The following is a 121,896-nucleotide window of genomic DNA, read 5'->3' as shown; positions in this document are numbered from 1 at the left end:
AGACTGCACGAGAGGTGTATATATTTAAGTATGTATATTATTTTTAAAAAGTCATCATGGAGTGTAGTGATAGGACAAAGGGTGATGGGTTTAAACTGAAACAAAGGAAGTTCAGGTTAGATATGAGGAAGAAGTTCTTCCCTGTGAGAGTGGTGAGGCACTGGCACAGAGTGCCCAGAGAAGCTGTGGCTGCCCCATCCCTGGCAGTGTTCAAGGCCAGGCTGGACAGGTCTTGGAGCAACCCACCCTAGTGGAAGGTCTCCCTGCCCGTGGAAAGGGGTTGGAACTGGGTGAGCTTAAGGTCCTTTCCAACCCAAACCGTTCTCTGATTCTATGACTTTATTGGTTTTGATGCTATTTCCATAACTTTCAGATTGGTTATCATATGCAGTAGTCAGGTTCTTTTGTGTGGTTAAGGAATGTTTGTTTTTTGGGGTTTTCTTGAGATTTATTGTACTTTGGTCCATAGATGTGTAAACCAGCAGTCAAGGGGAGGGCAGTATTAACGCAGTAATGCTGAAGATGGATTTTAAACTGGAAAAAAAAAAAAACTATGTTAGTATTATGTGAGGGGAAAAGGAAGATTAAAGACCACACAGCCTTAAATTTGTTCAGTATTCAAGATTCAACAGTTTAAAATATTTATTTCAGGAACTGAGGTAATTTAAGTTTATAGCTAGAGTTCAGAGCCCTTTTACAAATTTTCCTATAATGAAAATTAACCATCAGTGAATGTTCAAAGAATTTATCTCTAGATGTTACAACCGTCAGTATGGAAAATGGAATTTTTATTTTCTCTTTGTTGTATTTTATACTGCTGAACAACCTTAAGTAATTTTAGGTTTCTGGGTTAGTCCTGCAGGTTCATGACATAAATGGTAACAAAGTATAATTATGGGAAGAAATACTGTGCATCGATTTTTGTGATGTCAGTTGCTGTAGATCCTAGTGTGTTCTGGAAAAACATTAGAAAATATATTTCAATCATTTATTTGTGAAATGTGTCAGCTAAAATACAAACAGAATGAAAAACTACCCTCCCTAAATGAGACCCACCTATGATGTATTACTGAGAGATAAGCAACTTTTTAGAGTACCAAGTACTTGGACTGTGAACTGGCTGAAGGAGAGAAGACAGAGAGTTGTAGTCTATGGGGCGGAGTCTAGTTGGAGGCCTGTATCTAGTGGAGTGCCTCAAGGGTCGGTACTGGGACCAGTATTATTTAATATATTCATCAACGATTTAGATGAGGGAATTGAGTATACTATCAGCAAGTTTGCTGATGACACTAAGCTGGGAGGGGTGGCCGACACGCCAGAAGGCTGTGCTGCCATCCAGAGAGACCTGGACAGGCTGGAGAGTTGGGCGGGGAATAACTTGATGAAATATAACAAGGGAAAGTGTAGAGTCCTGCATCTGGGCAGGAACAACCCCAGGTTCCAGTATAGGCTGGGGAACGACCTGTTAGAGAGCAGTGTAGGGGAGAGGGACCTGGGGGTCCTGGTGGACGACAGGGTGACCATGAGCCGACACTGTGCCCTTGTGGCCAAGAAGGCCAATGGCATCCTGGGGTGTATTAGAAGGGGGGTGGTTAGTAGGTCGAGAGAGGTCCTCCTTCCCCTCTACTCTGCCCTGGTGAGACCTCATCTGGAATATTGTGTCCAGTTCTGGGCCCCTCAGTTCAAGAAGGACAGGGACCTGCTGGAGAGAGTCCAGCGCAGGGCAACTAAGATGATTAAGGGAGTGGAGCATCTCCCTTATGAGGAAAGACTGAGGGAGCTGGGTCTCTATAGTTTGGAGAAGAGGAGATTGAGGGGTGACCTTATTAGTGTATATAAATATATAAAGGGGGAGTGTCACGAGGATGGAGCCAGGCTCTTCTCAGTGGCAAACAATGAAAGGACAAGGGGTAATGGGTACAAATTGGAGCACAAGAGGTTCCACTTAAACCTGAGAAGAAACTTCTTCTCAGTGAGGGTGACGGAACACTGGAACAGGCTGCCCAGGGAGGTTATGGAATCTCCTTCTTTGGAGACATTCAAAACCCGCCTGGACACGTTCCTGTGTAACCTTATCTAGGTGTTCCTGCTCCGGCAGGGGGATTGGACTAGATGATCTTTTGAGGTCCCTTCCAATCTCTAACGTACTGTGATACTGTGATACTTCTTTAGCAATTCTTTCAGTGTCTGAACTATTTTTCCAGTTCAGACTTTTCATCCAGTCATCGTATTATAAGGGAAACTATATTTAGTGGACTAACATTTTTATGTACATTATTTTTTTATATTTAGCACAGTCATCTTGTGAAAATATGCTTGGCTCTGGCAGTCTAACATAAACCATGGAAAGCAGTTGGTGTGTATCTCTTCTAGGATTCTTTTGGGGTATTCCCATTCTATCTCTTTCTATAATGTAAAATTTAGCACCATTGTTTGCAAAATTTATACCTTGAAGAGTTTAATATGTCATTTCCAAAGAAGGAAGCTGTCAAGCTGCCTGTTCTTATATATCGCCATGAGTTGGAATAAAAAAGGGGACAGTGAGTATCTACACTACCTAACTTCAGCTTTCTTCTTCAGCTTAGGGTCATTTGTCTACAAAGAGATAATTGACCTTCTGCTATTGAAGGTTCCCTTATAAATATTCCAAGTTAAGTATCAGAATATTAAAACAATACATGCCACTAAAAATCCCAATCTAAATATTTTGATGATACAGGGCTTTTTTGTCATTATATGCATTTTGTCAGTGCTCCTTGTCACTCAGCCTGACAGAGGGAGAACAGGGAAAACCCTTCACACTGTGACATGGTGGACTGTGTATCCCTTAACATACCAAAGAACTATGCTAATGACCTTCATGATTCCAAGTGTGGTTCATTACATCTTATGTAAACCCTCTTAGCACCAAGGAAAGCAGCACTTGATTCCGAACTGCCTTGTGGCTGGGGTTTGGTTTAGAAAGGCGATGGAAAGGGAAGGCAGGGAGAAGGTTACACTGAGGTCAGAAATGCTTTCTATACAACTGTATGAAAGATCCCTCTTAAAAAGAGCAGTAAAATAACCACTCTTGGTATTTAAAACTTAATCTAGCATTTGCTTGTGCAACTGGCCTTCACTGCCAAATGCTGAAAACTGGAGAGTGCTGGCTTTGCTCACAGGAGTATGACTGCTTCTAGCATGTGAAGTTGATGTCCATGATCATGCTTGAATCATTGTAGGGATGTAAGGAAGGCAGGTGGGTGGTTCTTTAACTGCAGCACAGTTATTTGGAGAGAAAATGGTGTTGCAGGTACAGATCATTTTGCAGTTTATCCTCATTCTGGGGACTTAGGCATCTCTGAGCACAATGCCCCTTCCACGTTTTCCAGAGACAGTGCAACAGTATAAATCAGTCATCTATATCAGCAATAGGCTTGCTCCTAAACAAGATTACCAAGCTAATGTAAGCTACTCACCTGTGGTTGTAATACACACAATTATAGTTAAAACTAAATTTTGCTTTCTGTGGATGCTGCTGAAGGAAGGGTCCTTAGTGGTAGTAAAACAACGGTAAAAAATCAAATATTCTGAGTACTAATAGAATAGAGCATGGTGAAAATGTAACTCCTTTAACATCCCTGTCGTTAAACATGGTTTTGCACTTTCAATCTGTACTCATTTTAGACATTGAAGCATCTGATCCATATCATGACATCAATGCGAGTTTAGCCACCTATGCATCTTCAGAGCTTTTTACGATCAGCATCTTGTAGGAAGCTGTAAGAATCTTACACTGTTTGCTGTACATTGTTAGTCATTCCTAAACAAGTTTCTTTGCCACAGTTTAGATTTTGCACTTCTAAGTAGCACTGAATAAATTTTTTTAGGTTTGTTAGGAGTAGCATAACCTCATTCATAAAAAGGTGCTCCTTGGTTTCTTCACTGGCCTTGAGTTTGATGTTATTATAATAATCAGGAACAGATTAGGACCCTGTTCTTAAACTGTCTCAGCTCTTGAAACAGACTACAAACAATTTTTCTACTGGTCTTTATATAAGGGATATAATTCATCTGGAGATCATTGGCCAAGTGACAGGTCACTTGAATTGGTAGTCATAGCTGTGTTGAACTAGAGAATTAAAACCAAATTAAACTGTCCTAAGGATTTTAATAGACTTGTACATTATAAATACAACAGTGAATTTTAAATGATTAGAAAAATCAAAGAAACCTTAAGAACACTCAGGACAGTTTGGACCAGATGAGTATAATCTGTAGACTAAGGCAATGTTAGTATATTTTGGAGGATGGATAATACTGTGTATCATGTGTGTAACCGCCAGTCTGAACTTCACACAGAATATGAAACATTGTTCCTGATAACAGTTTGAAGGAAATTGTCTAGGCTAATATTGCTATATATGATGGCTTGTCTTAGGTTTTATACTTCTTAACTGTAGTTTTCTTTGTGAACACTAGATGAAGCTCTGATGCTTCCACACAATAGGAAGAAGAGAGCTCAATGATCTGTTCCGGGTTGTGGATCCCGAAGTCCTGACTTCAGCTAAGCCAAAACAAGTAGAGGGATTTTCTTTTGTGGCCTCTTGTTCAGTTCCAGAGGCAAATCCCTCTAAGCTGACAGTGTTCCCTGTCAGGGTAGCTGAACAACCACATAAAGTAAAACAGGCCTTATGCTTCCTTTAACGTTCACACTGTTCTTTAAAAGGTATTTCCTTGATCTGTTTTTGCTTGTCTTTTTTACAAGTGGTGTAAATATTTTTCATAGTCTACCTTCAAAATGGTGTTTAAACTTCTGTTCTAAAAAAGCATCCATGTTGTTTGCTGACCCTTGTGTCTCCAAACTTTGTCTCATTTCAGTGTCTGAAAACAGCTGAGATGCTGAATGTTCTTTTCTGCCATTTTCTCTTCTCCTGTATGGCTAAGATCAAAGTGAAAAGAAGGCACAAAAAGAACAGAGTGACTAATGGGGAGCCAGAGGCAGAACCCACATTGTAGTCCCACAGGTGGCAAGGAAAAGGAATCAAAGTGATGGGGATGTAGGAAATGACTGTTGGGTTTGGTTTTGTTTTTTGTTTGGGGTTTTTTTCATTAATAAAAGCTTTACCACCTGTGCTGTGATGCTCTGAGGAGCTCTAATAGAATAAAGCTGGTTGGCCTTGCATTTGGGAAAAAATTCACAGCCTGCAGAGGACATATTTCCATTAAGAGAAGTTGTCCTCAGTCAACTGCACGCGTTGTGAGAACATACATGAATGAGTAACATATAATTTAAAATTCCTCTTGACTACAGTTTATGGCTAACATGTAGGTGTTTCTGCACAGTTCATTGGATTCACTCTAAATATGCAAGTTCTTTTCTGGCTGCAGATCCAAGATGAAGGGTAACAAACTCCTTGTCTGTCCTGAAGCTGTGTTACGGGACAGCAGAATAGCACTAAAATGGTAAAACATTGCCTCAAAGAGCTTTGAACTCAAAATGCTCAAGGCTGCCTCTGTGCAGCATGTGAATGTCTCTTTGAGAGTTGATAGAAGTCTGAGGAAGCCTAAAATGACTGAATCTCTTATGTAGGACCAACCTCTTGCTGTTTCCGTAACAAAGTATTTAGTTACTGGTTTCCTGAACCCACTGCCATGACACTAGTGCCTGTCACTAGAATTAATCACAGTGGCCTTAATTTTTTCATGAATCTTAACAACTTGTTCAGGTGTTTGGATCATAGATTCTGCGAAGTGCTTAATAGAGGTATTTTTTCTGCCTGAATTTGATTGAATACCACTAGTAAATTTAACCACCAGGTGACAGTATTGTTCCACTCCAATACAGAGCATGGTATATTATATCAGGCAGAAAAGGAGTATAAACTCTCAGAGGGGCAAGTTTAACAGAATTAAAAACTCAGGTTTCACACTTATGCTCTGTCTGGCATTTGTTGATTTTTTTTTTTTTTCCTCTAGTCCCATCTTGAGGCTCAAGTGACTTGTTGCAACAAAGCTTAGATATGTCAGTTTTAAAAATGTATTGCCTCATTTTAACCCCTCAAAGCAAACTGCCAACAGTTTTCCTCTTCTCTTAGAATTTCAGCAGCTTGCCTTCCCGTTTGCTATTAGGCATGATCTCTGTGGCTTGAAAAGGGTTTTCTAGTGACATGCAACTTTACACATGAATGTTCGTTAAATAATATTCTTCTTCCTGGGGGGAGAGAGGAAGGTGGGCGAGTAATTGATATGAGATCTGTGTCATTCCCTCAAGCAAAGCAATACAAACTATTCTATGCCACACTGCAAGAAAAAGATCATAAAATGTACAAATTGCACCACCTCCTTTCCCTATGTAGAATTTTGTCTATGGCAGATTCTCTAAAAAATCATAGAAACATCAAATATCTGAAGTTGAAAGGAACTCATAAGGATCATCAAGTCCAATTCCCTGCTCCTCACAGGATTACCTAAAACTAAACCAGTATGACTAAGAGCTTCTTGAACTCTGATAGTCTTGGTTCCATTACCCTTCTCTGGTAAGCCCATTCCAGGGACCGACCATCCTCTTGGTGAAAAACCTTTTCCTAATGTCCGGTTAGAACTTCTCCTGATGCAGCTTCATTCCATTTGTTCATGTCCCATCCATGGTCACTAGACAGAGATCATACACCTCCCTCTCTGCTAGCCCCTTGAGCCAAGTTATAGACTCCGTCAGAGTCACCCCTCAGCCTTCTCTAAACTGAACAAACCCAGTTAACTCACCTGCCTCTTGCCTTTGAGAACCTTCACCATCTTGGCCACCCTTCTGTGGACATGCTCTAATAGTTTGATATCTTTCTCATACTGAAGTGCCCAAAGCAGAACATGGTTGAGGTGGGGTTGCACCAGTGCAGTGTGGAGTGGGCCCTCAACCAGCTAGTTATGTTGTGCTTGATGCACCCGGATCATAGCAGTTAAAGTAATTACTGACCTTGTTAAGCAGCTGGATGGGCAGTAAAACTTCCTTAAATTGGAATCAATAGACCTTTACCTAAATATATTACAATGAACACATTTTTTGTGTAATGAGCATTTCTATGACTGATACTTACATTCATAGCTCCGATGCAATGGAAATATATATACCTTGCACATATTTTGTGGTGGTAATTGTTGAATTCTGAACATGCAGTAGTATATATTGTTTTGAAGCAGTGTACTGCAGACATCTTCATTTGGGAATACAATTACTGGATTATATATATATCTCAATCCCTGTGCATGCATAAAATGAGAATAATAGTGCTCTCTTTCACTGCAGAAGTTTAGAAGATTAATGCTGGAGAAGTACTCAGCTGTTACAACAAGGCACTGTATAAAATTTATAAGAGGAGTTCTGTTAGATTCAAATATTCTCTTCCAGTTCCAGTGTTCAGTAAATAATGTCTGGAGATGTCCACTAGATAAGAAAGAGGATAGAAAGAAATAGCTTCTCAACCAAGAAATACTGGCTAGCCTTGTACCCTGAATGAGTCAAGGATCCTTAATGGTAAATTGTATGTTATCATACAAGTAATGATTGTCTCTTCCTGCATGTGCACATCCAAGGGCAAATTACGCTGTGTAAGCCTTTGTTCTCAGAAATAACTGAACCAGTCTAGTTGAAAAGTTCATCCTGAGGCAGGGAAATTTCAGCCAAGGTGATAAATATTTGGCATAGCTATAAATAACTGAAAACCCCCAGTAATTAATGATGGAAATTTGGGAGCAATCATAATAGATGTTGCTACTTCTAACTACCTGAAAATATCAGGCTTTATTGCAATGTTAATTTGAGGAATTTTATTTAAACAATTCTCAGAAGTAAAGAATTTCATCATTAAATGGGAAATGTATATTTTTTGTTTTATACTTTTTATCTTTTTAACTGATTTTGATATATAGTTCTGAAATTTCTTATAGGAGAAAGAGAAGTATTTAGGAATTGGCCTGGAATACAGGAGACCTTTGTTCAGGTAAGCTACAGTTTTCCTTTGTTACTTTGATGAATTCATACTTTGATGAATGTTCAGTGCATTCTTATGTTATGCTGTGGTGTTGGCAATGAGGAAGTATGAAGCTGCTATGCATCATAGGTTTTGGGGAGAGGTTGGTTTAATTATTTACCAAGTTCTGTCAATTTGCTGTATGTAGCCAGACACAACTACATCATTTAACTCACACTGGGTTCATTGTAATCATATATTGTAGAATAAACAGTAAGGGTTAGCCTTAAGTACATGCCACCAGAGGAAAACTTTAATTAGGAAAGATTGAGGTTGACCGGTAATTACAGAGGTAACAGTTCACGCCTCTATAGTTAAAGGTTGAGTCAGTGTTTCCAATATAAACCATTATTTTCTGGGGTTCCTACTCGCTTATTCAGAAACTGTGGTCACATCCTAAGGACATTTTTTTTTTTAATAGGCTGTAAGTAAATTCCAGTTGCAGCAACAAAAAGAAATGTACATTCAACAAAACAATAATCTTTCAGAAACTGAAAAGATTCCTTAACTGATTGGTGTGAAATGTTTGGGCTCAAATGCAAAAACAGTGTTGCCTGAGAAAATCTGTGCAAAGATATCGAAGTATTCAAAATAAATGTGTTCTTATGGTATCCTAGAATGTGAGTTATGCTGATTAGTCCCAGCTCACCTGACTGTATTGCCTTACCTTTGATGTACTAATAGCATTCCAGTAACTCCTACTCTTAACTAGATTACAGTAATTAATATACTATGGGTGATGTAGTTTGAAAATATGTCCCTAACACAGCAGAATGTTTCAGGATGAAGTGGTTGCCTTGATTTTTGGCTAAATTATTCCATTCTAAAGTTGCTCCCATAAATTATATTTTCATTTATTATGGCTTTATGTATTAATTTTAAAGCAGTAGTAAGGAAGGCTGGAGTATTTGCAATCTTACTCAGGCTCAAAAAATGGTCTGAAAGTTGGTATTTATTTGATTTGTGTGCATAGTGTACTCTTCATAAGTGTATGGTTCTATGATCATTGAATCTGTGTTCTGCTTGGTGGAGTGCTGAAGTAGGAATCACGTATATTAAGTGTGTTTTCGTACCAACAGTTTCTTATCCTGATAGGTTTATTTTTGTTAATAAAAAAATGAAGCAGTCTCTTCTATGTGTATAAGACAAAACAAGTGGAAGAAACTGGCTCTGGGGAGCGTGGGGTGGTAGCAATGATATGAACAAACTAAACTCAAAAACTTTAATTTATACACAGTGGGATTTTTTTTATTTTAAAAGCTTCACAGGATTTAGAGGAAAGGATTATCACAGAAGTGAATTAGGAAAAGAATTACCTGGTTTGTATATTGTTCACTACTTTATAACATTTGTTGTGGTAATTAAATTTTTTATACTTCTCAGAACTGTTTTAGGCCTGTTATGGAACGGGGGGGAAATAAATTACCCATACCTTAAAGAGCTTCTAATTTTATATACGACACAATGAAAGGATAATAAACTGTGCAGAGATGGGGAAGTTGAAGAGAGCAAGGCTTGCAGCAATATGTTCAGGCAATGATTTGGTTTTGGCATTTAGAGACACGGTGACTCAGTTTCAGGTTGGTGAAGTGTTTATTGTTGAGGTATCTTGCATATTAGTTTAAGAAGGGAGTGCTAGGAGATACTTGAATGAAAAAAATAGATTTTGCAAGCCAGAAGTTGAAGTGAGCTGATGCTCCTAGATGCCGATACAGACATGGAGACGCTGTGGGAGAAATGGGAAATTAAAACACTGGTATAACTGCCACAATGAATTGCTGACAAGACCCTGAAATAGGAGTGTATTTATTTGTGTTTATCACTCTGCATTAAGGGTGTAAGCCTATAAAATGCAAAACATTTTCAGCCAATTTACCAGTCTATTTAAGTGTAGTTAAGCATGTGCTTTAGTATTAAGGGTATGCTATTGCAGATCAATTTATCCTATGTGCTTGATTTTTGTCTTGGCAAATGTTAGCTGTTGGGTTTTCCTGTAAGCTCTAAACATGTTATATTTCATTTACTCTGGCTTTGTCTCCCTTTCCTCTTCTTTGTGTTCAAGTGTTTGATGCCAGGTTGGAAGAGCTTTGAGCAACCTGGTCTAATGCAAGGTGTCCCTGCCTCTGTGGCAGGGGATTGGAGCTAGATAACCTTGAAGGTCATTTCCAACCCAAACCAGTCTATGGTTCTGTCATTTTCTTACTCTATTTACAGTTTTCATGACTGTAACTCTATGGTAAATTTGCTTATTAAAGAGCAACACATCAATTTTATCTGATATGGTGCTAGCTGTATATGCATGTTTGTTATCTCTTTGAACTGCTCTCCCTGCTGCATTACAAATGGTTATTGGAATAGGAACACTATTGTTTAATTGTCAGCTCTTCTCCTTTAACCAAGTGACCAACCCTCACTTCCAATTGAGAATGCCATAAGCATGCACATACTGGCTAGTGTGGGAAATGCACCCTTAGTAAAGCCTACAGAAACTTTGCAAGGGGTGTGGAAAGGATGCTAATAGTGAAAGCCCCTGCGGAGCAGTTTGGGATGAGTCAGATGGTATCCGCTAAGGCTGTGCCCTCCAGAACAGCAACCTCAATGCCCTTGGAGGAAAGGTGCAGCCTAGTTCCTCATCCAGGCTGTGGCACCTGCACAGTGAAACAGGCATGGAGGATATGGGCCAACACTCACCTCACCCACTTCAAAGCCCTGCAGAAAGGGTGTTTGATCCCCTAAAGGAATCTTACTAAAAAAAAAACAAACAAAAAACACCCCCCAAAAGTAAAGACCTTTCATATATATATATATATATATATATATATATAGTTGTAATAGTTATAGATATAATGAATTCTGTGTGTGTGTGGCTACAATCCATCCGTAAGGGAGCACAGTGTTCTGTGGATGTTACATTTCTTGTGGATCATAATCCTTAATACAAGGCAGGGATATAGGTAGCAGGGCTGTGGCTCTATTGAATAACTTACTAGAAAGAGGTGAATGTGCGTATGGGCTAAGAATTGGAGTTTAGATGTCTAAAAGGTATATGTAAGGGAAGGGGTTACAGACTAGGATCATCCTGTATCTCTCATTTATTGTTATGCTGCACAACTCTCAACATGTGACTAGAAAAGAAAACTCTCTGAACACTAGCTTATATATCAGAGCCCAGTTAAAGGCCAAAAAAATTACATTCTCACAGACAATAAACTGTAACTGATAAAATTTCAGAGGAGCCAATCACTTTAACAAAATCAAGTAGAAAACCCTCAGAAAACAAATCTCTGCTACTGCATTGAATCTAATGAGTGTGAGGGATGAACATGCAGTAAAGCTGGCCGGAACACTTAGTGGGCTCTAATCAACTAGAAATTTGGAAGTGATTCAGGCGCCAGGGAGGCATGTAAAGAGGAATTTCAACATCTAGCTTCACATAATAGCATGCAAGACCCAACTGTAACCAACATACCTTTCTTTATGATGAAAAAATCAAATTGCTGTATGAGATTTTTTTTACGTATAGATAATATGAAACCAAAAGATAATTCAAAAACCACTCTCATGCAACAAAAAACAATAGTCCTAACTTGGTCGGAGTTACTGGGTGGCTTCCGCCAACTGCATTGTCCCAGAAGTCGTTGAGACCCTATGTTTTCACATCAAGACAATTACAGTACAGAAGTCTGTTGGGTTTTATTCCGTAGCTTATGGCTTGAGTTGCATCTAACTGGGGTATGGAGAGTTTGCACAACAACTCCACCATCTTAGATTATGTCATTATTTTCAGGCTGATGGGTCAATACAGAAATTTGTCACTAACCAGTTTTACTGGTGTACAGAAGGATGAGGAAGATTATCGAGTTACATCTGAGCCTATAAGATTTGCCTCAAATATTTGATCGCTGTTTTCAGTAAAAGTAAAAATCATGTGAAAAGATCGTAGGAGCAGTGAAGCATATATTTGTGAGTCCCAAGTTTGTAAGGTGCACATAGTTTACTTAAAAATTGCTGAAGTTTAGGTTTTACTAGTGGTTTTAGAAACAAAACTTAAATAGATTTGTTAATCACCCTGGTGATTTTATAGATCCTAATGAATTGTCATAGAGAAATTGGAAACCCTACCTGAACTGAGATCTTCCCAATGAACTTTCAGAACAGATCAGGGTTTTTTGAGACTCTTTTCTTCCCATTGTTGTGTGAGTGCATCCCTTTTCTTTACACGTTAACTGCACGTGTATATAAAAAGCTACGGTGATTCTAGTTTAATGTAAGAACCTTTTCCTTCTAGGGAAGCAAGTACTGGTTTGACCTGGGCAATTAGGAACTGAGTGGTACATTGGAGAGATGTAGAATCTCAGTCTGGTCAAAATGGAAGGGCACAAACCAGTTCTGTGTCTAAGTGGCTGTTTGCTCCTGGAAAAAGCCTTAGTTGACTTTACCCCAGTGTAAACAGACTACAGGCCCTTAAGGCTGTGGACATAAGTCAGTGTTTGTATGATCAGAATTTGCTGTTTAGACACTCAGCAAAATTCACCTGATTCAGTTAACATCAGATTTGTATTAAGTATTTGATAAAATGCAAGGCCTTTTTCATCACAAAGGCTGCAATAATTGCTGTAAAATGATAACTGTAAGATAAAACTTGTAATAGAAATTTGTATTTTACTGACAGTTCCAGTTTATATCAACTAGCATTTGCATATTAATATATATTGTGATATATACATATATATAAAAATATCAATTATCATAGTGAGAATGGCAGTATCAAAATCTGCTTTTATAAGAGAGCACTCTCATTTCTATCCATGTCACAAACTGCCTTCCAGCCAGCAGCTACCTGGACTATGCCTTTTCCCCTGATTTGTGGCTTCCACGGTTCTCAAACTCTGCCTCTGCTGTACTTTGTTTCAGAATAATGTTGGTGTAAGCAGCTCTCATAGTCTCAGGTTTTAAAGAAGGACAAGTTTTCTAGGGAGACATAGTATTTGTGTTAGATCTTGTGATTGCACCTGGGGAAACAAGCAGAACTACTTTTTGAGCCTCCTTGGTTTTATTGGTTGGTTGTTTTTTTGTTTTTTTGGTTTTTTTTTTAGACTAAATTACTAGACAGCTCCTTCAGTTGTACAGGAAGGAATCTGTGCAAAAAAAAAAAAAGGGGGTATTTTCCCCATTTAATCCTTGCAGCACCTTCTGTGGTACCACAAGCAACGTTCACAGAATGCTGTTTGTGTTCCTTCTGAGTTTCCTCCTTGAGACCCATAACTTGCATTTCCCAGTAATGAGCTGATGATATTAAGCTGGTAGGGAAATGGGGAGGCTCCAGCTTATATTATCTATTTGTATGCTTGCATCAGATATAAATCTGGCACATGTGTTGTGTGTAACATAGACCCTGAATGTCTGTATCTGTGTTCTTTGTTTTGTTTCTCCCTTTTCTTTTCAGACTGTCACATTAGGATAAGATGCCTTGGCTAAAACATCAGCTGGGCTTTGCTGCTTCTTTTCTTTCTCCATTCTGTTTCGTTCCAAGATGCTTTTGTATATGAATTGCAGTATCCAATCTCTACAACACTGTAGTTTGTAAAGAATTTTCTGGCATAATCCAAATTGTAGGAAAGTCTGTTGTTTATATCAAGAAATAGTATTTAGTGGATGTCGAAAAGTGAGAAGTGCCACAAGTAAAATCTGTCTTCACACTAACATAGTTTACTACAAAATTAGTTATAATGAACTACAGTTTTGCAATACAATAAGAAAGAGAAATTCCAAATTTAGTTGCCAGTATGGATTCATAGACAGGCATAGGCGCATGCACTCAGCATCATGAAGTGCAAGCCAAGAAGGCATGTAAATGTTTGGTTCACTGCTGTGATACAGAGCAGAAGGCAGACTTCAAAGACATCATACACGATGTTGAAATTGGTTCCCTGCTGACTTTCCTAAAAGTGATTCATCCAGAAATGGAACAAAAAATATTTCATGTATAACAAAGAGCAAACAGCAGGAACTGGCTGTCCTCTCTTCACCATGTGACTGGCAAATAAAGTTTGGAAGAGTTTGAGTTATATCCATAACTCCTAGACATGGCCAATAGCCTTTCTATCTGGAAAAAACTGTATTGGTATAGAAAACATTTCAGTTCTTGCTGACATGGAAAAGCTCTCTACTTGCTTTGCTTGTCAAATTAGGTCAGGTGGAGTTGGGAAGGGACAGTGCTTTATGAATGCAATGCCAAAAAAGAATTAATTGCGCATTAACATTTAATTGCATACATGAAGTGATTTAGAGTATAGAGGGCATGTTATAGTGTTTTTTTTCTCAGTACTGATTTTTCTCAATACATACCATAGTTATTTCACAGGCTTTCAGATTTAAAGGACAGAAGAAGTGTTTAAAGAATTTGCTGCTTCTTCCTTTTTTGCATCTAAATGACATGGCTGAATTTTCACAGCTCTTGGTTAGGGAAGAATCCACAGAGCTTCAGGGTGCTGAACCCATCTAAAGACTTTGATTTGTATTCCTAAAGGGACTTGGACTCATGAAAATTTGCTTGTTAAGGGTATTTTTAAGTCAGTCCATCTTGTCACAGGAAAATGAGATCTTTGTGACAGAGTTCGTCAAATTTCAGTTTCTAATGGGAAACTGTGCAATGCAGCTTCAGCATTAACTTTCGGAAGAGTTAAGAGTCCTCATTTAACTCTTTTGAGAATGATTTCCAAAGATGCAAGGACATGAGGTGCGTAACTTGTATTGAGTTGGGAGGAAATAATAAACACAAGGCTCTAATAGGAGACTTGCTTAATTACCGCAGATTACACTGAGATTTTTCAGATGAAAGGTACTGTAGTGTATCTGTTAGCAAATTAACTGCTCTCTGTTCTCTGAGAGAAAGTTACATTTTGATTGTTTGTTTACAAGATTTGGGTAAATGTAACCAACAGGCAGACAATACCCTGTTGAAACTTGCTGCCTGTGATAAAGAGTTCTGTTATGTAATAAATATTGACACAGGTTGTATCCTGTTTATTGTTTGTTTTTATTTTATTTACTTTGAGTGAGTTTTGTGATGCAGCATTTTGATCCAGGAGCCCATCCCTATTCAAGTATATGCCATAGTGTGAAAGATTTGCTGATACCTTGGCAGGATGTTTCACACAGCTGTGAAGGTGCTCTACCCAGAGACAGCCAGTTTTCATCTTACTCTTTCCAGTTCTCTCTGCATGCCAGCACTGGTCTACAAAGGAAATTCTAAAGTCTTTATGAAAATCAAAGAACAGAAACATCTAAGAATGGCATATAATCGCAATGTGATTGAAAGCAAAGATGTAAACTCATGCCTGTTGCTTTCAGTTTCTTCTTTTCTAAGAGACTTGGTGCAAAGTACCTAAGAGGAATTCTGTTTTATTGCTCATAGTATCAGGCACTTTAGTTTTAAGTGTTAGACAGAATGACATTCTGAAAGCAATCGTAGAGTAACAAGGACAAAACAACCATGTCAGGTGCTTGGTAGAGGCACACTCAAGGCTGGAATTCACCAGTTTTAGGAAAGGCTCACTTGGCCTCTATCCCTTTCTGTGCAGACCCTCTGTTATTTAGAGATGTTGCTGTATACTGATCATCATTAGGAAATGAAGATCTCAACCCCTTAAGGAAATTTAGTTCTTCTCATCTTCATATCCTGGACTTTTCAAGACTCAGCTGTAATCATGACACTAAGACTTCATTCAGAGTGACAAGCTTTAATGTAGCACTGTGTTGGGTTTATTTTTTCCTCCTGGTTTACCATCACCAAACCTGTAAGTAAATATGTATGTTGTGATTTAAATGAGAAGTGAGATGTAATGAAACAGGCTAATTTTGCTTGCTCATATATGTAATCTTATTGCTTTCATTGTGATCAAAGACTTCACAGTGAGGCTTCTCATGAGGTTTATTACATAGGAACTGGAGACAATAGTTTAGAAATTATGTCTGCTTGTTTACAAGTGATGTAACCTTTCAGGTGAGGCAGGGAAAACAGGAATCAAAATGATGTCTTTCTGTATGAAGTTGTATATGTATTTCAGTAGTATTCAACGGTTCTCTCAACTGCACTTTGGAATATTTTAAAGCAGAAGACACGGTAGCTCTGCTGCTCTCAAATTCTTCAAATGTCTAAACATTCCAAAATCCCTTTCACCTCTTCTGTGGAGGTAGGTATGAATGGTGCACAAAAATCTTCTACGTGTTATTCCAAGCAGTGGAATAAGCCTCACTTATGTGATGATTATTATTATATTTTAGAAAAGTTAAAGTTTGGGTTATAACCAAATAATGTTATGCCATTTTTATGCTTTCCCTTGAGTCTGTGGCATGCTTCTAGATACTAACAAATGGCAGTTCTATCCATTTTTGCAGATTTACACATTTTAAATCCCCTGCTGACGCAGTTGTCTTCCTTATGTGAGCAAAACTACCAAAGCCAAAAATCCTTCCCAGCATTTTATTGGCATATTATAATTTATGATGATTCATTACACATTAAGTGCTGTGTTTTCCAGCCTTTTGGGCATATGGTGTGGCACAGTCAAGTATCAACAATATTATGATTCTTTTGTGATTAAAGATCTGGCAAGAAATTTGAGCCACTTGATAGTTTGCTTATTAGATAGATAGTGCCATAGGGGCACCTCACTCTTTACACTCATTAGTTGCTAAAGATGTGGTGGGAAGACAGGTTGTTAACTATGATTCTCATAGCAAAAAATTTGCATAAAGGATTCAGTAATGAGTTAGCAGAACATAACACCAAATCGTCAGGAATGGGAGCTGAGAATTTTTAAGATGCATTTTCTTGATGATATATAATTAGTCACATAATCCTGGGATTGCATTTGAAATCTGTGGAGCTGTGTGTGAGCAGGTTTTAACAAAGTAGTCCTCTGGAATAATGATGACCAAGTTAAAGGAAGTTTTCCAGCATTCAATTTCTTAGAGCTTCAGACCATAAGAAACATTCAAAAAATCTTAGTACAGTTCTACATGATTCACCTGTCTTACCAGAAAGCACATAAATAATTGGACTAGTGCTTGTTTGAGAAACACAGTAAACAATTTTCAAAGGGTAGATTATTCAGCTTAGTCAAGGGTAGAGAAGAGTTCATTTCAATCTACTGAAATGCATAACATTATTGTCTGCTTTGACAAAAGTCAGCTAATCTCTGATGTGTCTGGTTGTAGTTCAAAATACCACCCATTTACTGAAATAGATTCAAAAAATCACCTGATTGTCTTTGCACATAGAAATTATATCTTAAAATGTTGGTATGTGACTGGGCTTTGGGCAACACGGTCTAGTGTGAGGCGTCTCTGCCATGGCAGGGCATTGGAACTCCATGATCTTAAGATCCTTTCCAGCCCAAACCATTCTGTGATTCTATGAAATGTTTTTAGATTGTGAGTATTTTGGGATTCACACCCTTTTTTCAAAAAACAAAGTATGATTTATTAGTAGTAGTAACACTGTATTTATCCAAAATTGTGGTGTCCCAAGTTACTTGCCCTCCAGGAACTGGGTCATTGCAGAAAACAACAATACACAACTCGGTTCTGTTGAGTTTCACTATTGTGAAGCTGTCTCCAGAAAAGAATGACTCTTGTTCATCTGGAATCATAGGGTTGCCTCCCCACATCAGTCTTTGTACCATGTGGTAGAAATTCTCTCCTGTAAAAGTTAGGAGTAAATGTCTCATTTGCTATTGAAATGTGTGCTTAGTTCAATTTTAGAGATGGCAATAGAGAGGAAAGTGCTGGAAGGGTGAGAAAGCAATAGAGAGGAAAGTGCTGGAAGGGTGAGAAGGCAATAGAGAGGAAAGTGCCAGAAGGGTGAGAAATTTCCTAGATTGAAATTAAAATGAGTGCTTGAAGACTGTCCTGTTACAGCAAGGCCAGTCCTGATTAGCAAACTCAGATACAGATAAAAGTCTTCAGCTTCAGCAAAGAGGAAGATTTGCAAACATTTTTTCCTTCAGCATTGAAAATATACAATGGAAGACCTGAGATGAAGTCATGACTTTCCTCTGCAGTTTGGATTCCTGATGATACCTAAGGCACTGCAAGTTTAGAGTGACTTGGAGGATTTCACTGTGCTTACGTGTTGGTCTGTCACAACAGCAGCACTAATGGCAGAATGTATTAGTGATTCAGAGTTTCTCATTTACACCCAGGCTTGCGTCATGTACCATGTTGCATATTTCCTTTCTTTTCAAGTATGTTTTTTCGGACTGGTTTATTGTTGACTGGGAAGCGGAGCTGTTCCCAATGCATTTCTAAGGAAACATCCTGTACAGGAAGAGAGATTTATTTTATTTTACATACAGCTGCCAATATACTTTAAAGTGGATGGTCTCTCTCCTCAGGGCTTTTTTTTTTCCGTCTCTCCTAACCTAAATTGAAGTGTAAGGTCAGCCTGTAAGCCAGGCCTGCTTGAAGAAGGGCAGCTGAGGCTCACAGAAATTACTGCAAATATAAAAAGTTCTAAGACCTCTTAATAAAGAGGTTATGGCCTCTATTTGTTAACTTTTATGCAGGTAAAATGTATGAAGGACCCAAATGCATACTAACTATGCTCTTCCTAATTTGGTAATATAAACAGCTACTTTGCAGCATAAGAAGTAACTGTATTTTTAAAGGTGACTTCAAAGCTCTTAAAGGCAAGAATTGCTGTTCACGAACAAAGCATAGACTCGCAAATGTATCACAATACTGTTACCAGACTGCTGGTGTTACAAAGAGGGTACTTTAAAGTCTCTGTCTCTTCACATCTGTTAAAGGGCTTTCTTGCTAGTATGTGATTCTTCTCTTGCTATTTGTGAGAACAGTAAAAAGAGGCTTAATTCTCCATCTTAAAACATGGTGATGAAATATGTAAGTATGAGGTTACTGATGCCATACATGCTGTACCTAAAAACTTTAGTAGAAAGTCTTTTGCTGATACACAGTCACTGAAAACGTTAGCATTACATTGAAGAATTCTGATCCGACAGGGTTATACACAACTCATTTAAAATGTGAGTGTGACTTTGATAAAGAGGCAGAACAGGTATACCACATTGGCACCAGTGCAATATGCTCAGCATTGTCCCAGTACAGAAACTGCTTGTGAGAGTGGGGTTTGAATTCAAAGAATTTCCTGGACCTGTTACATCTTGTACACTTTCCTGAAACCCTTAACAAGAATGTTGGTTATGTTGGGGTTTTTTTCTGGCTTGAATATGTGTCCAGTGGGAACTGGACCGGAGACCACACAAATTAGTAACAATCAGCTACTAGTTCCTAGACTTGGATTTCTAATAGTTACCTGAATCATAGAATCAGAGAATGGTTAGGGTTGGAAACGACCTTAAGATCATCTAGCTGCAACACGCCTGCCATGGGCAGGGATGCCTCACACTAGTGTTCCTTCTCTTGTAATCAGTGCTTATATTGATCAGTGTTCCTTAGGAGTACTGTGGCTTCTGGTTAGCAGAAACTGTTGAAATGGAAAAGCCCTCTTTAAATTATGAATGTTGCATCTGGCTGAAGTAGGATTACTGACCTGAAAAAAAATAGAAATAACTTTTACACAGAACTGCTCCAATCTTTTGGCATTTTGCAGTTTTCTGTATCTTTTTGCAAATTCATGGTTGTTCTTGTAGTCTGCTACAAGAAAAGCCTCCACTGTCTTCTGAAAATAATCTTTAGATGTGTATAATAAACAATACTGCATTTCCATGAAGCTTGAAAAGAGCAGTTGGTAGGTATATATGTAAAAGGCAGGACACAGCTTCCCTTTTCTTAGGACATTTCCTGGGGAGAGTATATTTTCTTGCTATGAAAAATAGAGGAGGTAGTTGTTAAATTATATGCACTAGAAAAGAGAAGAAAAGGAGTTTGTAAGTATTATCTTTCCAGATGATTGTATGTGCATTTCAGTGAAGAGCTTTCAAGGCTCCATTTCTGATAGGTTTTGTTTGTTTGTTTTTAAGATGAGCTTTCCAAAGCTCCTCCAGCTCTACTTTTAATTAGAGCTGATTATTCCGCTCTCTTTCTCTCAACTTTTTTATCTGCCAAAACCCTGTCATATTAATGACCTCCATGATTTAGTTCAAAATGAAACAACCACTGTTATTATTACATAATGGCTTCTTTTCCCTCTGTGTTATTACAGAAGGCATTCTAGAAGAGAGGGAGACCACAGCTATTATCTCTGCATGCAAACTTTGAGGAAAATCCTTGAAGAAACATTTGTTCAGAAATCCAAAGGGAAAAGCTTTACTTAGCGTAATTGACAAATGTTCCAGCAAACTTATCTCAGCGTCTTCGAAGTAAACTGAGCTGGTCTTCAGACTCACTTAAGACTAAGCCATTTCAGCGCTATGTGTTTAAGGCCTGTATTTTTTTTTGTTTCCTGATGCAAAAATTATGAACTTGAATTTCCAATGGCTTTTGGTTAACTTCTGTTATGCTTCATGAAGGAAAACCAACTTCACTCCAGTGTGATTTTACCTTCACTTGTCATAGGTAGTAGAGCTTCCAGTATATTTACTCCTCAATAGAACAAGGAACAGGAGTAATTTAGAGCTATGGTGTCTTTCTCTGGTGGATTTCGTTTGAACTGAGACAGCAAACTCAATCCAGAAAGGGCAAGAAGGTGATAATTACTTCCTTTTTTTCTGGCATAAAGAAGTTAAATAGATGAGAGAAATGATGTGTTGTGACTCATTACAAATCTCTTAAGCAAAACACTCCCTGCAAAGTAGGCAGAGAATTAAAGGTCACAATGAAAGCTGAAGAGTTTTCTGTAACTTGACTGGCATATGCTGTGAGTGGGTTTTGGTTTCTTGGTTTGTGGATTTTTTTGGTTTAATTGCATGAGCTCAGTTGAGTTATCATAACACAATTGAAAAACTCCGTTAATATGCAGGCCAAAACTTGTGTGGCTGTGTCAACTGTCTTTGCTAAAGTCTGAATTCCCTTTAGGCTGTACACACCCTGTGAGCAGGACTTCAGTTGTCATGTGCAACTTTATTGTGGCTTTTCACAGTCAGCTAACATGAATGACCTGAAGTATTTTCATTGGAAAAAAGCTGGCTGTTCATGAGCAAAACTAAATAATTCCTGTGTACCCTGTCCTTAAAGTAGTATATTCTGAGAGTCTCTAAAAAATTCAGTATGCTTCTCCTGGGTGGCAGATTAGGTCACATCCCATGATGCACAGGACTGCAGGGAGTAGTTTAATATGTTGTCTGCACCTTCATGCTCAAGTGAAGTTTGGATGGAAAAGAACATGGCAGCTCAAAAATGGGAGCAAATGAATACAGTCGTTAATGGCTACATAGTTTTACACATTCCCTGTTCTGAGAGAATGTTTCAACCACAAATAGTGCTTGTGCTGCAGGCTTGCTCATCATCCCACTGAGTGGGGTTCATTTTCAGGTCTCCATCATGCCTAGAGCATGTTGAGGACAAAGGGAAAGCTGGTACTAAGTACACACTGTTCATATCTGCTCCAATGTGCTAGCTATTCTCATATGCTGTGGCAGCACACTCCCTCGCTGAAAGACACAGTCATATAAAGGAGCAAAGTGAGGATTTTTAACCTAAACGCTCTGTCACCTGTGATGGTCAACCAGCTTATAAAGCTTGAAAGATTTTGACAGTGTTCTTTCACGGGTGAACTAGTGGTTAACTTTGTAAACTGAATTAAGGAAATTTGATGTTTAGCAGGTTACAGTTGGCAATACTTTACTCTCTGGACCATAGTTACTTAGAAATCCACATATCATAAAAGCACAGAGGAACCTATCCAAACAAAAATCATCTGGGATAGCTGACTGTGGCTTACTGGGATATTACATATGGGACAAGCACAGAACTGAAGATATTTATTCAAGGTCAAAATGATATTCATTATCTGAAGGGGGCCTACAAGGATGCTGGAGAGAGGCTCTTCATCAGGGATTGTAGCAATAGGACAAGAGGCAGTGATTTCAAACTTAAATAGGGGAAGTTCAGGTCAGATATAAGGAATAAGTTCTTTACTGTGAGGGGTGGTGAGGGAGTGGCACAGGCTGCCCAGAGAAGTGGTAAATGCTCCATCCCTGGCAGTGTTCAAGGCCAGGTTGGACAGAGCCTCGGCTGACATGGTCTAGTGTGAGGTGTCCCTGCCCATGGCAGGGGGTTGGAACTGGATGATCTTAAGGTCCTTTCCAACCCAAACCATTTTGTCATTCTATGATATTTAGTGTTAGGAATAGAAAAATAAATCGAATAGTTTAGGAATCTCTAAAGATTTTCTCTAACCACTGTTTTGCATTTGCTACTTAGATAATTCAAACCTTTTCCTCACTGCAGTATGAAACAGCATCTCTGATCCAGGGATGGAAAGGGTTTTTCTTGCAGTGTGTAATTTATGGCTTGCATCAGGTAGAGCCTTATAAGTGTTGCTATTTTCCTTCAAATAAATGAAAAAATACAGTATGTTTCCATTCAAGTAAGTGTAACTTACAGTAACCTATTTGCAGATATAATCAGCCATGTCATCTTTCACCTTGATTTTTGAGATTTTACTTCCAATGGTTGTTGAGAAAGTATTATGAAGCGGATGACATAAAAAACTGGATTACTCGGGTTCAGAAATGACTGCCATTCACCATTTTTCTTGCAGTCATGTAGCCTGTAGCTACATTAATGCCACCTTGGTTTAAAAAGACAGAGTTAATCAGGTTTAATTACTTGTTTAATCTAAAATGGAGAATATTTTTATTATTAATTGATCTATTGTTGTTATTAATTGCTGCAGGAAGTAGAAATCAAAACTTTTTGGGCGTCTTGTGTATCTCAGTGCTGATTTATCATAATTCTTTCCATCTTCCATGCGTTTAAAATTCCTGTTGTGTAAATGAATTGAAGTTCCACTTTAAAGCTTATCAGTGAATTGTAATAAACTTTGGCACTGAAAACTGAAGAGCAATCCACCTGAAACTTCGGCTGTGCCATGCTTTTTCTCCAAACTTGAATCAAATATGGCTGAAATGCTTTAAAACACTTTAAACACAAGGTAGGTCCACCTGTGAGTAGTATCATCAGTTTTACTTTGCCACAAGATGGAAAGGGATGCTTTTTAATGTCTCAGGACACGTTCTCATTCCCACTGATTGCTCACAGCTTGGGGATGAGAATAAAGACCTTCAAGAAAAATTCTCAAAATATCCTAAAATGCCCAATTCTGCAAAAATATCCTGAGATATTTTTGGCTTAATGGGAAGTAGAAAATAATCTCATACCTTTGAGTCCCATAAATTGGCTTGACTCATTCATTTGTACAAGACATAAGTGAATAAATCCCGTGACTTTTTTCAAAATCTCAAAGGAAAAGTTCATTCTGTTCCAATAAACATCCACCTTTGAACACTGTTGTACTTAACCTTCTAATGTGAGTTTCAACTATAGAGTCACGGGAGTCTCCTCCTGTCCTTTTGGTTTTGTTTGTTAGTTTTTTCTTAACTCCATGTTAACTTTGGGGAGGAAAACCAAAACCCTTCCATGCACATTACTAGAAAACTGCTGGTGTTTGCAGTGAACTGGTTGCTGAACTTGAACTCGCAAAGTACTACCATCAGGTCACCATGCAGGCAGTCCGTACCTCAAGCCATGCATTGCTCCCTCCTTCCAGAGTAGTGCCCCAGTACACACTGGTGGGACACGGGACCATGCCCAGGCTACTTTAGAGTTGATGTTACCGGATTGAATTGCTTTCTTGGTAGTATGATGAGGGTACAGGATGTGTGTGTATTATTAGGTCTCTGACAATCCTGTGTGATGTATAAACAGCTGAAGCTATCACTGCCACAAACTGTCTGCCTTACCCACTTCTGGGCATTCCCATTCCTGCACCAGTTATGTCTGATCCCATCATGAACCTGTAATAAGCCAGGATGAAGTGTGCAGCAGCTGATTGACAGAAGGCTCAGATATCCATGCCTCAGGGGCAACCATCTCTCTCAAAGGGGCAGGGGGTGCTGAGAGCCATGAGTGTTTCAGACTTCCTTTTGTATCTTGTCACAGACTGTGTGACAAGCTGCTTAAAGTATCATAGTAGATGTTTGCTTCAGTAGAGGAAAATTGAAGTCTTTAATAAACTGAAATGTACTGAAGTTCCAACCAGTAACATGCTACCCATTGACACATAAGATAGTGTATGAATATGTTGTTCATATTGCATTTTTTACTCTTGTTTTTTATCACGGTAGAAGAAAGAAAGGGTTCTTGGCATAGCTGGGATTCTCCAACATCACAAGCATTCATAAGATTTCTTTCCTGAATATAATCTACAGCTCCCTGCAGTTTCCAATTAAAATACTTATCTTTGATGAATTAAGGTTTATTTTTCTTTACTGATTTTAGCCTAGAATGGAACAATGCAAGACTGTACTCTTCACCGCTGCTTTTTAAATCTTTCCTATGGTAGTGATACAACAAGGACTTTGTCAGGTTAGTGGATATAAAAAGCAGTCAACTTGGTTTACGATGCTTTGGTGTGATAAGTGTTCTTCCATTTCTTGATACAGGGAAAACTACAAACCATCAAATTTAATTCATTGCAGAAAAAAAAAAAAAAGAGCAATGCAGCCATTGAGGGACTAAAACTAGGATTGGGCGAAAACTTTTTCAGAAATGAAAACACTTGGCACTTGCTTGCCTTCAGATTTACTTTTAAATAAGGAATTACATCACAAGGGTTGGCTTGTTGCAGTTTCTTGACTTTTACCTAGGCTGGTTCACATATTTAAACTGTGAGGACTTGATTAATCAGGGACTATAGTGGTAGGACAAGGGGTGATGGATTCAAACTGAAACAGGGGAAGTTCAGGTTAGATATAAGGAAGAAGTTCTTTACTGTGAGGGTGGTGAGGCGCTGGCACAGGGTGCCCAGAGAAGCTGTGACTGCCCCATCCCTGGCAGTGTTCAAGGCCAGTCTGGACAGAGCCTTGGGCAACATGGTCTGGTGTGACGTGTCCCTGCTCATGGCAGGGTGTTGGAGCAGGATGATCTCAAGGTCCATTCCAAGTCTAACTATTCTGTGATTCCTTGCAAGTGAAGAGTATTTATATTAACAGACTAAATCCTGAGCCTTAGAAATTGGAAGTAAAAATCCTGAAATCTCAGAGGTGCTGTGACTTCCCCTAGTGGTTGTCTGTGTCCATGGATTAAAGCATGGATTTGTGTTGGCTGTTCTTGAACCGTGTCCCCTTTCTTGAAAAACAAAATGCAAGAACTTGTCTTTAAGAAAATTTTTAATTCTCTGTGTCTGTTTGAATTAAAATAGTTTAAAAGGTAATTTCAATAGTAACCCCAGCATAATTTGTTAAAATCTGAGTAATCTGCGTGTATGTCTTACTGATTATGTCACTATTCTCAATAGGTGTATTTGTTCCAGAAAGTTTTTTCAGAATTCCTGTATCTCTAGCAATATGTTTTTTGAAGAAAAATATAATGTCATATGTTAGCTGTTAATCTTCTAGCTTTCTGAGCTATCCCATTGGTACTCAAGGATTTGAATTCTGTACGTCTCATCCATTGCAGTTGGACTATGTGGATGTGTGCTTCCAGATTCTCTTCTGTGTAGGATGACAGTGATTTGTCACCACAGACATAATCTAGCATTGCTGACTTTTCTGGCTGGATATACAGTAAGGCTGCAGCCTACAGAACCTGTGTTCCCATTTCACAGGCATTGCCTGCTGTACATGGACTTTTCAGACAAACACTTCACAGTCAATCTCTACTTCTGTATCTGTTTTGGCAGTTGTGGATTTATAGCATGTGAGCCAACCAACTGCAGTGAGCATGTCGTAGGGACAAAAGAATTTATATTTTTTAGCAAAGAGAGCTTCAGTGATACCATAATTGCCTGTGCAGTGGTTGTGGCCATGTAACCCTCATTTCAGGAAGGAATAATCTTACAGTTGGTTAACATTAAAGATATTATGGGCATACAGATTCCAAGTCACAAAAAGCAAGGGTTGTAACACAGAATAAAAACCAAACCCACATCTTAATATTCATGCAAATATAACAGCCACAGAAAATACAACCCCCGCCCCCCCCCCAAGAAAGCACCCAAGCCCATCAACGTCTAGTTTCATCCTTTAGCATTCAGTTTGTTCAGTGTCTTCATGTCTGCAAGCCCCAGTCAGCAGTATCGATGGGCTTTTCTGGATTTGTTGTATGGATAGTACTTTCCTTGTGTGTTTTGGGTTTTTTTTCTTTTCCCTTCTGTTATACCTCAATCCAGTAATGCCCCTCATGAAACCTATGGCAATATTTAAAAGCTTTAGAAATGTATTGAGCTTCTAAATAATGTTTTGTTTGTCTTGCCAGTACCTAAAAGAACTAAGTACATACTTCACATTCACAGAATCGGAGAATGTCTAAATTTGGAAGGGACCCATAAGGATCACTGAATCAAATTGTTCTGACCCACAGTATCCTAATGAGCCTAAATGGCATTTAAATGTAAACATATTTCAACAGCTGAGAAAATCAAGGGTGGCTTTTCCAAGAATCTCTAAAACACTCATAGAATGTCTTTTTGCACCCCTCTCTCCCCCCAAACAAAACCATCAAATAGCAAAGTTGGTGATGAGTGTGACAGACCTACAAGAGATTAACATTATACTTGAAAGGAAAAGATTTTGTTGAAAACCTGTAAAACAGGAGTGTGAGAAAGGGAGATTTAAAAAAAAAGAAAAAAGGCTGTTACTGCAAGGTTTTGCACAGATTAGAAGTTCTCATGGGACAGTTTTGCCATTTTGACTTGATCTTCTTATTTGATGGGAACCTTTTGTATTTAAGCATTACATGGTCTAGGTTTTATTCTATTTACATTTCTATAGCTGTGAAGGAAAAGGTTTATCGTGCATACATGGGTATCATGAAGCTTAATCTCTGCTCATGAATCCCCAAAGATGTGCTAGAAGCATATTTATCTATTTCTTGATGGTGCTTGCTGCTTCTACAATTCTCATTTCATCCAAGTCATGAATACTGAAACTGATTTACTGACTTGATGTAGTGCTGTTGGGCAGAAGCTTCCTTCATTATTTTATGGGAGGAGCAGGTAGCAAGAAAAGAGGAATTTTGCCTTTGGCAAGTAGCCAGCGATTTTTATATTTTTTTTCCCTAATTTATATTTACAGGCCCTGGAGGGAAACTTTGGTTAATGTGTATGTATGAAACACCCACTCAGTAAATACTTTAACATTGCACAATGAGCTAATTTGTTGGGTTTTCTTATTTGCATCTTTTCATCACAGACAATTGGATTTTAAGTAAATACTTAAATGTGATCTTATCATGCAGTATAGAAAAACTGTCTATAAGTAATTCAGAATCAACTCACAAATTGCTGCACGCAAGTACTCCCACAAATACAGTATGTTATAGGTTCAGGTGCCTGATGCTTAAATTGCATCATAGTTTCTATGTTAATATTTGCATACTTGATATTGCCAACTTGTGGACAGGAAGCTGATTGTACTGTATATTTGAATAAGTTTTCTCAAGATCTGCTGCAAATTAGATTACCAAGCCTGTCTTTAAATTGTCTTTCCAAACAAGGAGTCTGTGCAGTTACTTGCTTCATTCAATATGGCTTTCTGCATGGATCAGCTCAATGTATTTGTTCAATTGGTTATTTGAGTGTTTGTAAATTACCTTTACAACATGAAAGTAAGGTTAATAGCCATTCACACACTGATAGCTTTAATTCTATCTCTCTTCATTTTATGGTATTTATATGTAGAGAATATGTATATTTAGAGCAGCCCTCCAGTATCTGAAAGGGGGCTACAAGAATGCTTGAGAGGGACTCTTCATTAGGGACTGTAGTGATAGGATAAGGGATAATGGGTTCAAATTGAAACAGGGGAAGCTCAGGTTAGGTATGAGGAAGAAGTTCTTCCTTGTGAGGGTGCTGAGGCGCTGGCACAGAGTGCCCAGAGAAGCTGTGGCTGCCCCATCCCTGACAGTGTTCAAGGCCAGTCTGGACAGAGCCTTGGGCGACATAGTCTAGTGTGAGATGTCCCTGCCCATGGCAGGGTGTTGGAACAGGATGATCTCCAGGTCCATTCCAAGCCTAACTAGTCTATGATTCTGTGTAAGGGAAGAGTATTTATATTAATGGACTAAATCCTGAGCCTTAGAAATTGGAAGTAAAAATCCTGAAATCTCAGAGGTGCTGTGACTTCCCCCAGTGGTTGTCTGTGTGGATTAAAATGTGTCTTTGTGTTGGGTGTGTTTAAACCTAGGTGGAGTAAAGCATGGCTTTATGTTGGCTGTTCTTGAACTGTGTCCCCTTTCTTGAAAAACAAAATGCATGAACTTCATTTTAAGAAAATTTTTAATTTTCTGCATGTTGTTTAAATTTATTTAGTTTAAAAGGTCATTTCAGTAGTTCATGCATAGTTTTTATAATGCAGACTTTGGATATATTCAGGAATAAAGAAATAAAGATTACATTTGTTTTCCTGGGTCGGAGCAATCCCAGGCACAGCTACAGGCTGGGCAAAGAGGAGATTCAGAGCAGCCCTGCGGAGAAGGACTTGGGGGTGCTGGTTGATCAGAAAATGAACATGAGCCGGCTTCAGTGTGCGCTTGCAGCCCAGAAAGCCAACCGTATCCTGGGTTGCATTAAAAGGAGTGTGACCAGCAGGTCAAAGGAGGTGATCCTGCCCCTTTATTCTGCTCTCGTGAGACCTCACTTGGAGTATTTTGTGCAGTTCTGGTGTCCTCAACATGAAAAGGACATGGATCTGTTGGAGCAAGTCCAGAGAAGGGGCAGGAGGATGATCAGGGGACTGGAGCACCTCCTGTATGAAGATAGGCTGAGAAAGTTGGGGCTTTTCAGCCTGGAGAAGAGAAGGCTGTGTGGAGACCTCATGGCAGCCTTCCAGTATCTGAAGGGGGCATATAGGGATGCTGGGGAGGGACTCTTCATTAGGGACTGTAGTGATAGGACAAGGGGTAATGGGTTGAAACTTAAACAGGGGAAGTTTAGATTGGATATAAGGAGGAAATGCTTTCCTGTTAGGGTAGTGAGGCACTGGAATAGGTTGTCCAGGGAGGTTGTGAATGCTCCATCCCTGGCAGTGTTCAAGGCCAGGTTGGACGAGGCCTTGGGTGATATGGTTTAATGTGAAGTGTCCCTGCCCATGGCAGGGGGGTTGGAACTGCATGATCTTAAGGTCCTTTCATACCCTAACTATTCTATGATCACCAGAATCTTACATTTTTTGCTGGAAAATGCTTTTTGTTTGAAAATCGTCATTTTGTGCAAATTTTAATGTATAATTCTATATATATAATCTATGTATAATCTATATATATTATATATGCTATATATACATAGTATATGCTATCTATTTATATTTGAAGATATTTGATTCCATTAGGGTAATTTAAACTTGTTTCATTTTACAAATGTTTTTGTAGAGAAACCATCTCCTACATATGTGGCGCTGCAGCTACTGTAATGAATTCTAGGGTTTTGGTATTATTTTAGTTCAAAAATTAATGTAGTGCTTTTGTGCCCTTTATAGCTCAGGTCTGTATGGAGTCAAGCAGAGGCCCAGCAAAAAAATTTTCTTCTGACCTGAGTCTCCAATGATGTAATGTTTTTTTTTCATCTCATTTCAAGGAGATTAGGTGACACCGTCTGCTACTCTTTATTTTCATCTTTTCATTCTCTCCTAACTCAAAACTATGAAATCTTCTCACACCCAAGATGCCTTATCAAAACAGACAATTGCTGAGAACACATAGCGTAAGGAAAGTAATCTCTGGGAAGTAATCCAAAGACTTGATTTTTCCTCTTCCTGAATATAAATCAGGATCAGCTTCACTGAAGTGGATACAGAGTTGGAAGGATGAAGCCCTAAGATTGAAAGTCAGTGGAAATAATGTAGGGATTTTATCAGACAGTGCCACAGTAAAGATCTTCATAAGAAGAAAGAACAAAAAAGAAGTGTTCTAGGTAAATTATGTCTTCTTTGAAAGAAATAGAGCTGCTTTCATTCCTCTCTTTTCATAAATCATTGTCTCCTATGGACATATAACTTATATGGGCAAAAGAATCACCCTTGAGATTGGAAGTAGAGTGTACTTGAATTCAGCAAGTGAGTAATTCAGAAAGCTGGTCTTTCTCTTATGCTATTATACTGCTGCAAGGTTCCTATTACAGTTAAGAAGGTGGGTTGTGCTAAACAACTCATGATGAAAATGCAGTCTGGAGTGCATAGTTGTTCTTTTTGCCTTTCTGGCTGATGAACTTTCATCCTATAGTAAATGTAATAGATATAAGAGTCTCAGATTAATTTAAAATGGGTGATCTGAAATTTACTGTTATTTCCTGAACTCAGGTCATAAACTGAGTCTTCCACACTCCTGCAGGTTTATTTAGACATTCTACTGTTTGAAAAAGCATTCTGGGAAAACAATTATTCAGTGAGGCACAGGCTAGGCTGTGTTGACGGAGCAATACTAGAACAGATAAAAATGGGATCATTTCACTCATACAGTGCTTGTCAGGCCACACCTGGAGTACTGTGACCTTTTCTGGTCTCCACAGTTACCAAAAAAAAAAAAAAGACACAGCCAGACCTGCATGAGTCCAAAGAAGGGCAGTGAAGATGATCAGAGGGCTGGAGAATTTGTCCTACAAGGAAACACTGAAGGAGTTAGGTCTTTTTTTACCCTTAAAAGGCTTAGGGGGAACCTCACCACGGTTTTCCAGTACATCAAGGGCATCTACAAAAAGGACAGAGGCTCTTTCTTCACAAGGAGCCACATAGAGAGGAAAAGGGGCAGGGGTTACAGGTTCCCTCAGGAGAAGTTTCATCTTGCTATGAAAAAGAAATACACTGAGAACAATCAATCACTGGAACAACCTCCCAGGGATGTGATGGAGATCCAATCACTGGAGGTTTTCAGAATACCAGTGGACAGGGTTCTAGATAATTTCATCCAGGCTGCCTGCTCCATGAAAGGTTGGACCAGGTCTTTGCTAGATCACTTTCAGCCTTGGCTGTTCTGTGATTCTATGATTTGTGATGTGCCAATCGCAACGGCTGCGTTTTGCTACACCAAAAATGACCAAATGTCTACTTCTTATGCTCTTTCATATTCTTTTAATGTATTCTAGAATTTACCTAGATTAACTCTATTGAATTTAGTGGCCTCAGTCATATCCAGGGCAGTATTTACAGTCCAGTAGTGTCTTTATATTTGCACTTAGTATTTGTCCTCTACATCTTCATACATGATTTATACATATATGTAGTGAATAAGTCTACATATGTACAAGTATACAAGATAATAGTAAAGGATCAGATTTAATATATTAGTTAACCCAAGGGGTAAATATATGGTCTGTTGTAAGATTTAAAATGCTATGAGTTGTAGCTTGGATTTAAATCACTGATTGCTGTTCTTGGATCTGTTCAGCTATGGAAGTCTGCACCTACCCCAAGACAAGATTCATGTAGTTTTAAATTGATTTCTTCATTTTTAAATAATGCACTTACTCTTGTAAGTATTTGTCTAAAATAATTGAGCTGTTTTGGTAACCAGTATCCAAAGCAGCATGTTTCAACATGGAAAAATGCTGTGTTTAGAAGGTCTTAATCAACAATTCAAGAGTCTAGAAGTTCCCTGAGTCACAATGAAGTATAAGCTGAGTAAGGCTTTGACTGTTCCTTTTGGAAAGCTTTCCTTATCATTGTTCTTTTTTTCATAGAACTATTTATAATGCAGGAATGAGACTAGGTGTGGCAAAATGTAGTAAGCTTCACCATTTTAAAAGGAAATAAAGATTGGTAAAAGACATGTATGACTCACCGCTATGAGCTGTCATTCCAATGAGAGTCTGTCTACCAAATCTCAGTATCTGAAAAAGTTAATATTTTAAATGAAGCGAATTTTAATATTGGGAATGGGTTTATGAGTAAAATAATGGTTTCTTATTGGATTCTTTTAAATTCCCACCAGTACATAACAAATACTTTTGCCTTAAAATATTTATTTACAAATTGTATTTACAACAGCAAATGAAAAGACTATTAAATATGCACAGTGTAGCATAGAATATACCACAGCATTATGATCTTCCATAATTTTCATACACAGTCCAGTTTCTTAAAACAACATGACTTAGCTGGTTCCAAGACAATATTAACTAATGCCTAAAACAGAAGGGAGACAACTACAAATAGAAACGCGAGCATAGCTGTCACTGAGAGTATTTTGTATATACTGGACTATTCGCTGGTTACTTGTTAGAGTATAGTGAGAAAGGAGTAAAAAAGAACACCTTGCTCATATTTCTTGATCACTGAAAATTCAGTTTCTTCTCTTCATTGCAAACATGACTATAATATATATACCCCAGCTACCTCTGCAATATTTAGATTTTTACACCTTAAAATAACCTTGTTTCTTTCCCCCAGAAACTGTTTCCAGAACATTTCTTTTTATACCATCATACAGACTGCAACTGAGCAAGAACTTTATAGTGGTTTATTTTTAGATGGGAAGATGCTTGGACTCGGACTGGGAGGCTTGGGTTCTTTGCCTGGAGCTATCACTGAGCAGTATGGCTGTGAGCAAGAGAAGCTTTTGCTTTTCAACACGTTTGTTTTACTTCTCTTCATCTTTCATTTCTGATCATCTCTTCTTCATGACCTTTAAGTTCTTCAAGATTCTTATTGCATATCTTAAGAAGACTATCTTCAATGGAAACACAGGTGTCAGGAGACTTTACTTCTTTGCAACTACTTATTAAAAATATGGGTATGTCTTTTGTCCAGATTTCTGTAAATCTGATGAGTAAGAAAAAAGGGAAAACAAATATATCAAATATTTTGGTGAAAGTATAATGAATTTTGCAAATTATTTAACCAAATGAAAGCTTTTTCTTTATGTAGTACCCATTCTAATAGCAGTGGGGCTCTTCCCTAACCTTTAAGCACACAGATATGTGTTCATAGCATTGAAGTTACAATTAGGCAGAACTGAAAGACTAAGCCACCTTGAATTTGTGTCCAGCTCTACAGTCCATGAGCTGAAACTACTAGATCTTGCTTTTTAGACAGCACTGGTGCTTTTATGTTTTCTTTTAGTGTAATGCTGAGACTGTAAAAAAGACAAACACAGCTTTTAAACATGTTCACTATCTTGCTTCTTTAACTTAAACTTACTGTACCCTCTTAGGGCTGTTCTGTTAATGGCCAGGATCTGAGTGATGGCTATGAGACAGACCTTTGAAAGACTTAGTTGTGACTCGCCTACTTGGAGATTATATTGCTGTAATAGCATTATACTGCCCTCTTTTGGGATTTGCTGCCAATCTGAAGTACAAGTGGAGAACTTCTGTCTAGTTTCACAGTGATGTTTAGTGAACTTCATCAACCTTAAGTAAGACTGGGGTTTTAACAAAGGCAGGCAAACTGAAGACCTCAGTTAGGCTGGCATTGATTTATATGCTACTGTGTTTGTTTGATCTTGTGTTAGAACCAGAATACGTGAACTGAAGTTACACAGTTCTTCTGAGTACTAACCATGGATAATGCTATGTTTGTGTCCTCTTAATCATAGATACTGAAAGAACGTTCATCTCTATTTCCATTTCTGAATAATCCCTACACAGTCACACTATTTCAAAGTCCATAATAATATAAATACATCTAAAATACTAAAAAATGAAGCAGGCTTTTTCAAAACAAAATGCATCAGTGAGCTGAGATTCACGTGGATAATATTTTCTGCCTCTTCCGAGTGACAGATGGATCAGATGTCAAAACCAGCTAATGAATATAGGTTAGGTTCAAATGAAGGTCTGACTCAGAGTAGTTGACAGCCTGGGTATTGACAAATAAGACCCATGCACTAGTGAATATATTATTCATATTGAGATATCTCTGTCCTGTTTAATGTCTTTATATGGTCAAATTCCAAGAAAATTAATAAGTACATTGAAAAAAAATTAAACAATAGATAAAAGTAAAACTATAACACCATGATAGTGTTCATCTACCATTAGGATCAAACATTTGCTATAAATAAGGCTTCTAAAGTGAAGAGTAATTCCATTTTCTGTTGACTATCAGATGTAAAGATAGGTTGAGTTTCCTTTCATCGAAAAGGAGTATCAAAATAAATATTATATTTACCAAAAAGGAAACCTAAACACTCTACTCAAGTTAAAGTAATACCTTTATATATATATATAAATTTATTTTTACTATAGTAAAAAGTTCTTCTTGGAATTTTTCATTTTAAGACAAGGAACCCAAATTCTTCTGAAGCTTATGCTAATGTACTGGGGTTCATTTCTGCAAAGCATATATGTTTCATAGAATGTGACTTGTGAACTGCAGGTATTCTGTCCTGAGGAAACACTGTAGAAATCAGACTCTGAAGACCTTGCATTTAAGGATGACAGAAATTGTAATGGGATTTAAATTTGTCATCGTTTACCTAAGAATCAAAAGAATTAATTACTTTTGGTCAGCCTGAAACAAAATAACTTGATGCTTATTTTCAATAAGCTGAAAAAAGAATTGTAAATACTAATTTTTGTCAAAAAGTGTAATCCAGCCCTGAGAAAAAGGTATTTCCAATGCAGGAGTGATTTCTTACATACTTTTTATTGATTACCACTTTCATAATGTGGGAAACCAAACCAAAGAATAACTTTTAAACTTCAAGTTATTTTGAATCAAGAAATCGGAATGTTTTCCTTAAAATTCACACTAAAATTTGAACTCTGTTGGATCTCTTTCCCCCAGTAAAACCAGTTCCTTTGAAATTCATTTAAAGGCCAGAGAAGGCCCATAGCATTATGTATTTTGATAACTTTTATTTGATCCATGAAAAAAGTATTGAAAGAGCAATTAGATGGACTTTTTTGTTATTACCTGTCAGCAAACAAAGAAGATACACAGCCAAAATGATGTGAAGTCTCCTTTTCTCCTTAAACAGAATGGTAAGCATGTGGGTGAAGGAAAAGTAGGAGATTCTGTGTCTTGTCTTTATTACAGGTTATTTTTTGCCTTTTTAAAAAAATGATGTTATTATAAGACAACTAAATAATAATTGTTTAACAATAATCTTTATATGTGAGCAGTTAGCAATAGTTTACTGTCCACTTGGGTCTGTCCTTTGTCCACATTCTTCAATAATTAGTAGCTGGCGAGTGAACTAGAGAGTAAGTTCATGGAAATTGTTTCTGATAGTTGTTTACGGAAGGAACTGCAGAGAGAGTCAAGGACAAGAAAGCCTTAAAATCAAACTCCCACATATTGGAGGAGATGAGAAAATACAATGCAATTCAACAGGGAAAACTGCAACACGCTTAGGGCAGATGATGTTCATTGCATTTCCAAGTCGAGCTTTGGCAGCACACCTCCAGGAAGATGTGCACCCAATAGAGAGAAATCAGAAAAGTGCTACCAGAAAAACCCCAGAAGACACAGTATGAAATACAACCTGCAAGGAAACATTGAATAAAGGAAGTGTTAAAAGGTTAAGTTGCAGAAACTTAAAAACATGCAGAGTAGCCAAGAGAAGAGATGTTTGACAGTTGAGGAGTAGTTTTGTGAAGATGAAGGATAAGAGTATACTGCTTGAAACGACTGTGGTGCCTCTGTCAGTAGAGATCTTTAACGATAGGATGAACAAGCTTCTGTTAAGGGTAACATACATGGAGGTGATCTGTGTCTTCATGAAGAAGTGACTAAGTAATCTCTTACAATATAATCCTAATTATTTGTACTTTATTGAGCCTGCAGAAACCTTCTATTTCACTGCATTTTTCTGCAAGCCTTCCTTTTGTCTGCAACTTTTTGTCTACCTCTAAAGATTGCCATCAGTGACTATCCACTCTTCTGCTAACTCATAACATAATGGCTGTCACGTTCTCCTGCTCCTGCAAACTTGGTGAAGCTAATTCCTTCTTTTAGCTTAGGTACTGCCATCCGTCTGATGCACAAACTGGAACATTTGTGACACGACCTTCCCTGTGAGCATTTCCTTGGGGAAAAGCTTTTCTGAGACTCTTCTCACAGCTGAAAGAAGCTTTAAAAAGGCCTGATCAGTGTCATGAAGTACTGTTTACTGCATTTGGGAATGCTGAAAGCAAACACATTTTTCAGTCTGTGTCTTCCCCTCCACCCCCCAGAGTCAACATTATAGTTAACAAGAATATAGAAGATCAGCTATCAAGTTCAGCCCCTGGTGTTTCGAATGTTTGTTGTAATGTTGCAGTACTTTATTATTTACTTAGAAGGGTAAATAAATGCTTTTAGTCGTGTAGGTCAGGTCTTGATAGGCAGGCAAATTTCTTAGTACATGCATGAGCTGGATGAAGGTGTCCTATGAACAGACCTTCAGCTTGGCAAGAGGGGAGAAGACAATTTACTGCAATAATCTTAGACTTTGCTTTCAGCATTGTAAATTGCCAAGAAATACCAAGAACTTAACATGGAAAATAATTTTGTCTGCTCTCTCAAAAAACAATACAAATATTTATGTTCTTATGTTTCAGATATTTTAAATCTGGGGTGGAGAAGCAGCTCATTTTCACTGACCAGAGTGCCAGTTATGAACATCCCTTCTTACTATTTGTTTCCACGTAACATTTATGTTTTGCTACTATCTATATTTGTACCAATATTATAGAAAATATAATTAGCCATAAATTCCTTCCAGCTATCCTACATGTCGGTCTACTCTTGTGACTAGTTTCAACCTTATCTTGAACTATATATGTTTCATATGAGACCTTTATAACTCGGGATGAGAGAAACAGTTCATCATTTTATGCAAAATCAAATGTTTCGTAGTCTTAATTTCACAATATTAATATTTCTGTTGTTGCCTGGTACATGAAAAAGTAAAGAAAAATGATCTAGCCTAACTGTAAAATTACTTCTCTTAGAATTATGGCTTCACCCAATGACAGTGGAGTACTGGGGATAGGATCTGATTTATGGACTTGAAAGAAGAAGATAATGTGTACATGTGAAGCTGGGTATGTGAAATGTTTGTGGAATTGGCACCTTCTTAAGGGCATCCCTTGACTTTTCTAGTAGAGATGATGAACTAGTCTTAAAAAAAACCCCATTTACTGATATATTTCCAAGTTAGTATTCTATTTTGGATACTGTTACAAGTTGCTTTTGCTGTTCATTGGTCTTAAGCATTTGGGTGGCCGAAATGATTCATGAAGCATTTACAAACACTGGAAAATCCTCAAATGTTGAAGATGAACAATTTCTGACATTGAGATGAAGAGTTCCAGCTTGTTTCCTCCGGGGGCTATACTGATTTTTGATCTACCCAGATCCTGTCTCTTTACTCAAGGAAAATTCCCTTTGTGTCAGTGGAAATTCTTATTTCTGAGTGCAGCTGGACTTGACTAATTGACAGGAAACAATTGTCCTCTTTTTTTTTTCTTTTTTGTGCTAGGGCTGGATGAGAGCCCTTGCTCATGCTTACTTAGGCGTTGTGGGGTTCCATCAACTTCAGAGAGGTCGTTTATTGAGTTGGGAGTTTGTGTTTGCCATAAACATGAGTAACCAGACATAGTCCTCATATAGGAGGTAACCACTGTGTCTAGTCATCAGATCTCCTTTGACATTTCAGTTAATACCAGTTACAAATTGAACACAGAATTAAGTTGTTTTCAAAGGTAAACTGAGTATGTCACTATCTCATATTTGTTCAGACGCCTTTTATATGACATCTTTATCTTGTTGGGTAGTTGCTAATTTGTTAGCATGGTTAATCCAACTACTTTCTCCAAGTTTCAATAATAGAGTCAACTGGGATCAGCTGTGGAGAGGCCTGCAGCACATTTGGACACCAGCCATTAAAAGCTGGCACTAAAATTGACACTTAAGAAATTGTACAGATAAAGGGTTGGACAAAAACTAATATTGCAATTACTACTACAGTGCATGTAGAAGAAAGGGTTAGCCCTGGAGCCCTTAGTCACACAAAACCACATTGATATTACCTCACAGTGAGGGCTTGTAGGAATTATGATCTGTGAGAATTACTCTTGAGAACCAATTATACAAGAGACTATTTCTATGGTAGCCTACACACTTTCATCTTCCAATGTAGAAACAGGCTGATTTATGAACCTTGTACAGACCTGTTGAAACCTATTTGTGTTCCCCTGGTTGAATGCTGAATCACTGCCCTAACATAATAGAAATCTTGGCTACTATGCAACATTTACCCGTTTTAGATGTGTATCTCCTATAACAGATATTTTTTAGACACACCTAACAACTATTTTTTGACTGTGCTGCAAACCAGGTTTTGCTGTTTGGCTTATACATTTTTCCTGCAAATCACAGAATGCTGTATTTATAAAATAACCTGTACTTCACACAATCACTGCTCTCAGTAATATGGTAAATTAACTATTTGACTTGAAATGCATTTTAAAGATTTCAGTGCATTTGAAAAATATTTATGCTCATACTGTGTATTTCTCGATACTTTCCATAGCTACCAGTTATCCATTGAAATGCTAGCAAATGGGGAAGGGACATACAATAAGTTTCGTAACATTAAACGTGTATAATTTTATGTGCAATTCCTTCCACTCTTCCCTCCCTCATCCCCCCCCCCCCAACTTTTAATTATGACTCTTATCAAGTTTGTAATGTGACTTGTCCTTAAAAATATTGTCTTCAACAAAGCTGTGCCAGTTTACAGGAGCTGATGATCCAGCCCATGGGTGATTCATTATAGAATCATAGAATGGTTTGGATTGGAAAGGACCTGAAAGATCATCTAGTTCCAACCCCCTGCCGTGGGCAAGGATGCCTCACTCTAGACCATGTTGCATAAGGCCCATCCAACCTCGCCTTGAACAGTGCCAGAGATGAAGCGTTTACCACTTGTCTGGGCAATCTGTGCCAGCACCTCAGCACCCTCACAGGGAAGAACTTCTTCCTTAGATCTAACCTGAACTTCCCCTGTTTCAGTTTGAACCCATCACCCTTTGTCTTATTGCTACAGCCCCTAGTGAAGAGTCTCTCTCCAGCATCCTTGCAGCCCCCTTCAGATAAGATCCATCCTATTTTGAGATTTGAGATTGAAGGCATTTTTGAGGTGTTCGAGTTCATTAAAATCCAATGGCTGAGATGGTATTGAGGCTTAACTTAGCTTTATTGTTCTTATAATTCATAAAACTACATTTTTTTTACCCATGGAACACTGCCCTGCCTTCACACTGACCAGCTTATTTCATGTCTAATCGGCACTATTTGCAGATCAATTTTAGAATTGTAGAATAGTTAGGGTTGGAAAGGACCTTAAGATCCTCTAGTTCCAACTCCTGTGCCATGGGCACAGACACCTCCCACTAAACCATGCCACCCAAGGCTCTGTCCAACCTGGCCTTGAACACTGCCAGGGATGGAGCATTCACAGCTTCCCTGGGCAACCCATTGCCTCACCACCCTTACAGTAAAGAACTTCCTCCTTATATCCAATCTAAACTTCCCCTGTTTAAGTTTTAACCCATTATCTTTTGTCCTATCACTGCAGTCCCTAATGAAGTCCTTCCCCAGCATCCTTATAAGCCCTCTGCAGGTACTGGAAGCTGCTCTGAGGTCTCCACGCAGCCTTCTCCAGGCTGAACAGCCCCACCTTTCTCAGCGTATCTTCATACACGAGGTGCTCCAGTCCCCTAATCGTCCTTGTGGCCCTCCTCTGGACTTGTTTTATGCTTTCTACACTTACAATATCACACTGAGTTACAGTGGTTATTGATTGGTTACACTGTGATTTTTGAAGCTGGATGTGCTCAACAGTCCATGGGTGTTTTCATGCAGGAGGAAACCAAGGAGCAATGTTTAGTGTATGTATTTGGAAATACATTATTAGAATAAGGTTTGAAATTATGCTGCTTTTTTTTTTTTTAATTCATAAGCTTGCTATTCATTCTCATTTACTAATGTGCATTCATTTTCAAGCAGCTTCTCTGGCAAATAAAGAAGATTGCCCCACACAAACCAATACATTATTAATATTGGTCTGGTTGGGCTTGGGTCAGTGGACCTCTACTACTGCAAATAGAGCTGTAGAGAGAATGAACTACAATAGATCTGTTAATGGATTTTTAAAGTATTTATGTAGTGGACAAGACATACCAAAGTACTGAATAGTGTGTCACACATTTCATATTAATGTGTTTCTTTTCTGGCTTTCACCATCTTTGGAACAATTGGAACCACCCACATGCTTGCTCTTTTATTTAGAATTATCCAACATGATACCCTAAAATACAATGGAAGTTGTTCAGTGAAATATATTTATACAAGTTGGATATATAAACTTGAATCAAATTGATTGGAGGACTTTTGACTCCTCCTGACTTGATACCGCATTAAATCAAAGGATTAAACCTTCTCTCCAGACATGGCTTCAGGCTATTGCATCTGTGAAAAGACAGCTTGTGAGTGTTGAAAGCCTAACAGATCTATCATAGCTATATACTTGACTCCACCCAGAAGTGGATTAAGCCAGGGAATTCAAGCTAGGTAGGTTTATGGATAATCTTATTTAGACAAAGTCTGAGACAGGCTTCTGTCAGTTCCTATTATGAACCAACTTTAAATCTCTTGTTTTCTGGAGGCGCATATGATTTCTGCTTTGCTAGTTACTGATCATTACAGCTCTGTGAAGCTTGAAAAGGTTATGGCATGAGGGGTTTCAGGACCTACACTTAGCATTTTCTATTCACATATTCTTGCAGTGCATGTTTTTTTGTGTTTAAATTTGAGGGTTTTGATTTTTCAGTCTTGGGTTAGGGTGAGAAGATTAAATGCAAGAAATATAAAGTATTCATGTTTCCCCAACTTTCCCAGTAGTCAGCAATCTGAACATGCTACACAATGCCAAGAATGCAGAGATTAGCAATCATATAAGACTGACATAAGCTTTTTTGAATTAAGAAAAGCTGTTCCAAATGATTATCCTTCTTCAGATATGTTGTTCAAGACATATTGCTTAGCCTAAATCTCTTTTTTAGATTCTGGGGATAAAATCAAAACTGATTTTCTTGATTTTGGGGCGGAGGGAAGGTTTTGTTACAATCTTGATATAAGATTGGATAATGCGTATTTAGGTTCCTTTACATCATACAGGGTACATAAACTGCACAATAGTGGGAAGAATTACAGCTCACAGTCGTGCAGCCACAGTTCCTTCCCTGTAGTTTTTCCTAATGTGCATTTGGAAGGTAGAGGTAAGGATACCATGTCATTTTCTGACTGTTCTATGCAGGCAGTAAGTCTGACCCACTGCTGACTGGTGGACTGCATAAAGATATGAGTAGTAAATGATAAGTAGTAGGGAAATCAATAAAAGCAACCTGCATAGTTCTGTTCATCATGAAAGATCTCAAAATTATTTCACATGTGTGTGAAAATGTACAAAGTACTTGTGCTAGTAATTGTTTGGAAGCAGCTTTCTAGAATAGCTTCATAAAATATTGCTGTAATAAGTAAATATGCATGCAAAAATTTTAGTAGTCTTGTTAACATTTATACTAGTTTACTACAGTACAGTATTTAGCGGGTGCATGCTCTGAATCTTTTCTCTTTCTGTGACGGCAATTTTCCTTAGGGGGGAAAAGCAAACTGACGTGTGCAGGAATTCTGACTCGTCCATCACACATGTAATGTGGCTAGAGAAACTAAATTAATAAGGTGAGTAGTGATATGAGATCACTGCCACAAGGTCTACTTGATTACTGCTGGGTTTATTTGGAGGAAGATGAATGGAAGGGAAGTACCTAAATGATGTGGAAAATGCCAAGATGGCTCTTAGCTCTCCCTTTTCTTATATACACCAGAAGGACTGATCTCTATCCAAGTAGGTGTTTGACCCTAAAGCCTGAATACAAATTCTCTCCGTTACTTGCAGAAGGTATGGCCTGCATTAATCATGAAGGTAGGCAGGATTACCCTAGGAAAAAAAAAAAAAGATGGTGCTGCTCATAGAAGCTTTTCCTAGATAAGGAAATAAGTGGAACTATTGTCTTGGAAGAGCTGTTCTCTTGGGAACAGCCTACCTTGAGCTAAAATTGAAAACCTTACAAAAAAGTTCCATTCAGATCCATCACAAATACCTATAATAACATTAGGAAAAGACTGGAATCTGGACAGTACTGAAAAAAAATAAATCTTGAAGTCAAACTACACTTAGTCCATCCTGCAGTCAGGATAGAACACATTCTTCAGTAGTGTGCATCGTGATCATCATCATCACTTAAACAGCTTGGGGCCTGTTTGTGAACAGCGGCTGCACATTGACACAGGCAAGGGCATATCACAATCTCCACAGATCTGAAACTTGAAACGTTTTCAGAGTTCTGCCTTTGCAAAGAACTGCAGGTGATGCAATGTGTTTAACACCAGTAAGGGTTGCTGTGGTTAGTAATGTATAGGTATGTGGAAGGGGAGAGAATCTGCTATGTTAAGATTATCCAGTCAAGGATTTTTAAATGCAGAGGGGATTATAAGTAAAGGGGTGTGTGATGCACAAGAACACACAGAAACACAGGTCTGATATACAATGCCAGAGACCAGAAATCTCCAGTCACTGACTGATGGGCCACTGAGAAACTCCAGGTGCAGCTTTGGAGGAGATTACCTGGACCTTCCAACTGATACAAAGGGTGAAACAAAAGAAACACGAAGATTTGGGGCATTAGAGGGGAAATCTGTGGGACTTTGCAAAACTTATGAAGCAGTGTTTAAAGGAAGGGGATTGGTAAGGGGGCAGTAAGGAAATGCTTTTTTACTGTGAGGTTGGTTGGGCACTGGAACAGGTTGCCCAAGGAAGTTGTGGTCTCTGAAGATACTCAGAAGCTGTCTGGACATGGTCCTGGGCAAACAGGCTTTGCATGCCCTGGCTGAATAAGGGGAAGCTGGACCACGTGACCTCCAGAGGTCCCTCCCAGCCTTAACCATTCTGTAACATACATGAAGGAGTATAAAAGAGGCTGGATGCATGTAAGAAGTGGGGGCAGCAGGCACCTCTAAGTTCCTTTACCATGTAATAGTCTTGTTATGGTGCACAAGATTAAAACATATTAATGGGGTTTTCACGTGACAAACAGCTGCACATCTGTGCATAGTAACCTGCATTCATTGGATGTTAAGTGAGGGTCTTCTGAGTTCATGTGATGGTAAGCAGACAAAATTATTCAGGAAACTGCAATATTCCTGAATTTTGGCAGGGTTTTTGTTGTTCTAGGTGTTTCTGACAGTCAAAGGTTAAAAAAAGGTTATAATGGAAAACAATTTGGTTAGTGATTATAAAAAACATGGTAACACAAGCAATTTTGCTACCCTAGTTAAGGAAGGAACAAGAGCAACCTCAGGAAGGCAGGAGGAATACAGCGAACAACTGAAAAAGATCATAGAAGGGTTAAGGGTATGATGAGTGGCGTCATACTACTCTGAGCACACTAATAAGCCTTAATGTCCCTGCTCAGCCTCACTTTGGGCTTCCATCCACACCCATCAGCCCAGGAGCTTTATTTAATTTCACCACAAGGCCTCAATCTCTGGGCTATATTTGGAGGCTGAGATCAGAACTGAGGCCAGGACTACGGGTCTCCAGCCCAAACATACCCCTGTTTAGATATGATGCCTCTTGATGCAGATCTCAACCAGTGGGTAGGGCTCCTGGCTTGACCGACCTGATCTTAAGCCTGATCTATGGATTAACTTCCTGCCTTGGCCTAGGACATGCCTCGTCACCATGATCTTGTCTCGCAACCTATCCTCTTGGTTGGACCTGGCCACTAGCTCCAGCTCCTGTTAGCCTCAATGATCCTACTGGCTGTGCTATTGTTCTGATGGAGCCCAGTGACAGCACCAGGTGCAGTGGATGCAAACTGTAATACAGGAGGTTCCCTCCGAGCATAAGGAAAGAGGGCTTTTATCTGTGAGGGTGACCAAACACTGGCACAGATAGCCCAGGGATGTTAAACATCCTTGAAGATTTTTAATCTGGATACAGTCCTGGGCAATTGGTTTCAAGCAGTCCAAGGAAAGGAAAGGACCAGAGTTTTGAACATGAGGCTGCAAAAGTCCATCTATGGAAGGCCTCATCCACTTGGTCTTCCTGAGCAGGTGACCCCCACTGCAGTGTCCTCTGTCCCTGCCCTTCCTTTAATTCTGATCCATGAGCTATCAGTGAGCTCCTCATCCATTCCCAGGAAGAGCTCTACACATGCCAGCTGGTCACTGACACAGAGAGTGATGCCCCCTCCACTTCTTCCCTGAGACCCATTATTCAGTAGGAAAGAATGTAAAATACTGGATATATGCAGAAGGTAGATGTGGCCCATTCTTTTGGGTTTTGGTTTTTAAGCTTTTTTTTTGCCTTTGTCTTTGCACATTGAAAAGAGAGGTATATAGACTTCTAACGCTTGCCAGAGTAAATCTCTGGTGCATGCTTAAACAAGTCAGTGTAATTTGGAAACCTTCGTAAATACCTTTGTGGCTAACAGAGGATTAATGTGGTCACAGATAACTGGTAAAAGCAAATACAGTATTCATTTTTAAAATGAGAGAAAGAAATAAAAGCAACCAGGGAGTAATAACTGGGCCAGACTCACTTTGATAAAAGATACTAGAACAAACAGTTAAATGAGTAACTTGAAATTATTCAAAAGAAATGCTAAAATTTACTTAGGATTGTAAAGAGTAATTCATGTCAAATCAATCTGTATTCCAGTATTATACAGATTAACTTGCTTTGTGAATGAAAGGTACATAGATTTGATATACTGCAACTTAAATAATACACTGAGCTTTTACTTATCCATTCTAATACAACACACCTACTCAAAACTGGGCCAAAGACTTTACTATTCTGCCCAGCAGTGGCTAAGAGGTGTTATATACTGTGTGATCTCTGCAGCTCCTGCAGTGCAGAGCGTGTCTAACTTGGTGAGTAGCAGGGGTACTCAGTGAGCTAATTGCAAAGTTCACATTCCTCCTGCAGAAGGTAATCATGTGATAAGCAGTTGGCTGCATGTGGGACACGTGTGCTGCCCAACTATAAGGCATACTTCCTGATTAAATTGTCAGTGACAGTCAGCAGCTATGCAGAAGGCTTATACATCCACCTACAGCAATCATTACTGCTATAGAGAGTGGCCTGAATGTTACTGGAGGGATCCAGGAGACAGCAGATAATGTTGAATAGGGAAGTACGACAGAACGTGCTGGCAGGGCATGATGGTGTATGGTAGACAATGCTAGGTTATGTAGTTTACTGCAGCATCAAGTAGGAATAGTTCAGTATTGAAAGCTGGATTCTTCAGTGACCTTCCTGCTCCTCTGGTTTGACGGTGCATGCCATAGGCAAACTAGGGAAGTATAATCTATGTATAATTGCAACAAAATAACTGCACACTCTATCTCTCTTTCTCCTAAAGAGTACTTGTCAACACTTTTTATCAAGCGGGCAGGTCATACTAATGGGCAAGGTTCCGTCCTAAACTCAACTCTGTTCAGTGTTTTAGTTAACAGTTACAATGATGGATTAAAGGCTGGTTTTCAGTATTTTATAGGTATCATTATGCAAGGAGAAGAGATTTCAAGAACAGTGACAGACATGACAGATGCTAAATGCATTGCTGACTAATTGGAAAGAATTCAGAATTAGTTAAGTAAATAAAATTAAAAAGAATGCTGTATATATCTAGGAGAATTCAAATGTAAAAAACACAAGGAGGGAAGACTGGCTGGGCAGAAATCTGTGCTTATACGAATTAAAATCCTGTGAGCTAATATGAGAACATTTCATTATGGAATGCATATTAGCAAAAGACAGTTATTAGATGCAATAATAATCAATGTTCTTTCAGAGAAAAGGATTCCCAAAATCTCTTGATACAAACTTGATAGCAAAAAGTGGTTCCTGATATTTTCAAGTTCATTGATTTGTACGCGTGGAACAGAATTCTGACTGTATGAACTGGGTACCATGTGTTTCTCCAAGATAAATACATTGACATTTTAATCCTTTTTTCTGGAATTACATTTGATGGGAAAGAAATATCCAATATGATGTTCATTATTACCAGTGAGTTGTTCCTGCATGTAAACACTGACAGTTATCTATTCACGCAAAAAACCTTCATTTGATAGTATTACCAACACTTCTTTCACAGTCACTTGTATAAGCCAATCTTTGATGACATTTAGAGACTACCCAGAACAGACATTTGTCCATTTGTAAGTGTAACTCACAGCAGAAGTATAACAGAAGTAAATCTGTTTATTTGATGGATGTTTGTAGACTCAGATACTCTTGATCCGTATAGTGTAAGTTGCTTTGTTTGCAAGCTATCAATAGGAAGAAGGGTAAAGTCTGTCAGAGTTTGGAAGGAGTATAGATTAGCCAGTAAAATTCAATTTTGACCACATCCATTTTAAGATCTTCAGTGAATTCATATTTAGTCAAACAGCACTGAAGATCTGGGATCGGTATCTCACACATCCTTCTGTTTCTCCTGATACATTTATGGTTGTCAGTGTTTTCACTCTGCTCAGTTTCATTATGTGTCCCAAGCTTACAGTCAGTGATCTCTTTAACTTTGGGATTAATCAAAATTATTTTTCTTCACATTGTAACATACTAGAAGACAATAAAGCCATCATCTCTTTCTCAGGTAAGAAATAGTGATTTCTTAACTCTGTAGGCCAAGTGTTTGATCATCTGCACGAATACTCCTTCGTTTGGGCCAGTTACAAAGTAGAAGCACTACTGTTAAATACTATCACTAGAACTGTCTTCTCTCTTTGATTTAAAGGATGACCTAACAGCAGTGATTCATACTCATCACAGAGTTTAAGATATGAAGGGATTAGAGGCCAGGTAACCTAGCACTAAACATTAGGCCTTCCAAATGCCAAGGGCATATGCACTGAAAAGCCCTCCGTTAGGCAGATGCAAACTGAAGACCATTTTGTTGAGACTTGTATATTTTGGCATTGCTGGGTGAAACTCTCTGGCTTTGGTAGTTTCACAGGATTTTGCTTTGGTTTGGTTTTGCTTACAAGGAAAATGATGGGAAGAAAACCAGAAAGAAAAGTTCTAATAAATGCAAAAGTACCATTAAATTGCATTGCAAGACTGCTGATCCTCAAGAATGGCACACTGCCTAGCTGGGCTCTAATGAAGGAATCTAATTCAGAAGTTATAATCCAGACTTTTAAGAATGTAAAAATATACCTAAAGAGACCTAATATATTTGCTTTGTCCACTGCTCTGTAAAATGAGAATTGTTTCCTACAGTTTATGGCCTTACATTGAAGTCATATCTTCCACTAGTAAATGCTTCAAAGCCACTTCAACAGTGGGTGAAAAATAGTTGTCACTTTATAAAACCAAAATGGAAGGAAGGAGGCTGGACATCAGCAACTCTTTCTTCCCCTAGTAGAAGTATACAGCGTAATTTCCTGATAGCAGAACTGTGTTTAGAAAAAATATCAAATTCAACACTTCAGAAATCTCATTTCCTACATGAGAAATTAATTCATGTCATGCTGATATTTTGCTTTACCAAGACTGAGTTAACTGAATAGGTGTACAGAATATCACATCGAAGGCAGACAAGGAAAAGAGGAAAAGGAATCATTGTTTCAGTATAAGCCCTCTAATTTTCCAGAAGTTTTTTGTCACATTCACAGTGTATTTTTAATGCTCATGTTAAGTTAGGACCCACTACCCAGCCAGTGGAAATGTGACAAATGTGCTTTTCTCCAGGGTTACGTCAAGCTAGCTGAATGCTGCTATACTTCAGTCAGACATGACATTACATCAGTCTGTTTGGTGTAACATTATGTGGGAAAAAGCAAGCTTCATTTGAGACAACACAGAATGTGTGCCTTTGGCAAATTTCTTAAAGGTCACATAAAAGCATTTTGATGTAATTATAGATCTGGATACTGGGAAGAATTAGTTCTTTCCATAAGCACTCCGAAGGGTCTATATATTTATCACAATTTGTGTATATGTATGTGTGTGTGTATGCATGTATATCTCTATAGCACGAGAAGAAAATTGAAAGTATAATTTGGCTAGTTTGGTAAATAAGCGAATAAATAAATGACTAAATCTGTAGTCTGAAAACATATTTGCTATAGGAATCCAATAACTAATTGCAAAAGAGTTTGAGAAGCAGCAATGATGTGATCTCTAAATAAGCCCAGGCACGACTGGGGAAAAAGTATCTGTTGCTTTACATCCTGGCTTCCCACATCCTTCTTTCACAGCCTGTTTAGCTGGGCTGGTGAATTCAGTCAGGAATTCTCTGGGTTGAACTTGGTTTTGGTATCTTCAGGCGCTACATAAGCCAGTCTGTCATATTTCTTAATGCGTGCCCAAGTTTGGGTTTGATTTGGGAGTTTCGTGTTAAGTTACTGTTTAATTTTAACTTTACTCTTGGCTTGCCAGGCTCTCGAGGTACTTTCTAAATGAACAAATGACCTATGGTTTTTCTGGCTGTGAGGTTTCTTTATATCTGGAGTCATTCATGGACTTCAATCTTTCTTACCCCATGCTATGTTTGATAAAGAATGCTGGGACATTCATTCTTATGTACTGCTAGGAAGGCAACATGTAGTTCTTGACCATCAAGCATTTGGCTTCATCTGTGGGATGTACATCATCACTATTTTCTTGAAAGAATCGCTAAATACACTCTATTTGGTGACAGAATTTTGGCCTAGCAAATCTGTAAATACGCAGTAGTGCCCATTTGAAGCCAGGGAACCTAGTGTGTTTTCAGGTGGTGATAAGCAGGGACAATTGCATGCTAATTGCCAGGAAGAGTATATATTCTTGTAGTATTTCTTTTGTGAAAGTCAATGCAAGCAAACCTCTCCAGAAATGGAGGGGAGGGGAAGGAACTGAGGAAATGGAAGGGAAAAGGGAGGTAATTTCTTCTAGATTTGATGTCACTGTGGTTGTTACCTGTACGTAGTAGAAAGTAGCTTTGCTCAGCAGAACATTTCCTGAAAGGTGGAATTAATATCTACATCTCACAGGTGGAAAGCCATGGAAGAGAAATTAAATGCTTCAATGAAGATGACAGAGCATATTTGTAGCAAAGGTAGAAGTTAAAGCCGGGTTTATGGTGTCCTTGTCTAGCTGCATCCCAGTGAGTTTCTTCTTCATTTTTATGATTCTCATCTCCACAAAACACTATCCTAGCCTTATGGAAGGCACTAGAAAAACTGAGAGGAAAAGAAAGAGACATGACTGCAAGAGTAGAAGGAATGTTCTTTGTGGTGTGTTTTGGGAAAAGAATCCAAGAAGGACAAATATAAACAGTCATTTAAAAAACAGGCCGCCTGCTTTTCTTGCTTTGTTCTGATTCCTCCCACTCATTAGTAAAATGAAAATATTATACGAAAAAAATCTAGGAAAGTGATTTCAAGGCAAAAAAGAACTAGTTGGCCACTTTTGTAAATAGACTATTTCTTTCAGCTTTTCTGCTTTGTGCTTAATGCTTCTCCCCCATCAAACAGGTTTGTTTTCATCATGCAGTCTGCTTTAAGTATATTAGAATTAATATTCTAAGGCAGATTGTTTAAGGACTTCACTGTGTTTAAAGTTTTCCTACAGTTTAGTTGGCGTCGGTCTAGATAATTCCTATCTAAACCAGGCTTAATATTCGGACACATGATAGAAGGCAACTGTTAACAGCAGCCTGATAGAGTACCGCTTGCCGGCAGAGTGTCTGTAGGATCTGAGGGCTGTGACTGCTGCTCCCTGAAGCAAACAGCTGCTTGCTGAAGAAGTGAATGACCTCAGCTGTCTGGCCCTCCTGCCAGACTCTACTGCTGTCCTCGCAAAGCTGGCAGGAACTGATGTTTGCTTCCTCTGCACTCTTCCCCAGGTCAGACACTACTCTTCAGCACCCAATTTCCATGGCAGTTTGTGTGAATACGGGACAATATGAAAGGGTGCAGCTAAAGTGTGTCTCAGATTCCCCTCTGCTGCTCTTTTACCTTAGATGTGACCCATAGCAGAGGTTCAGGCAGCCAGCCAGTGGAGCTGGTACTTTCAAGTGATACAGTCAGGCAGAGTATAGCCCACCTAGGAGGACCCTTTGGCCCAGGTCAGTTATGAACTTAAAGATGCAAAGATTTGTTAAGATACTTTTTTTCCCTTCATAAACTGAAATAGGGTTGCTAATTTAAAAATTGAAACAAAATGAAGGTGAGAAGGTGTAAAGAAATCCAAAATCTTACATTCTATAAGATGCTAGGATTACTTTAAAAAAAATAAGGCTAGTAAATTGGACACTTTAAACTACTTAGTTTATCCTAGGGCTCAAGCTCATTATAATTTATTCAGTTAATTCAAATTACAAAAGCATTCAACTGGTAAAATTTGTTACCATTTTTTCTGCTGTTTATCAAAATGAAATATCAAACTCTAAAATGAGATTCATGTCAAGCATGTTCTTCATATTTATAAAATTAATGGTAAGGAGAAAAAACCAAAGCCTCCCAATAGAAAGCAGGAGTAAAAGAATATACTTTAAGTAATAATCTTTGCTTATTTGCTAGATTCAGTTGTGAATAGAGGTGGTCATTTATTTCCCTTTGATTCAAAGAAGTGGTTTCAAAATAAGGTCCACATATCTTAGGTAATCTCCAGATTATTTCTACCAGGCTTCAATGAGAATTGTGAAAATAAATCACTAGTAGACTTAAATTTATATTTTGGGCATCTGTACTCATGGGGAATTTGAAATCATGGGACTAGTTAACTAAGGACTGAAACTAAGTCTCTGGGACTAGTGCTGGAAAACTAAAGCATCGCTCCAGGAGAGCTGGTGCAGAGTTATGAAGATGTGTTTGGAGGTGCACATAAGACCTGAGGGGAAATTAATAGCTGAAATTTGATGACTTTTCATGTTGGAATTGTGATAGTGTTACAGAATTTGAAGAAAGCACTGCAATTTGTACGGGGCAAAGAAGACTCATGCTGATTTACATCTGACTTGCATTACATTACCACTCTAATTCCACTGCATTTACTTCTGGTTTCCATGACTGTAGGTGAGGCAGGAATTTAGCTCACTCAATGAAATGGTTTCTAGCTATACAATTCCAGTAAGGTTTTGTTTGTATTGTATGTCTTTGTTTGGCTGGTGGCTTTAAATTATTTTGGAAAAAGAATTGTCCAACATGTTAATAGATATTACCTGTGGAGACTCCACAGCTGCTCAAGGAAATCCTTCCAGTGCTTCCAGAGGAGGCTATGAGGGTGATCGGGGTTGGAGCACCTTTTGTATAAAGACAGGCTGAGAAAATCAGGGCTGTTCAGTCTGGAGAAGAAAAGCTGTGTGGAGACCTCAGAGCAGCTTCCAGTGTCTGAAGGGGGCTACAAGGATGCTGGAGAGGGACTCTTCATCAGGGACTGTAGCAATAGGACAAGGGGTGATGGGTTCAAACTGAAACGGGGGAAGTTCAGGTTAGATCTAAGGAAGAAGTTTTTTACTGTGAGGGTGCTGAGGTGCTGGCACAGGGTGCCCAGAGAATTGGTAAATGTTTCACCCGTGGCAGTGTTCAAGGCCAGGCTGAACAGAGCCCTGGGTGACATGGTCTTGTGTGAGGCATCCCTGCCCATGGCAGGGGGTTGAAACTGAATGATCTTAGGGTCCTTTCCAACCCAAACCATGTATTTTCTACCAGACACTTCACCCTTATATATCTCTTAAATGTACTTTGGAATAAATTAAGCCATTATATCTTTGCTTATACACCAGATACAAAAAACAGATTATTGCTTCATTTTTGAGGCATCGTGTTATCATTTCCACTGTAAATTTCCGATTCCTTCTGTTAACTAGCCACAATTTTATCCATCTTTCCTTGTAACTAGTTTCCTTAAATGAACGATTTTTGTGGCTTTCCTCTGAGCTCTCTCCTTCTTCCTTAAAAATACAGTGTTAAAACTTGAATGCTGGATTTCTTACTGATGCCACATCACTTCTGCACAAATTTTGCATCTGTCTTCTAATAGGTATGCAACTATGTATGGGTTTTGTCAGCAGTGTATGTTTTACTCCTGTTTAGCTTCCGATCATACACAGTAACACATCATCCTTTCCTGCAGAAATGCTTCCTACTCTCTTGTTTTCTGTTCTGTATTTGTGCTGATACTGCCATAATGCAATATTCTGTTGTTTCATCCTTTTCTGCAGCTGTCGCACCAAGCTGGCAGGAACACTTTAAATTGTCTAAAAGTAAGCATTTTTTCCTTAAAATGTAAAAAACTGTATTATTGCAGTTCAACTTTGTCTCAGTAATTGACTACAACTGCATTTGATAGATTTCTTGCTATAAGGAACAGACTCTTCGTTATCTACAACCAATACAAACAACTCCTGTGGAATAGAGCAGCATTAAGCAAATAACCTAAATCAGATCCAAGGATTTGTTTAAAAACATGTTTTCCATTTTGATAAGGGTAGAAGAGAAAATAAATAAAGCTCAGTCTTTCCCTCCATGATTTGAAGAAAGAAGTGCTTCTAAATGTGATTAAGATAATTCTCCAGATTACCTGTTCTTGGATAACTTACTGGCTAGGAGATACTCTCCCACTAATAAGAGACATTTCAGGCTCTCCTGAATGACAGCTCTTGGGGTTGCTTTCCTACTTTCTTGGAAAGAGCTGTCAATTAGAGCTTGCCGTGAAAAGAACACGAAGGTCTTCACCTTCCTTTCAGCAGCTTCCACAAAGTCTTCCAATGAAGGCCTTTTTCCTCCATTCTCCTTTCCATTGCATAAATTCTAAGGCAGCTTATTTTTTTCTTCTGCTTCTCTATGGCTTTGGAACTAGACAGGAGAAAATCAGACTCAGCTGATCCTTCCCCAAGGTGGAGGGAAGAAAGGGAAAAGCTAGTACAGCTCCTAGGGGAGCAGAAGTAACTGCTTATGGATGGAAGGCAGAAGAGTGCATAAACATGTGATGTTGAAGTTGAACTCGAGTGAGTACTGGGTTGATTTGAGAGTTGGAGGATGAAGTGACTTCCTGAGTGGAGGAATGGATAGCCAGAATGGCTGGGTACACACAGCCTTTCAGTTAAGTAACTATTGAACTCTTAGAGCTTCAGAAAGAGATTTTTATATCTTTCAGATTTGAAAGACTTTAAATTACAATTTTGGAAAGCTTTTAAGTATCTGTGAGAAATAGGCTAGTCTACTGATGTCATGGAAACTTCAGCAGACGTGTAATTAGAAGGTCAATGAAAAATTGCTTCATCTTTTCAATTGTAATTCTAGTTTGTTCTAAAGAATTACTTGCAATTTGGGAACAATGCTAATGAGCTTCCCTACGTAAGTGTTTATTTCAGGGGAAAAAGTTTAATTGAAAAGCTGTAATATAGTTTTTTCATGCATTTAGTTGTTTGGTTTTTGTTTTTTTCTTTGTGAATGTTAGAAGTTTTTCTAGGTTTCTTTTCTCTATGAATATGAGCATTGACATCACTGTGTGATGTGAATATTAATCTGGAACACTTCAAATTTATATTGTTTCAGTTTAACAATCAAATAAATACACAAAATAGGCAAAGTTCACAAATTTTCTGTGCACTTCAGGGGTTTTTATTCCAAACAAAATGTTCATAGTGTCTCAGATGTTCACAATTATTGTGTGTATCATGGCTTGGTCAAGAGCACCTCTCCTATGAGGAAAGACTGAAAGAGCTGGGGTTGTTCAGCTTGGAGAAGCCTCCAGGAAGACCTTATTGCAGCCTCTCAGTTCTTAAAAGGGGCCTATAAGAAAGATGGGAGACTTTTTAGCCCTGTTGCAACAGGACAAGGGGTGATGGTTTGAAACTAAAAGAGGGAGATTCAGACTGGGTGCGAGGAAGGAATTCTTTACAATTAGGGTGTTAAAACACTGGCACAGGTTGCCCAGAGATGTGGGGGATGAACCATCCCTGGAGACATTCCAGGCCAAGCTGAATGTGGTTTTGAGCAACCTGATCTGGTTGAAGATGTCCCTGCTCACTGCACAGAGTGAGACTGGATGAGCTTTGGAGGTCCCTTCCAACCCAACCGTTCTATGATTCTATAAACATCTTCTTTCTCAGCAGAAATCAAGATACAAGTTTCTCTTTACTGTATTAATCCTGCACACTTACAGTCACATACAGAGACTAGTAATAAAAACTGAGTAATAGGATGCAGTTATGCAGACATTATGAGTTACGCTTACTACAAATTCCTTTGGGTGTTGGACTAGATGACCTTTGAAGGTCCCTTTCAACACAAACTATTCTATGATGTAGGAATCCTTCTAGGAGCAGAAAGGTGCAGACATCAGTATTTTTCATACAAAAGTGTCTGTATTTCACCTGAATTTAACTCATAACCCACAAGTTCTTATACCATATTCCTAATCTTTCATTGACTATGCCTGTTCAGGTTGCAGAACCTTGTGGCAGGCTACATACAAACTGATGCAACACAAGTCATGAGGACTAACCTGTAGAGCTGTCTCCCTTGCAAAGCTAGGTAAAGTGGGGAAAAAAAAATATCTTCCAGTGCTCTAACCTGAAGAAGAAGGGACTTTCCTGGTGCTAGGTGAAGAGTGAAAAACCCAGCAACATTCACCCAGCATTTTGCCTTTGGCAAGAGTAAGGTTAGGAAAATACAGTGCCTTTTTCACCTTGAGTGCAAGACTGGCATAGGTGAACCATTTGAAAATTACCACTGCAAGAATACATCCTCAGCAGATCCTCAGCATTCTAGCTGTAGATTTAATGTTGTGGTGAGATTCTTTAAACTTTGGAATGTTCTACACAAAGGATATATGATTATGATTTATTTTTTTTTCCACTAATTGTACTTTAGGTTTTATTTAATGATGGGACCAAATTAAAACCTGATTTTGTACAGGGTAATTGCAGCAGATGAATGAAATATGTTTACTGAGCATGAGGTAATGGAAATTGCTATGGTGTTTTTGAGAGAAAGGCCTCCTTTGAGAGGAAGAAAAGAATCACAAAGGCTCTCAAAACCAAATTGTTCTGACACAAAACATCCCACATTTATGTGGTAACGCAGCAAAGTCAGAGGTGGCAAATTCAATGTTAAGAGGAGAAGGAGAGTTTCAGAGAATCAATGAGAGCCAGTTTTGAGAGATGTGGATTTGTGTCTGAAAGTTGGTCTCCAGCTTGAAGTCTCTGATACACATGATACAAGGTTTGAACATTGCCATTCCCTCCGTGTGGGCATTGGGAGGGAAACTCTAGTTTTCACATAATCTGATGGAACATGGTATTCTGGGGGTTTCCACATCCTCAGTAAAATGTGTCTGACATTGGTCAGCAGTTCAACATGTTAAGAAGAGCCTGACCGACACAGACAGGAAATATCAGTGCTCACATTAATCCACATTTCATTAATAAGTGAGGCTAAAAATAAGTGTGAAAGTTTTAACACCTGAATTGCGAACTACTCATGTTTTACACCCTGTAGAGAGGCATGAAAGCCAGTGGCATAAGACAAAAAAGGAAAAGTCAGAATTTCCTTAAGATGGAGAAAAAAAAAATCAGCTTTCAGAAATCTTGAGGTACAAATATGTATACTGCCCTGGTATAATGGAACTTCTTAAGATTTCTGATATCTCTTATCCCCAGTGTGGTGAGAAGGGTGCATGTCTTGTAAAGTAGATTGTGATCTTGTTATCACTGTGCAGTGAGAACCAGGCAGATACTTTGAAATTGAAGGGATTACTGGGAAGAGCAGCATGGAGAGAGGGAAGAAGAGAGAACTTACTTACAGCTACTGAAAAGCAGCTCTTAAGCTCTTCTGCTAATGTCAGGATAGTTGAATCTGTTGTGATGAATTTTATTTCCTATAGAAAAGAATGGTCTAAATGCAGGTAACAGCACAAATTAATGAAGGTAGCTTTGCTAAGAGGTAATTCTGAATATAGTAACTGTTAAGGAAGTAATCTCTCTACAGAATTTTCCTGAAATTCTTCATTTCCTCTTCGTAATTCTGTTTACAAAAAAGGCAAGCTCAAGATAGTCAGCATGGCTGTCATTCTGCACTATATTCTTCACTGATGGTGGTGAGACATTGGAACATGTTGCCCGAAGAAGCTGTGCCTCCCCCATCCCTGGCAGTGTTCAAGGCCTTACATTATCGTAAAATACTTCCCTTCTCTATGTGCAGATGCAGGTTTAGAATTGATGATATACTTGTTAACAGGGAAATTAATCACTTGACACGTCTCTTTTTCCATCTGCTAAATGCAGTACCTCATTCGCTATGTAGCTACTCCAGAATTTTTGGACTGTTCAGTCAGTCAATATTTGGGAGCTTCATAAAAGAAGGCTTTCCTGTTTTGTGACGGTTTTGTTTCTTTATATTAACAGTATCCTGTCATAGCTTTTCCTAATCTTGGATTTGAAGAAACAATAATTTTTTGTGAAGGTACGTTTACTTTGCTTTTGTCCTGTTGTAAAATCTTGGGGGGGGGGGGGGGAGGTTATGTCTTTGCTTGGGTAATTACTTCTTCCAGCCTTTTATTATAGGCTATCATAGTATTTATTGAAAAAGATGTATTTGGAAAGAGTACACGTTCCCCCCTTCCCTATCCATTTAAAAGGAGAAAAAAAAACAACAACCAGTAAACAATTCCAAATATCCTAAATAAGATGTAACCCATAATTCTTTCTTTTTGGCAAATCATAAATGAGCCATTCAAGATTAATGAGTACTCTCCTTAAGCTTGGCACAGCCTAAATGAAAATGCTGTGACACGTAAGTGAAATATTTAATTATTGAATTTTGAGAGCTCTTGGAAGCATGAGGCGCATTGCAAAAAGATCTCTGGTTCCCAGACCTGTTACCTACCAGTCTGAGATAGGTACTATTTGAAAAGATAGACATTTAAAGCAGTCTTTGTTCTTCTAAACAAATCCAAACCAACAACTATACGAACAAACAAGTGAATGTTCCAAGATATAATTTGAGGAAGGGGAAGCTTCCTTGCTTTATGAATTTACAATTGTAGATGCTAACAGAAGGGCAATGAAAGCACTGGAAACACAAATGTAAAGCTTTAACATCACTGATGGTCTGTCCATCTGCTTTAACACACCACTCTCCAAGTCCTAGATGGTTCAGGTATGCCAGCCTTTCCCAAGAGAGTCCTCATTGCCTCTCATATAGATTTGAGAAGGAAGTCTAAAAACCCCATACTGGTTTAAGGCAAAGATACAACTCAGTTCTTGTGCATAGCTTTGTCAGCATAAGAAGCTTTGTCTTATATGTAGCTTCATCTACAGCTGCTGTTCACTTCTTTCCCTCTACTCCCCTTCTCAGCACTGTAGTTTTTACATCTTCAGTTTTGCATAAAGGATCGAGATCTGTTTCTGTCGTGACATTCTCCTGGTTCATCACCTGATTCCAGACAGAGACTGAATGTTGTAGGAAAAAAATAAAATGAGAAACCCCAAAAATGTGATGATGGTGATCTGTCTGGGTGCCAAATACAGCCTGTTGGATTTGGGGAAGCTCTGTTACGGTACTCCAGAAGGTAGTGACTGTTGCCCTTGCCTTTTGCTTAATCTAATGTTTCGTACTTAACCGGGAAATGGAAACTCTAAGAAAGAACTGGAGTTCTCAGAAGAGAAACCTAATTGCCAAGCTATTGGCAAGACTTTCTCCTTTTTGGCGCAACTTTAATGAAAGCCACAAGAGAAGCACTGGAATCCATTGCATAGTTGTTAGGGCATTCTGCTGAGAGAAGAAAACCAGAGCTCAGTTCCAAATCCTGAACTAAATATTGCTTTTTATCAAATTTTATAAATTAAAAATATTTTTTTCTCAAGTATAATGTAAAAGCCACCCATTGAATTTACAGGAGAATCCCTCTTAAGTGAACTCATAAGGAAACCTTCTTTCTTCTGCTGGTTGGCATATTTAGTCTTTACTTGGAAGGACCATCATCTTGAAGTATCTCATTCTTCCCCTTCATTTTGGTAAGTAATTATCTCCTAAAATTCCTTACTCAAAGCTGTTGGGGACCTAACCAAATCTTCTTGTAACAGAGAATTTTTTCCTTAGGTAAGAAGCATATTTGCCTTGGTTGCTTTAGAAATAGAGGAAGACAAATATTTATTTTTTCAGCAACATTTTCACTCAGATGCTAAAATGGATTTTCCAGAGACTAGAGGGATTATACCCTTGTCATCCCCCAGATCAGTCTGCAGTTCAGCATGCACTCCATGTTGCAGGGGGGAGGGAGGAGCTGGCTTCTTAGTCTCTCCCCATCAACACATGACTGGATGCAGCAATGCACATTTTCCCTAAAAGTCAATTGAGAACATTAGGAAGCACACTAGGCCAAGTCTGGCATAAGTTAATATTTCCAAGGACAGGCTGAACTCTAAAGCCATATGGGTTATGGTCCCTAAAATCTGAAGGTGGTGACAGAAGAGGTTGTCAGATCACTAACAGAGATGTTTTTAATAGCTCTCAAGAAATAAGCAGAGGCATTAGAGGACTAGAGGAAAATAAATATAAATTCATTGTTTAAGTAAGGGATTAGTAAGGAGACAAGAAACCAGAGACAAATAAATCTGAGTAATAACCATGCTTCTAATGACATCAATAAGCTTCTAATGAAAAATAAATAATGCTAAAATAAACCAAAATAAATATTGTCAGTCCCGTTGTCTACAGCAATAGTTTGAGGGGGCGAAAGAAGGGCTTGTGACATTCTGTTGCAGCTGATTGGATAAATGAACACTGATCTTGGGATCAGGGTCATCTTGCTTAGCCATAAAACAATAAATTTCCTGAGTAACATCCTTTCCTCTCACCCTGTCTTCCAAATGTCATCATATTTCTGGCAGATGACACTGAACTTCCTGTGGTCTCTCCAGCTCAGCGGGAGTCATACACATGGACACACTGGACAGTAAGACCTTATTTTTCAGACCAGCTTTCATAGGCAATACTTCAAAGAATGCATTGCAGAATTCACCTAAATCGAGTCATTGGGAGATTAAGGCATGGTTTCACTGAGTAATTTAACTAAGAAGTAGCTTAATATTATGAAGGAAAGCTAGAAGGAAAAATAGGGCTTCCTGTTAAATCATCCCATAAGGGTAGAGTGACGTCTCCATAACCACAGTGGAAGAGGGAACTCTGATCTACAGAAGATACTGTATATTATACAATCCCTGTATTCTAGAAATTCTTAATTTAAGCTTAATTTAAGATGCTTTACATTGCATTTGCTTTAGTGGAAATTTTTTTTTTGCTCTTTTTATCAATATTTTCGTTATTTCTTTATGAACTTAATAGATGGTCTGGAGAGAGTTACAAACATACAGTACCTAAACCGAAGAATCCTATTTAATGACTTACAGTCCTTTTTTCATAAGGGTATTTTGGGTAGGCTTCATTTGGGCTTATCAGGTTTATTCAGCAAAGTACAAACTGATTTTTAAGTCAGGAAGTTTTTATGTATGTTTACAGTTGAGCATTGCTTGAATCTTTAGATGAATCAATGCTTAGACATGAACTATGACCTCCATGATTATAAAGGTTAGAAAATCACTGTGAAAGGCATATTCCCTTTTCCCTAATCCACCTAGTATACCCTAGTTTAGTAATACATCAGGGTAAAGCAAGTGCTTATTTTCTGCATGTCGTTAAGTGTATGGCTAATTGTATTTGAATCAGAATGATGGAATACTTCATTTAAAATTCATTGTTTTGATGTGCGGTGTTGAATCATAGAATCACGGCCTGGTTTGGGTTGGAAAGGACCTGTAGATTGTTCAGTTTCAACCCCCTTCCACGGGCCAACCCCCTTCCAACCCCCTTCCACATTTCACACTAGACCGTGTTGCGCAAGGCTCTGTCCAGCCTGGCCTTGAACACGGCCAGGGAGGGAGCATTTACCACTTCTTTAGGCAACCTTTTCCATTGCCTCACCACCCTCGCAGTAAAGAATGCCTTCCTTATATCTAACCTGAACTTCCCCTCTTGAAGTTTAAATCTGTCACCCCTTGTCCTGTCACTACCTATGGTTGGTATTTCAAATAATTATTCTTGTCAATGCAATTAACTGGCTGGGAGGGTGCCTGAGATATATGTGACTGTCACTGCCCACTGGTCAGGACTTCTTAGAAGAAATGAGCCTCATATAAAGGATGATAGGGGGTGTTCATTCATTCAAACCTTCTTTAGAGTGTCTCTTAGTTGTTAGCTGACTGTTGGCACAAAAACAGCTCTACTAGGTGTAGCTATTTTCTTGCTCAACCTAATAACTTTATCACCCCTCTTTTGTGGGAGGTACGTAGTAGTAAACTATTAGAACAAGGAGATCTGGTCACTGGTGATGTTTTTCATATTTTCTGTTCCAGTAGCTACATTCCCCTTCTGTTCCAGCAGTCACACAAACTGCACAGCACAAGAATCTTAAGGCAGACATGTCTTGAGACAAGGTTCTATGCAAGGGGCACGCTGGCTGGGTGTTGGCTACCCTTAATTCAGACAAAAGTCTGGCAAGTTATTTTTCATCATTGCATGGCAGCATATAGTTCTGTACAGATCAGGTGAATACTTGCTAGAGGAAAGGTCTGTCCAGCCCAGCATCCTGTCTCCACCACCAGCTATCAGCCTGTTAAAGAGCAAAACCAGTGCACATGCGTACAACAGTACTCTGGATTATTAGCCCAGCATCCAAATATTTTGAGATCATGGATTTCCTAAGCTTGATGTGCTGTCTGTGTTTAGTTAAATGTGACAACTTTCTTTTTCACATTCCCCTCAAGTTTACCATTTTGGCTCATGTAAACCTCTAGGATCCATAGCTTGTTTTGGCAAAAACTTCTACAGATCTGTGTGCTGTGTCAAAAAAACCCTTTTGTCTGTTTGAATTTAGCTCTTCCTGGCTTTATGTGATATTCCTGGAGTGCTGGAGAAGAAGCTCTGATCTCTCTACTGCACAGAACATAATTGCTTTAGGGGAAAACCAGAAATGCTTGTAGAAATATCTAGATAAAAATGGTTTATATCTCATGAAGCTTACTGCCCAAGTCTAATTAAACTAGGTCTTCCTGTACCAAGACAGGCTGAGAAAGTTGGGGCTGTTCAGTCTGGAGAGGAGAAGCTGTGTGGAGACCTCAGAGCGGCTTCCAGTGTTTGAAGGGGGCTACAAGGATGCTGGAGAGGGACTCTTCATCAAGGACTGTAGTGATAGGAGAAGGGGTGATGGGTACAAACTGAAACAGGGGGAGTTCAGTTTGGATATAAGGAAGAAATTCTTCCCTGTGAGGGTGGTGGGGCACTGGCACAGGGTGCCCAAAGTGGAAATGCCCCATCCCTGTCAGTGTAAGGCCGGCCTGGACAGAGCCTTGAGTGACATGGTCTAGTGTGAGGCATCTCTTGCCCATGACAGAGGGTTGGAACTTGATGAGCTTTTGGTCTATTTCCCTGAAAACATAGATATTTTAAAATCTAAGCCTTGGTTTCAAAAATCAGGCACAATTTAAGAACTTTTAAGAGCACAGTCATATTTAAGCATGTGCTATAGCTGTTCTTAATCTCAGCTACAGGATTACACTGAAGCAGGGCTTTCCACATCTGTCAAAAAGGTTCATTAAACAAAGCCTTAGTATCCCCACTGAACTCAGAGCTGATGGCTGTTGTACTTGTGAGGTTTTTGGAGCAGGCCCTTAAAATTTAGGAAATTCAGTGCAGAACAACTCAAATAACAGTCATTGATATAAATAAATTAGAGTTTTGGTATATTTTTATTGCAGCAAAAGAATCCACTATCTTTGTGCTTCGTGTTCTGAACCCTTCCATTTTAACTGTGAACTGTTAACAGTTATCTCCAGTTACAGACATTTGTTTTTGGCTCTGGCAGAACTTCAGTCTCCATTTTTCTCCTCCTATACCATAGAATATAGTTTTATGTTCTATGGCATGGTTTACAACTTACCATCTGAGAACTTTGCAAAGCACTAACTTAACATTACAACTCTTAGAAAAAAACCTCAAAAGGCAGTAATAATGCACTCAGTTGTTTGTTTCCCTGTAACATAATGACTGCCCTTTTTCTTATATTCTTTATTCAAGAATAAAGTAGCAGCTTAAGAACCTGCTACCTTATCTGGATATAGGTAACAATAAATAAACAGAAACATTCACCAATCAAAAAAAAAAAGAAACACACTTGTTATTTAATCACAAAGTATTCTCTGGAGATCTCTTACTGGCATATCAAATGTTTCCTCTTTAAAATGGATTAAAATTGCTCCGTGAAACGAGTGCTTAACAAATACTAGTCTTAGATTTTATTTTCTTATTTTTTTTGTATATGGAAAGTTCTGTTTTTTATCATTTTATATGACCTTCCCTGAAATTCTCTTTCCCCCTGTGTTCTTCATGGAACTAGTCCTTGTGTAGACTAGGTCTACATGGTCTCACATTAAGAGACCTGTTCTTCTATTGCCATGACAGACACAAGTAATGAAATTCATCTATTATAGTTTTTATACCTGTTGTCATAGGCCACAGGTTTCCAGAACCTTTGCTGGAATGTGTGCATCCTTGTTCTGTGTGCATCCCTGTTCTATATGCATCACACAGATTTCTTTTCTAAGTGGTAAGTTTCATGAGCAAGAGTCCATTTTTGTAAGTGCCTGGATCCTACATATCTAAAATTTTTTTTTCCATGTCAAATCCCTACTTATTTGCATTCATTTTGGCTGATTCTTTTATTATTCATTATTTATTTCACCTGCATTATTACTATGAAGGTTATGCAAAGAGGTCACTCAAATTGTGTTGCTCTCCAGAGCATGGTTTTGAATTGGCACACCTTGATTCAAATTAAAGAAACCATCCCTCTTCAGAAGCAGTCAGGCACACAATGAAAATGTCAAAATCCATTTTTTATGGATGCATTATTGTGTTTTTTTCTGTACCTGGAATTAAAACAGAAAAGATCGAAGGGTGAAGTCATGTGCTCTTAGTAACAAAGCTCCTAGTGACTCAACAGGACCATTATTTTATAGCTGAGGCATCTCTATTGGTAGTGGTATTCAAGGCTGATGTATTTATCATTTCTATGGCTATCTCTTTATTGTCTGTTTTATGTAGTTTTAATGCTGAAATATTTATTATTGAAATTAAAATTGTGCTAAAACTGGAATGTACACAAGTGTGTGTGTAAGGTTGTAGCTTTCATTTGCCTTTGTTCATCAGTAGTGAAAGGAAAAAATCCCATCAAACTAATCTCATGTGTGAATGAATTCTTGTGTATGTTTTTGGTATCTAGGAAACTGTTGAGAAACAGACTTCTTGCATCAGTGGGCAGAAAAATATATGTTTTATAATACATCTCCATCAGTAAATCAGATATAGCTAACATACATACTTTTGCATGTAAGGATCTGTTCTTGACAATATTCAAAACTGAAACTCTAGAAACAAGCACATATAATACCAGCTTTCTTTTTCCTTCTTTTTCCTCACTAATTCACCACTACTAATCCCCATAGAACATAGTTTTCTTCTCTGTTCTGAATATGATTATGAAGATTAAAAATTGAGCAAATACAGCACTGGACATGCTGGAAGGTAGTTTAAGCATTCTTCTGAGTGCTTCCATTGACCTACTTCTTGCTTCTGGACACAAAGCAAGATTTTCTCCAGGCCTCTATTTTCCTCTATTTTCCTTCCTATTCACATTCTATTTTATATCAGAAAACCTTTAAAGCCCATCCCTTACTGTGTTTGTGTAGTGAAAAAACCAAATGTTCTGATTTTAAAGCTATCCTTAAGCATCACTGTTCTAGAATTGCCTCTCCTATAAAATCAGTGATTACCTATATTTGTGCTGATGCTGATTCCTGAAGCTTTTGTCGAGTAGGATTAAGTTGCACTGTGCTCCAGAATCACTTTGTCGTTTGAATGCATATTCCCACAGATATCATTGCTTCTGCATTTTTGTATAAAGCACATTTTTACCATGCTTTTCAGAACTTTACTTTACGGATTTCTCTGAGACAGCTTCTTAAGATAGTTTTAGCCATTTAAAAAATAAATTTTTAAAATTATATTTCAAGTGAAACTTGCTTCCTTTTGGATTGTTCCTATCCTTATTATGGAGATACTATATTCTCTTTCAGTTGTTTTGAAATCAGCGAATAAAACGTTGATTTTTAATTATTTTTAAACTTAACTACTTTTTTTTTTTTTCAACCACAATTTTATATTGCAGATTTCATTCTAATAAGTGTGCTGTAGCCATCATTCATATCTGTTCTAATTTTAAACTCTTGCTTACTATTAAACAGGTTTGCAGCCTGTAGCCATTTCTCAGCTTTGGCTTTTATTTGCACTATTATGTTATTTGGTAAGGCATGCAGTTCACTGCTCCGGTGCCATCAGAAATCTTTGTTTTTCCTTCTTTGGAAAATATAAGTCATGATAATGCTGTCATACAAAACTCCCTTACAACTCTCTCATCACTTGTCTTTCATCCTTTCTCTCATGTGTACTGATTTTGTTAGGTGAGTATGTGAGGCTTCTGTGAAAGGTCACTACAGCAGCTCAGATGCAGACTCATTTTCTAGCAGATGTACTGAGCTTTTACCAGTTTACAGGAAATGATCTACTATTCCTTTTCTCTTTGTCTCTTGGGAGCTATGGATGTAATCCAAAGTACACTGAAAGTCAATGCCCCCTCTGTGAGGCAATTTCAAGGAATGAACCCGGTGATCTAATAGGTCTTTTCCATCTCTAATTATTATGCTCCTATGAAACTCCAGTTCCATGGTGAGGTCTACCAGGTAATCTCTAAATGGCCTAAATAGCTGTAAGCTATTATTTTTCTTGAAGACAAGAGCTTGGGACATTTCAACTCTCAGCAGTATATTATGACAACACTGGCACGTTATCTTCGCTGTATCTAAGCATCAGTGAAACAAATAGATCAAAAACTGGCACTGATTTATTTACTTAATTAGTCAGTGCTACATTATCGTGACCCGTACTGAGAGGCTTCTGCATACTCTCTTAATCTCAAATGGGGATGGCCCTTTGTCTGTGTGTCAGTTGTGCAACTTTCATCCTCCCAGTAAGATCAGCACTTCATGAGAAAAGTGCTTCAGTGTTTTCTGAAAGGCTAGGAAAGGTATTTCTAATGTTGCCTGTTTGCTCTTGCCAGCATGTAAATCATTTCACAGCACACAAGAGTCTTAATAATCTCCTCCTGGCTCTTCAGAGATCCTTTGTATAAATAATTGGGGACTTTTAACTCTCTTGTCCTCTCTGTAATGAGAAGAACAAACAAGGACAATGCAGTGACAGCTAAAATTTGCAAAGTCTGTTCTGTAAGTGTAGAAGCCAAATAGTTTTCTTCTCTTCAGTCTGGAAAAGAAAGAGGAGATACCCAAAAATCAAATATTCTTTCAGGGCTTGGAGCAACCTGGTGTAGTGTGAGATGTCCCTGCCCATGGCAAGGGATTGGAAGCTTTAAGGTCTTTTCCAACCCAAACCACTCTGTGATCCTAGATTCTATGATTTTATGATACGTTCCACATCCTAGTCCTCGAGTCATCCGCACTGCAGTTGTGTTTAGTGCTGCTTCTCTACTGTTATTTTCTCTGTCGATTCTGTTTCCCCTGTCTCCAACAAATGAAGCAGAATGCTATTCCTATTGCAGTGCTAGTATGTCTTTGATGGTTCCAGCAGAACTACATGTAGCAGAGATGGAACTTGAGTCACTTGCCATCGCTGTTGTAAATTTTCCGTAAGTCAAAGTAACACTTTTTCACCAGTACCCGTTTACTACCAGTGACTATATTGACTACCTGTTCTCACCATAATTAATGAGTCATAGAATCACAGAATGGTTTGGGTTGGAACAGACCATAAAATCATCCAGTTTTAACCCCCTACCATGTGCAGGGATACCTCATACTAGACCATGTTGTCCAAGGCTCTGTGCAGCCTGGCCTTGAACACCGCCAGGGATGGAGCATTCATCACTTTGGACAACCTGTGCCAGCGCCTCAGCACCCTCACAGGGAAGAACTTCTGCCTTAGATCTAACCTAAATCCTGCCTAAATAACAGAATAATTGAAAAATGTATGGAAAATAGTATGTTTTACTGACTTTTCATACCAGATCTTTTGTGAACAGATGAATCTAAGATCATGGAAGTACTGAACCCTTCAGAAGAAGATATATGGAAGAACTAAATGGCTGAGAAAAACTCAAAAGGCTCAGACCCAAGAAGAATAATATTCAAAGGCCTCACTCACTGCAAACTGATTTTAAGTTTACTGACTTTTCTAATGGTAACATTACTTGTTGTTACTTGTTGATGCTAATGGACAGTCAGACTACTGAGTTTTGTAAAACACAGTCTGGGTTGTACAGTTTCTGTACATCCTCGTGTAGGGAGCTGGTTTGCTTTTGGGGAAAATAGTCTTCTGTTGATGCTTGGTCTACATGGCACACCTTTGTTATGCATCAGCTAGCAGAATACCACTGATTGTACTTAGTGATAAGGGCTAGTTTAACAACTCCTTTCTCATTGCCAAGTGAGTTGCTTTACAGAGTTGAAAAGAACAAGTTTCTTTCTTCCAACAATTGTTGGAGAATAAGTATGAAGGACTTGTAGCTGAGGCTGGTTGCTGTTAGGATTGTAAATGGAAGGACTGTAAACTTTACACTGGCCTTGCACTGGCTCAAGGGGGAAATTACCCATTTAACTTCAAATGTGTTTCACAATTTGTATAGGATGAACTTACCAAGTAACTTTCAACAGAACAAAATGTGTTCTGTTTTCCTAGAATGGCACAGACTTCCTGGAATGCTGGAAGAACTGGAAGAACTCTTTATAAATCTGCTACTACTGCTGAAAATCAGCAACTGAAAATCTGTATGAAGCATATGTTTGGTTTTCATACTATCTGTGTAAAAGAAACCATGTTGAATGACTCTAGCATGTCTTAAATGCTCAGTAACAATGGAAGCAGCCAAATGGGATCCCCCTTGACATAAATCACAGTCCCTTCTCAAATATAAAAATATACTTGGAGAAAATTGTCATGCATTCCTTCCAAAGCACGACTTCTAAGGGTAAAACATATTCAGTCCAAGTGTCATTCCAACTGCTTTTTTAGACTGTTTTGTTGCAGTATCCAAGGAAAAGCAAAGATAGATACGGTACTATTTTGCCACCTAATATCCTGCAATTTATTCAATCCAAACATAAACATTTGCTCTGGACTGATGTCCTGGCAACATTTGCTGACTGGCCCAAATAAGACACACTTGCTAATGGTTCAGACTCAGGTTATTTTGCCCATTCATTCCACTTCAGGGTGGCTCTTTTACTCACTACCACCTGCTGTCTCTTACAAGCCAGTAAATCAATACAGTCCCACCACCCCTTCTTTGGGTTTCTTTTTTCTTTCTTTTAACTTGTTGCCCGAAATAGATAGCTAAGCAGTTCACCTTCACAGGCCAGACTCATGCACAAAAAGGGCTTGCAAGACATGGAATTCAGTTCAGCAGAAACTGGCACTTCTAACACAACAAACCAAGTCTTGTTCACATAGATGGGAGGCAGTACTGTGTGGAATCATAAGCACCTACTCTCAGGAAAGCTGCAGGTGCTTAGCTCTTTGCCTTTCAAAAATCCTTAAGTGATTCCATTAGTTTCAGTCAAGTTGCTGTATTTATATCACTAACAAACTGGAGTCAATAAGGCTCCAGTCCAAAGCCCACTTAAGTAATTGTTAGTGTTACCATTGAATTTAATTGGATTTGGTCTAATGCCTAAGAGACGAATCCACAAAAATATGTTCATTTAAAATGTATTTTCCAGCTGTCCATTTTCATTTTATCCTTTGTTCATATGTCAAAAGTTTAGCCCTTGAACTCTCTGTGTTTTTAGAAATGATCTATTATAACTTAATCGGTTGTTTATGGGTGTGTTTATATTAACTTTTATTCTGTCTCAGTGGGCCAAATCATCTTCATGACTTCTTTTGAGTTTTTGACCTGGGGAGACTGAATGAGTGACCACACTTCAGTTCACTAATGGCCATTTTTAAACTGTGCTCAGTAGGGAGGTAAGAATGTGTTATCTTAAACCTTGTAGGTTGGAGCTTACAGTTTTCCTTAACTCCCACACTCAGTCCCAGCTTCTGTGAAGCAGTTTAACTGTCAGGATTGGAAACACCAGCAGCTAGAACATAGAGTCCCTATTAAAATCTGCTTTATTTAATTAAAAAATAAAAATTCCTAGATTTTTTGTCACAATTTAGATGCTAGTAAATTAGTTTGCGACTAGAATGTTTGTCTAGAATACTGTAAGATGCTAGTGGATATTTTTTAGACTGAATCCTAGGAATAAAGATAATAAGATAAATGCCAGCTATAAATGACACCTCAGCATGTACATGAAACCAGATCTGAGTTCTAGCCTAATCTCTTTACCTCTTTCAGTTCCCTTTAGAAGTTTATATGGAGGAGAAATTTTCTGGTTTCTGGCTTACTTATGGCATGTTGGAGAACTGTTAAATCTTTGCTGTATCCCATTTAATTCTGAGGTGATACTTTGCATGATTTTTCCTGTGAAACTGCTGTATAGTTTGCAAGAGCTGTGTTCTATAGCAGGACTGTAATTCTGCTGCAGCAGCAACAGCCATTAATGATCCTGTTGTTGCAAAACTGTGTCAGTGCTGAGCTGGTGAATTTAACTGATAGATTATATCTTAGGGCATCCTTCTGCCATTTTTAAATTCCAGAAATTCTCCTAACAGGCCTATGCAAGATCAAGACTCTTAAAAGTAAGCACCCCATATAGTCTATAAAAAAGATCAAAGCTCTCTTCTCTTCACCCTATCTTTTCCACAAGAAACAGGTGCAGGGAAATTTTTTCAAAGCATTAATGGATTCAGGCATGAAAATGAAGTATGACACCTTTTCAAATATGTCAGTAATTCACAAGTTGTCTAAAGGCTTGGGGTTGTTAGAACTGGTTTAAGAAGCATAAAGATGAAATAGAATTATCAAGTTTTCTTGTAGAGCTGTTTCTCTTCTGAGAATAAAATATCTGAAAGTGTTGGATGCCTTGTTTATTGGGGTTGCTTTGAGAGAGAAGGAAATTTTGCTTGGGAGTATTCTGTGCTGTGTTATGAGACATGAAAAAGCAACTGAGAGTGAAAAAAATGTGTCATCTAATAGAAATTATGCACCCTTCTATGGATTCTTTCTTTTTTCTCTTTAAAGGCTGTGTCCAGCATGAGCACACGCGGCTGCAGGGGGTACAGTTGGGAATAGGTGTCGAAATCAAGCTGATGGCATTAAGCAGCAAGCAGCTGACACCAAACAGCAGATACACTCCCTCTGTTCTCCCCAACTGAGTCCATCTGTCAGTTCTGCTTTGCAGCACTCCTTTCAAATGTTTCAGGAATCACCTGAATAAACAACTTTGCCACTTTCATCTTGACATATCCACATTGGTCTACTAAACCGTCTTGGTCCCAGACTTCAAGGTTATGTCATTCCACCCAATAACTTTGCTGACGTTAAAAGACATTCAACATCAGAGCAGAAGGCGGCACTGGCTTTCCAGACTGACTAGCTGGCCTGCTGTTATTCCCCTCCCTGATCCCACTGAGAACTCTGTGTGTATTTTTGTAGTACGAACCAAACCAAACCAACTTTCTGTTTGTTTTAGAGTAATCCTCTGTTTCACCTATTTGAACTCTCCTCCACTATGACATTTCAGATGTTTAGGCTCACCGGTTGCCGAGCAGCTCCAGCCCATCCTTTCTGTGTGTCTTGGTGAGCGTGGTAGGTTCTGTGTGGTAATGCTGTGTGGAGAACAAAATCCTGCAATTAAAATAACAGATTTACCCTTTGGATGTTATTACTAGAAAATATGGTTCTGGACATCAGACTTGAGGCCCAAGAGGTTGTTGCTCCCATCATGTCTCTTAATTACAAATAGTCTGGCTCACGTAACCCCAGGCAGAAAGCAGAGGGCATATTCCTTGTGGTTCAGTTTAATCTCAGCTCTAGTGCCTAGTTTTATAAAGAAGGGTGAATGAAAACACTCATAGTTAGGCTACTCACATAGTAGACACAGCAAAACTCACCTGGCAAAATAAGAGACCTTGCATTTTTTCCTGGTTCTGTAGCTGCTGCTGACAGGAGGCAATCCCTCAAATGGAGTTCTCAGATGATTACTGGACTTCTTTTGAAGAATGAGCTGCGTTTTAGCAACTTACTTCCAGATAGGAGCTTCCACCTCAGTAACTAGAATGTTGGCTGTAGTATCAAGCCAAGATGTTCCATGTGTGAGCAGTGGCATCTTGTAGATTACTAAGAGCTGAAGGGCTTAAAACTAAAATTCTTAACACAAATTCATATGAAAATCCTAGGTTTTAGTAAGTTGCTTGCTTTCAATGAGCACTAGTTATAGGAAGTAAAGCTTAGTCAATAGCTGAAATTAGTAGATCTAATGAAATAAAATTACTTTTTTTTTGTGGCAGAAAATGCTGGTTTTAGCAAAGTCAGATGATTGCTTTTGCAGTGCTGAAATGTTCATTTGAAAGTGTATGTGGGGGAAATGGAAATGTTAAGGTTTTGTCCAGTCATTAGAAGTTGAAATCTGAAATACAGTCTTTCAAATGCATCAAAAAACCCTAAATTTGTCCCAGATTATACACATTCACACTTCTGAAGCAGTTGCTTTTTTGAGAGATCCATAATTCCATTTGAGATCAAAAGGCAAACTACTGATTTTTCCATAGCCATGCCATTCCTTACTGTCATGCACATCCATTGAAATGCAGATGCTACAGATCTGGTATGAGAAACTTCTTTGGGAAAACAAAGTAACTCTGTTTAAATACAGGTCATATAGGCCCAAAATTCAAGATAAGTTTAAGAAAGCCGTAAACCTCTTCAGACAATAACTTAGTAATTTATGGTTTGACTGAAGAATCAAGTGAATCTCGTATTTTTTGGCAATGTTTAGTATGTGAAAATCATTAAAACGGAAATATCAAAGTGAAATGGAAATGAAAAGGGCACTTCTGAAGTTGATTCAGTAATGACCACTGTAGTCCACTCAAGTCTCAACCTGCTGAATTGTGCTGGACATCTGCAAAGCTGTATCAGATGTTAGATTCTGCAGCACCAATTCATAACATAATTCAGAATGTGTTATGTTGTGACACACTAACCAAAACGTTCTTCAGGGTGAAGAAACAGCCTTATTTAGCAGGTGCTAGTATATAAAAATCAGTGTTATTTTAGTCAGGTTCTAAAGCTACTTTGTTCTATATAGAATCATAGAATGGTTAGGGTTGGAAAGGACCTTAAAGATCATCCAGTTCCAGCCCCTTGCCATGGATATGGACACGCTAGACCATGTTATCCAAGGCTCTGTCCGAGCTGGCCTTCAACACTGCCAGGGATGGAGCATTTACCACTTCTTTGGGAAACCTGTATCAGCGCCCCACCACCCTCACAGGGCAGAACTTCTTTCTTATATCTAACCTGAACTTCCCCTGTTTCAGTTTGAGCCCATCACCCCTTGTCCTATCACCGGAGAGTCCCTTTCCAGAATCCTTTTAGGCCCCCTTCAGACACTGGAACCTGCTCTGAAGTCTTTACGCAGCTTCTCTTCTCCAGGCTGAACAGCCCCAGTGTTCTCAGCCTGTCTTTATATGGGAGGTGCTGCAGCCCCTGATCATCCTGGTGGCCTCCTCTGGACTTGCTCCAACAGCTCCATGTCCTTATGTTGAGGACACCATAGCTGCATACAGTGCTCCAAGTGGGATCTAACAAGAGCAGAATATAGAGGGTCAGGATCACCTCCTTTGACCTGTGGTCACACTGATTTTAATGCAGCCCAGTATACAGTTGGCTTTCTGGACTGCGAGTGCATGCAGCACACTGTGTAAGTATTCTGTGTTGGTCCATATGCTCTTAGAGCAAAATCACTTGAGTGTGGTTTTGGCTGTGCCGAGTTCTCTGCTGTGATTTTGCCTAAATGAAAAAATAGAAAAAGGAGAAACATAGCAAGAATTGATTTGAGTGAGGTGGAATGAAAGCTCCTCTGGATTTACACCCTCTGCTTTAGAACTTTCCACCTGTTCCCGGTTTCACAGGAAGGTCTTTTTACTCTTTGTGTTCATCTTTGGCGATATGGAACTTAACTCTTGCACCTTGAATAATTTGCGTTTGCAGCGTTTCATTTCATAGATTCATGATGATTTCCATTTGCTCTACTTTTGCTAGGTTATTCTTTCCCATAAAACATTTACAACTGAATTATCTTTTCTTAGGAGAGTGACATGGTTTAGTGGTGACCTTGGCAGTCCTGGGGGGATGGTTGAATTTAATCTTAAGGGTCTTTTCCAACCTCATTGATTCTGATTCTAATAAGCCTGATTTCATTACATGTATACATTTGTTCCTTCAGTAGATGAAATATTCTTTCCTTATTACTGAGAAGAATACATACCCTAAACCAGTTGACCTTTTACATGCAAAGTAATTCCTCAAATAAACCCCAAACTGTTTTTTTATGCAGGTCCATATCAAGTGTTCCAAGTTGCAAGGGTCTTCATTTCAATGTACTTTTTGCATAATTTACTATTTTTACATAATAGATATCTATCAAGCTGAACACTAACTGCAAATTTGTCCTTTTTGTCATTTTGTCATTTTCTGGCTGCTAAGTCTGAAAGTGACTGTACTCCGGTAAAATTATTTACTAGCAGAACTTTATTAAAGCTCAAAAGAGAAAATCTAGCAATTAACTTACTGAGTTCATATTTTAGATGGGTTTTATTTTCACTAAAACATTGAAGTACTTCTCTATTCTAATCAATACTCACTACTGGTACTTGTTTGTAATATTTATGCTTAATAGTTCAGTTCACTGTCAAAGCTCAAGACTGTATGCACAGAATAAATATAGTTTGGAGTTGTTTTCAATTTAGACTTAGATGTCCCTCATCGGCACTTTGTCCACGTCTCACAAGCTGTGGATAAGTTCTGGTGGAATCTTCTGTCCATGTAGACACTTCTTAGACTTTGATGCTGAAGTGATGATTGGCCTAGATTTATAAACATCTTCAGAATTCCTTCTTCAGAATTACCCTCTTCAGAATTCCTTCTGTGAATAGGGTAAAATCTCATGAAGGTCTTGAAGCATCGCCAAATCTATACTCAGTTATGTGCAGGTTTCTATAACCAGCTATTCCAGCTCCCTGTTCATGCTGTGCTTTGTACTTCCTTTGCTCTTCCTGGTTCTGACCAGGCTGGAAAAGCAGCATGAAAATATTGAAAAATAGACTGTTTCCATGGCATTTGAAGCCCAGGAAGAACAAGATGTTCAAAATGTACAGAACATTTTCTGGAAAATTGAGAGATTTAATTAAGTTACACTAGTCACCTAAACAGCTCCAGCTGCACTGGCTCTTATTATGACATAGGAGCCACAGCTGGTAGGTGTTCATATATTAATTATTGTAAGTGCCATAACATTGTGCAGCAAGCTAAATATCATATGAAAGAGAGTATGCAGTATGCAAAGAGAGGAAGATAAAGACCTAGACACTATGTTTATGTCATTATTCATAAGGTATTTTGATTATTGCTTATTAATAGAGGGACATTTGTCTACCTTAACTCTGTCACAGTCTCAAGAGTTCTTCCATTGCACTGCCCTTGAGATACAATTTGAAGGAAAGAAAAAAAGTATCTTGCAGATAATTTGAAGGAGTGTGCTTAACTTCAAAATAGTATAGATAGGCAAATAAACTGCATGCTTCGTTATGGGGGTACATGTATGTACGTGGAGCAGTGCCTGTCTTTACTGGCATTGGGTAATCAGCCCAGCAAATAGCTGTTGGTTTTTTAAAGTGTATTAACTAATTCTGATACTTTATATGCAAAAAAACCCCATGTACATGTCAATATTCTGTGTATTAAATGCATATTCAGAAACCATTGTTAGGACTGAGGAATGCTAAAAACAGCACTAAAAGATGTCTAGGGAAGTGTAAAGGGGAGCTTTGTCTGTGCACTGTGCTTTGTGCACAGTGTTGTGATAAAATCCTGAACTGCTCTCATAGATTAGGGGTTTCTGCAGGCCCTCTCAACCACCGACTGTTAAAGTTCTGTATTTTCCCATTTGCCCCTCCACTGTAGTCATCCCCCAGTTTATCAAAGGAGTTATTAGGTTCCAGACAGGTTTTTCTGTCACACTTATCACAGTGTTTTAGTGCTTCATAACTATTCCTTTCTTTTCACAATGATTCATCAAATTAAGGCAGTAGTAATATCCCCCAGTTAGAAATGGGAAGCTGAGTCAGGAAGAGATTATGGTCAAATTATTCATTAATTCAGAATGTCTAAATGAAATGTGAAGAACCTTAGCTCTTACAGCGGTTGCTACATAGCTCTTTTTGTATTCAAGAACAACTTCAGTTGTAAATATGACAGCATATCACTTCTGAAAATAATTGTGCTCAATTAATGACTACTTGTAAAATGTTTGGTTTCCATTTGGTTCAGAAGAAAGTCATAGAATCATAGAATCACAGAATGGTTTGGGTTGGAAAGGACCTTAAGATCATCCAGCTCCAACCCCTGCCATGGGCAGGGACACCTTATGCTAAACCATGTTGCCCAAGGCTCTGTAAAACCTGGCTTTGAACACTGCCAGGGATGAAGCATTTGCCACTTAAAAAAAATGTAAATAGGGAATACAGGGCTCAAGGATATTATTGTTTTAACCAGGAACCTGTGCTTTCTTTAATTTCCTTTCCTCTTTTTATTCATGAAACAGTCTTCAACATCTACAACTGATTACCGTTTCTTTTTACGCAACCAGTATTTATCCCTATAACAAATGTATCCTGTGATCTGAAAGATGTACAGAATCCATGGCCAGAATTAATGGATATTGCAGAAAAATTTAAATGAGCAGCCTTCCAGTATCTGAAGGGGGCCTATAGGGATGCTGGGGAGAGACTCTTCATTAGGGACTGTAGTGATAGGACAGGGGGTAACGAGTTAAAACTTAAACAGGGGAAGTTTAGATTGGATATAAGGAGGAAATTCTTTCTTGTTAGGGTGGTGAGGCACTGGAATGGGTTGCCCGGGGAGGTTGTGAATGCTCCATCCCTGGCAGTGTTCAAGGCCAGGTTGGACAAAGCCTTGGGTGACATGGGGTGTCCCTGCCCATGGCAGGGGGGTTGAAACTGGATGATCTTAAGGTCCTTTCCAACCCTAACCTATGATTCTATGATTCTATACGAATGAATTAGGAATGTAAAGACATCTTTAACACTGACATCCCTTGAATGATGTGTGCATGGCTTTGAAAACTTAACAAAATGTTACTGTATAGATCATTTCCTAGTAAACTCAGAGGACTCAGCAAGGCTGTTAGTGTGACACCATCTTTGTGCCCATACTGATTATCTCTGATATTAGGACCCCATCCATTGCCCAGGACTCTGTCACTTGAACAGGCTGCATAAGGCTTACCTGAGTAAGGAATGGTCATATCTCCTATGTGCAATGCTAGAAAAGAACGTGAATCATTCCTCTCAGATTTTACAGATACTGTCTGACAACAGAACTGGGAGGTGTCAGGCCTGCAGTTTAAATGCAGAGCTTAAAAGTAGTGTTCACTTTAGTGATTCAGCCTGTTCCCTTCACTTTTTTTCAAGAGAGATTTCATCTACCCCAGCCAGTTTATTCACGATTTTTCCCTATCTCTGCCTCACCTCTGTTTCTGATCTCTGTTCAGCTGTTCTTCCACCTACACAGTCTCTACTGCTTTTCCAGTGTAGTGTATGTCCTATTGCTCATCAGGTCCTACTCTTCTCTCTCTAGACTCCCCATTACCTTTTCCTGTGCTTTACATACAACCCCAAGCAAAGGGTTTTTTTCAGTGTTTGCTTTTCTCTTTCATTTCTATTGGTTCACAGAGTCCTGTTCCCCATTTCCTTGGATTTTGTCAAACGCTTCCTACATCAGGTTGAGGGCTGCCTTGGTTGCAGCGACCACGAGATGGTAGAATTCAGGATCTTGTGTGGTAGGGTCAGTAGAATAGCAAGTAGAATCGCAACCCTGGACTTTAGCAGGGCAAACTTTGGCCTCTTCAAGCGATTGCTAGGGGAAATCCAGTGGGCTAGGCTGCTTGAAGGGAAAGGGGCCCAAGATAGTTGGTTGACGTTCAAGGACTGCTTTTTCCGAGCTCAAGATCGGAGCATCCCGACACGTAGGAAGTCGAGGAAGAGGGTCAGGAGACCTGCGTGGTTAAATAGGGAATTGCTCGGTATGCTCAAGTGGAAGAGGAGAGTTTACAGGTCATGGAAAGAAGGGCTGGCCACTTGGGAAGAATATAAGGCTGCTGCTAGAGGATGTAGGAAAGCTGCTAGGATGGCTAAGGCCTCCTTGGAATTAAAGCTGGCGAGAGGGGTCAAGGACAGCAGAAAGAGCTTTTTCAAATACATGGCAGGTAAAACTAACACCAGAGGCAATGTAGGCCCGCTGATGAACGGGACGGGTGCCCTGGTGACAGAAGATACAGAGATGGCAGAGTTACTGAATGACTTCTTTGTCTCTGTCTACTCTGCTGGAGGCAGTCCTGAAGAGCCCTGTACCGCTGAGACCCCGGATGAAGATAGGTCAATGGAGCGGTCTGCCTTAGTTGATGAGGAATGGGTTAAAGATCAGTTGAGCAATCTGGATATCCATAAATCCATGGGTCCAGATGGGATGCACCCGCGGGTGCTGAGGGAACTGGCTGAGGTCATTGCTAGACCGCTCTCCATCATCTTTACCAAGTCTTGGGAAACGGGAGAGGTGCCTGAGGACTGGAGGAAAGCAAATGTCACTCCTGTCTTCAAAAAGGGCAAGAAGGAGGACCCGGGTAACTATAGACCGGTTAGCCTCACCTCCGTTCCTGGGAAAGTGATGGAACACCTTATCCTTGGTGCCATCTTAAGGCATATCAAGGATAAGAGGGTTATGAGGGGCAGTCAACATGGCTTCACCAAGGGGAAGTCGTGCTTGACCAATCTTGTAGCCTTTTATGAGGAAATAACGCGGTGGATGGATGATGGTAGAGCGGTGGATGTGGTCTACCTCGACTTCAGCAAAGCGTTTGACACGGTCTCCCACAGCATCCTTGCGGCTAAATTGAGGAAGTGTGGTCTGGATGGTCGGGTAGTGAGGTGGACTGTGAACTGGCTGAAGGAGAGAAGCCAGAGAGTTGTAGTCTATGGGGCGGAGTCTAGTTGGAGGCCTGTATCTAGTGGAGTGCCTCAAGGGTCGGTACTGGGACCAGTATTATTTAATATCTTCATCAACGATTTAGATGAGGGAATTGAGTGTACTATCAGCAAGTTTGCTGATGACACTGAGCTGGGAGGGGTGGCCGACACGCCAGAAGGCTGTGCTGCCATCCAGAGGGACCTGGACAGGCTGGAGAGTTGGGCGGGGAATAACTTGATGAAATATAACAAGGGAAAGTGTAGAGTCCTGCATCTGGGCAGGAACAACCCCAGGTTCCAGTATAGGCTGGGGAACGACCTGTTAGAGAGCAGTGTAGGGGAGAGGGACCTGGGGGTCCTGGTGGACGACAGGGTGACCATGAGCCGACACTGTGCCCTTGTGGCCAAGAAGGCCAATGGCATCCTGGGTTGTATTAGAAGGGGGGTGGTTAGTAGGTCGAGAGAGGTCCTCCTTCCCCTCTACTCTGCCCTGGTGAGACCTCATCTGGAATATTGTGTCCAGTTCTGGGCCCCTCAGTTTAAAAAGGACAGGGACCTGCTGGAGAGAGTCCAGCGCAGGGCAACTAAGATGATTAAGGGAGTGGAGCATCTCCCTTATGAGGAAAGACTGAGGGAGCTGGGTCTCTATAGTTTGGAGAAGAGGAGATTGAGGGGTGACCTTATTAGTGTATATAAATATATAAAGGGGGAGTGTCACGAGGATGGAGCCAGGCTCTTCTCAGTGGCAAACAATGAAAGGACAAGGGGTAATGGGTACAAATTGGAGCACAAGAGGTTCCACTTAAACCTGAGAAGAAACTTCTTCTCAGTGAGGGTGACGGAACACTGGAACAGGCTGCCCAGGGAGGTTGTGGAATCTCCTTCTTTGGAGACATTCAAGACCTGCCTGGACACGTTCCTGTGTAACCTTATCTAGGTGTTCCTGCTCCGGCAGGGGGATTGGACTAGATGATCTTTTGAGGTCCCTTCCAATCTCTAACCTACTGTGATACTGTGTGATCTCCAAGCCTCCGTGGTTTATTCTATTCCTGAAAAATGCATCTTTAGCCCAAATCATGTCTGCAAAGACTGCTGCCTCTTGGTTACTTGAAGTCCAAAAAGAAGAAAGATTGCTTTTGAGCAAGTCTCAGCTCCACCCATCCAGAGGTAATAACACTCCAGAAATACAAATGCAAGAACAGACCGTGAGAACACCCGTTCACAAAGTTTTGTAGGTTAATTTCATTTGAGAAATGTAATATTTACTTGTTTTGCTGGGTTTAACTTTCTTCTCCCTGCACATTAGAACTGTTGTTGTCTCGATCCTTTGCTTTTCTGGCTGCATAGAATCCAGCCCCATGACCCAGATCTAGTGTGGGTAGGTAAACCTTAGGCATGCAAGGCCCACCCGTGACAGGAACCACTCAGATGAGGCGTGCCCCATGCAGATCTATCCTTCTGGAATCACTTTTTGTTCTGTCACAAGTTTGAGGAAACAGAAAAGGGACTTACTCAGAGGTTTAGAGCCTGCAGAAGTATGAGTAAGTTTACTAGTTTTCAAAAGGAGTAAGTTATATTCTTGGCCCACAAGCCATCATTCTTTAGCATGTCAAGTCCCTGCTCCAAAGACCAAGGACTCTAGTAAAAAAATATGTTACCAGACTTTTCACACATGGACAAAACCTTATGTTTGTCACTGGACTCATTCTTGGAAACAGCTGAGCTGTTTTTGCTGAAATTTTCCAAAGAAAAAAAAAAAAAAAAAAAAAAAAAAAGGGTCATCCCAAGGCTAAAGCTCAGCATGGAAAAATTCTGTTCAAAAGATTTCAGTTTTTCCAAGTTCTTAATAACTGAAAACTCAGCCTTACACTATGGAGTACCAGGCAATTCTAGCATATAATATATTACTTATCTTTTACGTACATGCTTTTCCATGTGCATATGTAACCTCTGGAAAATGCTCAGCTCTTCCCTGCACTGAAACCAGATCAAGTAGGACCTTTAGTTTTGTGGCGCATGTGTAGGCAACTGCTAAACAACTGAGAACTCATCAATTTTTTCAGTATTTGCCAGTGCTTTTCAGTACTTTTGATGCAAAATGTTAAAACTAACAGTATAAAGAAGTATACTTATTTCCTTCAGTTGGGCTCTGGTGTAGTGTATTGAATATTACTGTTACAGTATAGATGAGGTTGGTATTTGGTTTGAGTTTTTAAACACATGTAATTAGAGAGCAAGCAGATATCTGTACAGAGCTGTGACAAACAATTAACTGTTCAGTACTTACTTGTTTTGCTGTAGGTAACAATATTTCAGACTGGGAAAGATGTTTTGGAGAGCTGATCAGGGACATCCTGAGGTACAGCAGAAGGATTTACATGGTGATGTTTACTGGGAAAGGAGGTTAGGCAATCCTCCTATTAGAAAAGATAAAGGAATTTTGAATTAGATCCTTTTTCCTTTTAAATCCCTATGCTGTATCTGACCTTGCATCTCATTAATAAAGGTACTGCATATAGTAAACTCTATCCCACCTTTCTCAGCCTGATTGACAAAATGCCACTCAGCTGCATTCATTGCTACTAAAAATGAGGCTTCATGTATAGTCATATTTTTCCAATATAATTGAGAGAAGCTTGGAAGTGGAAAAGGTGTTTCACAAGAAATACAAATTTCAGTGTAAAACATTCACTTCTACATAGAATCCCAGACTGGTTTGGGTTGGAAAGGACCTTAAGATCACCCAGTTCCAACCCCCTGCCATGGGCAGAGACCACAACACCCAAGGCTCTGTCTAACCTGGCCTTGAACACTGCAGGGGTGGGGCATATACTACTTCTCTGAGCAACCTGTGCCAGCGCCTCAGCACCCTCACAGGGAAAAACTGCTTCCTTATATCCAACCTGAACTTCCCGTTTGAGTTTAAACCCATGACCCCTTATCCTGTCACTACAATCTCTGATGAAGAGTTCCTCTCCAGCATCCTTGTAGCCCCCTTCAGATATTGGAAGGCTGCTATGAGGTTTCCAGTCAGTGAAGAAAATTTCCACACCCCCATGCTTTTCCTCATTTATAATGAATTAAGATGGCCTGAATTTTTGTTTTTATAAACTGTGGCCTTTTAACGTGCTATAAAGAAGCATGCACAAAAATCCTATACTTCATATCCACAATTAGCTATTTTCTTATAGAAATCAGAAGAGAAAAAGAATCATGTAATTATGCAGAGTCCAATATAATGAAGGAAGACTTAGCCATTATTCAACATTTGTACATTCAGGTAATCAGTTTTTTATCTTGAAAACTGCAGTGGGTTTTGCTCCCTAAATCAAATAGTCATCTCAGTTTTAACCCCTTGTAGTTCTGCCCATTATTTTCCAGTGTTTGCAAATCAAGTAACTCACAAACCACAAAGTGTTTTAAACTTTTTTTGCTGTCATGCTATGATAGCAGTCATTGTAACTACTGAACTGGTGGAATATTTGAACATTGTATTTGAAGCACTGGCACAGGGTGCCCAGAGAAGCTGTGGCTGCCTTATCCCTGGCAGTGTTTCAGGCCAGGCTGGACAGGGCTTGGAGCAACCTGGTCTAGTGGAAGGTGTCCCTGCCTGTGGCAGGGGGTTTGGAACTGGATGAGCTTTAAGATCTCTTCCAACCAAAACAAGTCTGTGATTTATGATTAATTTGCTAGACCTTCATTCTGCAAACACACGTTACAGTTGCACGCATCCTTAACTTCCTCCATATAAATAGCCCCATTAATTCAATGCTCAATGGTTATGCTTTGCTTTAGTTTATGAGTAGTCCCATTGCATATGTTCTCACAAGATTAGGGTCTGAAGCAGTAGAACATACCTTTTGTAGTGGCTACTGAGCTTAATTTCAAACTTGCTTTAAACTAGACATGAGGCTTTCTCATGAGGGCATTATGAACAGCAAGAATCAAATCAAATGCTCAGTAATGCAAAATACTTTAGTTCAGATTATTTCTTTCCAAGTTTGCTGGATGTGGCATAAAACAAGAGAGAGCAGAGGAAAAGGGGGATTGAAATCGGCAAGTTCCCAAACCAGAAGAATTATCATAAATTTTATTTGTTTGAAAACCTTCTGGGTGGTACATAACAAAACTCAGTATGCTCACAGCACATCCAAGCAGAGAATTTGAGAAGTTTAGTTGTGCTATCATTAGTCTTAATCAGCATGATGCAGCAGTCAATTGGCAGTGCAAATATCATAAACCATTCACATATCAGGGTTTCATGAATGTAAGAGTCTCCTCTGTCTAAATATTTGGATAACATGCTGTACTTTACTCCTTGCTAACCAAATGGAGCAATTTCAAACAAGAGCAAATTACAAATACTATTCCTTGAGCGTTTTCTGTAAGTAAGGAGGAGAGGAGTAGGGAAATGTGCTAAGTCCATTAAACAAAATAAAACATTTTAATTATTGATATAAAATACAACAGAAGAACCAGATTCTTCATCTATGTGCTACAAAGACTCTAATTTTACAGCATATCTCTAATTTTAAAGCGTATTTTCAGAATACTAAGAAAAAAAAGAACAACTTTTAGTCTTATCCCAGATTTTGTGCACATAAACAGGTTTACTGTCTCAAAAGATTAAAACTAAATTGATTTTGAGCTAAAATAGTAACATATGAAGCCCATGTAGTTGTGGTTCTAGCGCTGAAGCTCTGGGGAGCTTGCACACGTGCACACCGTAATTCCGATTTCCAGGTACTCCATTCCCTAAGGAAATCAGCTGTGCAGGTTGTATAAGACACAAGGTGAGCAAGGACATGCTACAGGCACGCAGCTCTATCAAAATAATCCCTGAATCTCTTTTCACCCTACAGAATATGTGAGAAAGTTTCAAGAAGCTTTCACATGAGACAAAAATGCTTCAATTGTACGATTAATTTCTGTAGAGCAGATAATTACACGGTACTTTGGTTTGGGGACTAGCACACCTTGGGGCCTGAGAAGCTATAGAGGGCTACCTATATGACCATGAGAAGTTCCAAGAAAACTCAGACGTCAGGTGGCAAGATGTGGTTCCTGCTTTCATCCAGCCTGCCAGGAATGTGTTCTGATCACCAGTTTACGGCAGAGCTGAGTAGTAGCTCTCAAACTCTGCTGTTGGAGCTACTGCACTTAATGAGTAACTAAACATTCAGCTTGCTCAAAAAACTGCTCTGTAGGGTCACTCTGACTTTGTGGGGAAGCAGTTGCTTTTCCCATGAAACTGTTTCCATGCACGTTTTCTAGCATGTGAGCCTTTAGCAATTCTCCCCATTTTTACCCATAGTTCTGTCCTGAAGTACAATACTGCCACTGACAAAAATAGGAGAAGTTTCTTTATGATTGATTGTTATCTTCATGTAGCTGAGCTTTGCAGCTCTTCAATGGCCTTCAGAGTGTAGTATGTGTTTGTTTAATTTTTTCATAAATCACATTGACTCTAACCCAGGGAACTGAGCACATGTGTCTACCCAAAAAGGTCAATGGAAGACTTTCCACAAAGTTCATTGTGCAATGCTTTGGATATGTTTCTGGAATTCAGATAATCAGTATTGCCATTAATGGATTCAGTACCTCTATCTACCTTTTCCCATTCTTCATCAATCTGTTTTGACTTATATTAGGACCTGGTCATGCAAAATAATATTTATATGCCCAGTTGTTTTCAGGATCAAGAAGTAACTTATGCAAGATGAAACAAGTAGGAGCGATAAGAGTCACAAAATAAGCAAGGATATATGAGGGTTTGGATAAGCTATTTTAAAAGTACCTCTGTCTTGTCTTGATTCCTAATTTACAAAGTAAATTTTAATATAGAATACAAAAGAGCTTGAATATTAGCACAGAATATAGATTTTTTTTTTTTCATGGGCAAAAAATATATGAATCTCTACTGAGTATCTAATCGGGTTTTAATCAAACATTTAAACTAATACGCAACCTAGGATGTTATCAATGCTTTCAGCACCTGGAATTCTCCCTAACATATACAATGCAATTTCAATTCTATTTGCTTATAGAAACAGTTAATACAATCTATTCATGCCATTCATTTACCTTAGAAGTGCAGTATATGTAACACAGTGAGACCTTAGCTTCCACATGGGATCTTTCCCCAATATTTCTTAAACTGCAACACTCACCCATCCAGTAGAGGTGCTGAAATAAGGTTTACTAAACTTGATAACCTTTGGTGAAGGGGAAACCCTGCTGGTTTTCAGGTTTCTGCAGTCTGAAAGTGAAAAATGGAAGTTCTCTGTCTATTTTATTTGGTTTCATACCACGGTTCAGTAAGTGTGACCTCCATCCTGTTTGCAAACTTCTACCAAGAGGCAGAGTTTTAATGGTTTTATTTATTTTTTTTATCTCCGGTCTTTATAACTCAAACGTAAATAAAATAGCATAAAAAATTGGATTAAATTAATTCTATGGAAAACACTAACAGACATAAATGGTTTGTACTTAAATATGTAGCTTTGTGGAAGCTGAGCTGGTGGTATGCTTCAGCAATACTTCATTCAGTGAAAACTATAGTGCTTTCTGTGACAATGTGCTTGAGAAGTGAAGAATTACAGAATAGAATCATAGAATCAACTGGGTTGGAAAAGACCTGTGAGATCATCAAGTCCAACCATTACCCCAGCACTGCTAATACCGCCACTAAACCATGTCACTAAGGACCTCATCGACACGGTTTTTGAACACTTCCAGGGACAAGTAGGGTGTTTCAAAGACTTCACACTGGAGTCCCTCAGGGCTAGATCACTTTCATCCAGAAACCTTAAGCTGTTACATTCCATTTGTAGGCGCATAGGTCTTCAATGACTTCTCCTTCAATGGAGAAAACCAGATTAGCTTTAAATTTATGAATAGCTAATTCTTCTTCCATAAGACATGGTAACAGCTGTCTCCTCCACATAATGTATTTCTGTTAGTTATTGATTCCCACCCTTCCTACAGTGAGTCATGGAGAAGTATGAAAAGGTTGTTGGGTTTGAGGACCTCTCTCAGTGAGCAAACCAGCATTTGCACCAGGATCTCCCATGTCTGAAGGAGTTCAAATTTAATTACAGTGCTCTGGAGAGATATACACAACAAAACATGGTATAAGATGGTTAAGATCCAATTAAAATAGTAATTAGCACATGAACATCTTGCCTTAACAAACAGAAGATATGTTTCTGAAATAAAGATTTTTCAATAATTCTCCAAAGCAAAATATCTCATCCCTTACTTCTAAGAAAGTGGAAGAAATATGCTACCCTTATACAGCATGATTAGTTACACCTCATCCCTTTTGATACATTTCTTCATGTTTATTTTAAAATACAAGAAGGCTTATTTTAATTTTGCAGTTTGTTTAAATGAAAGATGTATTTGTACCTTTGCAAAAATCTGCATGGATTTTCTACTAGCTGTTGGTAGACAGAGGCTAGGGGGGGCAGATTGTTGCAATAGGAAAGAGAGTAACACCACTGAAGATAGGCTGACCAGCCTGGACAAGAGAAGGGGGCCTATAGGGATGCTGGGGAGGGACTCTTCATTAGGGACTGTAATGACAGGACAACGGGTAACGGGTTCAAACTTAAACAGGGGAAGTTTAGATTGGATATAAGGAAGAAATTCCTTCTTGTTAGGGTGGTGAGGCACTTGAATAGGTTGTCCAGGGAAGCTGGGAATGCTCCATCCCTGGCAGCGTTCAAGGCCAGGTTGGACGAAGCCTTGGATGGCATAGTTTAGTGTGGGGCAGGGGGGTTGGAACTGAATGATCTTAAGGTCCTTTCCAACCCTAACTATTCTATGATTCTATGATTTTAATGGAACAAGGCCACCAGTTTGTAACTTGGTTTTCTGTCTTCTTTCTATCTGCTTGTAAACTTGAGATGGCTGACCGTACACACACGTTTCCTGAAGCTGGTGGAACTCTCAAATACCAGTCTCCTTCTTGAGGAGCTAGATGCGTTCTATCTTCAGTAGTTCAGAATGTAGAAAGAAAGTACATTCCCAACCCTCAAAAATCCGTACTCTTGAAAGCAGGCTGAACTTTTATAAAGAGTTTGCACCTAAGGCATGTAGCTACCACAACTGTGCAGTGCAGTTGGCAGTAAAATTATTCCTGAAGAACAATCACAGCATACAGCATAACTTCAGTGATTGGAACTTGCAGCATGGAACTATATTTCCAGGTTTCAAGTTCTTTGAAGCAAACTTTGTCATTATATCAGCTCAATGTATGGATTAGACACCTTAAGCACTGTACGAATTCTAGCATGAGATCAGGCCACATTTATGGTAAGTAGGGCAATGGGTATAGTTGCCTAAATACTTACATATCTGTATAAAATGCATGCATGTAGGTCTCAAATACTGTTAAGAGAGCAGTATATACTGAACCTGCTGCTTTTACAAGAACACCTATGCATACAAATATACATGCCTAGTTTTATTACTGTAAGCAGTGTCCTGATATATTGGTTTTTAATATTCATGTACTCTTAAGTAACTGATGCTGGAGCATCAGTTCTTGAAGAAGCTGGGTCATGACAGCTTGTTTTCTACAAGTGTCTGAGTGGTCTAGGTTAGAATTAGCTGGTAATGACCAGATAATCAAACACGTTTTAACATTCGCTCAGGTCTAAGCCAACGCTTGGAACTCCATGAAACACCAACTTCACATTGCTGCTGGACTTTATCCTAGCAAAAAGCTATTTTCCAGCTTCAGTAGGATGCAACTGCTTTTTTTCCTTTCAACAATCACATAGGCCTCAGATGGGTAGCTGAGAAGAGAAGGAAGAAAGCTCTTAGTAAGCCACAGGAAAAGAACATTAAAGGAATGCTGAGTGTTTAGTGCTTAGTGACAAATTGTATGTGTGGAAGATGGCCACTGCCACTCTAGGGAAATGCTGACAGCAAGCAGTGTTCTACCAAGACAAGAGACAATTGGAGGGCAGGGATGTTCAGAGAAAAGGCCATTAAATAAATTTTCCTTTTATGTACCAGAATAGACTCAGATGAGACTACCATAATTCAGTTATCCCCCACCGTCCCTTATCAATACCTGCAGCAATTACTTTTGATGACCAAAATGAAGTTTATTTGCCACATTCATTCAGTCCTTCATTAAGTTTCCATGTATGCCTGAAAACCAAGAAATTCCAGACAGAAAGGGCAAAGCATCTTTGGTATCTACTTTCTTCTCTAGATATGTGGTGGAAACTCACATCTTAATTCTAATGTTCCATTGTGCTGCTTTGAGATAGGATGGATTTTCTTGGTCTTTTGACCTTGACAAAAGTCAAATCATTGGCCTCCCTTGGGAATGTTTGTAATGCACATACTGAAATATGCATATCTTGACAAGAGTGTTGTTGAACTCCATAAATTACATTAAACCAACGAGAACAGAAAGATAACAATCAGACTGTTACATTGCCATACAACATTGTCTAATAACCCTGTGAAAAAACCCTGCAGAATTGGAGCGTTTGTGCCCTATATATCTTGGAAACAATCTTTTCCAATTATAGTACTTTGACCTTTTAATGTTCTGTTTGCATTGTTGATCAGTCTTAATCTCTCTTGTTTACAGCACTATTCAGTAAGGAAAATACAGAGCAGACAACAAATAGTAGTGAGAAATATAAAAGATAAAAGCTGAAGTTTATAAATCTAATCTTATTTTATGGTCTTTTGTAAGGTATATACAGTTTCTATATTTCAGTGCCTTACTCGCTTGAAGGCAGTTTATAGCAAGGCTATGAATTCAACATTTTTATTTCAGTTTTAAATGTACAACAATACCATTCACTGATTATTCTTCACTATATGTCTTTACATTCATTTCCCTGGGGGAAAGGAAACACGAAATCATGACTCTATGTGGTGTAAATTCCTTAGATCCACAACTAGAATTTTATTGTCTGCAGCCCCATTATTTCATCAAAATATTCTTTTGACTGTCTGTCATCACACTATAACAGGGCCTGCTTTGCCACCTCGGTCTTTCCTGGTTAGGGAAAAGGAATCCCCACAGTGTGGGTTTTGGATAGTGTGGAGGTAGAAGCAGAGTTTCAGATCACCCATAGCCACTTTGGAGAGGGGCATAATGAGCAATCTGATACAGAAAGGGGAAGCATTTTGCTGAAGTCTGTGGACAGTCAGTGTTCCAGATGGAATGAAAACTTCAGAAGTCCAAATTTCCAGCCTCTAACTGGTTCAACCAGGCGGTATCTCCTTAGATGGAATCATAGATTACTGTGGAAAAGATTGCAAGAAGGGTAAGAAATGAGAACCAGAGAAAAAAATGTCAGAAATCTACATTTTCCTGATGCTCAGCACAAGCAAAAATGTAAGAGTGATGAGCAGTGTAGATAGTCAGACTTTTTGGGGCCTCTATGTTGATTTTAAGCCGCTTTCTTGCCCTTTTTGTTTTCATACAGAATAGACAAATGAACAAATAAATCCTCATTAAGACTATCTATCCAGCCTCTTGCCTTCTTTGCAATGTGCTGTGCTGCCAGTGTTTTAAGAGGGGAGTCCTCCGCAATGTTTTCCTCTTACCAGATGTGCATATCCTTGCAACAAGAAAAGGCAAGAGACTGGGTTTCCATTTCTTTCCGCTCCTACTAAAGAAAACATGGGTATTTTTGGACCTTGAAATCAAAATCACTAGGCAAATAAACTGAGCTCCACTGTGTTGGAAATGTTAGTCTGTGTTTTTGAAGTCTGAAACCAACTATGCTGATGACAATATGTGATAGCACCATATAAACTTAGACAGGAAAAACCCTTTAAAAGGTTGAGAGGGGACTCATCTCTAAGAAATATTTCAAAGACAGTTATTTGGAAAGCCCTGCTCTCCAAAAGCAAACCTTTTCACATCCAGAGACTGGTGGGGGGCAGCACTGGTTTGCTTTCTCTCTAGAATAGCTTGCCAACTGATGCTGAGAGCTTGAGTCTCTGGCTAACTGGTTTATATGTAGTCCTCACTGATATGGGGGTCTGAAGCACAGGTTTGTCTTTAGTGATGTGAATGTTTTCTGTGCTTTATCACTGAGTCACAATTCTATTCACATTCTGCCCTCCTGGCATAATAATAATCATCATGAAGATCAGAAAAATCCAAGGATACCACATATTTTATGACTACAGCTAAGTATTTACCAAGGTGCTAAAAACTGTCAAATCTTTGCAAGCAGGCCAGCAATCAGAAATCTGTTTTCTAACCACTGGCAGAGTGTGCTGTCTGGGATTTAAGATACAAAGAAGAAGCAGCAATTCTTGCTTTGGCTACCTTATGGGAAAGGCTTCACATAAAGATTGAACTACAGATGACAGTCCAGGATACTTTTTGATTCACGTCCTCTCCTGAGCATTTTCTATGCCTAATGTAGGCATCTTCTTGCTCACCATTCTTCTCCCTTTTACATCCCTATTTTTTTCCCATGAATCTTTGTATCTAAGTGGAGATTTGTTAGGAGACTAAAATTAGCCCCACTTTCACTAGGTCCTAGTCTTTTTCACCTCTTAGACTATTTTTCAGTAGCTGAAATTCCTTCTTTTTACCTCAGCATAGGCAAAACCATAATCCTGCTGCTGTTTCTTTTCCTGCAGCTAAACCTGGTCTACAGTAGCAAAGGCCTGAAACAGCTTCCTGTCAAATCTTTGATTTTTCCTTATTGAGGAAAACAACTACATGTGCTGATATCTAATGCTTTCTCAGTCCAACATCTCATGGCAACATGGCAGCATCACATAAGTCAGTGTGGCAGATGGGTTGACAGACCTGTTAGAAACTGAAAATGTGAGTTCCACCTATGGAAGCTGGAAAGAACTGAGGTGTGCCTCAGCATTGCAGCATTCAACAGCAGATCTTGTATCTTTAGTCACTGAAGTGACTGTCGCTACACTCATTTGAATTAGGTATTTTGGCTTATGCAAGCCCAATTGGAGTCCTGGCTCATAGAATCATACTCTGTTACCGTTCTGTGCAGCTTTATTGGGATACATTTGGCATTTAATTAGGAAACAATAGATTTTTTTTTAACTTGCTGCCATTTGGAATTTCCAACACAAGATCCTGTGCAGCAAAGCCATGAGAGTTTGTGCCCAATTGTTATTGAATGATAAAGGAGCATACAAGAATTTTGCCACTGGGTTTGGGGGATTTTTCTACAAATTCAGCAGTTAGTTTAATGAGTACTTGAATGATGTATGGACGTCACACCTGTACAGCTATGCAGTTGTTTCTATATATACTGTATATATATACACTAGACAAGGTGTTTGCTCTTCAGAATAACTGCATATGTTCAAAATCACATCAGGTTAAGCAGGAAAAGTTCCACCTTTCAGAGTTAAAGCCTGCCACCTGCTCATTACATTACTGAAGATTTTGCCTTTTAAGGTCCAGAGGTATTGACAGAAAGAATGCTACTCAGGGTGATTCCTAGTTTTTGGGATATCTGAATCACTAAAAAAGCACACTTTGCTGAAGGGAAAGAAAATTAATAAATGCTTACTTGCTTACATAACATCTGGGAAAATCACTTGAGTGGGAAAGGAAATTCCCAGAGGATAGGGCTACATGGCTTAGTGTGGACAATTTTCAGTTGCCTGTATGTTACCTCTGCATCCTGTCATCTATCCTGTGCTTCTCAGCATGGTGTCAGAGTATCCCTATGTGTTACAGGTAAAGAAATTTTACCATTGCAACCTCCTTCCTTCCTTTCCCTCTTTTAGGTTATGATGATAATATTGTACAAGTATGCCAGTCTACCCAGCTGCTGCTCATTTCACTATATTATCTGAAATATGAAAGAGAAGGTTAGTGTGATCTTTATTGTCATTTAATAAGATAGTAATTAATTTCACTATCTCAGATGATATGAGGAACATATTGACAGTGATATCTAGATCAGAAGTGATGCAAAAGCATGGTAAACACTGCCACCGCTTCCAAGTGATCTGGCCTTGTAAAGCAGTAGGCTGGTAAAGGATGCTTTCCAAAACTTACATTAAAAAACTTGAGTCAGACTGATTCCTTAGGTGCTGCATGATCTGCACTGCAACCAACCTGGTTAATTTCACTTCCATGTCAACTAACTGATTGATGAAGGAACCTCTGGTTGCTTCATCTGAATAACTATGGTTCATGTGGCAATAATGAAAAATCATTGTTCATACATTTTAATGCAGCACATTTGGTGTTGAACACCTGTTGTAATGCCTCACTGGGTTACCCATTCTGGTGAGAGAACTTCCTTGTAGAGTAAGCTTACTACAACTGAGTGCTTCATGGTATCAAAAACTTAACTAAGCAATTTTGAATTTTGTCCCATCAAGACCACATGCTTGAAGGTTCTTGTCTGTAGAAATGACTGGATAACAGCTTAGAGAAGTCTCTTTCTGACAGTAGATACCTGTCATAATGGGGTATGCCATCTAACAGGCCATGTTCTGATTTTTTCTGATAGAAGGATATAAAAATATATTCTAAAAATTCCCCACTGTCCTGGGTTTAGCAGTGGCAGTCATTTTTCTCTTTCTTGGTAGCTGGTGCAGTGCTGTGTTTTGACTTTCAGCTGGGAACAGAGCTGAAAAACAATGATGTTTTGGTTTGGCCAAGGACTTTGTGGGCCTCATGCTCTGCCAGGGAGGAGGGGAGCCGGGAGGAAGCAGAGACAGGACACCTGACCCAAACTGACCAAAGAGGTATTCCATACCACAGCACGTCATGCCCAGGATGTAACTGGGAGTTAGCCGGAAGGGCTGGTGGACTGCAGGGTTGGAGGAGGTATGGGTCGGTGCTTGGTCGGGCTGGGGGGAGCGAGTTATCGGTCGCCTGGTGATGAGGTGTTGTATTCTCTTTCCTTGTTATTTCCTTTATCATTACTATTATTGGTGGTAGCAGTAGTGATTTGTGTTATACCTTAGTTACTAAACTGTTCTTATCTCAATCCGTGGGAGTTGCATTTCTTTTTGATTCTCCTCTCCGTTCCCCCAGGAGTAGGGGGAGGGCAAGAAGGGGGGGGAGTGGGTAACAAGCTGTCTGGCTGTGGGTTAAACCACGACACCCACAAAGCTACTTTTTTCTTTTTCCTTACAAATGAAGATACCACCATGCTTGTTATTTAGTGCAGTACTATTAGAGGCATGAAAAGAAAAATGTGCACAGGTATGAACAGAGCCACATGACCAGTTTTGATTTAATATCTGAATTTAAAGCTTTGATTTAAATGCAGAGGTACAAAAGCTGAGGGAGGAGTATTGTCTTATATCAAAATGAGGCTTCGGGACAATCTAGCTGCTTGTCTATTCATAATGCAAATTATAGAATATGCAAGCAAAATGTTTCCTTTATACATTATATGTCTAAGTGACATGCTATCCCTGAATAGGCATCTGCTGAGCGAGGAGTTGGGATGTTAAATATGCTATTAGGTTCAGCAAGGATTTGCTTGGTATGAAGAAACAATGCATTCCTGCATAACATCTTTGTTGGCATTATCCCCCTAGAAGAAATTAATTAGTCCTAATGAAAAACATCTGTAGAGGACATGGTTTTGATTTGATAGATGAAGTGATTCACAAAGAAATCATTGCACACAATGATAAGCCAAAGATCTCAAAGGCTGAACAAGGTCTTACAGGTTCTAGAAAAAGGAGACATCATCAGAGCAGGAAATTCCTCAACTTCATCTAGTTGCGCTCAGGGCTTTTATCTACATTCCACAACATGTGAATTAGGTCCAAAACACTGGTGTGATTATCACTATATATTTAACTGTTGCCTAAATTTGCTTTCAGTGTTTTGCTTTCAATTTTGGCTTTTTAAAAATTTATGCTCTCTCTGCATGGGGGAATTCCTAAGTGTTGGGCCACCTCATCAGCTGGCCTCCAGTGCCACTGCTGGGGTTGTGTTGTTCTTCCTCCTCCCTTTTCATATCTTTACTTGAAGAGCAGTAGTGAAGCTTCTCAATTTCCAGCTGGAAACAACAGATTTCTCTGGACAAGGTTTCAAAGTAGATTTTTAGCCTTCGCATGCCTTCTCATCCACAACTACCCCTTCAAGGGAGATAAATACATTTTACCAGCTAAGACACAACACCTTCATGCACAGATTGGTAAGCAGTGTGGTTCTTCACAATTTTGAACACTTACACATGCAAAAGCCAAGCCCACCCCCCCCAGTTAATCAAATTCCTTATAGAGATCAGTAAAGTTGATACAAATCTGTGTTGCTTTTAGCTGTAGATTAGTAAATGAGCTTCAAAGTGAAATGACATTTTTTATTAACCAGAAAACTTGAACATTACAGAATTGTTTCATTGAAGTTTTCAATTCAGCTTATGATGTTTTAAGGTAAACATGTTTTAACTCAGTTTTGGGTTTTGTAGCAAAATTTTCTTCTTCCTAGCCATTTCAAATGCATGTTTCTGAAGCCGGAAGATGTGTCTTCTGTTCTCCATTCCCTGATCTGAGAGGAGATGACTGACAGGAGAATTTGTTGCAATTCTTGCTTTATATTGACCAGAGATACTACTGCTGAGTCTCACAAAGGAGTATCTCCCTACAGTAGTACCTTCAGTTTGTATTAGCCCTGGAATGAAAACGGAGCTGTAATTCAGTAAAGTACTGAGAACTTGGATAACATTTGGTAACTCTTAGTCCCAGCAGAGTATGTATTTAGGAATTGTTCAGTGCCTAAAAAGTCAGCATTACTGAACTTGGGTCAATAAGAACTGCTAAACAATATATCAAGCATTGTTCTGCTGCTTATTTTATGTGACCTTGTTGTCCTTCCTTTCAGTGAGGAAACTTGAAGATCACAAAAAATTCAATTGAGAATATTCCAGTGTTCAGGGCCAGAAGTTTGTGATTTGCTGTTCATCATAAGTTTCTGGACGGATACCCATGCTGACCAGCCAATGTCATAAATGTTACACTGCTAAAGTGGAACGTGTCTGCTTTTGCAACTTCTAACCATCTATCTGTATTGCATGATAGAAATACATAAGCTGGAAACTTCTGGTTACTGCAGAGTTGCAACGCACTGCTTTGAGAAATACACAAAGCAACTCCACCTCTTGGGCAAAGTATCTTTCAAGGACAGAACTTCTGAGTATTGTGTCCATGATTTTGACAAATGGACTAGTTTACACTGGTTATTTTCAACACAGCATAAGTAGTAAATAAAAGTTGTATACCTGAGCATGAAACAGTCATTTTTTTTCTCAGTTGTAAGAGGTAACCTGGCTTCCAAGAAAGAGCCATTAAGGAATAGGAAAATGATCATGCAGTGAGTGTAGCATTATAAAGATTATCGACTGGCCATTTAGAGCTATCTCAGAGCTCCTTTGGTTGGGGACATCCTCAATTGGAAGCAGAAAGTCTGTACTTCAGTATGGTTGCAAAGACCTGAAGTTGACAGGTTAGCTACAGCTGGATAGATACTGCTGGATATGTGGTAGGTGTTCTTCTAGAATTGTCAGAAATTATGCCCTGAACACGTCCTTTTTATCCCTGGGGCCACTTTCATTATTTTCCAGAGGAGATTCCTCCTTTCCCCCTCCCACCCACCCTCTGCCTTTAATTCTGTCATTCCTTTCATTCACTTTCTTTTGGCAAAGCAGAACATAGCTGTGTTGTAAAAACCTAGAAGTTGCCACTTCTGGGGGTTCACTGGCATGATGGAGGATTCAGAAGCCCTGAAAGATGAGCACTGGCATCTCCAAAATTGATGATTTTGCGGACAGAGTCAGTGAAGTAGTTATGATTAATGGACATTGGATTTTCATTATTCTGTCAATGGAATAACATGTCCCTTTGGGTCTCTGTGCTTGTGTCTAGTGACAACGGTGAGAGTTTTATAGGCTGGTAACAAAGAAATACAATGCTCTTTCAAGGTCTGTTTTACTAATACTGAATTGGCTTTTAGTTTCTCTAGGCTTCTCACATGTGGCAGTAATCAACCACCAAATATAGCTCAGAAGCATCTTGGTTATCTGTAAGGCAATCTTGCTCTAAAAGAATTTTTCTTTAACCAACTAGAGAGCAGTGAACTCACTGCTTTATCTTATCAGTGTTTATCTTATTTTGTATGGCTTCTTTTAGAAAATGAGAAAGAAAGTTACTTTGGGTGTGCAGCTCTCTCTCTTTGCTTCACAAATAGGATCTGTTTGCGTGAATCATGATGGTGTGGGCTAAGAACACAGGAAATGTTGTGGAGTAAAATCAAAGGGGACTTCTGCACCTAAATACATGGGGAGAAAAGGAAAAAAACATGTGGAAAAATTATCTTCAGCTGGACCCTGCCTAGCTTGAAAAAGCCTTCCACATGCCCAAGCCTTCCACATGTCCCAGACCATGAACATAGGTATCAGATCCATCCTTGGCCACATTCTCCCTTACCAAGAATATATGAGCATTTTCTCCACTGTGAACAAGTAGAGAACTGTTACGATTTTGCTTCAATCTTGATCAGGGACTTCATTCTGTAAGTTTAGTTTTGTAAACTAGCAGTCTTCCTGTCACACAAAAAAGAGGTCTTTTAGCAGAGGACTCTTTCCTACTTGTGTGTCTGATTGTATTCCCTCTTCTCATTTAAATGGGGACAAAATGAGACCCATATAGCAATCTCTCTTATGTTTTAAATGCATAATGAGTTAAGAGGTGAAGCAACTGTACCAAAACAACACATGCAAACCTCTGTTGATAACCCAGATTTATTTCTTGCCCTGTATTTCTTGACACTATTCACAGTATGAGTTGTTCTACAAGATACCCATTCCGAGTACACATAGTTCAAAAAAGTGCTCTTGCTGAGTAACATGTGCACATAATAAATCCAGCTGCCAAATGTAAATTTTCTGGGAAATTTGTTGTTTTTCTTTTCTCTATGGAAATATTCTGGAAAATATTCTTTTTTTTTTCTTTTTTCTTTTTTTTTTCCTTTTGACCCAATGGATCTTTCAATATATTGGTCATTGTTTCTTTTATTGAATTTCCCTAAGGTTTTGTAATATAGGCTTCCATATCAAGTATTCCACTGCAAAATAATTCTGTGGTTTTATTCACTTTGTATTCATTATTACTGATTAATTTTGCACAGTCAAGCAAAATAGAAAGGAAAAAGGTGGGATTTTGGAAAAAACCCAGAATAGTTCAATGCAGTATCACGTATGCAGTAATTAATGTTTGTAGAAAGTACTGCAGTGATTTTATGTCTACTGTCCAGGGTTAGAATAGTTAGAAAACCAAACAGTTTCTCAAACCTTTGCCTAATGTGATTAGTTTAGCTATTTTTGCAGTAGGTTCCAGTTGAGAAACTTAAAGCACTGAGGGAGTCCCCTGATTTTGATACAATTTTCCAGGTCTTGAAGTTCAGTAATGGGGACTGTAATTAACTGTAGCGTGCTTTCTTCTTAAAATACTTGTTATCACATATGCATCACTGAGTAGCTTCCCTCAGCCTTACCTAAATTATCTGCAACTTCAGATTTTATCCTGAAAATTGAGTAGTAGACAATACATGTCCAGTTTGTGAATTATGTTATTTATAAGATTACATACTTTTTATTATTTAAAAGAGCTACATAAAACATTGCATTTTTGCAGTAATGAGTTTCTGATAGGGAGTACTCCAGAAACAAGTAAATTCTAAGAATTCATTATTCTTCACTGGCACTAACTCAGTGATATTGCATATTGTTTCTTTTCTATGGGAAACAATGTGTGAAAATTTATATTTAACAAAATGGAAAGGTAAAAGAATAGGCTGTGAACCTGCTATACAAAACAAAGAAACAACTTCCTGATTCAGACATCCTCTGAAGAATGGGTTGCTCAGTTTTAAAGGAGCTATTATTTTTTTTCCAGAAGGCATTCCTAGACCTTACTTTGAGAGCTATTATGCACTTGGCAATTGCTTCTTCCTGATGAAGAAAAAACTGATCAATGACTTCCCATATCTATCTTACTTCTTTAACACCATGTACTGACAATGGGTGGCCAAGACATATTGCTTCAGAATTTCCAGATCTTTGAATGCTTAATGTCATAATATTCATGATAGGACTTTGTATTTTTTTCTCAGGAGTGTGCCTTGGGACCTCTATTTTTACTTTAGAAAAAGGAGAAAAAAGAGGATAAACTGTTAAAAACATCTGGATTAATTAACTTATAAAAGCTGGTCATTAACTCAATATCTGTGTTTCTCAATTTCTGCAGAATCTTCTGAAACAGATTAAAACACTGATTCCATTTTTTATCTTTTTTTATTGGGATAGCTATTTTCTGATATATAGCACATATATTTATGTATATATTACATATATATAAAATTACATATTTTATATATATTATTTTCTGGTGCTGAATCATGTGTGACCATTCCTCGCAGTTTCTACCTGAGTTTTGGAATCTTGTGAAGCCCATGTTTCTGACGAAGTTCAAATGTTACAGTAAGATCTTACCTGCAACCAACATCCTCTTCCTTTGAGCTTCAAGATTTATCAGCCTTCAGAGGAAAGACTGATTTGAAGTCTAATGTTTCTATGTTGCCTGAGCTGAGATGGGCCCTTCTTTGGGTTTGGTGATCCATCCAAGATTCTGCAAACTAGCAATTTTACTGCTTCCAGAAGTGCAGAAGTAACTGGAAGCTTTTCTCTTTCACATGGTGAAGTGCAAGCTTACTCCTTCTCAGCTATCACCAAGGACAGAACTAGAGTTATTGAGGTGCCATACCCACTTGTCAGCTGCTCCCAGACTGTCATATGTCATACTGCAGTAGCTGATCCAATAACAGTAGTAAAATGTAGCAGGAAGTTCCAGTACTGCAAAAAGTACAGAGCAAGTAAGCAGGAGGCTTAATTGAACTGCAACAGAATCTACAGGCCCCTATAAAATGGTATCGTAGATCTACAAATGAATCGCTGAGCCAGTACATTATTGGACCCCACATATTTCATATATCACTCATCACTAAATTCCTTACCGCCAAGTTGCAGTCTGTCTCACCCTGTTACTTCAGTCAAATTCAGTATTTAATTGTCTATGCAGAACTAAATAGATTCAGTAGCAGACTGTTTTACCTTCAGATTAATCCAGGATTGATCAACCATCTTATCATTATAGACCTCTTGATTAGAGAATATGCTCAAGAAGTGGGAAGCAAGTCCCAGTGCCATTGTGCATCAGAGGTTCCTCTTTCCCAAATGATGGTGTAGCATCACCAGGAGTTATCTCTACCCTAGCGCTGACTTGAGATATGGCTTTGATATTCTTGTTCATTTTGCAAGCACTTAACTCTTCTGAATGACTCTTCCAAGGAATATTTTATTGTAATATAAGAGGCTTCTTCTAAAAGAAAGCAGTTCTTACACTCATGGAGGATCCAACAGGACAGAGAAGTCCCTCAGTTGCAAACAGGAGGTACTTATGCTGAGTTACTTAGCCTGCAGCAGTTCCTAATATGCCCAGAAGAAGAAAACTTCAGAAACTTTAAATCCAACAAGGTAGTACATAGGAAATGTACATATCATTGGGATGGAGTAGTGCTGAGCAGTTCTTACTGTTCTGAAAGACAGGCACCTCAATTCTTTGCTGAATTCAGCCACAAGACTACATTGTCTGTGTCCTTTTTCAATATCTTAACCAGAAATCTGCCCTTCCTTATGAAATATAATCTTAGAACTGGTTATGGCTGTCTCGCAGGGGAGTGGAAACTATTTACCAGAATAGGATTTTTAAATGCTTAAGTGTTTCATACTTAAATATTTTCCCCATACTTAAAAGGTTAGTTTGCTATTGATGGTATTTTTTTGTCTTAGATCAATGTTTTCCTCTTTTGTAACTTTTTCACCATAGTTTTGACTCTAAAGACTTAAACTGCTATGGTTTGGAAGCAAAATAATGTGAAAAGTTCAGTGTGGAGAAAGAATATTACACAATGCAGATCCTGATAGCGCTAAGGAAATTTAAATGGGAAAGGTTCTGATGTGACCACATGTGGTGGTGCATCCTCCCATCCTCTGGGGTGCTCCACAATCTCAGGAATTCCCCTCACGCCTTGGCCTTTGTGTAATGAGTTGGGTGGTGAAGTGTCCCTTGACTGTACCAGGAACTCTTGCATGGCTAAGTAGGGAGGCACTGATTGTACCAGAGACGTGGCTATGGTGGGAATGAGAGCAGGGATAATCAGTCATTCCCTGGCAGCCTCAGAAGACTCCTTCCCTTGATCGTAGCCTGAGTGGAATGGGTCCGTTTGTTACTGGAGTTCTCAATAATTTCCAGTAATCACTGACTCCGGTTGCATCCAGGATGGAAATATACTAATGACTAAAGCAAATCACCTTGTGACCTTATAAATAGTAGTCCTAAGTGAGGCCCTCTGAGCTCTCTAGAAGAATGCTGTGGGAAACGGTGTCAAAGGCTTTACTAAAGTCCAGGTAAACAACATCCACAGCCTTTCCCTCATTCACTAAGCGGGTCATCTGGTCATAAAGGGAAATCAGGTTAGTCAACAGGACCTGCCTTTCATAAACCCATGCTGACTGGGCCTCATCACCTGGTTGTCCTCTATGTGCTCAAGATGATCAGTGTAATGGATCAATTTGGTAACAGGTTAAAAATTAAACAGGGGAAGTTTAGATTGGATATAAGGAGGAAATTCTTTCCTGTTAGGGTGGTGAGGCACTGGAATGGGTTGCCCATGGAGGTTGTGAATGCTCCATCCCTGGCAGTGTTCAAGACCAGAGTGGACGAGGCCTTGGGTGATATGGGTTAATGAAAGGTGTCCCTGCCCATGGCAGGGGAGCTGGAACTGGATGATCTTAAGGTCCTTTCCAACCCTCACTATTCTATGATTCTGTATGTTCCACTGTAGGTAACAATTTGGCCATCTGGATAACTAAAGCTCCCGCTCATGTTCTATAATGAGTTAACAGACTGAAGAGAGATTTCAGAGGCAAAAGTAACAGCTTCATAGATAGAATTTTAAAAGTTATCAATGAAGGGTGGAGGGAAGCTTATTGTGAACATCCACATATTGTCTGCAGTTTAGTGTTATTGAGGTATTGATACATTAAGAACAGACATAGCATTTGACATGCTAAAAGGAAGCCTCCTTGGGCACATGAGTCACTACCCACCTGTAGTCATGAGAGCTATGAGCATTGCTGACATAAAGATTTCATTTATTAATCTCGTACTGAAAAGATAGGAAATTTTTGTTATAAAATAACAAGAAAATGGGTGGAATCCTTAAAAAGGGGGAAAAAAAAGTTAAAATGATGAATGTCCATAACATGCACAAGAAAAACAATCTTCTCTAAAGGATTAACTTCTGAAAGAATGCTTGTCCCAGGCAATGGGACTAAACAGTGTCTGCTGCGTGGAGTTTTCCAGTTGGCTTTTCCACTGGAAATGATAAAATGTTACAGCAGAGAATCAGAAAAGTATTTTAAAAAGGGTGTGAGTGGAAAATGTATGTCTGTCCTGTAAAGAGGCTGCTTTGTCCTTGTTAATTGTATTTGACACACTTCTAACGAGATCTTGCAGTTCTTTTTTAAAAGGCTAACAGAGTTATGCTGTGCACGTATACCACAGTAACCACCTACTTGACTTCAACTAAAATACCACAATAAAGCAGTCTCTGGCAATGTTTCCACTTAAATACCACAGAAATGCTCCTCCCTGTTGTATTTTGGTTTTTGTAAAAGTGGAGTGGCCAGAAGTGTCCTACTTTTGGAGAAAGAAGGATTTTTCCATTCATTCTGATAAGTCACTAGAGGCTATTGCAGAAGATAGCATAAACTCTGATTTTGAGAGTTGAAACTTCCCTTTTGGTCTGTAATATGTGTACATGGCAGTTCTAGTACAGAGGTTATGCCATAAGGAATTGAACAACGTATGTTTCATGGTGCTGTGAGTTGCTGTGAATCCACTGAAAAACCTGAGGTCAAACAATCCTTAAACTCGTTAGCAAGCAATGATTTTAACTGCTTGATGCAACCCCACCATGAGGACTCAACAGAGACTCAGCAGCCTTTCTTATCTTGAAATAATTAAATAAGAAAAGGAAATATCTGTGTACACTCTTTGCAACACAAAAAAACACCTGGGCTTCGGAGCTTGCTTGGTATTTGTGCTCAGTAATATAGATGAGGCAGTTAAGTGTTAACAGTTATATTAATGTCCATTTACTGGGATAAGGAGGCCAGAATTTGCAGCTGAACTCTACTTTATCGCAAGAGTGATATTCCCATGTGCTTCATCATCTCCAGCATTGATAAAGGATCTAAACCCCCCTGACCCATGATGAGACTTCGCTTTTGCCAGCATCCTGCAGGGATAGAAAGTCAGGAGAAAAAGATTCAATAAAAGATGACTTGAGTAGGAGAATAGTAAATTCTATGTTTATATGCTACCTAGCCTGCAGAGGCTCTTGTCCTAATCAGTATTGATTACTGCATCTAAGATAAATGCTTAATATTGATCATAGAATGAAGGGAAGGGTTCTGGAAACCTTGGGAAAAAGTCTTAAATTGGAAAAGGAATAGATGAATAACTTGGGATAGGTACAGAAAAGGGGTTTTGTAAGACATAAACAAATGATAGTTATCCATAAGAGGTCTTTCAGTATTTAGCTGGATGAAGACTCCAAGACTTTTCAAAACTTAGCTGATATGAAAGCATGTAGACCTGAGAATCTGCCACACTTAACACATTAAACTGAGGTTGGCACTACATTGGTGTGGGAGGAGGAAACTGCAAAAGAGCTTCTCCTCATCTTCTAATCCTTCCCAGACACAGGACATAATCCATATGGATTGACAGTCTTCAGACTACAGAGGGAAATGTGCTGAAGGGGGGGCTGAAGCTAGTGGTCTTCTACCCATCAACAGAGCAGGCTGGTATGGAGGGGGAAGACGCTTCTGACAGCTACCTGTAAATGATAGCTGACATTATACAGATATTTTTTAATTAGAAAAACTGCTTTATTAATGCATCTTTGAATAAGAACTGGCAAAAGATATTGTGATTTCAGGCACATTACTATTTTTCCAGCTATTTGCATTTTATTCATTACAGATAATGTGCTACACACAAAGAACTTCTGGAATAGCTTTGCTCGCATGGCTTTTTCTGTTCTATTTATTTGTGTGGTCTCTTTGCTATTTGCCTACAGTACCTACCTACCTAGCTATCAATAAAACATCTGGTAATCATTGGAACACTTGCATCATTCAATTTTCCATCAAAGCAACTGCTACAAATTTGTATTGGAAGATGCCCAATGTGTAACTTAAAACAGACATCTGTAGCAAGAAGAGTGCCAAAATGTGTTGTAATTGAATTAACGTTTTTACTCACCCAATTTCAAGTACTCTTTGATGTGCTTTAATTTCTAATACATCGTTTTGAAATGGCATGGCTTGATGTATTTGAGAAATGATAGTATGCAGATACCATAACTAAAAATTCAAGGGGGGTGTATCACACAAACTTTTCTCATCTTTACTCCTAGAAGACTACCTCACAGGGCAAGTCAGTGCCTTCTGAACAGTGTATCATGGAACACAGGAGGGGAAAGTGATAGAAATTGTAATGATTGTTTGATTAAAATTCACATTAGGTCACTCCAAGGTGTGGTTGGAGAGACTGTTAAGTCATTTTTGAGATGCCACAGAAGAGAGGACAACTTCAGTTCTGGAGGTTTGGACTACATGATCTTAGGGTCCTTTCCAGCAGAAAGCATTTTATGAGTCTAAGATTCTATTTGTAACTCTGAGAATGAAGCTTCTAAGTTTCATCTGTTAAATCCTGGGTAGCAAGCCACAGTTCTTGAGTATGCTGGATAGAAATGATCCAGGCATTTTCCTCAGAACGTTTGGTCAGTATAAGCCCTTTGTTAAAATCCTGCATGGGAAGGATCATCTCAAACACAGAAGATTAGAAATGGCAAAATACTAGTTTTGATTGTTTGAAATGTTTTCACTTTACATTCCACACCACATTCTTCACTCAAAATTTTAAGTTATATTTAAGGAACTTAAAGAGAAGGATATAGTTGATCTGATTTATAATTTTTCCTGATGATCTGTTTGCAACAGTGTCAGGTTGTCTTTCCAATCTCTTTGCAGCCTTTGACTTCATGTTTAGTCCATGGGTAGAATGGCTCCTGTTGAGTGTTTGTATCTTTTATATTAAATGGTTTGATGTAGATATTTAAATATTTGCAGGATGCTAACAATTCCAGTGAGCTGTGTGTTTAAAGGAAAGTGTTCTGTGGGAGTTTACCAGCAAACGTTTTCTTATCTCTTCTCTTTCAAACAACTGAAACAAATTTAGCTGGAAAAAACATGTGAAATCATTTTTATCTGAGATATAAAATTGAGAATTCTTCACAGACCTGACTAAAAACAGCCTGTAAAGGTGCATGCAAGGATGTAACCACGGCTTAACAACCAAATGCAATTTGACCTTTTTATTATTAGCATTCATGTGCTTATAACATCTCCTGCCAAATCAAAATCTGGTGGGATTGGAATGATCCAAGATATTTGCACCTTAAGAATGCAACCTTAAAAATTACGTAAAACTGCCCAGAAAAATCAATTGCATTGTGAAGATATTGTATGGAAAACACAGTGTCTGATATTATCCAAAAACATTTGGCATAATCTAATAATTTATCATGTTGCTAGCTACTTAAAACCTCTGTCATTGCAGAAGTTAAAAATGTCATAATATGTGCCAAAATTTTACGACAAATTCCCCCAAAATAAGTGACTTTTAACCATCTTCTGTTTTCTTTAAAGCCAGTCCTCTAAACAGAAAGCACTTCCTTTGAATCGTGAGGTAAATCTCTAGACACCAACCACCACTATTAAAGAGCTTTAAGGGCAGATTCAAACACTTCTGAAAATGAAAACAAAAATCATATTGAGTATCAAATACTCCATCTAAACTCTGCTACAACTATGCTATAGATGGAACATCAGAGCAGTCACCCGATTTGCTATTACTTGCTGTCACCATATCTGAAATGATAACAGGAAAGCTAAATGAGTGTTTTGATGTTGTAGATAAGAAGAGTTGGGCTCTTTCTGTACTCAGGCCACTACTCGTTGTTTAAGAAACCCAGAAAAAATTCTGTGCTGCATTTAGGCTGTTTCTCAATCATTAACATAGTAGGTTTTGGATTAAACACTATACAATCAAGGGTCATTCCTTACTGGATAAAAACACTCAGAGACATATGCTAGCAACTACTTTTGCATCACAGTTTTCAGACAGATGGGGATCAGATTTAGCCTAATGCAGCTACAGACTGCTCCATAATCACCAAATAATGAAGTTAACAGTCAAGAGTGGTGAAAACTTTTGTGTAGCCACTGTCATGCTTTGTGAACATGGTTGAACACAGTTGTCATCTCTTTCTGGAAAGCAGTGAGATGGGATTGTACAAGGTATCAAAGGTTGGAGCATGGACTATGGAAAGATCAAATTAATGCCCAATTTAATTTACTTTGTATTTTCTAGTGGTTGAAACAACACATTTTAGCCATTATCAATGTGCCAATACGCTTTCCGAAGAACCACCTCCCATCTTAGAGAATTCTGCAATGCAGCTTTAACTCACAAGTAGCCAACGTGGCGTTTTCTGTGAGTGACATCTATTTCCAGTACAAGTCAATCTTGTGTAATACAATTCTGTCATGTGAGATGAAGCACTCCAAAAGACACAATTCATCTGTGGATACTAATAATGGTTATTTATGATTTGGAGGGATGAGCGGTATGTTCTTTCTGAATGAAAGAGAATAAAGGAGACATGTGCCTTCACAGTTTTAGATCTCTTGGGTGCACATTGATGGTGTTTGACTTAGAATTTAAATTTGTGGTTTAGTCTTGCATTTTTTTCTTGCCAGTTGTATGCAAGCATTGTGTAGGTAATCTTATTTCCAGAATTTCCTATTGTCTGAGCCTTCTTTGCTCTTCACGCTTAAACAACATTTTTTTCTTGCATGTGCAATGCAGTATATGTTATGCTCAAATATGCCTTCCTGCTGGTTTTTATAACAACCTCACACTGACCAACACCATAAGAAGCCACATACTATTATTCTGAACTAAAAGAATCTGTGTTCTACACAACAATTTCTAACCTTTAAAGATGATCATGAAATGCTAATAAATCTTTCTTTCTTTGAAAATCATTAATATCTAGCATAAATCTATGCTGAATTACCTCATGGACAAATATATGGGTCTTCTGACTGCCTGACTGATGGTCTCTGATGTCATGACAGCTGAGGTCAGAGACGCAATCATGTAGGGAATATAACAGTATTAAATGGAGTCAGATGATCCACAGGATAATTGCCATCATTCCACAAAGTGGTAGAGGTGCAAGTAGGCCACCAAAGATTTTTATAAACTCCTTTTTGATGGTAGATGTAGGTTCTGTGTTGTGGTTTTATTTGTCTGTTAGTTAAAATGCACTGTAGAATTCTGGTTTTCAGTCAATTGACTTACAAAGTCAACATATTAAATCATACGGTCTCTTGCCTTGTAGTATATTAGATGCATACTTGACTGAACTGATGCTAAGTGTGCATCAGTCCACGCCACTGCTTGAAGATGAAGGACTACAGGGAGATCACTTACAGGACAGAACTGCAGTGTTCTGCTTGTATCTTTTCTTTAAGGTGGTGGCTTGCTGGCAATAGGATTTATATGACAAGGGAAGTTTCCTAGGCTTCTCACTTCACAGTTCTCTTTTTAGCTAACAGAGCAGAGTGAGAATTGTTTCTCAAAATGGTCCCCTTGATTTCTGTATTTAGGGTTGTACTTCAGGCTCCCATTGATCAGGTTTGGAGAAAGATGGAGCTTTTCTGTGACACAGGTAAAGCCCTAAAGAATGTGTCTGAGACACTAGGACTACAGGCAAGTACCTGTAAACTCATATGCTGGTACATTGTTTGGGCGTATCCTTGTGCTGCAGAATATTATGCATAGCACTGTGACCTTCTCTCATGTTCTGCTTGTTGATTATTATGGGAACTGATCGTAGTATTGAGAAGAACGTATGTAGAGAAGCAGAGTCTAATCACTGCCTGTTTCTCTCTCCCCCTAATGCTTGTGGTACAGTGAGGAAAGAAGTGGTCTGAATGCATCACTTTACTTAGCTCTTCATAGCTTCTGCAGAGACATAGGAAGGTTTCACAAAGATTTCTCTTCTCTGTCAGCATTCCTTTATAACAGCATGATGTAGGCCATGATTTAGCTTTACATGAGTATTAGATCAAAATTGCTTCGCTAACAGATTATAGCAGTGCATTTAAATGGAGGCATGAAACTTTCAATTAGGAGGTCAGCTGCTCAGCTTCTTGTTCTCTCCAGGCAGTGTGAATACTGTTCAGGACTAAAACTGTCAGAGACCTACTAAGTAAGAAAGGTTTTATGCAGAAGTGCACCTGCTTGTACTAGCTCTGAATCTGACCAAAAGCTGGTAAAGCAATTTACCATTGGGGGGGGGTGGGGGGAAGTCTTCCTAGAAATCTGTTTCCACTGAAACTTTTCCATATTTTGTATATTGGACAATAAACTGTAGGAGTGAACCAGCTGGAGACAGTATACTAGTGTCTTTCCACTGTGACTGAAATGTACCTTTTAAGGTGTATCTGATGAACATGATTTTTTCCAGACAATACATTTCTTTTATTTCCACAAATCATGAAAATCTCAGATTGTATTGCCAGGTTTACAAATCAAATCCAAAAAGTTACAAGCTCCTTTGGAACAGCAAAGTAAATTCTTCATTGCATGTAATTTTTAAGTACCTCTGCTGGGCAAACTTGAATTTCCAGCAAGACAGAAGTGTAGCTCTGAAAATCTCTGGTGAAATTTCTGGCTGCTTGCTCAGTACACTAGAGCCTTTGGGCCATGGCTGTTGGGGAATTCCCATAAACACCACTAATTGCTGTGGAATAAAAGAGGATTGCTTCGGTGTTATTCCCTACAAATAATGTTGGAGTAGGTTTAGACACAGCTACAAACAACAGCATGAGAACAAACTCAGCCTTGGCAGAGGTTTCATAGAAAGGTATTAGGATGCAGGACTGCCAGGGAATCTTATTCAAGTCTCCTCTCTCCTGTGAGGCTGGAAGTTGCCCTACAGAATAATGCTCTTATTATCAAATATAGAAAACCAAGCCCAGATCTGATGCTATCCACTGGCTGGGATAGTTTTTACAGCATGTCCTGCTTCTCCAGTCAGCCCCTTCCATGTCAATGATATTTTCTAACACAGATCTCCAGCTATCTGTACTTAACTACAGCATTGCATTCAGTGAAAAACTTCACTCTAGCCTCAAGTACCCTATGGAGGTTTTGGTGAAACAAGAGTACTGAGCTGGCTGACAATGAGAGCTTTATTATAATAAGTCTTCTTATTTTAATGAAAAATTAAGCATGGGGTACAGGTATAATTTGTTGACAAAGTCTTGATTCAGTCGATACTTTCAGTTTCTAGTTCTTGGGTTTTGAAAAACTAAATTCAGTCTTTTTCCCCAGAATAGCCAGATTGCAGTTTCCAGTTTTGGAAGGCACAGATATCTTGCAAAAAATTGATTGAAAAATATTGGAAATAAAGGTGGTAGGCAGCAATGCTTGCTATAGTTGCACAGAATAATGCAAATACATATGTATGGATCAGGTTTACAGAATCATAGAATAGTTTGGGTTGGAAGGGACCCGCCGAAGGTCATCTAGGCCAACACACCTGTAATGAGCAGGGACATCTTCATCTAGATCAGGTTGCCCAGAACCACATCCACCTTGGCCTTGAATATCTCCAGGGATGATGTGTTCACCACCTCAATCCTATTTTAAACTGTGTCACCAACTTCTTGGTTTGCCTGGATGCATCATTTTATTCTTTCAAAACCTTTCAAATCTATTGTACTATTGTGCATGTTAGGACAATTGGTTTAATTACCAGTTGGTACAACTCAAGCTCTCATTGCAACATCAAGATATGTTGCTACCAAAATTCTACCAGTGAAAATAAGAACATTTGAAGGTTTTTTTCATACTTGGTTCCCACCTCAATTTTAACTGAAATATAGTTCAGAAAAGGTAAGAAAGTCATCCATCTGCTTGGACAACAAGCTTTAAATTAACTTACCTATTGGAGCTTACATTTTGTGCTCAACAGTAGCACTCATTAGCCATTCTTGGGTAGAGTTTGCGAGATTCATGTATCTGTCTGAGATTAGTAGCTCTCACCAAATAGTTGGATGTTGTGACAACCTAAACGTAAGCAGATCCACCTCTGTTGTCCATACCTGGTAGATGCAGTGTCCAGAATTATTTATATGTTGAAATATGATCTGAAATTCAGTATTACTGTGCTAGACAGGGCAAGGAAATTACAGTCAGAATAGCATGGGCATACAGGCTGTGTATATTGCCCACAGTGTACAACTTCAGCAACACAGAAGCTTGTGGGGGAACTCAAGTTCCTGATCCAACATCTCTCCCTTTCTCTTGCCACATCCAGTTGTTCAAGCACTCAAATGTCTTTGGGCACCAGACAACAATTAGTTTTGTGTCTTTTGCTATTATTAATGGAATTTCACTAGATCTGCTGGAGAAGTCTTTCCAATCTGCAAAATTCTGCGGTGATTGTTGTTGTTGTTGTTGTTTTAACTTTTTCTTCATTCTTTTGTTTAATCTCCAATGACTCAGATGTTTTGTATGTTAGTGACATTTCGTGGTTCCTTTGGGTGCTGCCAATATAAAGTAGATTCATTTCATTTTCAGCATGTACAATTTGGGCAGTGGAGTCAAACTGTGTAATCCTTTGTCATTGTTTTTAAACATACAAAAGGCTTTTAAAATGGATAACACTCCCTTGACTTCACACTAGCTTTCAATCATCTGGAAGCATGTTGTGTAAAGAAAGAAATGTAGCAATTGCTTTAGTTACTGTCAGCTGCAAATACAGGTAGACCACTAGCAAGATATCTAGTACCCCAGGCACAGAAAGTTCCTAGAAATGTTTCCATCTGAGAATGATAGATTGGTGAATCATGGCATGGATTTTGCTAATTGGACTAAGAAAGCTGTAGCCTCGTGTTTGTTGGTGTTTGTTGGAGGAAGGAGCCCTCACAATGACAGATAGCAGCCTGGCCTGGCCCTCTGGGAATCACACATGCTTTTGGGTATCCAGACAAAGCCCAGCATCTCAGCCTTGATGAATTAATTCATTTCCTTTCAGACACCTAAACACGGAATGTGTCTGGCTTTTGCTGCATCCAGGTGTCAGATGTGCTTTCATGTTTGTGCATGGGCCTGAGCTTATAATGTTATAGGCTTTTGTTTAACTGTGCATATGGGGGCATTATCCCTATAGCAGGTGTGCAGTGTTAATGCCTGAGTGTATTCACAAAGATCCTTGCACTCTTCCAGAGCAGAACATGCTGGGCTCATGAGTGTCTCATCTCTCCCATCAGCCAGCCCACACATGTATTGCAAAGAGGATAGAAGTCAGGTCTAGTAGTTCCCAAAAGGAAGACCTTTGCCATTTGAACTAAAAGAGAATTAGAGACTGCTATTGAATAAAGGTTAAATTTTTTGTTTGGGTTTTTTGTTTTGTTTTGATTCACTGACCAAATGAGTAAACTTGGAAGGAAATTAATCAAACCAAAAGGTTGTGTTCATTGGTTTATGACATTCTTCTCTCAAGGATTCAGCTCAATACTACAGATTTCAGTCCTTTGTTTTAAGGAGTCGTTGGTGTCCAAAAGGTATTCAAAGATTGATTCTCTTTCTCTGAGGTCAAATTTTTTCATCCTGAGGCCATACTATGATCATATCTTACAGGCTGCCCAGTCTCTAATGTCAAGTCCCAATATTGACCAGTGACACTGGTGTTGAAGCTTGCTCCAAAAGCCAGGACAAAAAAAAGACAGGGGGAGTCAGTGTTTTACACCCCTCACAGTGGCCTGGCTAACCAAGAAATAAATTAACCCCACTCTGCTTCCATGTTTTCTTTTATTTGCAAAGGACTACTTCAGCCACAAAATTGGTAGTTTGCAGGTGTGTCTGAATCAGGGAGGCAAGTGAAGAGTCGGAGGTTCAGACAGGGTTATAGGCTATGGGAGCCATCTAGATCTTGTAAATATAAGAGAATTAGCAAAGCCTGAAGAACTCTTGAAGGTTTGCAAGGCACCGAGGGAAAGTTGGAGGGAAAGCAGTATGCCTATGTATTAGCTATGGAGAGGGTGATGATGAAACTAGAAACTGATGTCTAGGTGGATGCTAAACAGCTTCGGAGAAAAAGGCAAAATCTGATACACTTATCACCAAGATCCTTCTTGGGGTAAGCAGAACCGTTGGCACTCCTTTTCTATTCTTCATGTACTTTAAATCTTTTATCTGTAGACAAGAACAAGTAGCTGTTAAATTAGTGCCTCATCACAAAGAAGTTTGCAAAGGATTAATCAATAACCAAGGGATGTTACTACCAACTTTTTCAACTTACAGAAACAGGTGAGAGACAAATCCTATTCCACAATATCTAATGCTATATTTAATACAAAATCATTTATAAATATAATACTTATGAATGAAACCTTATAATAAAGTGTATGTGTACACTATCTCAGGTCAGAGAAATCCATACTGAAGAGAGGAAATCAATTTTGTGGTCACCAAGTTATTTTTACAGTACCAGCTCTCTCAAAATAACCAACATTTTAACAGCAATTCATTATTTTTAGATACTTATAGACAGAGTCTTCCTATTTTCACTCTTCTCACAATTCTTGCTGTTGCAAGCTTCCTTCCCATTTTCCACAAATAATATACTAGAATTCAAGGAAACACCTTACTGATTCCTTTTTTCTTTCATATACTGGCTTAGTGATTCAACATCTGCCGTGTTGGTATTACGGAAGGAGCCCTGAGATGGGTATTGTCATACACGGTCCTGCAGCATTCCAGGGCATGCAACATAGGATACTTATAGGCAGTTACAGCCCGCATCAGCAGATTTTTTCTCCTTTCATCTCAATAACTCATTTGCTCTCTGGGGTGCAGGGTTTGTTTGGTCTGGGATTCCTGGAGAAGGTTTGTCTATGCAATTTGTGACCAGCTCTGTTCAAGGGTTATTGAATACAGTGTAAATAAACAAGTTAAATCAGCCAGGTTGTACTTCACACACATTTATCTTCCACCAGATGCTCTGTCCTGAGCAGCTGGAAAGGAGCCAAAACTCACAATAATCCATTGGTCTAACACTGGTAACCCAGCAACATTCCCTTCACTTCCTTCTTATCAGGTTGAGACATATGAAGAGATAGAGTGAATCCTACTCAGTGTTTGCAACCCTAGCTGCACTATGCTTGAGGATTGTCAGTACTCATTTGGCACACACAAGCACCACAAATTAATATTCTAACCCAGAAGAATTGCTGAGAAAGGCACATGTACATTACTGTCCAAGGTCTCCATTTGAGATTAGGAAAATCCAGTGTGATTGCCAACCTGGAGTTTGGATGAAGGAAGGAACAGAAAAGGAGCAAGGCCTGTAGCTGGCATTCAACCAAAGTTTGGGGATTTTCCCAAGATTTGTGGTAGATAGAAAAATACAAAATTCTTACATTTTATATAGGTTGCATTTTCGCTCTGATTTCCAAATATAAGATTAAAAACCAGTCAACATTTTCACTTTTGGAAAACTCTTTTATTTTAATACTTATTCAGTGCTTTCTTCTCTGAAGTTCTGTGCTCTACTTTCCTTCTGTTCACAACTGAACTATGGCTAAATGTGGCCTAGATTCATATATGTATTTGATCCCATTTACCCAGTTCTGTGTTACAATATTACACCAAATTACAATATATTTTTGATTCATTGTTCCTCTGACTCCAGAGCAGTGACCACTACTGTCAAAAATTGATTCCAATAACCTGTACATACACTTATCTCAAATTTTATTAACTCGGTGAAGATAACTTATACAGTTTACTTCAATTTTCAGCTAACAATAGAGAAATACATTAGCAGTATAAAGTTGGTAGCACTGGGGAAAGCTAGACAAGTAAAATCCGTCTTGAATTTGTCCAAGTTGCTGACTACCTAAAGTATGACCCTTTGAACGTTCTATGTTGTGGAATAACAAAGCAAATTTTTGCTGGCTCAGATTACACCCTAATCAGATTGTACTTTAACTAAATGCTGTATGACAAAAGACATATTTTCAGTCCACAGTCACCACAATTTCTTAGAAATTGTACTGTCCCAACTTTACCTTGAAATAAATATGCAAACAATTTAGATGTCTCGCAGGCATTTTTAGCAACCGCAGTAAACCATGATCAGATATTTCTTTTAATTCACAGCTAAAGGCTTTTCAGCTTTGTTATTGAAGTACTTGAATAGCTCAGTGTTATTCAGAACGCAATGTTCTTTACCAAAAAGACTAGGACCACTACGTTTTGAAAAGTAGAGTAACTCTCTTCACCCATTGCACTCATTTGCTGGCCCAATGTGCTGTCTAGAGAGCTGTGTTGCCTACTAGGGGCTCGTATTAAGGGTGCCACTGAGAAACCACCAAGCCTCATACAGTCCACAGACTATTAGCCGCTGCCGTTGTTTCATGTGGGCACCACAGGTACAGCCAGGCAGTCTGAGAAGTATGAAGAAGGTTGACAGAGCCCTGAGAGCAACGATAAAGGACTCTGGAGTGCAGGTAGTTTTCTCATCAGTCTTCGGAGTCAAAGGAAAGGGTTTGGAAAGGGCCATCAAATCTGGTGAACCAATGAATAGGAATGGTGCCACCACCAGGGTTTTGGCTGCTTCAACCCTGGGACTCACTCTGAGAAAGCTGGTCTGCGCTGGGTATGATGGGGTCCACCTCTCAGAGAAGGGGCAGAACATCTTCAGGCACAGGCTTGCCAAGCTGGTGAAGAGGGCTTTAAGCAGAAGTTGCTGGGGAAGAAGAACCTCAATCCATCCTACTCCTGCCAGTTTGTTGCTGGTGCCAGCAGGAGGTGCCCAGAGCCTGAAGATGAGTTGCAGGTCAGCAAGGGAGCACCCAAAGAGCAGCGCAAAAGAATTCCAGCCACTCCAGCCAGTAAATCGCCTTCATCAGGGGCCCAAATTAAATGCCAAGGATCAGGTTAGAAAAGCAAAAGTCCTGGCAAAATTAAATCTGGACGGAGATGTCAAGGGCAGCATGAAAAGCATCTATAGACGCATAGGGGATAAAAGGAAGACAAAGGAAAATGTGGACCCTCTCCAGAAGAAAAAGGGAAATATTAGACCTGGTCACCCAGGGCATGGAGAATACCAAGGCACTCAATGACTTTTTGCCTTGGTCTTCATGGGCAAAAGCTCCAGCCATGCTGCCCAAATCATAGAAGGCAATGGCACAGACTGGGAGAAAGAGGAACCTGCTGTAGGAGAAGATCAGATTCAAGATCATGTAAGGAACCTGAAGGTGCACAAGCCTGTGGGACCTGATGGGATGCATCCGTGGGTCCTGAAGGAACTGGCAGGTGAAATGGCTGATCCATTATCCATCATATCTTAGCCATTATCCATCATATTTGAGAAGTTGTGTGACTCTGGTGAATTCCCTCTGTGATTCTGAGTGAATTCTGGGACTGGAAAAGGGGAAATACAGCTCCCATTTTTAAAAAGGGAAAAGAGGAAGACCCAGGGAGCTGCAGGCCAGTCAGTCTCGCCTCAATGCACAGCAAGAACATGGAGCACATCCTCCTGGAAACTCTGCTAAGGAGCATGTACAATAAGGGGGTGCTTGGTGCCAGCCAATGTGGCTTCACTAAGGGAAAATTGTGCCTGACAAATCCGGTGGCCTTCTATGATGGGGCTGCAGCATTGATGGATAAGGGAAGAGTAACTGACACCATCTACCTGGATTTTATAAAGCATTTGACACTGTCCCACATGACGTCCTTGTCTCTAAACTGGAGAGGCATTGGTTTGATGGATAGACCACTTGGTGCATAAGGAATTGGCTGGATGGTCACACTCAAAGAGCTGTGGTCAATATCTCAATGTCCAGGAGGAGACCAATGGTAAGTGGAGTTCCTCAGGGGCTGGTAGTGGGGCCAAACCATTCTGTGATTCTGATTCTGTGATTCCATTTCTTGGCATACAGGCAACTCTAGATTGTGTGTCTTGGACTCTGCAGGATTTAAAAGAAGTACCAACACCATCTTCTGTTCCCCTGAAATTTCTTTTCACCTCATCTCTAAGAAAATAACTTTTGATTTGTAACTGTCACTTGACCTGTGAGTATTCACGCAGGTACACGTGCTATGGAATGATACTTAGAAAAAGGAAGAGTAGGGCTTATTGCTGAAAGCTTCAGCAATTTCTGCATGCATTAGAATTTGATCTCTGTCTCTTAGGCACTCATACGTCTTCCAGTCTTTTGGTATTTGAGAACCTGACAATTTAACATGTGTATGCTGGTAGGAAAGCACTTTAATCCCCAGGGTACAACTCAAAAGCTAAGGCACAAAGAGGTTAAGTAACTTGCACATATGTTAGGGTCTTAAATTAATTATGGGCTCCTTAAATTAAAAGAAAATTGCACAGCTAAACACACTAATAATGTTTTTAATCACTAACACATTATTGTAATCCAGAACCCACAAGATAATTTTAGCTGTACAATGTCTATTCCATATGGAATTTAGCAGCAGGCTGTCAATGTGGAAAGCTGATTGAGAGCAGAATAGGAGGTACTCCTGTCACTTGAAAAGGACGGCAATTTGCCACAGCATAACTTGACATAAAGTATTTTTCAGGCTTCCAAGAAAGCCAGTACTGAAAATGGTAATGTTAGTTCCAAGTGTAACTTAATAGCTTACTTAAAACTCCTTCTCCTGTTGTGGAGGGGAAAGGGGAGGCAGTGAGGTTAGGTTTGCACTTGTTTAACAAAAACTTTTACAACCATGACCCATGTCAAAAGCCAAGTGTGTGGTGTCATTTCAGTTTCAAATGAAATGTCTTCCCATCTTTGGTTATTTACGCATGCCTCAGCTGAGACTTTCAAACACTGGTTCAAAAAGAAAAGAAGATTGTATACCTGCCCAAACCTGTGGGGCTCTGAAATAACACAGCACAGTTGTGCCGTGCTCAAAGCACCCCACTTCAACTCACCTCAGGGGCAAATCCTTCTGCAACTTGAAGTGACCTTTACTAGCACCTTTCAACTGTGAGCACCATCCCGCAAACTGTGAAGTTATGGTACATATCTGTATTTTATTGAGTGTTAGATCATTGCTATTATAATAAAGATTCCTCTGTTCTGAAGCAGCCAACTGGCAAAATTATTTCTAACATAAGTAAAGGCAGAATTTGGCCCTTCAAATGATTTCATTCTTTTTTATTAGGGATAAAAAAGCACTGAATTTAAGCACTTGACTTTTTGTTCTAAAATGTATAAACATATCTGTGGAAAGAAAATATGCATATTTGTCCTCAAGTAACCAGGAAAAGGATTGTTGAGGAGGAAGACGTTCTTTGTACTTGTATATTGTCAGCTTTCTAACCCTCAGCACATTCTTCAAGGAAAGCTTAACATTCAAGAATGAAATTCTCTTTTGATGGTTGCATCAGGATTAAGACTGAAGTTTATAAATGATGTGGAAAGCCAAAAACTGAAGGAAGTGGTTATAGCTTTCTGTTACGGGGCACAAACAATAGGAACCAATGTACCTTTAGACAGTTTATCGAGAAGTTTATTTGCCGTGCTTGGTGACAGCAGAAGTATTAGCTGGTTTTTGTCAAAAGCTCAGGATATAAACTGAAGAGTTTAACATGCAGAACAGATTTCCTGAGAGGAAAAGTATTTTTAAAGCCTTTTTTCATTCATTAATTACATTTTGAAGTCTTAGATTTAAATGGCTTCTAATACAGTAGTAACAACAGCTCCCCAGAATTCCCCGTAAATGGAGATCCCTAACAAACAGAAAGCATATGCCAATAAGTATCCTCTTTGTGTGAAAGTCCTTCATAAAGTGTAGCCTGGATATGTTAAAGGATACTGCAGCTTTAGTTTAGACAAAACCGATGGCAGCAGGAGAGAAGCACAGTTCCTTAGAGACCCCCTGACCAATGGAGGCAACATTTCTACCTCAGTCCATAAATAGGACAGTAAGATAGACAGTGATAACACAATAGGTGAAAAAGCAATCTTAAAATAAAGGTCTAGGGATGCAACCTTTCAGGGTGTTGAAACACCTCAGCTCTCAGGAGCTGAAACTGCAGAGCAGTTATTTAAGAACCAGAACATCATGCAAAGTGGTAAATTATCAGCCTTCTTTCTGCGAGTACTCTGTCCCTCTGTCTCTTTTGCTGCTGTATAGACTTTATTTCCACGTAATCCGTTTTTCTGGGCAGCGGTCTTGAGAATGATAGCAAAAGGTTTTGAAGACTGCTGAGCTGCAGGCTTTATTTTTTTATCTTATTTTTCTTGACAAGGAAAAAGAGTAGAAGTACATAGAGACGTGAAACAGCTTCAAAGTTTATCACAGTTCATGCTGAAGCATATCTCAGAGTCTCATGGGCTAAGACAGCCTCATTGCCAAGGCCTTTGGAGTCTCATCCCCCTTGGGGTAGAACATCTCTGGGCATACCTCATGGAAATGCTTAGGTCTCTAAGTCCATCACTTGTTCTGCTTCCTGTATGTGGGTGGGTATTTTCCTCACATATAAACTGGATAACTTATCACATACCCTGTGATATTTCACTGACCACAGGATAAAGAGGGAGCTGGAATATATTTGTTTAACTCTATGCTTACGGAAGTCACTGAATTCCAGATGTGCCAACACAGATCATGATCTCCAGAATAGCTAGTTCTGGAAATGCAGGGAAAGGCAGGAAGCAAAGCATGGAAGATAGTGAAGCAATAAAAGGCACTTCAAACTCACACGTAACATATAATATGATGAGAGGGAAAAATTCAATACAATATAGGGTAGGTAGCTTTGTATTTTTACAGGGGATTTGCTGAGAAGTTCTGTACAAACATGATAAACTTGCATAAACTGCTTCAGTCCTGTGTATATTTTGAACAGTGAAAACTGTGCTTATTCACAGTATCTAATCTTGCTCCATGTGAAACATGTTTCAGGTTTGATCTGCCTGTTCTTTAAGTCCATGGAAAGTTGTCATTGACTTTTGTCTTAGGCCAGATTCTTGTTTTCCTGTATAACCCCAATTGAATCAGAAGACAACCGGTATTATGAGCTATAAACCCCCAAATTCTGAGTAGTCACTTAAAAAATTATTGTATGAGAATTCCACCACATAGTGTGTATTTACTATATACACAATGTCATAGAACCTGAAGGGTTTATATCTCAGCTTTGTTTTCATCTCTTGCAGAGAAATGCAAGGTGGTGAGAGATCTTTAACAATGCTTCAAATCGTGTGGCAGTCAGAGCCTCCTGTGAAGAGCAAACAAAGGGGAAAAACAGAATCAATTACTTCATCACTCTTGTCATTCTACCACCTGAAAATTCAATCACTGGTACATAAGCCCAGTCAGTTCTAGTCTGGTCATTATGGGTCACATCCTCAGCTGGTGAAAGCTGGAAGATCTTCACTGAATTCATAGATTTATAGCAGCTAAAGGTCTGATTCTGGCATACTTTAATCCAAAGCTTTTTGGTTTGCTTTCGGAGGATTCGGGGGGGGGGGGATGGAGCTGGGGGGAAGGGTTAACTCAGCATATCATTGAATTCAAAATGATGGTTAACTGATTTTGCCCAGGTGCATACTTCTTCATGCAGGCTGCCTTTGCCGCTTACTTGCTGGAAAACAGTGCTCCTGATCTGTCAGCACAGATAATCTTGCTCCTTAAAACCAAGACCCCTTTGTGGCTTTTCCAATTTAACACCCTTTCATTCCACTTGCATGCAGTTATGCATTTTTCAAAAGGGAACAATCCCCATCTGTAATCTCAAGGGTGTCATTATTCTACCTCATTTTCTTCCAAATCGCTGTTATTTGAACAAATGAAATATAAAATCCTCAGGCATTATTTTAGGTTCCTTATGTAGTAGTTGGATTTTCTGAATATTTACATTGATGGGATTAACTGACTTTAAAATACCAGTACTCCTTTTACAAAACTTTGCTTAAGATGATTTTGAATGAGGGCATGCATTTTCTGCTTACAGTATATGCTTCAACAGTATATTACAAGACTTCTGGGTACTGAAACAGTCCTGTGGAGCCGGTTCCTGAGGTGCAACCTTGTCGATGCATTGGGTAAGACGATGTCTCAGTACTCTCTGGTTCTGTACAGCTTGCTACACGAGTAAACCACTGATTTCAAAATCAGTGAAGCCATTTTCTGTGCAAGACAAATGAGGGATGATACAGATTTCATGTGTTTGTCTCTGTAAATCTGTATTCTGTTGGTTTGGAACATACTTAATGGTATTCAGCTCCTGACATTGCTCTATCTAAAGTAACTTCCCTCCTGTTGAAAATTATGCAATGAAAAAGAGAAAAGAAAGTTTTTTATACATATATTTCAGTTAATTTTGCCTCTTGAGCCTTTCGTGCCCATTAAAAATTGCCTGCAATTTTCTCTGGAAATTACAACAGGGAAGGTTTGGATATTTGTGTCCCTGTGCCGTGATGTTTGTTGAAACTGGTTGGAAAGCATCATCTTTGATAAATCTACCTTCTTATTTGACACGGCATGCATAATAGCTTCAAAGTGCCTTTCATTCCATTTTTCCATTGTAAGAAATTACAGAACAAGGAAATGAAGTGGAAATTTCTGTAGTAGGTAGCATTTACAAGTGATATCTTATTTGTGTTTCATTCCATTCAAACAAGGTGAATAAGTCGTTCAAAGGTTTTATTTGGTTTTCCAAAAGAAAACAGAGCAAGTTAATTGACCAGGTTTAGAGTGTAAGCCAGTATTGAATCAGGGATACAACCAATGGCTCGTGAGTCACATATTTGTGCTTGACAATCTGACTGTCTATTGACCATGACTGACATTCTAGGGGCTCCAAATGTACTGTTTCAATCTGTAGCTGTGTAAATCAAAGAATAATTTCTTAGCTATGAAGAGAGAAGCAGACTAAGGTTATTGAAGTTAAGTTATATTTAATCTCAGAGACAGTCTAATGCCACTTTTGACACACACTTTTTTCGTGTATTCTCCCATTGGTAATAGATCAGGCCTGCAATTAACAGTGAACCCAAAACTCAGTCAAATTCAGTATGAATGTAGTTTTGCCACTGTGTTCCCCATTTCTTTAACAATTGTGGAATTGCTATTGACATTCAGTTTCTGAATAGTTCGGTCAATCTGTGGCTAAACCTTGAATGGCAATGTAGGTACAAGGAAGCATAAGGGAATTATTTCTCCTATACTGGATGTGACAGTTATGAGATATCACAGCTGCACAAGGAACATCAAGTAGCCTAAAAATAGGTGTAACAGAGTAACATACTGAGAAAGGAGGCATAAAGGTAGAGACTGAGAGGAAAAAGCAGACAGGCAATTTATATCCAGCAAACATAGTTAGGCACCTAGCACTGTCTTGTGGGTCCTCAGGTCATGAACAGCTTCTGGAGTCAGCTAAGAGCCTACAGCCCTTCTCCTAGGATACTGGAGGGCAATGCTCAAATCCTAACCCTGTCTGATGTAGAAGAGGATAAGAAGTTTCTGCATCCTGGTGAAGGCTGTAAATTTGTATTTGTAAAGCAGTAACTATCAGCCACTCTTTAGCTGCTCTTCTGTGAAGTCTGATTTAGACATATATGTTCTGAGGTGAGATGAACGAGAGAATAGTTCATCTGAAGAACCATATGTTGGTGCAATAACTCTTGATTTTAGTGCAACTCATAGCAGAAATTAGGAAGCTGACATAGCACAAACGTATTGGAATTAGGTTTTGAGATTCAGAGCAGTGTGGCATTTGAGTAGCAGTACACACATCTGAAGATCATGCTCTTTCATATATATATATTGCATTAATATGTCCTTTCCAATATATCAGTCCGGTCCCTCTTTAAACATTCCATTAACATCAGTATTGAAACCCATGGTAATCATCTAAACTTTAGCATATATGTCATGTTTCTAGTTTCAACTGAAATTTTTGCTGTAGCAGATTAGTATTTGAACAATTGAAATTTATTGCATTTCAGTTGAGCCACTCCTCATATATATTTCTCAAAGCTTCATGGGTCACATAATTGATAAAACATTATAAGAGAGCCCAAAGAAACAAAAGAATCCTGCCTAAATGTCTTTTACCAACAAATCAAAGTTTGAATTGTAGCCCACAGGTAGATCCATAGGATCTGAGATGATCTTGTGGCAGTTTTCCCCTTCCTCCCTGTGAAAATACACAGGTAATCAATCCGGATAAATTGAAACACACATTGCTAGTGAAAATGCACATACTGATCTTCTTTGTACCACGAGGGTTCTATGCCACTTCAAATTCCCTGCTGCTGAGCAGAATATTGTCTTAAAATCAGGTCTCCCATGCAGTAACTGTGCATTTAATGGTAGAAAAAGTAATTACCAAAGTTAATGATTGAAATACCGTAAACTGAGGTGCTTGTGGTTAAATTAACATCATGACACCCTCATAAGAAGCCATGAAGCACAAAAATTTCTTCTCTGGACTGTCCTGTTCTAAAAAATAAAGTTATTCTGATTGCTAACTTGAGGAAAATAATGCTGTTACAGCCACTAATCCTGATCTACTGATTCGCCCCCAATTCTTATTTCTGCCAAATTGCTTATAAATCAAGACTGAATGCGTATGTGAGGATGAAATCATCTGTTCTTATTGATTACCAGCCTGGCCTTCCTTTGTCTGCTAAAGAGGCCATTACTGTAAACAAAACACCATATCTATGAAAATCTTTAGTTCAGCTTAATCTGATTGTTATTTGTGAAATTGCCGACAGTTTGCTTGGCCTTATATAAGAGACATCATACAAGACATGTACTGCCTGGAAAAACTCACAGGGTAAACAAGATAAGATTTCTAGCTATTCAGCACATTATTACTTATTTTCCTTTTAGATTTTCTCCCGAGCTTGATAAAATGGTTATTAATTACATAGGAGTTGCCTTGCTGTTGGTTATGATTACTTAATATATTTACCACTTTTACTCCCCAGATGTCAGCTTAAGCAAACTGCCAGACATTTGTGGGTTACAGCTGACAGAAGGGCCTATACTGTAGTGTTCTTTGGAACTGCTTCCATTGGTTTTAGAGTGACATTTTGGAATCTGCTTATCTAACTTGCTGTTATAACTCTCCTGATAAAAAAGATTATGATAAGAAAAGCATCAGTGGATTTCCTTTTTCACAAAGTACTGCAGACTAGGTCACTGTCCTCTGGTTTTTAAAGTAAAATAAAGAAGTTATGTGGTTTTCTTCCTTTCACTTTTTCTCCTGCTTTTTTTAAACTCTGTATTTTTCTCTTTCCTATGGTTAAGGCAGGTTAGCATTTCCCTTCCCTTGCTCTACCACTCACAACTAGCTCTTCGTTGTCCAGAGGATGCTAAGCCCACTCAAAAACCTACCAATGTCTGAGTTTGCACACTTGCTTAAAAAGCTGTTTTACACCAGCATTTCCTTCTATTTTCTCCTTTTCAGCTACCCTGCTGATTTTGTATGTTGTGTTATATATTAGTGCATGGAAATGTCATCCTTAATGAAGTCAAGTTCCAAAAAGCAAGGAGGAAAAAGATGGATGACATGCCAAGTCCAAGCTGAAGTTATTACTACCTCAGCATTTACAGAAACATATGAACTTAATTCAGATAAAGGACCTGTAAAACACATGTTCTTTTCCTGCATTGAAGAGTAGCAAGTTTTCTTCTAGCTCTGGTATTTTAACACTATACAGGGGACACAAGACCAGGAATGGAATAAGACTAAAACAAAAAAATTAAGTTGCTGTGCTTGAAACCTCAAGAAGCTCTTCCTTTTTCTTTTTTCCTTCAATTATTTTGTGCGTGTACATGTAACTTTTTATCGTTGCTATGAAAACTCCAGCACATAAAGAGCAGCTCTTTCAATAACCTCAGAGCAAGGATTTTCTAACAAGTTTTCAGAAGAAAAAAAAACAGAAAAAATTAAAAGGCAGGGTTGAAATCTGTTAGATGGAAAAATTCGAGTTGGCATGTTTCCCTCTTTATTATGAACAAGTAGGTATCTGAAAGCAGGCTCACCATTAATAGCTGGTACAGACTGGTATCCCATTATATTGTATATAGAATACCAATAAGCTCTCATTGTTTACTGTTAAATACAGAAAGGATACTATTGATTC

General features: G+C 38.9%; 2 long non-coding RNA genes across 3 annotated transcripts; both read left to right on the top strand.

The window, feature by feature from the left end:
- The first annotated feature begins 7,922 nt into the window (after positions 1-7,922).
- LOC133223831 (uncharacterized) lies at positions 7,923-94,645 on the top strand. Of its 2 annotated transcripts, none has more exons than XR_009728691.1 (3): positions 7,923-7,976; positions 90,248-90,331; positions 93,318-94,645. It is a non-coding gene; the product is annotated as an uncharacterized LOC133223831 (long non-coding RNA). The 2 variants fall into 2 exon arrangements; XR_009728690.1 differs by having other exon boundaries at positions 92,925-94,645.
- Positions 43,021-67,246, top strand: LOC133223832 (uncharacterized). The gene is made up of 2 exons (XR_009728692.1): positions 43,021-43,126; positions 67,007-67,246. It is a non-coding gene; the product is annotated as an uncharacterized LOC133223832 (long non-coding RNA).
- Positions 94,646-121,896: the final 27,251 nt, after the last annotated feature.

Source organism: Neopsephotus bourkii, unplaced genomic scaffold (assembly GCF_033783945.1).
Source record: "Neopsephotus bourkii isolate Nb327-2 ecotype Australia unplaced genomic scaffold, CSIRO-AGI_Nbou_v1 NB_1655, whole genome shotgun sequence".
In the NCBI taxonomy this organism is placed as follows: Eukaryota; Metazoa; Chordata; class Aves; order Psittaciformes; family Psittacidae; genus Neopsephotus; species Neopsephotus bourkii.
Note: the sequence above shows the minus strand (reverse complement) of the source record. Positions and strands in the feature narration are given on the sequence as shown.